Below are 108,026 nucleotides of genomic sequence, written 5' to 3' on the forward strand. Positions count from 1 at the left end.
TTTTGCTGTTGACAGTAAGTTATGTCAGCTTTGACTCTGCCCAGCAGCAAGTGCCTCAATGTTTCTCCAGAGACATGCATGTTCTTCTCAGTGAGGTCCTTCCCTCCAGTGTCAGCATCATTTTTAGCACACTGACTTAAAACCTCTGTCTTAGAACAGGCACTGCAGGTCTGTGTAACTTTAGGATAAACTCCAGAGTGGTTTATAAAGATGGGAAGAAGAGGCAGTGAACCATCTGCAACTGTATGTAACTCTTGAAGCTATAACTGTTTAAATAAATAGGGTTTAAGTTAAAGCAAAATCAGTTTATCCCTGAACAACAAACTTTACTGAAACCTGTTCTAGAATAGCCTTCAACACCATCTGCTTTTCTCCATGCTCATTTTTAGCCTGTTCTGTCAGATCCTTTTTAATGTAGCTCCTCGTTTTTTGTAAAGAATTACCTCTTTTGTAGTGGCAGGAGAAAACCATTTAAAAAAAAAAGCTTACACAAACCTTAATCTGATGTTCTGAAAATAAAACACAAACAAAAACCCACTACTAACATCTTCCAAACCATTTTAACCAAACATCATCAAGAATCACATATTTGAAAACAAATGAAGTTATCAGATTTCTGAAGGATTCATTCTTGATTCCACACACTTCTCTTTCTATAAGCCATTGCACAGGCACTCCTTGAGTTTTGTGCCTAACCTAAGAACTGGCAAGTAAAAATAGTTCTTGTCTTTAATCTTTTTTTTTTTTTTTTTGCATCTGATGATAATCCATTCCTGGTGCTGCTCAAGGAAAGAGTGAAGTGACAGCAGGATCAAACACAACATGTAAATAATCCCAAGGCACAGAGGTTTCTCCTTTGATCTACCAAAACAATGATTTATCTCTGATAATGTAACAGCATATTCCCTGAATATTTTCATAGTTGCTGTGTATTTTACAACTCAGGTCCTGGCCTTGTCTGGGTAGGTTTGGTTTCCTCAGCAAGACTTTCTGACAGCTAATGAGAATGTGGGAGAGGACAGTCCATGCTCCTGTGGCAGTGCAGTGTAAGAAAATTCCAGGTGACCAGCTGTGCTGGTTTAAAGGCAAACCAGCAAGGGAAATGAACTCACCACGAGAGAGATTATAAGTCAGAGCTAAAATTTGATAAATACACTGACACAAAAGGGAAATTGCTTTCAACTCACAAAACCCCAGCAGTATAACCCAGTGTCCTGGGGCACAAACCCAAGGGGGTTTGTTAGCCCTTGTGCTGAGACCCCTGTAGCTCCCCCAAGCCCAGAGCAAAAGGAAATGAAAAACCTGTTGGTGCAGGCGAGGGCTGTAGTCTGGGTGAGAGCGGTGATCTCCTGTCGAGGTCCTGCTGCTCCTCAGGATCCAACGAGAAGTTCCCAAGGTCTTACCCACCACTTATATACCCCCAGGGAGCACCCAGTCCCTCCCCCTGGGCGGGGACTCACACAATGAGTGATTAACTCTGGAGCCAGGGGGTATTGTTGAACCATTGATGGCCCATTAGCAGCCACACCCCCTCAGGCTGGGTGTGAAGGTGCTGATGACTCCCTGGGCAGCTGCTGCTAATGGTCCATTGTCCTTGGGGAATGAATAGAGGGGGTAGAATACACAGCTTTGACCACCCCACACAGTGATAGCTGGTCCCACCTGCTGAACTAGGACACCAACACGCACTCCTGTTTCTGTACTGCTTGTGGGACTGTGCTCAGAAACATGGCACTTCATGGAAGTGAACATTAACTGGGGCAAGTGGGAGAGAGATTGTTTTCAGACTCCTTAACTTGTTTCAGGATGTATCCCAGCAAGTGTTGCTACAAGTGTGTGCGTGGGAGGAAGAATCAGATTAATAAACAAGCAATTGGGGTTGGAACTGCTCAAGGCAGAAGTACCACCAAAAAAGGCACTTCAGAGCCAAAATCTGTTGTGAAATCCCCTTAGCAATGTCCTACCATCTTTTATTACACAGCATCAAAATAAATCTGAAAACTCAAATGTTCCATTAATTTTGGATGCTTTTTAACTTACAAATTGTAGATGGAATTCATATTTCAGCCTTGTCCTCTTCCGCCTGCTCCCTGTCTGCAATGCAGTGATAGGTACAGGCTGCTGCCCAAACGGGAGACTCGCTATGCAAGGCACACAAGCACATCCTTTCTCTCAAAGAGCTGTTACTTCCTGGTGGCAGTAATCAAGGGGAGAGGCTGAGGGAGCTGGGGGTGTTTAGCCTGGAGAAGAGGAGGCTCACAGGTGACCTCAGCACTGTCTAGAACTACCTGAAGGGAAGTTCTGGCCAGGTGGGGGTTGGTCTCTTCTCCCAGGCACTCAGCAATAGGACAAGGGGGCAATAGGACGATGGGCTCAAGCTCTGCCAGGGGAAATTGAAGTTGGAGAGCAGAAAAAGATTCTTTCCATAGAGAGTGCTCAGGCATTGGAATGGGCTGCCCAGAGAGGGGGTGGATTCCCCATCCCTGGAGGTTTTTAAACTGAGATTGGCCGTGGCACTGAGTGCCATGATCTGGTAAAGGGACTGGAGTTGGACCAAGGGTTGTACTTGATGATCTCGGAGGTCTTTTCCAACCCAATTGATTCTGTGATTCCCTTAAGATGAAGGACAGATGCAGAGATAAAGCAGTTTATCCAAGGCCCTATTGGGAACGTAAAGCAACAGGAGTGAACACAAGACTTCTCTGTCTTCCCATAGGATTTTACATTCCACCATCTATGACCACTACAGTTCCCAGGATGTCTTGTGTGCAGATTTGCTCTGGGAGCCTTTTCCTTCTTTCAGCAGCTTAAATATAAATTTTTTCTTTTTTTTTTCTTTCTGTCTTTCTCTCTTTTTTTTTTTTCTAGGAGGTCTTCCCCTGCTTCCAACACATGTTGCCAATGTCAGTCCCCCTGCACTCTCCCTGCTGGGCATCCTGACTGGCTATTTAGGTAGGAAGTAAAATAAAAGGCTGCACTTTTTGGATGAATACTGCTACATTTGTGCCATTTAGAATTTTTATTTGGACTAAGCAAAGGAAAAAAGTCAAAAGATATTATAACTGGCATCTTTTACAAGTTGATCCAAGCTCTAAAACACTTGCAAGATGATTGAAAACTCCAAGGATGTAAGACACTGTTTGAGAGCTTCCCATTGCAAACTGGTATCTCAGTTTTCCTCTGCAGCTATAGCACCTGACCGTTTTGTTTTTTTTTTTTATCAGACCCTCATGCAGTCATGTGCCTCCAGGAGCTGGGAATTCAGGGGAAAAAAATTCCAATTTGAAAACTTTAACTGGCAACATTATGAAAGTTATTGTCTCCTGAGCACTGACATTAATATTTCTCCCACATTCTAGTTTATCACCCACGCTCTTCCCACCACACCTTAAGGGCCTGGTCTCTCTCTCAACAGGGAGAGACAGGCTACTAAACTCTACTAAGGTTGACCATTTGGCTAATAGGATTATAGCAAATAATACCAAAAACCCCCTACTTATTCATATGGAAACAGCATTAATCCCTTCTGCCTGCCCCACCCCATAGCTCTGTGTCTGAGCACGAAAGGTATCTGGCTGCTTTGGCAGCACAGAAACATTCACTAAATGTTTCCAAATACAAGGGGGGTTCCCCCCCCCCCCCCCCCGATTCTTTTCAGTTTAGCTTCGCAGGAGCACACAAAGTATAATGAAGACCATGACATTCTCCCCCATGTAATTTAATACAGGGCACTGATACTGCTTTCTGGGGAATAATATCAAACACAATTACCAGGAAAAGGTAAAGAAAATACAGAAGGAGCTATAAATAAAGCTGTATCTTTTATACTGTTAATTTCTGTCTCATATGATGCCACCATGATGTGTTGTTAATCTTTAATAAGACTTGAGTAAATAACTTTGCAACACAACTTACTAGCCAAGTTTTCCAGATCATAGCATCATAGAATCATAAAATCATAGAATCATAGAATTGATTGGATTGGAAAAGACCTCTGAGATCATCAAGTCCAACCCTCGGTCCACTCCAGTCCATTTACCAGATCATGGCACTCAGTGCCATGTCCAATTGCAGTTTAAAAACCTCCAGGGATGGGGAATCCACCATCCATTTCAATGCCTGATTCCTCTCTCTGGAAAGAATTTTTTTCTGATCTCCAACATCTTTTTGAAGGCTCATAACAACACAAATTCTTCCTTATTTGCCAATTTTCATCCAAATTTGCAAATAATCTCACTCAGAGCACCAAACCTGAAGCATCAAGTGAGAGGCTTTATTTCTGTCCAACACCAGTTCTGCTTTTCTTCCAACAGAAAACACCAGGGGGGAGAAAAAAAATACAGCACCTTCTTAGACTTCTGTAGTAATGAGAAACTTTCTAGGAAGAGCAGCAAAGTGTGCACAAGAAGTGATTATTTACAGGTTCTTAATCCCCCCCTGTGAACTCTGCTAGTCATGCAGGATTTCAGTCAATATTTTTTTAAGCTAATCATCAAGTCACCATTCAGCAAGAAAGTTCTGCCATGATTCATGAGCTTCAGTGCTGCTGAATTCTGCAGGTTCATGGCAGGAACAGCATGAAGAAAACAACATAGCTTTGATTGAGAGTGCTTTTTAAGAACTCTGATAACTGAGGAGGACACTTTGACTGAAAGTAGCTGCTGAACACACATTGCCCCAAGCAACTGAAGGTTGATAATTTTAAGAGAATGAGGCTGTAAAAAAAGGGGCATGTCTGGCTTTTCCAGCAATCGTTCCCCAGGCTTTATAAAGAATGTTTCAGAATTGTTCTGCACATCAGTCTTTCACAGCCCGCACTCTGAACACACTGGTTGTGGCTCAGAGCTGGATCCAGGGGATGGTCTGATGAATACTAAAGATACTGGAAAAATTTCAGTTCTTGGCTTTTCAGAGTGAGGAAAGGAGGAAGTCAAAGTCCTCAGCACATGCTGACAGGTTCACACTGCCCATAAAGAACTGAATCTCTGCCCAGAATGCAAAACCAGTTTGAACCAAGCTCTCTGACAGGTTCAGTGCATTCCAATTTTCCCTCCACTCTTTTCTATTCTCATTGCTTTGTTTATCCACAGCACTTATTCCTACCCAGCACTTCAAGTACCATTCCAATATAAAACAGGCTGTTTCAATATTTCTGGCCCAAAGGAATCCAGAAAACTGGAGCATAAATTAAAGGAAAACAGAGTCAGAAATATTTCCCCAGAACAAATTTAAGCTCCATAGAACATCTTACGCTGTTTTAGGATTAAAGTGTATCTAATCAGACTGTCCACCCTCACAGCCTGACCCTAAATAAAATATTGGCAGTTTTGACCAAATAAGTGAAAGAAGATTGAGACTTCTGGCTGACAGCTTAAAAAAAAGTCAGTGTTCCAAGAGGAGGGGAGGAGGGAATGTTTAGGGCTTCCTGGAAAACATCCCTCTTTACTCGTCTCAAGTTGCACTTTTTAAAAATCTTGGCTTTTCCTCCGAGGACTGAAGACAAACAATAAGCTTCAGAGGAGTTCCATTAACAGCCAAAGCAAAATCACTTTACTGGGAACACATGTATTTCTGCAAGCAGCTGAACCAACAGAGTCCTGTTTCCTACAGCTTTGCAGTTCTCCAGTTTGGAAATGAAAACATTTTACAATGTTTCTGATATTAATTAAGAGATAGATTTATGCAGGACCCTTTCCCTCAGGAGGAGCATTAGCGAAGTCTCTGTTTCCACTCCCTGACCACCTATTTCTGTCTCCCTGATGTGAACCCTGTAATTTCTACCTCACTCAAATTTTGCTGAAATTGAGCAGAATGTTCAAAAGTTACTAGGGAGGAGTTACAGACACAGCAAGATGACATAAAGTATCAAATAACAACAACAACAAAAAGCACTCTTACAATTCCCAACAATTAGGCTGCAAATAAGTCAAACCACAAGAAAACCAATCAAACCAACTAGAACCCAGACAAGGAGCACCTTCCCCACCTGGACCAGCACTCTGCGAAAACATCTGGAAGTCTCTGCCTCACGTGACAGCTCTGGTTGCTCAGACACCTGTCCTAGGGCTATTTGCTGCTGTGTGGATTCCTACCCGTTTCAGTCAACCTCTCCAAAGATCCCTGCAGTAAGCAAGCAGAAAAATTACACGAAAAAGTCAAATGAGAGGGTCTCTATCTGCCCTCTAATGCCAGGAATTGGCACCACAGGATAAACATTACACACAGACAAGAGCCAAGGCACTGTGAATATGGAATATAGATGGGAAAAAAGCTATCAAGAAATCCAACAGATACAGCTGTTAGTACTGCTCAGTTTACATTTTTTGTGTTTTGGTCTTGCATAGCTATTCTGGCAAAAGACACCAGACATTGTTGCTGCCCCAAAACCACAATGCCCACAGAGCAGAGGGCTTGTTGCTGCTGAGGCACCACCTGGCCTTACTCCTGTGGTCTCCACCCCATTATGGTCATGGATTTCCTCTGTTAGACACTTCAGAAGAAAAAGCAGCCAGCAAATGCTGCCTTGCCATTTGTTTTCTTCTATAAAGTGATCTGCCCATCAACTAAGTGGCAAACAGTAAGATCTGAATGCAGTAATAGAGACACAAATAAAGACCTATTACACATTCTAAATTTGTTGATATACCATTGCTGTGCATAAATGAACCAGCATTTAAAGTTCAAATGTCCCAGTGATTTTCTGCTTAAATCTAAAAGCTTAAATCTTACTGCTTTGGGTTTCTTTACTTCAATCTGAGCATTAAAGCAGCTTTGTGCAAGGTGAAATGGAGTGAACTATTGCATTTATACCTGGTCCAATGCCTTGGTGCTTCCCTATCCAGTAACACATTAGTAATACATAAGTATTTTTATTAGATGTGCCCAGAATAAATTTAAAATAAGTCCCACTACAACCTTCAAAACTGATTACCTCTTATTTTTGACAAAAGTATTCCAAACCCCCACCCAATGCTTTACTTTCATAATGTTCACATTTTCAGGATTAAAATACATTCTGGTGCTCATCCAGCACAAGAGAGGAATGTAAACCATGAGGAGCACTACAAGAAATTTCACCTAGTAATTAACATAAAATAACCTCAAATCCCTTGCAACTATGTCACAGCAAACTGGCTAGACATTGCCAGTGTATTGCTTTGTACAGTACTCCATTAGTAGCCCCTTCAAGTTTTCCCTTGTTGAATCACCTGTTTCTGGGTTCAGTGTCAATATTTACAATGCTCCTTTTAGTAGTAAAGCAGGAAGATACATAGTAACAAATTCTCAAATGCTCCAGCAGAGACTTTGATCGATTGTATTTTAAGCACATAAGAAGCTAATTAAAAATACCACAGATCTGTACTAAAATTTCTTACCTTGCAAAGTTTCAGCAACAGCCAGCATGTCAGGTGTGCTGTCAGAGGGAATTTCACTCTCATATATCTTTCAGGAGAACAGGTAAGGTACATTTGTACCAGATCCAGCTCTTCATGGACAACACCACTGCCAGCATTATTAATATCATCTTCCCCACCCTCCTGTCTTCCTTTTTCCTCTTCTGCTGATGCACCCAAACATCTATTTAACCCCATTCTCCAAACGTCCGTGGTGCCACACCCCCACGCCCCCTCCCTTCCCCACAAAGCCCCAGTCCTTCCAGAGACAGCTCAGGAAAGCTTTAATTTCAATCAGTAATCATATTCCCCAATCCTCCAGAAGTATGCAGCCTTGTCTTTAAGCCAACCCAAAAAGTTGAGACCGTGGTAGAATAAACTTTCCTTAAACTGTGTTGGCTTTTTGCCTTTCTCTTATTGAACCACCTCTTGCAAATGTGTGTACAGCTACAAGACAAATATAGCACCAGCAAGCCTTGTCATACAGCACAAGAATCCTCCTGTTGTTGCCAAGAGAGGGGAGAAAGATTCCATTTATTTAAAGAGCAAATCCCCAGCATCAGTACTCCCTTGTTCATTTGGAAGGGGAAATAGAAGATGAAAAATCTGTTATCTTTGAAAACTTTTTTTTTGTCAACTGTGTTTCCTCAGAACAAATCCCAATTCTGTAAAAAAAACTGTGTTGTTACGGAGGAGGGTTTTTTAATTCCAGAGACTTCCAGCCACAGTAATTCTTTGTCTGTGATATTGCAGATGCCAAGCTTGTGAAGGCTACAAATTTCAAAAGAATAAATGAGGTCTTGCAGATGGACTGGAGCCAAGGCATTCTCAAATAATGAACAGCCCTTCCATAGGCCAAAATATGAAGAAAATATGCAAGAGATTAACTAAGTAATTTTTAGCTCAACATTAAGCAGCTCATCACTGCCTTGTGGCAGCTCAAGCTTGTACATTAGGAACAATTTAAAGGACCTTTTTAAGAACCTCTTAGTGACAGAAGAGATCTAAAGATTTAGGTTTAATTGTATCAATTGTGAGAATTCAACAGCATCAACAACTGAAAGACATAATTTTAATCAATAAGATTAACTTCATGCAGAAATTTACACTTTCTTCAAATTATTTCCCCCACCACAGAGAGAATATTCAAGGAAAGGAAGAGATCACTGTGGTTTGCTGAAGAACTAATCAAGAGCTCCAGTATCTTTCAGCATGTAGAGGATCTAATACACAAAGATTCCATCATCTTGGACTACCAAGAAATCAGACATGGCAGTTGGTAAGTGCTTGCCATCCAATTTTGTGATCTTTAACCATATTAATTACCACCTTGACCTAATCTTAATGATTTTCACAGGGCTACCTGTGAGTTATACATGTTATTGATAGAATGGGTGTTTCAGGATGCAAAAGGTAAAACCAAACTTGCTACACACCCATATGCAGTCTGTCCATAAGAAACAGCAAATGAATGCAGAAAACATACATATTTCTTTCACCTGATATATCTTGCAAGGTGTCTGGCTCACCTGGTTCTTGCTGGGTACAGCTGCCACTATTTCCCTCTCTTTTCAAGTTCATACAAACTTGAGAAAGAGAAAATACAACGAATTAGAGCACCAAACCTTCCTGAGATGGCTTGCTGGAATGAAGTGGGACATAATTTCTATTCCTGCAGGCAATCCTGAGTGCAGATGTTGAAGGCAAGCTGGCTCTAACAACTGCAGAGGAGCTGGAGAGCATCCCAGTGCTCACTCCTCCGAGTCATGTCCCCTGCAGTCAACAAGTGCTGGCAATTCCCACACGGTGCCTGCTCTGCCATCGCAGCAGCAGCCCCTGCGTTTTCCCACTTGCAGCTGAGCAGGGAACCACTCCTGGACCTTCAAACGTCAGCAGGCAGGGCCCACAGCCCTTGTGTGGCAACCTTCTCTGCCCAGGGACAAGCCAGAACCCCTGACCCTGAGCAGAAAAGCAAATGAGTTCATGGGGAGGGAAGTTTCACAACTCTGGCCTGCTCTCTTGGCCCCAGAGGTGAGGAGACTACTATCTTGGAAAGCAGTTGTGGCCATGCCAAAAGCCTGCTCTCTGTTGCTGCCAATTTTAAACACAGTTAAAGAACACTTGACATAGAAAATGACAGGGAAGGAGAAGTCAAACCAAAGAAATGTCAAGCAATAGATGACTGAGCCAGCTTAGAAACTCGTAGAACACTCTCAGCTGAGAAAATTACAGGGGTGGAGGCAGGTGAAAACTGCATGTATTTCTAAGTTACTTTCTCTCAGTCTGTTCCCAGAAGGACATGACATTGCCACACACTGCAAAGTCATGATTTTCATCTTCCCATTGCCTCCCAGTTCTTTGATTCTGACCACTAAGGAGTTGCTACATGAGATATTTTCAACCCTAGTATTTCTTCTCTAATCCCTACCATTTATTATATGAATAATGACATATGAACCAACAGAGCCAAGTCTGCCTAAGCTGTTTTCTGGCCCTGGTAAGTGCAAATGAAATGATAGTTAAAATAAGATCCACTTATAACCTTCATATAGTCAACATTCCCAGCGTTTCTGTTCTGAGAAGTTGCCATGATAGCAGGGCCCAGCAATTGTAAGAAAATAAGTCACATAGACTTGGATAAAGTCTTAAAAGTCCTTGATCTGGAGTTCTTACACAGCTCTTTTACCTACAATAGCTTTTCAGGAACAAGCAACATAAAACAAAATCAGAATGATTTGTAGAAGATGAATTAAAAACCAGTCTGCATGTGGTGCCCAGATACTGGGTTTGCTTGTCTACATAAATTTCAGTATCTGAAATGGCTTCAAAGTCTTAAGATAAAACAAATTTCCCAAATGGTAACTTTTTGTTATAACTTGAGAAATGACTGCAATTATGAATAATTTATTTTAGCACCCTGCTGTGATAGGTAATTTTCCCTCCACAGCCCATAGTCACAAGTCCAATTTTTGTTTTGTGTTGGACTTGATTCATGCTTGGAAACAGCTTTTCTTGCCAGATATGATTACTGAGCAGCTCCTCCAACTTCTTTAGCACAAAGTGTAGTATAAAATATTTGGTTCAGGGTTTTTGTTTTGCTATTTTAAATTAAAAATTATTCATAGCAGAAGCATGATGTTATGCTCCAGAGGACTGTGTGTAAGCTCCTGGCAACCCATACCCAGTTCCCTGTTCAGTTCTGCCCAGCCTGGAAAAAAAAGTGCTTATTAGAGCTCTACATATGACCATGTTCCCCCATCCCAAGATTTTAAAACAATCAACCCTCTGTTTCCCAAAAAAAAAAAAAAAACCTCCTACCCAACCCAAGAAGAAACCCAAAGTACCCCACAGTTTTTATTTCTGTTATCCTCACCTTCACCTCATTGTCCCATGTGTTTCTAAGCATATTGTAAGAAAGCTTTCTGAAAATAAACCTCAGAAAGTAACTTTCAAATTGTTCAATCCAGTGATTTTGTTGCCATCCTTGGGCAATCTTAGGACTGACCTGTTAATACCCTCAGTATTACTCTAGCATTCAATAGCTACAGTCTGAGGTTTTTAAGAGAGTTGACAGAAATTGTCACAATTCCATCTTAACAACTCGAGGTTGGAGAGAGGATGCCAAGAGATTTCAGAAGAATGGGATTTCTGAAGGGCAAGCTGCTAAAAGCTAATGGATTGAAATGTAAGGGAACAGATTTTGGAGACACAAGGGAGCATGACATAATGCAGCTGAGAAGCTGCTCCAGTGAGGAAGGACAAATTGGTAACAATACTGAGATGACTTAAGTTGGGTGATGAGATGAACTGGCAGCACACAATGAGTGAATTGAGTTGTTTAAACCTTATGCTGTTCTTGCCAAATTCTACAATTACATGTTTTTGAAGTGGGGAAGAGAACACAGCATTGACATTACAAATCCCACTTTCAAAGGCTCCAGCAATTTTACTTAATTAAGTCTTGGAGCCCTGGGAATGCACTTAACCTTCACTTTACCCATTTGACTGCTCAACCCTGATGTTCCCCCAGGAGGTTTTCATAGTCTGTGTATCATAGTAAAGTTCCAGCTTAGAATGGTTTATAGTAAAATATCTCGTTGCATATAGAGTATGATTTGAGTTTATATGTACATACTCAATATATATTTACACTGCTTACCATAGGTATGTAGCTGATATAAGCACTTTTAGGTGAGCAGTTGATGGTCATAAGCTATACTAATGCTCAGTCAAATGGCCCACTGAAATGGCAATAAGCAGCATTTTAAACTCCTATAAACTGCTTAGAATCTATACAAATAAAATCTTCAAACAGAGTCCTATCATGACTGGTTACTCCTTTTATCAGACTTAGCTCTGAGAACAACAGTAGCAATCAGACACCTTTAAGCTGTAACTAATATAAATGGTGCCTAGAATATTTGCAAAAGATAACTCTAAATCATGCCACTTCTCACTGCAAGTTATTCTATCATTAGCATAATGGGGATTTTTCTACTTGTTTCCTTTTTTTTTCCCCAACCTGGAAGATTCTGTTGCTTTCATTGTTATGGTCTAGATACAGGGGACAGACTGGAATAAATCCCTTCAGGATGAGAGAGCCCAGGACCTGAAACAGAATGTGAACCTGTCTTTTCCTTAGAAGGACTTCACTTCTTTATTAACCACCAGAGCACTGGCCTTTCCTGCTCACAATCAGTGACCAGCCTCAAGTACCCGGTGACCACAAGTCAAACTTCAGAACTGGGAGGGCAACTCTTCCTCTCCCACTGCCAGGAAGGAGTCTCTTGAACCTGTATTACTGAGCATTCTAGGTTTACTCCCAGGATTTCCTCCAGGACTGTGATGGTTAGAAATCTGTTTAAAATGAGAGCACTGGCCCCTCAGAAGTTGCTTGATTATGGATTGGGAGGCATTAAGACAGATAAAGTTGTTTAGAGATACAAATTTTATCATGAGTATCACTGGTCCTCCATACTCTTTCCCGTATTTCTGCAGCCAGGGAGTTCTATCTCCTGACTATCTTGAGATTCCAGGAGCTGTCATCCTCCAGCCTAGTCCCCTTTCATTATTGGAACCTTAAAGAAACAGGATGGAGTTAACCTACTGGAAAGCTGCTGTCTTCCCTGCCTTTCTCACTGCCTTTTGCTAAGAGATCACAATTTTGACTTGTTGAGGTTTTTTACTCAAAACTCCAGTGCCTTTAGCCCTACAAATAGCATTTTGACTACCAGAAATCCTAAAAGGAGCTACAGGGGAGCCCTGAGCAGATTCCTCAACAGTCTGAGCAAACCCCTAAAATAGTCAAGGACATGTGATACTTCTGATTATTTTGAACCTGCTGGCAATATCCTGCAGTAGTGCTTAGATTTATTCAGCATCTGAGAAGGCAGAACAGCCTCCCTAATCTGCACAGCGAAGACATGCACTGTAAGCACTGTAAGCAACTCCTTCTTGTGGTATTCGATGGACTGTTTCCATCTGGCTGGACTATTTCACAGCATACTGCTCTGAGCTTTGTAGCACTTTATACTTATTCACAAATGCACAGCAGTATTTAGAGCTGTTTCTTGCATGAGTTAGTCATTGCTGGATGGCCATCTGTTAAAACCTCCACTGGGAGAGAAACAGCAGACATCTGTCTGCAGTGGAACTGAAGGTGTGACATGTCAAGCACCCAAGTTACTGCTGGTTAACTAGTGTGCCTGCCAATAGTAGTAAAGTATCCAAGTTCAGCAGGTGGGACCAGCTATCACTGTGTGGGGGTGATCAAAGCTGTGTATTCTACCCCCTCTATTCATTCCCCAAGAACAATGGACATTAGCAGCAGCTGCCCAGGGAGTCATTATCACCTTCACACCCAGCCTAGGGGGGTGTGGCTGTTAATGGACCATCAATGGTTCAACAATACCCCCTGGCTCCCAGAGTTAATCACTCATTGTGTGAGTCCCCGCCCTGGGGGAGGGACTGGGTGCTCCCTGGGGGTATATAAGTGGTGGGTAAGACCTTGGGAAGGGTTTGTTGGATCCAGAGGAGCAGCAGGACCTCGACAGGAGGAGACCACCACTCTTGACCAGACTACAGCCATCACCTGCACCAACAGGTTTCTCACTTCTTTTTTTTTGCTTTGGACTTGGGGGCAACCATGTGGGTCTCAGCACAGGGGTGAACAAACCCCTTTGGGTTTGTGCCCCAGGGCACTGGGTTGTACTGCTGGGTTTTGTGAGTTTAAAGCAATTTCTCTTTGTGTCAGTGTATTTATGGTAACATCTTTCATTAAACTGTACTCTGACTTCTAATCTCTCTTGTGGTGGGTCCATTTCTCCTGCTGGTTTGTCGTTAAACCAGCACATAAAAGCTACAGACCTCAGCTCAAAAACCCACTGTGCAAAGCCCACTGAGGAGCTTTGGGATGAATCTGGTAAGCAACAGATGTGTCTCCACTGTCAGCGGGTGGAAAGCTGTGACAGGCAGATCTCCACACACTGTTCTGGGGAATGTGCAGCCTTTGTGGGTGCTGAAGCAGCATTTGCCTGAAATTAAGGAAAGAAACTGGGTCACATGAAAATATGAGGCTTTCTTAAATGAAAGCCTCTGTAAGCTAACTATGGGTTAGCTAAATGCAGATGGCCGAAAATGTAGTATATGTGAACAACACAGATCACATAAGCCTCAAAAAAAGCCAAATCAGGAAATCTTTGGAGAGAAAGCAACCTTTTTTTAGCATACTCTGACACATGCTGCTTGGGACTGGGTCAGCAAGGTCCCAAGAATAGGAGTTCACTGTATTCTTGTACATTTGGTTCTTGTCCCAGCAAGTTTGGAGAGAGGTGTGAAAATGAAAACTGGCTGTGCTGAAACATAACCAGGCCTCTGATCATCAAGGAAGTTCAGCTCAGGTTTCAACCAGCACTTTGTGGTTTGGCACAAAGGAGACTATTCTAGTTCATAGCAGGACGTAAACACCCTGGGTGAGCATTACGCTTCTCCTGGAGACCTCTGGCCACCTGCTCGAGAATTCATCCTTGCTCCAAGCTCATTACAAGCACCCTGGGATTTAGTGAGGAGGAGAGGCAATAAATACATATTTTGTTTGCTGTTTAAGATAGCCTTGAATCTTTGCTATACATGCCAGGAGAGAGGGCAGGTTTGCACACACACTGGTGGGGCTCTGCCCAAGGGCCTCATGCCTTTTTACCTCAGGGTCTCCAAGCCTGCTCCACCCCGAACCACACCACACAGCCCTTGTGCCCAAACCAGAGCAGGTCCTTGAAGTTTGCTGGCAGATCCCCAGGGATCTCTGAAAAACACGTGCCCTCACAGATGCTGCTGGCTCCCCTAAACCCTACCCTAGCCCACCACTGTGCCTTTCTTTATTCCATATGTATAAGAAAGTTAGGTAGAGCATGGTGCTAATAATGCCAAGGTTGTGGGTTTGATCCCCAGATGGCCATTCACTTAAGAGCTGGACTGGAGGATCCTTGTGGGTCCCTTCCAGTGCAAATATTCTGTGATAAAGGTGCTCCTTCTTAATGTATTATCAACCTTTCATTTTTATTATCATGTCTGTCACTATCTTCTCACTGTTCAAGACAATGAGGGTTCTCAGCTCATCCTAAAGGTCCCGTGATAGGAATGTGTGACTTAGTACTTCCTTGCATTTGAGTGATTACTGTTGCATTTCAGACTGTGCCAGCTTTCAGTGCATTCATGTTCCATCATGGAAAAATTGTCCTTCTTCCTTCCCCTTCTGCAATTTTCTACTTAAGAGCATTAATACATGGATACAATTATGCTAACATTAAGCAAATTGTTGCTTTAAAAAGTCCTTGTAATTGAATGACAGATTCTTATGACTGAATCCCTTTAAGTACTCAATATAAGAGTAAAGTTACTATTCAGGGACCTGCTTAGCATCCTGAGTACTCCTTGACTTTCAAGTGGAAATGCTTTGGTGATTGGCACTAGAGAGAGCCAGTTTGGAGTTCCCAGATTAGAAAATGTACTATAAACTGCAGCAGTTCAGGTGGCACTTGCACTGGATGTCAATGAAATTAAATCTGAAACTAGGGTAGATATATGGATTAACAATAGTTTTATTTTAGTGTAACAAATTTCTATTAACTAGTCCCATCCCTTTGTGATAACAACTGAAGGAACATTTCTGCCAGCTCGTAGTGCATTGTATTACAGTATTTATAAAACAGAGAGCTGAGTAGTTATGTTTAAAATGGCTACAGAAAACTAAATTGAGAAGTGTGTTTTTTGACTTAAACAATGATGTATCTTTATCTTGATGAAATTTTGAAGTATTCATAAATATAATTTTACTTAAATGTCTTTCCCCAGTTAGTAAAACAAGGCAAATACACTGTGCATACCTACTTAGTTACTTCAAACTCTTGTCTGTGCTCTGCTATACCAGATCTAACTCTTGATGTATTTATTTTTTCAAACAGTTAAGCCTTCTGAAGAAGGGACACTTTCAGTGTGCCTGGAAATGAATGCTTTCTCAGAGGAGTCAACCAGCTATTTATAAAGCACTTGGGAAAAGGTAGGGATGAGCTTCTGTTTAATACTTAGATCAGGACAAATTCCTCAGAGAGACCAGAACTTCCCTCCTTAAACAAGGCACTTCTCAAAGCAGTAAGTGCCTATGTTTAGAAACTAATCCACTTTCTAAATGACTTAGACTTGATAATCCACTCACTTCCTCAGAATAAGGTTACAGTAGGTAGTATTTTGATCTTGATATTCTGATTCTCCCAGAGCTCATTGACTTACATGCCATGTTCTCCTACACAGAGGAGAAGAATTAGAGAAGCAGTGAATTTTGCCTTTATAAGCCTTTGATATATGCTGGAGATTTAAAGAAAATAAATTATTCATAAGCAGTAGGAGGGTGGGTTTTTTCTGAACAGAGAATTTGCAGTGCTGGACAACAGTAATTCACTGATGTCATACAAAACAATAAAGTGACATTGATTAGAGACCAAACATAACGTTGAGTCCAAGTGACTTTAATATGTAATGTAGAATATGGTAACTAAAATATAATACATAAAGCATATGTACATCAGATATGACATATATGAAAAATAGTTAACAAAATAAGTTAAACAGCATATAAATGCATGTATTTTAGTTACATAATAAACCATGTATGTACTGGAATTTTATTAATCTGCTACTCAGATTTTAAAATGTACCTGCTTCAGATTTCTTCCCTATTCTTGAACTTGACAAGTTTTCACAAATCCTCTTTTTAGGTGTGTGTAAACACTCATTATGCATATGTGTATCTATATATATATTTATATGTACCATGCATGTACATTGTTCATCCAGGAGTTGTATCCTTTTCATTAAGTAGAAGCCAGAATAAGTAACAATATTCTCTCTTAAATATCCCTCATTTTACCTGCAACTTCATTTGTATCCTGTGCATTTGCTGTAAAGTGTAAGCATGTGAAATATCCTGCCACTAAACGTTCCAGCTTACTTAGAACAATGCAATATTGTGAGTGAAGCAAAGCATTGCTCTAGGACTTGTCCTTAATCACCTACATTTAACTGGAATACCAGAATGCCATTTTAATACTTTGCTTTTGGAAGAAACACTTACCTGACAGTTCATGTAGATCTGGTATTTCTTTTTGTGGTTTTTTTCAGACACTTTTACTAGTATGAGATTATTTGCACTCCATTTTTATCAAGTGGTGAATGCTCTCTCTATTCATAGCAGTAAGTGAGAGTTTGTTAATGGTACTCAGGTATCTGGTCTTTGGGCTGGGAGTTCCAAAAATACCTCTGAAACTCCAGTGAATTCTGTGTTAAAAGAAGGAATGTCAAGAATTCATGTCTTCAGGATAATATAGCTTTTTAAAAATAATTTTCCCCAAACATTTTTGTATCTTTTATTGAACCAGGAGATGGTGAAAAATCTATTTTCTCCTTCAAGGTTTCGTTTAGCACAAAGGCATTGTTCTTTTTTAATTATTATTCTAATCTTATGTATGGACACAATGGGTCACTGCTTCTATTCCTGTAAAAGCAGGACAAGAAATAGAAGAGCAGTTTCCTACAAGCTGCTCAGAAATTTTGTACTCACAAGTACAGAAATTTCCATAATTTATCCTAATTTTCCATTGTATCCATTTAGAAGTTTAAAAGCCATCTAACACCAAAGGGAGATGACAGTATGTTAGGCTGACAGCAGGCTGAGGAAAGCTGTTCTCACAGCTACACACTGCATGAGCAATTGAATATCACATGTAGGGAATATTTAATATTCAGATTCAGTTCAGCAGCATGTCCTCATGTGTTAAGGAGACATTGCTTGTGTAATATAACAAGTTTAATTTAAAGATTATCCTCTGAACTAGTTTACAGCCAATCTTGGCAAACACTTTATTCAATATGATCTTGAGGAGATAAATTATCTGTGGCTTTCTAAAATGGAGATTAAGTCCTGAAGATTTTTGAGCTTTCCCCAGCTTTGCAGTAGCAGACACACAACTCTACAGGGAGAACTAGAATAGACTCCCCACAGGCATTTTTCCCACGGGGTGTAATGCAGATCTTCAGTTGTTCTTTCGGAAGCATGGATTGAACCCAGGAGCTCTGAGCCTCAGAGTGCAAGTGTGAGGAGGCTGCACAGCAAGATCACTACCCTGCACTTTAGGAGAGCAGACTTTGGCTTCTTAAGAGATCTGCTTGGTACAGTATCAAGGGATAAAGCCCTGGAGGGAAAAGGGTCCCAAGAAAGCTGGTTGATATGCAAGGATCACCTCCTCCTCCATACTCAGAAGAAATGAATCTCAACAAAGAGAAAGTCAGGCAAAACCACCAGGAAACCTGCATGGATGAACAAGGAGCTCCTGAACAAACACAAAAACAAAGCCTAATGAGGGTGGGAGCATGAACAGGCAGTCTGGTAGGAATACAGAGAAATTGTCGTCACCAACATAGCCCAAGCAGCCAGGGATTATGTTAGGAAAGCTAAAGCCCTGATAGAATTAAATCTGGTCAGGGTTGTCAAGGGCACAAAGAAAAACTTCTATAGGTATGTCAGTGATAAAAGGAAGAGTAGAGAAAATATGAGCCCTCTCTGGAAGAAAATAGATCTGGTTACCAGGATAGGGGGAAGGCTAAAGTATTCAATGACCTTTCTTGCACTGGTCTTCACCAGCAAGTGCTCCACCCACACTGTCTGAGTCACAGAAGGCAAAGGCAAGGATGGGAAAATGAAGAACTGTCCACTGTAGAAGATCCAGTTTGAGAACATCTAAGGAACCTGAAGGTGCATGGGACCTGATGAGATGCATTTGCAAGTCCTGTGGGAACTGGTGAATGAAATAGCTAAGCCATATTTGAGAAGTCATGGCAGTTCAGTGAAGTTCCCAATGACTGGAAAAGTGGAAACATAACCCCCATTCTTAAAACAGGAAGAAAGGAAGACCTGGGGAACTACAGGCCAGTCATTCTCACCTCTGTGTCCAGCAAGGTCATGGAGCAGATCCTCCTGGATACTATGCTAAGACACACATGGAGATGTGTTTGTGACAGCCAACATGGCTTCACCAAGGACAAATTGTGCCTGACAAATGTGGTGGGGTTACAGCATTAGTGGACAAGGGAAAACCAACTGACATGCTTGTGGACTTCTGTAAAACATTTGACACTGTCCCACATGGCATCCTTGTCTCTTAACTGCAAAGACAGAAATTTGATGGATGGACCACTCAGTGGATAAGGAATTCTCTGGTGGTCACACTCAAAAGAGTTGTGGTCAACAGCTCAATGTCCTATTGAAGGGCAATGACAAGTGACTTCCTCGGGGATGGGGTTTGGGACTGGTGCTGTTTAACAGCTTTGTTGGTGCCATGGACAGTGGGGTCAAAGGCACCTCAGCGAGCTTACCAATGACACTGAGCTGTGTGGTGTGGTTCCCATGCTGGAGGGAAGGAATGCCATCCAGAGGGACCTGGACAGGGTATGTGTGTTGGTGCTGGGCCTGCATAAGAGGAGTAAAACCCCGTCTTCCTGTCTGTACTCATTCCCTCTGGATTGCATTCTAAGGGAGCCACTGTCCCTCCACAGATCCCAGCTTTGGAGTCAGCAAGGAGAGCAGAAGTCCTGCTGTGGGAAGCTGTTGGCTCCCCCTGATGGGACAGGCAGAGGCCACAAGAGAGGAGCTCTGAACACTTCTAATGCAGGAGCAGGGACTGGGTAGCTCTACCAGAGGAGCAGGACTTAGAGGGAGAAGAGCAGCAGCAGGAGAAAGAGAACACCGGTTTGGGAGAGAAAAATCACTTTTTGCTCTGTGCCTGTAAGTCAGGAGAAATAATAGTCTCCTTTGAAATACTGTCTCCTTTGCTATTTGGCAGCAAAGTGACTTTTCTCTTTCTGTTGCCTTTCTTTTCCTCCCTGATGTTGGTTACTCAACTTGAAATCCAGGGAAGAGATGTGCAGCATGCTGCAAGGATGGGAAATTCTGCCTCTCCTCCCTCCAGGCTCTGGACTCTCCTTCACAAGACTGTTAGTGAGTTGAAGGAAGTAAAGGAGGCTCCTGTAGTAATTACAAAATGAAAGGGATCAGTTGTGTGAGGAACAACTAGTTTTTGTTCAGACTGCTACTGGAATTTTAAGCCCAATGTTTATTATTATTTCATTAGCTCAAATCTAATACATCATTTAGCATTTCTGGAAAGAATGCCCACATAATGAACTCCTTGGCATTTCAGCCTTTTAAAGGTTTAATGGCAAGGTCTGAGCAGTCTTCAGAGATGTAGTTTTGTGCCATGGAAGAGGGTCTTAAATGTCTATAATTTATATTTTCAGGAGATACTTGTGGTAAATTGACTGCATTCAGAAAGTTGATTTGTATTGCCAGTCTTGGGGGGTTGGAGAGAGAAGCTCTCCTCCTGTTTACTGTAGAGTAATACTGAGAAAGTTCCTTGTCTAAGGGATGTGATTTCATTTTAAAGCATCATAGTCTTGGAGCATCATGCATTTTTAAATTCAAATCCTTCAAAATGCAGGCATCTCTTAAATACTGTGGTTATATATTCTTTCCATTATAAATTATTGAAGGTAGACATGATCTTAACTTTAGACATCAGAATTCAGGCATCTAATCTAAGGCATTTTTCCCTTGCTGCAGTTCCCAGCCTCACAGGTCCTTCTTCCACTTCTTCCCATGACAGCAAACCTCAGGGCAAAGATGCTGCCTCTAAATACTGTCTGAGGCAGGGCACTGGATGAGGAGGTTAAGACCTCTTAAACATACCATGGCCACATGGGACCATTTGATCATCGGGTTCCATGTACAAAGCATAGTTGTTTTTTTTCCAGTTTATTCCCAGAATAAGATAGAACCAAGACCACATTCAAACTGGAGTATGAAAACAACAACTGTTTGGTTAAACTGTCTCCAAGGATGCCACAAAAAAACCTAAAAATTGGGCTAACAATGTATCTTATCTAGACCTTTGAGATTGATTTTTGGATTAGAAAAAGAAGACCGTATAAGATTAAGCTCAGCTGTTATCATGGATATAAACAATGTTTTCTGTCATTTAAAACAGAATCAATGAAGTTATTTTTGATGGTGATTTTCAAGTATAACTCATTATTCTATTCACAATTTCTGCTATGATAAAGACATGTCTTTGGACAATATAGGGCATAGTGTATTTTGCTTCCTGATACTTTTGTTTGTTTAAAAAATACTTTTCTCCAGGCAGTAAGTCTTGCCATACCAAAATAATTTAGAACCTTCTTGCTTTAAGATGGATAAGCAATTCTCATAAAATATAGTAAGGTTTTCTGTAAAATTAAAGAAAAATTAGTACAACGAAAACCAATTTTACCTCCTCATAACAGCTTCCCAAGTGAAAGCTCATTTTGCACATGCCTGTATTTTTAAAAAATAGTGGTATTTTCAGTTGTTGTGTGGCACGAGGTGGTGGAAATATGCTTTTTCTCTAAAACCTTGTCATGGCAAAGCTTTTTTCAAAATTCTACTGAAGTTGGGTTTGTTTTTAAAAAAGAGTATTAGTTACCAGCCATCTGCAAGCATGGCTTCAGGGTGCGTGGCTGTCAGAACTCCTAACTGTATTAGTCAATTAGACAGAGTAACATGATTTTCTGCTGCAACACCTCTGGTGAGATCTCTAGAGGGAAATCCGTGTTGATTCTGATCTTGGTACAGTGTCCTGGAACTGTGTCATGCTGTGTTACATGTTGGGGGGACATCCATATCTACAAATGGATTCTTCAGTGTTGCACCTGCAATATAAACAAAAACATCTTATATATTCATGCATTTCTTTCAAGGTTTTATTTAAAATATATTGATGAGTGAAGGAGGGAAGATAACTAAACCAGAAATCTGCAATCAGTTCTGTTTGGCTTTAGTATTCCCCCAGCACCTGCAGTTTTCCACTGCCCCTCACCCCAGGCCAGACCTCTCAGCCTTCCCTTTCTTTGATGCTGTCCTGTTCCATTCCTGTGGCATCTGTCTCTGCTGCTGGCTCAGTCAGCAGTGTCACTAAAAAGTAGCAAATAGATTTGGACAGATCAATCTATTTCTCTCTTCCAGATGGAGTCCTTTTCTAGAGCTCATCTAAGTGAGTCACTTCAGGGGTTGGAAGGCATTAATATAAAGTCCAAGATTAGATGTTGAATGAGGCAGTAGAGGAAAGAATGTGCCTCCTCTTCCCCAAGATGGTTCTTGCTAAGGACATGCTTATGTAGTCCTAAAAATGTTATCAGATCAGCTGAGATGGACTTCTCTGGTGTATTGGGACCTACAGGCTCTTGTAGATGCAATTCAGAGTATGGCTCTTGCTGCATTCTCTATTCCCTTGTGCCAGCTGGTAACCCCTGTCCATTGTGAGGAGCAGGCAACAGAGCTGTGAGTGGGCAGACAGAGGAGGGCAGCCTGTCTGATGGACGGGGCAGAGCATCCCTGGGAGGATTAGTAGGAGCTCACTCTTACCCTGTTCTCAATGAAAGCTCTGAGGAAGGCTTAAAAATTCAAGTGATAAGTCCCACCAAAACCAGGAAAATCTTCAAATGTGTTTATAGATAGCTTACTTAAGTAAAAAATGGTTAGTACCTTCTTACTATCTCTACATTTTTCATGTAATTGGAATTATAAGTGGAAGACTCCTCTGTACTCCTGCAATACTCAGGTGGTGTTTGTTACTAAAACACTGATGCTTCAGGACTCCTGTACACAACCAGCCTGTCGGTGTCTGCAGCCAGTAGCTCCCCAGTTTGTGCCCCTGTTCCAGCTGCTGGGAATAGCTGCATTCCTGCCTGCTCCACTGACCCAGGCACGCTTCCCAAGCAGGGAGGAGGCCTAATCCTCGGAGAATCCCAAGCACAAATACTGCAGCAGCATTTGGCAGGCCAGCATAGGAATTTGTGATATTCATAAGCTTGCCACAGTTTATTTTCCTTGATCTGGAGGTTGTTTTTCCACGGGTTAGAAGGGACCGATGAACCATTTTGCCTCCTCCTGCACCGTGCAGTGCCGCCGGGAGCTGAGGAGCGTGCCCATTCCTGGCACTCCAAGGCTTTTCCCCACGGAGCCCAAGCCCAACACTGCCGGTGGAACGCTGACACCTCGTGGCTGAGCTCCAGGTCCGGGCCCTGGCTACATCCCCTCTGTGGCTTTGCTGGAGCAGCCTCAAGCTCCAGGCTCCAAGCTGCAGAATTTTTACATAAGAATCACTCAGGTTGACTCCCAAGTTGTGTCGTTCCTAAGATTTTTTGCTAAGAAGCACAGTTTCTTTTCTGTGCCCAAGCCATTCAGGATGCTTGCCAAAAATGAGAGTTTGGGCACATGAAAATCTCCATGTAACCTGAATGTTGGCAGTTCCTGAAAAAAAAGCAGAGAGGTTTAAAGTGTGCTTGGAAAAATGATGTGAAAAGCTGCTCAGTGTAAAGGTCTTCTTCAACTGTTTAGGTTGCTGTGCTTCTTTCTGTTGAATGTACTCTGTGAAGCTCTCAGTGTGTACCCTGTCTTCAGAGAGGTATTTGTCAGTTTATTAAAGTAATGTAGTTTGCAGTTCTCTAAAGCCCCATCTGTGGTGAAAAATCACACCAAAGCCCTGTCACCCTGCTGGAATAAATGTCACATCCATTTGGCAGTGGGGTAAGTAAAAGACTCAGGGTGGTGATGTGCTTGTTGAAAATACTACATCTCAGAGTCAGAGCTGGTGACAGGATAGGGAAGTTTTTAATGTGCTCTGGGCCCTGGGACATGGTGTTTGACAGCCCAAAGGACAGGGACAGGAGACAGTGCAGTGGCTTTGGTGGCAACTGGGAGAAATGTCTAGAGCACAAATCTTACCTGACAATCTGAATTGCTACAAACTCTAAACTGTGCCTGTAGTCACTGGAAATCTGAAAACACCTGTGAGCGTGTGGGCCTTCACACGGATCCAGAAAGGATTTAGACAGTGCATCATTCCAGGACTCACATGTCCTGTTTCCAGCCGTGTCACCCCCGTGTACACTGGCCTGTCTCGGGAAGTTCGAGGGGCAGGACCGTAACGCTGCATCCCTCCCTTGTGCAGGTGCCGCCCCCCGTTGAGCAGCGCAGCGATGGCACCGCCGGGCACGAGGGGGCACAGCCGAGCGGCGGCCGCGGCCGGAGCAGCAGCGCGGGATGCGGCGGGGCCATGGGGAGGTGGGAGAGCCGGATTTTCGCGTCCGGCCGGTGTGCCAGGCAGGGCAGGAGGGCTCTGCAGCCTCTCCTTTCCGAGGTCATCATCATTATCGAGTCCAGTTCTCTCGCAGAATGTCTGATATTTTAGTATTTCCTGGACAGCAGCTCACTCGTTTCATCTGCAGATTCCCTGGAATTTGTGGGTGACTGTCAGCTCGGTCTTTACTGATACTATTTAAATATTTAGTTCCTGAGCAGCTCCCCTTTCACGATGCAGTTTTCATGACATCTCAGCTCTACCTGCAAATTAAAACTGTGGGATAGACTCGGTGATGTCCCAACTCTCTTAGTTCCTTCCTCCTACAATCACATCTGATGGTTTTTCTTTTTTTCTGGTGTGATTTTTTCTGTCATCAGTTGAATTTCTAAGCCTCATCGTACGTGCTTTGAATTTTTCAGTTATTTTTCATGTAACTTAAGGAACACACTTCAATGTTTTGTTGGCTGCAGCAGAACACTGGCTCTTTAAGGCCAGAGGGGATGTTTTGCAAGATGAGTTGCTTGTGTGCCTAAGGAAATCTATTAAAAAAAATATTTGATGTAGCCTTTGCTAGAGAGAAGAGTGTCTTGGGAGTTATTAATGTCAGGGATGAGTTAGAATGTAGGGCCGCTGTCCCCTTAAGGGCCTGCGATGAAGAATCCTGCATTGTAAGGTTTCTTCTTCTCTCATCTGGGACAAAGATACGCCTGTTATCCTCAGAACTGAGAGTGATTAGATGAATGAAATTCACCTCCTATCTGATGGAAGACTGCCCTAGCAAGGACTCTCCAAAGTAAGAGAAAAGCCTGCTGATTGCAGTTGAAGGGTAACAGGAGGGTAAGATTCTAAGTCAAGGAAGTCTGGACTGGAAGCTTAATGACAGCATCAGTTGAGAGATCAATGGAGACTTCTGTGCCTGCCTCCATAACCCCTCCCCATCGTTCCCCATAAAAAGAAAACTGATTAGCTTAATTTAAGTAAACACTGGGAATGGGAAATTGAGGCAAGGTCTTTGCAAGGAGCTGTTTCTACCACGAGGGAATGCCCTCAAGCATTCTTTGTCTAGCCTGGCCATTGAACTGCTGTAACCTTGAGACCAATGTTATTTATCAGCTCTGCTATCACACAGAGCTAATTACTCCGGCTGGTTGTGTGGTTGGAAGTTAGCTGGGAATTTTCTGAGGGAATGATTTTCAGATGGGTAATACACTACTTTTCAGAAGTTTAAATATTGTGAAAATTCAGTTTGAATGGAACAATTAAAAAATGCTTCCAGGAAAACAGGGAGATTTGACAGTAGAACAGAATTGGTCCTAAGCAGCATGCACAGAACAGGCAGATAATCCATCTCAGTGGTCTGCCATGGAGATATTCAGAAACTCCCCTTCCATGTTTAAAAAGACTGTAATCATGAATTGGCCTGATTTTTTAAAAACCGGAGGATTTTCATTTCCCAGTCACCTCAGTTTCAGGGCATGTATCATTTCAGAACAGTGCCTTGAGCACACTACTGCACACTAACAAAAATACTGTGATTTCTATTCAGAAACACATTTTGTAGGAAAATCCCAAGACTACTGGCAATTGTGGTTTGGATTTTAGTCCTGCTGAAGGTTGACCACCCACACAGAAAAACTGCAGCTGTGCTGGTGCCCCCTGAGTTCAGAGGATCTCTGTGAAAGGGCCAAAGGACCTTGATACTGTAATATTACATCTCTGAACATTGTGCAGTTTTCCTTGCTTGTAGACCTCAAATTCTCATTCAGAATGAGCTTTAGACAGAGAAATCCAGTACATATTCCCTGTCCTTTTCCAGCCTTTATATGCCACTCCAGAGATCTTAAGAAACCAAACTAGTGCTTTCTAGGTAAAGTAGAGGTTCCTCCATAGCTCAAAGGCCAGGACTGTACTACTGATGTTGTGATGAGGCAGATATGCACAGATCAGCAACTGGGGTGTGACCTGAACTCATTTGTGCATAAAAAACAACTTGTCACTGTCAGGTAATCAAAAAGTTATACTGTAAAAATCTTTTTTTGCTGTTATAAGCTGCATCTGCTTTGGAATGCTGTGCCAGCATAATATACTGCATAATATTATAATACATAAAACCTGTGCTGACAAGGCACTCTGAGTGTGGACCTCACCTAACTTGCTACTCCCTCCTTTCCCCAAACTACACAATAGAAAAGGCACAGAAAGAAAATAAAGACAGAGCCTCTCTAACTGCTTCTTGCTGGAGAAACAGTAATTTAGTAGTAACTTGGTGTCTGGTTGTTTTGCAATTCTGAGCAAACTATTCAGAAGATTTTGTATCAGTGACAAACTGAAAATGTCAGGCAGCCACTCTTCCCTGCCTTTCCTAACTGCATCGTGTTTTTCTCCTCCTTCATGACTTTATTTTTTTCTGTGAATCTTTTCATGTCTACAGACCCATCCTAAAAAAAATCAGAGCAGAAAATTATTTAGATGAAATATTTCATGAGAATGTGAACAAATGGAATTATCACAATGTGACAAAATAACTGATGCATTATATAGAAATTTTTCTTCCTTTTTTTTCCCATCACAAGTGACTTGAATAACATCCTTCTGAAATGCTGTCTCTGAGACAAATAGTGCCTGAGCTCTGTTGTGTTTTCATAAATACCCAACAGTCCCTGCAAGTTAAAAAATCATCACATGCTTAGTGCACTTGATTATGGGGACAGGGTCAGGCTGTCAGAATTGCTCTGTAATCTCTGATTCCAAACAAAGTTTGCAGTTTTGCTGTCTCCAGCTTGTTCCCATCCTCATTGTCTGCTTCACAGCTCATGTTCAACCTCTGAGTCAAGGTCACAGTCAGCCTGAAAATCAATTTTCCACGCCTCCATTACGCCTTCCTCAACCGTATTTCTTTTCTTATCTCTCTCCCTGAAAGAGCTGCCTGCACAGCTATGGCTGATGCAAAAGTTCACATGTGCAAAATCTTAGCCAAATAGGAAGCCTATAATAAAACAGGCTGTAAATAATCCCTTCCTCAGTTATCATGAGCCTTTCAGATTATTTCTATTGGATAGTCATTTAAATCTTGTCAGTGCTCCATTGTGCTGCTGTTGATTGAAATGGTAATGAGTGCGATGGAGTCTCTCAAATTGTTCCGTTTTTCCAACATGCATCATTTCCAGGCAGTTAGCAGTGCTCCCATTGCATCTGGCTCATTGATTGCCATGTACAAGCTGGCTGTGTCTGCAGGGCACACTCAGGCTGGACTGCAGGGAGTCCTGTGTCATCTTTGTGTTGCACATCTAGGGTGTATTTGCTGACTGGTGTAGCAGGGCCAGCAAACAAGCCCCCAGCAACCAAGAGTAAGTAGCAAACTGGTCAGAAGTATGTTTGCAATTAATTTTCCTGAGCCAATTCCTTTTCTTCTGCTGGGTACAGCCCACTGTCCTGCAAATCACTGCACTGCTCTTTGACTCAAAATTCTCTCTCTGTTCTCCCATCCAGACTGTATCTGCATCTGGTTTATCCTGTGCATAAAATCCTTTTATCTATCTTATCTATCTATCTATCTATCTATCGCTGTAATTCATGTTATATTACCTCTAAGGTATCAAAATTTCCCTTTCCTCTGGCCTTGATAAGCACAGTCTTGCCTGTTGATTTCCACTCAGTGTTGTCATTCAAAAATAGTATTTTTCTGTCTGATTGTGTGAACCCAAATACTTGTTGCATTGTGCATTTCCCCTCATCTGTCTTACTCTGTAACATCCATCATTTGGTGTTTGACCCCCTTCCAAGGCTTCTGAAGGCCAATCTCTCCTGTCAGTGGTATCCTGGTCTATTTAAATACTGATTCATGTTTATGATTAGTCAACAATATGAGTCTTCACTGTCTCCTTGTTATGCTTCCAAAGAAGAAATTTAATGTTTTGTTCTATGGAGCTTCTTGTGTTTGGAAGTCCATCTCTGAAAGTATGGAAACACTAGATGGCACTTCCATTTCTGAAGGGCTGACTGGTACTCTCATTTTCTTGATACTCTTCCATCTGTCTGTATCTATCTATGGGTATTGCTTTGCATTGTCATTTCTAGACATCATTTTTAGCCCTTTGGAGTACAGACCCAAAACCTGGTCTCTGTTTATACAGCATTTAACATGGGGAGAAAAGTTGGGTAAAGGGGAAGGAAGTCAGACATCCAGGTCTGGAGTATGTGGTCAGGGCAGCAACAGAAATGATTACATGATCTTTATTTTGTGCTCTTGCAAAACTGAAGTTGAAATTTACTTTCCTGAATGGTCTCTCTGGTCAACTACCCTTGGTGCTAGAGCTGACAAAATCCTGTTCATTTTTCCCCTTGAGCATATTTATAAGGCCAGTTGTTGTGATCCTGTTTTGGTAGATCAATGTGTAGATCTGTGTAAGTTTTTGCTAAGCTTTGCTGGAATGCAAATCTATGTGAAGCAGTGATGTCACACAAAGACTGGCAAGCCTAATTTCCCATCTGGAACAACTACAGATGTAAAATGGATGCTTCCACTCTCAGTACCAAATTAATATCACTTCCTCTTATTGAAGAAGGGTGGACAGCAATAAATAGAGCTAGAGGGAAATTGCCAAGTGTTACATACAAATTTATTGGCTTCATTTTGAGCCATGATGAAATAAGGCAAATCCTTCACTTTTTCTGTCATAAGAAGTGCTGGGTCATGTAGAGTTTGAAGAGGTAAAAATAAAATGGAACCATTTCCAGTGCAGAACTTCAGCTAACTTGTCAACCCTTCAGCATAGGAGTAAGATTGACTGGGGCAGCCACTCACACTGGGGAGGGAATGTTTTATTCCATGAACATGAGGGAAGGATCCCATCTCTGCACCAGAACCTCTCTGTCTGACAGAATGGGAAGGCAGGCAAAGACACTGGCAGCTCCTTGGGGCCAGGCTCACATGCACCACTGCATGGGAGAGGTCTAAAAGTTCATCAGCCTCTCTCGAAGAGTTTTCCGTGCCACCCTAGAGAGGAGATGGTGCCTGTCTGAGCTCAGAGGTTGTGGAGCTCTCCTGAAGAGACTACTTGACATGCTAATCTTTCATGAAGACAACTGTACTATTAGAGAAAATTACACTCTCAGAGGGGGTTATTAGCAGACAAAAAAGGCTTTACTAACTGCGTTCTTTTACTTGCAAGTGCTCAATTCATATTTTGCAAGAAAGATAGACAGGGAAGCCATCCATACCTCTGGGGCTCCAAAAACTGTTGAAGTGTTTAAAGAGCAATTCTCTAAAAATGTATCACTGGAATTAGAGCTACAGACACCAAGGAGACTCGTTAGATGCTGAGATCTGGTCCAGGTAGTTCAGGTTTGAAGTTTAGTGACAGGTGTCCAAATTGTAGTACCATCCAGACCAGTAAAAATTTGGCTGTGAGGGAAACATTTTTTTCATCTGATCCTTGAGCTTTGTCTGTGATTCTCTGCAGAGAGCTCCTGTCCCAGCATGTGGATTTGGATCCAGGTAGGCTAGTGAACAGTAACTGAGGAGAGACTGAACTGGGACACCACCAGACCAAGCTGGCTGAAGTTTGTCCAGCGTGTCACTGGGACTGCCAAGAGCTGCAGGTTCTTTACCAGCCAGAGCTGTCAGGGCAGTGTTGGCAGCTGGACTTTGTCTTTTTGTTCTTCAGCAAAGTCAGGCACACAGGACCCAACTGTGCAGTTTTCCTTTACAGTCCTGCCAGTTAATTTGTTCTTTGGCAATAGGAATATTTTCTTTAGTTGACCTTCCCACACCTGGTAACTGTATTTTTAACCACAATTCACATCTTTGACCTCCCAACAAAGAGCTGAAGCATGAAAAATGCATGAGGCCCTGGTGAGGAGGGCAGCTGAATGGCTGCATTAGCACCAAGGCTGAATTATTGATAGAAAGGGTAATTTTTACTTTCCTTTTAGCTATTGAATAATAGATTAAAAGCTTCACAATCAGATTATTTTCATTACTCATGTAAATTGCTTGTTCAGTTAAGAAGAGTGAGGAGAACAAATGAAAAGCACCCTGGGGTGGCAAACACATTAGATTTAAAATGTTTATGTTCTAGAGTATTTATTAATTTTAGATGGATTTTCAAATAAATGTTTTGATTTAAGAGTAGTATAAGGAATGTTTTATATTATTCAGGTAATATGAATAGACTTTATTTTCTCTGAATGCAACTATGATCCATTTATCCACACAGAACTAATGTGTTCAGTATTAGCTGGTGTCCATGCTAACCCAGAAGAGAAGTGATATTTAACAGTTGAAATTACCAGACAGAATAATATCTGATCTTTTCAATTATGACATTATGGAATCCCTCAGTCTTCTGAGGTGTGTGATGTGCCACCCTGAGATGTCCCCATTTGTGTAGCCCTAGAGAAATAACTTTGATTTTGCTTTTTCCATTTGGTTTGGTTGCAATAAAAATAATGCCTGTTAAATCTTTTTAGGGATTAACAGTCTGTTTTGCTTCCTACACTGCCTTTGGCTATCACAGCTCCTGGCTGGTTATTACAGTGCCCAGCAAGGATCCTGCTGCAGATTTCTGTCAGTCAATCAACAGCCTTCCTGTGGAAGGTATTGCATGTCATGATTGCCCTCAATTTTGAATAGACATTTGCTTCTGCATTTCCACTTGTGCTTCTCTCCTGCAGGGCTGGATGATATTGACTTTGAACTGGACAGCTCCTCTTCTCTCAGCTTTGAATTTTTTTCAGCACAGACTCAGCAAGTATCTGGTAGGCTGACTGGGCAGCTTTCCACTTATATCCCTGTGGCAACAACTTGAAAAAGAGGAAGAAAAAGCAAATTTTCTTTAACTGAAATAATTAAAAATAATTTGTTACAGCCTCTAAGGAAAAGTAGGACTTCCAAAATAGTGCATTTCCATTCTTCTGTTGGTATTTTCTTAGCAAAAGAACCAAAAATAACACAGCTATCAATATTGCTTCATGTGAGTACCACAAAATGTGGTTTAGTCATGTTAGGTATTGATTTAAGACACACTCAAGTCTCTGGAAAAATCTCCATGGATTTGTGACAATATGTGTCGATGAGAGGCATCCCATTTAATACAGCAATTCAGGATTAGATTTATGCAGAATTGTGCCTTTTAGAAGCCACACAGGCTTGTTTCCTTACCCATAGAGCTGATGGAGAATAAATAATATCAATACACTTCTTAACACAACCTTCCTGGAAAGCCTCAACTATCCAAATTCAATCCCCACACATTTTCAGATCACGAGTCATCAAGAGGGACAGGAGGATTTGGTAAATTTTGTGGTGCTGAGGACTGAGTGGTAAGAAGAGAAAGGAGGCAGTGTGAGTTCTCTGTGAGTGGGCTGCTGAATGACTATTCAAGGGTAAAACAGAAATATGTACCACTGACCTACTTAGTGTTGAAAGTCTCCATTATTGATGAACTGATCCACTTAATGCCCTCCTTGTTGCCTGCAGTTATCTCAGTAACAGGATGATTTCAACTATTCCTCCATTTCTTCTCTTCATGTAATTAGAATTTCCATGTTTTATAGCCTGGTAGTCTGACCCAATGGAACATGTACAGCTGAAATATATAGGCTGAGCCAGAATTTTGGATCTGCTTTTAAAACTTAAATTTAGATACACAAGACTGTAAATTTTAGTTTGCATGGTCTGCTAAGGTCTACAAGGAAAAGCACTGATGATGGTAAAGTCTTGTGCCTTCAGCTTGCTGTTTAGAACTGATCCATTTTGGTAGGGTGTTTTTAAAGGATAGTTTCTGCAGGACTCTTGAAGTATTGGCATTGTATTTTTGCTTTGTTTTTATTCTATTAGTCCAACTCCCACAATAGATCAGGCTTTTCTTTGTTAAAGAAACTCAGTTACCTCTGACAAGCTAAAAAAGCAAATGCTGATCCAAATAAAACTAAGAATTTATTCACAGATTTTCCTATTTTTAGTGTACTTTAAAAAGATCTATTTTCAAAACTTGCTTTTGGGTTCAGTATATGTCATACAGGCAACCAGAGAGATGAATATAAATTACATCTTAAATAGTATAAGTGACTCTGTTCACGTTGCCAAAGGCAGTGATTTTATTTTGGAAGGTAAAGCCTTTTTTTAACTGTGAGGGCTGTGAATGTGATAAATGTAGCTGTCAGCCAAGTGTGGGGTGGGGAGGAAGAGAGAAGGAAATCTTCCTGTGCTATGTTTAGCCCCATTCATGACGTAAAACCAGCAACTGGTCTGGGCTGTAGTAAGTTCTGTAAGTTTTATGACCCTGTTATTTAGAACTGACTGAATGGCTGTGTTTGACTTAATAGCAGTCTCTTAGAAAAAAAGAGGAAGGAAAAGCAGTGAGTCAGGCTAGGACATGCCTTGGTAAACACCTCGGGGTAGGCAAAGGGCAAATGCCCAAATTGCTTCCTTTGGGCTTCATAACTTCTTGGTTCCTGCCAGGTTGAATCACTTGGATTGCCAGTGATGGGGTCCAACAGATCACAAGGGCTGTGAACTCTGGGCCAGATTTTGTGCTGAGAAATGAGCTCATTTCCCTTCCTCTTGAAGTGAAATGAGTGACTCCTACAGACTCCTGGAATTGAAGCCATCCTTGGCTTTTCCACCAAGGAGAAGCCTCATGTTAAGTTAGTTACTCTGCAAACTCTCCTGTGGTTTAACAGACCTCTTTTGAGACACTGTGAGTTTTTCTAATGCTAAATGTTAAACACACCATTTCTGTGTCAAGCCTGGCAGGTGTTTTTGTTTAGAGTTATTACCAGGAGTCTGGTATTGTGAGCCACAGATTTTGTATCCAGGCAGATGAGCTTGGATAATGATGGAAAACAGGCAAGATAATACTAGGGTTACTGGACCTGCTCTAAAAGCAGGCTCAACCCAGAGGTAAAGGAAAAGATGGAAGCACAAGTGCAGCTGGTTTTTTGCAGTAACAGCTGACCTGTGCCCAGAACTGCACTGAATGGGGGAGACAGTATTTCTGTGTCATCTTTGCATTCCTCTTTTCCCATCATTGTTGTCTATGCTCTCTTGTTTCAGACCCTATAGAGTTGCTCTGCCAACTGGAATTTGGCCAATATGAATGTGTGACCCAGACGTGTTGACAGGTTTTTATAATAGTATTGAATGCTTTATCTTAGCCATCCAAGTATTCCCTTTCCACACAGTCAGTCTTTGGAAAGAGGATTTACTGGATTTATGGTCCTTAATCAATCCTAAGAATCTGTTCTGTGATTTACCATCAGCTCAACTGCCTGTTAAATTTGCTTAACTTAACTCAGCACTTTGTCAGAAAATGTTGAATCACTGACCTGTTTACTTCTTATAACCCAGCAAAGGCTGTTTTGTAACCCTTCCCCCCATGTCCAAAAATTAGGACACATTCTATTGTAAATTAGCATGTCCATTAAATGATGTGAACATAGAATGAGTTGTAGTATGTGGGAAATTAAGTCCAAGGGTGCCCAGCTGCAACAGAATCTGCTGAATATGGCATTCTTCTTGCTCCTGACCTTCTGGGGAAGGGAACTCTACCTGGGAAAGGCAGAGGACTTACTGTGATACACTGTGATAATTTGTGTTTAGTAAGCATTTGTATTCTTGCAGATGAATCAGTCAAAAGGCTCCTACATTGTAAAAGCAGATCTACACAGCATGGGAACATCCTGTTTTATTTAAAAGATGAAAAGTGGCTACTTAGACATCATAACTGAATGATGTGTTGCATTTCAAATTTCCATTTGCATCCTCTTCAGGAAGTCATTTAAAAGATTAGAAGGACACGGCAAGTACAATTAAATTTTCTATATTTTATGGCTAAAATTTCTAGTGAAAACTTGGGGAAGAAAGAAGAGAAAGTGACATCAATGACCCTTCAGTTCCACTAGTACATAGCTTACTGCTATGTTTTTGTGTATCTGCAAATGTGTGCCTGATAAGGCCAGGGCTGGGCACTGGTGAGGCACCTCAAGTCTTGTGTTTAGTTTTGAGCTCCTCAGGACAAGAAAGACATTCCTTGGAGCATGCCCAGGGAAGGACAGCGGAGCTGGGGAAGGGTCTGGAGCACAAGTCTGATGAGGAGTGGCCAAGGGAGCCAGGGGTGTTAAGCCTGAAGGAAAGGAGGCTCAAAGGGGACCTATTTCTGTCTGTCATAACTGTCTGATCATAACTCCCTCTCTTCTTCTCTCATTCATGAGAACAGAATTACTCAGAAATACTCTTGAACTAGAGGTCTAAGTTTGACCTTGTGAATTACTATGAAGAAATGCCAGAATCTTGTCATTTCTGTTAAAATTTTTTTGCTACAAAAGCCTTCATATGTTGTTATTCCTTGAAGTGAACCTCATTGATAGCATAGAGATGAGCAAATCTGGGATTTTGATAAAAACACGAAGATTTTGTGAATGTTTTCTGTTAGCTCCCAAGGCACAAAACACACAAGATTTTCAGAAATCAGTGAAGGACATTGTTCAGTGCACTTCATACTCTTGGGCATTTATGTTCATGGAAATGCAGTTAAATAATGCCAAGTTATAAATTGATTCAAAATTGCCAGTTTGGAAGGTATTTGACAGTGGTGTGCAAACCAGAGATCAGTCCCACTGTGACTCCTTCCCATCTTCAGAGTTTGTTTGAAGAAAAGTCTGACCTTTAAGCAAAATCAGATCCATTGTTTGCCAACATTGATTGGTTTATGCTTTTCCCTAACACTGGATTGATTTTTAGCACAGTTCAGTAGAGAGGAGTTGAGCCTTTTACCAGGAGCAACTTTAAATGTGGAAACCTGGAAGAAGAGAGATCAAACAGTGCCCACAGGAAAGTAGAACTGAGTTTTCTTAAAGAAGTAGATGTAGCACCACTGCCCAATAAATAACCCAGTGGAGAAAACTAATTTTCAGATAAACTTTGGTATTTGACTAGTTCTGCCACCTAATGGAATGGAAATTTGAAAGCATACCTGAAATACTGGCAAATTGTTCCCATAATAAAACTTTACCTATGCTCTTCTCAATACTGTAATATGGGAACTGGACAAATGAAAAAGTGAAGAAAAAATTGAAAATGACAGGAGTGAACTTTTCTGATTTTTCTGCATGAACACACATGTATTTATTCTCTCTGAGATAGGCTTTTCAGGTATGCATCAAAACCACAAAGAAGTATTGTGTGTGTCAGTAACAGTAGATTTTTAATTGATTATGCTGCTTTGCATATTTATGTTAATGGAGACCTATGTCTAAGGAACTAAGTAACTGGTTCCTGTAAAAAGTCAGGAATCTCCTGGCAGGAATCTTAATAAAACAAGGTTTTCAATGTTCATGTCACTGAGCTTTAATAGTTAGGTCTTAACTGACTTAAGGGTTTTCTTCCTGGGTGCTGGAGAAAGCTCTCTCTATGGAAGGGGGTTTGTACTAGACCATTACTCATCATTGTCTTGTGCTCACTTTGAATTTCCGTGCTTTCCATTCTAACACTCAGTGGATTGCTGCGGGATAGGATGGCTGATAAACTGCTGGTAGGGGAAGTTTATTGATCTGCATGCTGGGGATGATTGCCATGTGACGTTCTCATTAGGTAACAGAATACTTTTTATAGATTTCCTGAGCTGATTAAATAAAATGAGGACTGAGACAACAATGCCTGCAGGTCAGGGTTAAGAGTGAGATGCTCTCTCTGCTTCAAGGCAAAGAGACATATAATCAAGAGCAGTGCAAGGCACCAGTAGCAGCAGAAGAGGGTCCCTTCCTGGAAGATCTTCCTGAAGTCTGGTGGCTTAGTGTCCAAAGAACATACGAGGGAAAGCAGAGGGAGGTAGATAGCAAACTGTTCTCTCTGCACCCTCTTTCCTGGGGGCAGGAAAGAGCCCTTCAGGCCTGCATCTCTTCCCCTCCTGCAGAAAGGAATCAAAGCTAAAAAGAGTGAAAGAGGAGGCAGAAGGAGAGCAGTAGCACAGAATTGTGAAGGGGTTGTTCAGAAATAAGAAAATTTGAGCCCACATCCTAATGGAGAATGTTCAGGGTCTACAATTGCCTAAAGGCAATTTTCTTTAAATAACACTGGGTTTGCTGAACTGATTTGGAAGCCAGTCTAAAACATATTTAGGAACCATGGTTTGGGGTTTTTTTTCTGAACTATAGTTTCACACCATAGAGTTGCAGATAAACTCATCTGTTCTAAATATATACTGTCCCAATTTCTGTTCATTTGAAATACCTATTTTATAGCATTTTTCAAAAGCTTCCTGAGTAATTAAGAAAAATAATAGAAGAAGGTCAGTGGTAGTTTAGTAACCCACTAATTCCTGTAACTCAACATTAGGAGGTGGCAGTTCATTGCTAACAATGCTACTGTTGTCTAAGTCCTTCTAGGCAAAGAACCAGAAAACATTTCCCAGCTAATTGGAAGCTACGTGAAGCATTCACTCTTTTAACACATGTAGCATCCCATCAGAAATCACAGTGGCCAACGGTGCATTTATTAATAGAAGTGGCCTCAATGACGAAACAATTTGGCTGCTTTGAGCACGGCGATGCTCGGGCCAAAGTCTGTGCCCACTGTATCCCACAGGCATGGAGGAACCAGGAGGTGGCTGGGCAGTGAAGCACAGTGTGAAGAGGGACTGTGAGAGGCTGGTGCATGGCTGTGCTCTGTAGGGAACAATGCTGCCCAGCAAACCACGGGGACAGTGGGTTTGCAGTCCCAGCTAATGCTCCGTGATCCGTGGGTTGGGATGCAGCAGGCTGAGCACGCAGGGCTGGCTGAGGGGCCTCACAGTGTAAATGTGTGGGAACGTGCTGTGACCGACATTCTGCTCTCCCAGAATGTTGGCTTGTCTGTGGCTCTTTACCATGCCAGGCCAGATGGAAGCTCCTTCATGCAAAAAACATTTGGTCCTACTGCAGTGCCCTCCCCAGAGCCCATATTTTCTTTGAGTTTTCCACTATCCAGGTGTTCCCAGCCCACTGAAAAGCTCAAATAATGGAGAGCAGTCAGCACTTGAAGAAACCTGTGCCTCACAGGAGCACAGACACAGATGTTGTGTTGACTGGAGAGGAGCCCCAGTCTTGTACACTGCCCATGTATCCTGGAAATGCAGGAAAGAGGTGTGTGACCTTGAGAAGTCTAACAAAAGGAGTGCCTATAGAATACCTAAATTGTGCTGCTTAGCTTGTTGCCAGTGTTTCACTTGTAGGCTTCACAGCTACCAGACCTCTGTAAGCATTTTTATTGCCTTTTCTAAGACTATACAGGTTTCAATGTCGCTTTCACTTCCTTCCTCTGTCAGCTCAGCTACAACAACTGCTGCTCAGTGCAGGTCTGGCCACCACATCCATATTGAATTCCTGCCAGTGGCTCCCTGAACTGCCAAAAGGGCCATCTGGTGCATCCTGCCCAAGCCAAGTGGTGCTGGATTGCAGGGGATTGTGTTCCTCCCTCCCTTTGCTGATTGCTCCCTGCTGGCTTACCTGGTTCCCAGCACAGGTGAGGACTGACCCAGCTGTTCTGTTCTGGGTGTCTCCTGCCCTTATAACCCAGACCTGTTCTGGGGGCCAGTACTGAAGTTTGCACTTTTAGAGTGTATTCCTACAGGAGACTGGTTGTACTTTGCAAGAATTTATCTCCAATAACTGAAGTATAGAACACAGGTAAGTGTAATGGTTTATTGTTCATTGTTGGCTTTCAGCATAAAGATTTTTTTGTTTCCTAGATGAAAATTCATAATTACAGTCTATAAGCAGTCAGATGATTTATGTACATTCATTTTAATTTCCTCATATTCCATTCCTTTTGATTTTGGAGGTACAATGTTAGATAAAGACGTGGAGAAACTGCAGTGGGGAGGGGTTTTGTGGGTTTTGTTTGTTGTTTGTTTGCTTTGGGTTGTTTGTTTTTTTTTGCTAGCCTGGCCAACTTGGAATTTCAATCATTTATCTGCAGAGAAGCCAAACACAATTGAGGTCACTCTGCTGTTCAGGATTAAGCCAATAATAGTTAGTATCCAATAATAGTGAATGCAATTACAGATTTTTCATTTTTTCTTTATCAAATAAAGGGAGAGATTATACCTCCTGTCAGAGGTCATGTTTCAGCTCAGGGCAGAGTGCTGGCCTGCTGATCTGGGGAGATGGAACACAGTATGGCTCTCATGAGCATACTCATGGTGGTAATTAGGGACATTGATTTCTGAGGAAATCCCACAGGTACCAAGAACAGTGTCCTATCAGTTTAAATCAATAAAAAGTCCTAATTGTGTTTACTGGTTGTTAGGTCGAAAATGAGCTACAGGATTTGGCCTTACAAAAGTATAACTTCCGTAAAACACAGTTAGGGCATAGACAGGAGCAGGAGCACAGGAATGGTGTTATGGTAGAGAGTTGTGAGTGTCAAGGGGTAGGACCAAGCTAGAAAGGAGAAGCTTTTCTTGAAGGTGACTGTAAAGGTGGAACCTTTCATTTCTGATCATGAAATCTAGAATTTTTGGAGGGCTCAGAACTTCACTACAGAACAGCAGTTTGTGCTTCTGAGGTTGTTACTGATCTATAAAATATCAGAGCATGGCTGCTAAAAAATTGAGGAAATAAAGTGAAAACATACTTCTATTTTCCTATGTTTGGTTTGTTTTCTTGGTAAAAAAAGTATGGACAATAAATATTTAGACTAAACTTTATTCAGTTAAATGAAAGTTGCCTGGTCTCTGGATTTCTTTTAAAACTCTGCTTCATATTTTGATTTTTTTTATATTTGGAAGCCTAAATGGCCCTCTATTAAGCAGCTTTGAAACACATTATAGTAGAGTATAATCTTATTTGAGAAACAATAAGTTGCCCCAGCATTTTATATCTGTATATTTTGATGGCTATTTGATCAAGCCACTGGGGGTTCAGGGCATTACAATTTTTATACTGACTGATGGGTACATTATCTTTAATAATATAAAAATCTGTAAAGTTCAGAGGTCAAGGGAGCAAGAGAGAAATCTTCCCCCTAGGTGTCTGTACGTATGTTTATTGCTATAAAATCTGATAACATAAAGCCTTCACAGTTCTGTCACTCGCATCATAGAGCCCTCAATCAGCAAGAAATGTCACTCTTAAAAGAACCTCATCTATTCTTAATTTGTGATTCAAGAATTGCATTCAGTCATTCAGTCTAGCTGTCATCTCCTTTAATAAACACTAAAGGGAAAACTAACCTACCTTTTTCAAACAGAAAAATTATTAATTAATTTTATTGTGTGCTTTTTAGGTAAAAGAGCTTGGGGGGGGGGGGGAGCTAAGGGCATTTTAAAATTTGTACCTATGATTCATTAGGTGTTCCAAAATTTTACAGATTACAGTTGAGGAGTATTTTTGAGAGCTGAGATGATTCAAGTAGTATCTTGTTATTTATTAAAGCTTTAAGAAATCTAGCCAAAAAAGCCTTACATTGCAACCCTGCTGTTTCCTGACATCTTTTTCCTGTCTCAGAAGCAAACTACTTCCAAAGACCTAATCCCTCTTGCAGTCTAACCTAACCAGCCTTGCCCTGATCAGATGGGCTCACTGTAAACCCACATTTTTTACTTAGAAAGCTGCAAATCTGGGGGCTTTGCAGAATGTATTTTTTGGTGGTTAGACCACTATCTTAATTATAAATAGGATTCAGGGAGTTGGTTGCTATAGCAACAGTCTACTTAGTGCTTTTTTCAGCAGACCCCAACTTGCCTGTATGTTGGAGGGAAGACAGAATAGATAAGGAAGGGGATAGAGCTTGTATTTCTCCAAGAGCCACAAATTGCAGTATCCTGTATTTACAGTACACAGGTGGAAGAGCTGCTCCTCTTCCTCAGTATTTTTCCTGCTGCTAACAAGCCCTGTTTGATGTTTGTGTGAAATACAACCTTCCCTTATTTCAGAAATGCAACTGCACCAGGGTTAATTAAGGCCAGCAGCCAATCAAGTATCTCCTAAAAGTGCAGCTGAAAGCAGAGGACACCATGTCTTTGAAAAGCTGTGAAAATTTCTGATGCAGTGTTTTGCCAAATGTCTCCTGCTGCAAATCAGGCTCCCTCTCCATCCATACTGAAGTCAGATAGAATTTGTCCTGCCATTGATTTCTCAGCAGGCACCTCCCTTGTTGTGTGTCACAGCCCAGAAACCACCTTGACTTGATTGTTTTTTCCCCCTCTGTTGGCTGTGAGGTGCAGAAACATAACAAAGGGTTGGTGAGTGTGTGCATCAAAAATCCTCAATCCTGCCTAACCCCTGGCTGTGACTCTCCCATGTCCTTCAGGCACTGTCTGCACCTCTGTAGTGTGAGCAAAGCACAGAACCCAAGGCTCAGTTCTGTAGAGTTAAACCAGGGCTTGGCTGGCACTGTGGCTGCTGCTGGATGTCAGAAAAGGAGGTAATTCAAAAGGAATATTTTGAACATTTTACAAAGCAAAACTGATAGGTACAGCACAGTAGTCATCAGATTTCTAAGAGGTGCCTTAAACACGTTAAACAACGCAAGGTTCATAACACAAATTAGAAGACTGAACTTCCTATGATTCAGTGAGTTTGGGAAAGGGAGCACTAAACCCAGACATACAGGAGGAGCCACTGTCTAGCTCAGGGTGTGCTGGCTGTCAGAAGACAGGAGGTTGGTTATTTCAGGTTTCAAAATTCTCCATTTGCCCTGTTTCTGACACTCCTTTTCCAAGCACCTACTGCAGCCCTTTGGCAGAGGTTGGATGCAGAGCTGTTTGGAGGCCTCTGGTTCTGCTCCCTGCATGTTGTGGTGGAGCAGAAAGAACTAGACATTTTACACTTGAGATTCAAAAAGCAGAGGTTCCCAGGCTTTTCATCCTACTCATTTTTAATTGCTGGCTGGTGAGCATAAATGCCATCAGACTGGTACAGAGCATTCTTGAGCTGAGCATCTCCTGTGCATTCAGTGCCTCCATGACTGCATTCCAGAGGGGATAAGATTCCCTCCTGTTTGAATGAAGAAACCTGCTCTGTAACTGGACACAAGTCTCGCACTTCCCCCTTTTTCCCACCCTTATGTCTTCCTGACAATCTCAGCAAAACTGAAGTGAAGAAGGTCTTCTTCAGAGTGGTAACAACTAATTCATTAAAATAAGAGGCCCAATCCCATGCAGGTAATTTAAGGTCTTCTATAGTCAAACTTCTATAGCCCAAACCTGACTTGTATTTTTGCAGTTAAATATCAGGCAAGACACTGAACCTCTGAACAAGCAGTTGATGTGTTTGCATTCTGCCTTGACTTCTCTCCATTTCTCATACAGGGGCACTGTGTGTTTTTTCCTATGTCCTATCCCTCAGTCCATGCTGCTGTCCACAGAAACTGTTTTCCTTTTCTTTTTTCCTTCATTGCCATCCCCCTGAAGACCTTAAATTCAAGGTTGAAGGAGACTGGTATAGTCAGCTACTGCTTTCAGGGTTAAATCTGGGAATCATTCCCCTGGCTTCAAATTTATGCTGGTGCAATGAAGACAAGAATTTAGCTTTCTGTGCTGTTGTCAACAGGGGAAAAATAGAGTCCCTATAAGGCTGTATCCATGGAAACCATCCTGCTGCAATAGTGGGTAAAGCAGCAAATCAATTTCTTCAGTTTTAAAATGAAACACATTACAGTGCATCTGCCATTTAAGAGATTATCTCTGTTGATAACTCCGTGGAAAAAACCTCCTCTAGAAAGTAAGCTGGCAAGAACATTTCTTCCTCCTGACAGAATTCTGATTTTGGGTAGAGTAAGCATTGATGACAAAGTAGCATGAAGACAGTACAGTGAGACAGAGCCAAGTCCAGAAGCAACAGTGTTTAATGAAGGAGAAAATAGTTTAATTTAGCATTTAGCCCAAGTATCTGGGCACATGGTGACTAACACTCTGGGCACATGGTGACTAACACTCAAATATATTAGCAGAGGCAGTGACCTGTCTCCTCTGTCTCCCTGCTGTTTGCTTCTGTGGTACCCTGTGTGACAAACAGTACATTTGTACTCCATGGTGCATTGCTCTGAACAGCAGTGTCTGTCTGTGTGTGTGACTCTCTGTGTGTGTGTATGGCCGGTGGACTGTCAGATGAGATTTCGGTATCGAGTTCACGGCAATGGGATCTGGGCAGCTGCCTTTATACAGGTGTGTGTTTCAGAGCCAGAGGCATTTCCAATGCAGAAAATGTGCTGGCTGTCTCTGCACTTTATTGTTTTGAGAGATGAGCCCCTTGCTATGCCATGGAGGGAGCATGGAAATGCAAGGATTTCTTACACCAGACTTTACGTGTTACCATATGCTCTCCCTCCTGTGTGCACAAGAATTCTGCCTTTATTTTTTCACCTATTAAGGTATCTCTCTGGCCTTTTCGAGAAATAATACTGTAGTTTATCAGACAATTGACAATGTTCAGACGAGGCTCCATTCTGCTTTTCCTTTTTATCAAATCGAAATATTGCAGTTTGCCTTCCCTATGCCTGGCAGATAGAGAAAGCATCTGTCTGGAGAAAATGCAACCTTATTTAAGAGAGAGGGAATGAAATTGAACCAGAAAAGAATAAAACTGAACAAGGAGGGAATAAAAAGCATTACAAGAATTGCCTAGACTGCGAGTAGTCCTCCAGTTGGTGAGGATCAGATACACATTATTCTATCACCTTGCAGTGCCTAGGCTGTATTTCATCTGCTTTTGAATCTCAGCTGCTTGATAACAGCAATCACTCATGCAATACCGTCTCCTTTATCTACAGCTGCTCTATCTATTATAGCAATCCCTCTTTGACTGACAGTTATGTGTTTTTTTCTGACCTGAGGGCAAGCTTATTGCAGTGCACTCCTTCCAGGGCTATCACTGAAACATGTCCAAAATCTTCAACTGGTGCATGATGTGGCAGTTCAGCATTTCAGTGAAGTGAGCACACATTGTTGGGAGCACACATGGGTTTTGTTGCTCTGCTACGTCTACCAGCTAATGGAAGTTGCAGTTCAAACCCAATTAAGTGTTAGAAATGGCTCAGTGGTCTGAAATGCTGTTGTTTGTTCTACCTGTGTCCAGTTGCTATGACATGCAGCATTGTCTGTTTGGTTGTTCCAGGGATTTTAAGAGTTGGGAAAGACATCCCAATGCACTGCTTGCGGACTGTGTTTCCTTGTTGAAGTTTCCTGCTGCAAAACATCTGATTGAAAAGCACAGACTTCTGCAGCTTATTTTCTATGATCCATGAATGTACAGATCCAGGAATCTTCCCTGTATTCAGGAGTTGGACTGCATTCACTTTCTAAGTCCTAGACTTTAGATACTGAGGAATGAAAATTATACCTTTCATTGCACTTTCCACTGGTAATTCCCACCTTCTACACAACCCTTCTGTATTCCCATGTAAGGATGTTATTTGCCCCTGAGGTTCCTTTACTGCTATGGTTCTAATTCCTGGTGAGCTCAGGCATTAAGGCATTTGCAGATTTGTTTCCAAAAGTGCCAGGGAAAGGAGAAATGGAAGAGGAGCTGTGACTGTCATTTCTTGTACCATCCTCAATCACAGCCCTGTGTCTGTGTTCAGCAGGGTAGCAAAGCCCCAGAGACCAAGAATGGCTGAGGGGAACCCTGCACAGTAGTTGGAGCAGAGAGGATGGGTTCATTTGTTACTGTGGGCTCTGGGACATGTGGGGGTGGACTGGTGAAACATGGAAACTTTAATGGCTTTTGATATGAGCACTTTTTGTGCCCCGTGACAAATGGCAAGAAAGTTGACCTTCTTCCCACCTCCCTCAGGTCAAATCTGGGAGTCCATGACAGGAGCAGGGGCTACATTTGTTCTGAGGAACAAAGCAAGAGCCACCTCTGGATCTGTCACTTCCCTCACAGCTCCCAAGGGTGGCACTTGAAAACATTTTTCATGTAGAAGCTCTTGGGGTTTGCAGAGTCATGTAGGAGTGTTTCTGGATGAGTCTGTCTCCATGGATTCTGAGGTGACACCATGTTTGTGTGTTGCCTTTCTTACACTGCCACCCCCATGATCAAGGCAAAGATCCTGAGTCATCTTCACAAAGATTTAAAATTTCCTGCAAACCTGTGGGCCATCTGGGAACGTGGGCAGACAAGAAGAAGCTGGATAGGAAATCTCAGTCACACGGCAGTGTTTATATCTGTCACCACAGCCACTTCTTTTAACCACATTAAATCCCATTTTAATGACTGTCCCTTTTCTGTAAGGAATTGTAACAAACAGCAAGCCTGCAGTAAAATGATCCCTTGAAATGAGTCCGGTCCTCAAAGTAATTTTACAAATATGCAAAATTCCATCTATATTCTAAAGTGCTATTCATTTTACTGTTAGATAAACCTCTATGAAAACACAACAGTTCCCTTTTGGAAAAAAACTTGAATTGCCTTCTCTCTGAGCCTCAGGTGTTACTGCACACATGACTTGTGTCACATCGCTGCCATGGCAGGTATTGTCGGTGTCATACAGCAGCTGCCACTTGATGCAATGCAGAGAAAGTGCCCCCAGTCCAGCAATGTCTGCTCATGTTATGTCTTGTTCAGTGTAAAGATACAGCCTGTTACCCTTCCTGCCACTCACACAGCTGTGACTCCCCTCTCTGTTTCTACCTGAAAGTGCCTCCTCAGAATTAGAATCCCTTTGCATTCGTAGCCTGCGAAGGCAGGGATATTCTTAGCAGTAGCTTGTGGATTAATATTCACAACCAACTAAAAATATCAGGCCAATGCATACATTGATCCATTCTTCTAACCCCAAAAAGCTGTGCCAGCCCTGGTTTCTTATATCTATGTGCTAGGAGCACAAACCCTGCCTTGCCTGTTACTCAGTTTTTAATTCCAGAAATATCTAAAAGAGGCAAGTGGTTGTAAGGACTGTGGCGTGTTCTTGAATGGCAAGTTCTGCTAAAAAATCTGGTGACAGAAGGAGGTGACTTACTAGTCAGCAGAGCCACCATAAATGTAGCATTTTTTGCAACGAAAATGGAAAAAAGCCAAAATCACTTCCTTCAGTAGAGGAAAACATAATTCACTGATGAAGAGATTATAACTGAACAATGTGTTAATAGAGGGTAAGGAAGACTGACAGTCTCTGGCCCTTAACTTCATGCAGACCCTAAAAAATACCCCTCCCTGCAATGGGAGACTTGTTAGTGGGCAAGGTCACTTTCACAACGATGTAAATAGCAAAGTGGATGGCTGAGTCTCCCCAGACTTGAAAATGTATCTTGTGTTCTTGCCTCATGCAGAGAGAAACACTGTCCTTTTTAGTCTGTGCTGCTCAGGAAGCCTTTAGAGATGACCAGAAAGCAGTCACACTGCTGCGAGCAACAAGAGTCAGAGGAGTGTTGTGTTCTCTCTGTCCTTCTATTCAATAATGAGCTGTTCCTTAATTCTCTGGCCTGGCCTTTGCTGCAACCTCCTCTCAGTCTTCCACCACCTCCAAAGAGGCATCCTCAGAGTGCCAAGGCTGGGCAGAGTCCAGCCAATCTGTCATATTTGGCAGAGCACATGGTGGAGAATTTACCCAAGTTTTATACTTCTACAAGAGATTTCTCTCAGCAGCTGGAGAAGAGAGGATTTCTCAGCTGGCACAGAGTTAGGACAGTGTGTACAGAGAGTACCTGCTCTGGCCTAAAGCCTCATGTGACAGCCAAACCTGGCCCAGCACCATGGCTGTGTCCTTCATCTGCTGCTCTGGTTTACAGCAGAGGTGTTTCTTACCCTGTGTCAGAGGAGAGATGCTGGATCTCCCTACACTGTGAAAGTGTGGCTCAAGGATTTTCAAATGCTTGAGGTGCAGCACAGACCCTTTAATCCCTCTCTTGAGAAGCCTGACAAGCACATGGAGCATGCCTTGGCTTCAGCTCTTGCTGAAGATTGCAGATCCCTGGCCTTCTTGTGTAGCTGAGAGACCCTGAATATGCCAGACTGCTGCCATAAGGGTCCCTCTGTGGGAAGGGAACAGGTGTTACTTGTTTCACATTTAATTTCCTGTGAGCACTCACCTTCTCTGTGCAGGTGTGTTACTGGTGGCTCCTCGCTGTCACTGCAGTATCCGGGGCTGCTGCCTCCAGCAGAGGGGACAGGGCACTCCCTGCAGCCAGGCCCTGGCAGGGGAGCTGTGTGTAACCCCAGGGCCCTGGGCTGCCCTGCCTGGTCTCCTCAGGCTGCAGAGAATCTGCTACAGAGGCACCAGTGCTGTGTGAGAATGGAGCAGGTATGTCTGAGCAGACAGAGTTAAAGAGAGGTAAAAATGTTGGTCTGCTAAGAGATGTCTCAGGGGCAGAGTCACTTGAACTGAGACCAAAGTCCTTTAAATAGGAGAGTGCTTGATTATTTAGCTGAGCATATTCAAAATTTATCTTGCTCCTAGCAATCTCATCTAGGATTTTTGCTCTGCTGTTCTGATCTTCAGAGCAAATTTGCTCCCCATTTTGCTTCAAATACAGACTGTTGGATTGGAAACTTGTCTCATAGTTGTATTGGTTGGTGCTGGGAATACTGGGGTATTCTGGATTTTGAGTACTGCAGTTGCATTCATTTTGCAACAATAATTTGTTTTTGTACTGAGACATCTTATGAATGATACTGTTCATTTCATTCCCGATGTATTTGTCCTCCAGGTGCTTGTTTTCATAGCTGATTTTTAATGATGCCACCTGCGTTACACAGTGCTCCAAGAGCTGCACTATGTTAGTGCTGCTCTCTGTTGGTGTGGGGCTAATGTAGCTCTGGAAGTGTCTGAGGGGGAGAGGCTGCGGTGATTTGTCACAGGAAATAGAGGGGGAGTGATACACTGGTTTATTTCTGTCCTCCCTCTCAAGGGGATCTAGGAGTGAGGTCGCAGCAGTCTTGTAGGAGTAACATGATTCTACTTCATGATTATCATCTAATGAAGGATTTTCAGAGCTCTGGGAATCACTCTCTCTGTTCAGCTTTTCTGGCAGTGGGTTTTTATCTCCGGATGTCTCACATCCCAGTGAAATTGCTGCCTTCTCATTCTCAGTTGATAATGAACGCAGGTTGTCTCCATTAGCCTGTGGTTGTGGTTCGTAGCTTGATGATCTGATGATTTCCACAGTCTCAGGCACTGTAGATAAATCCTTGTGGTGACTCCCTTCTCTTCCCTGGAAATTCAGATTAGGTGTGTTCGGGCAGGGGTCCTGGCTGTGGTCTCTTTCAGCAACGTTTACTGAAAAGGCCTGGGTTGAGTATTTGCTTTCATCCAAAGACACACATACATTAAATGTATTACATTCCTCCTTGCTTGGTTTCTCCTGCTGAGCGTCTGTGCTCACTTTCTGCTCTGGACTGGGACTGGGCAGGAGTGATGAGTCATTGGACTTTTCTGGCTGTGACTGAGGACTCTGAAGAGAGTCAGGGGAGGAAACGAGTCCTGAGTGTTTTCGCAGCCAGTTTATTATCCCCATAGTGAGCGAGAGCTCAGTATCACAGAGCTTTAGCAAACATTCTTTGCCTTTCCATGTGCTGTGGAAAAAACCCTGGCTGATAATGTCTAGAGTTGGTTGGGAAGCCATGTTCTCCTCAGCCCCAACATGAAAGCTGTAAATGGACAGAGGGATCTCAATGGGTTGCTCTGAAACAGTTTCAGATGCACACAAGTCATCATCAAGGACTGGGTTTATTTTGACTTCACTCGGGTCATAGAAGAGCTCATAAAGGGCATCTCCACTGTAGCTATCTCTTGGAAATCTACCTGGGACACCAGGGGTCTGAGCTTCCTTCAGTTCATCATCTTGTCCAGGAGAAAATGAATCATAGTAGCCTTCATCACTTGTGGATGTGGATTCCTGGTTTTCACTTTTCGGTGTTTCTGTTTCTGTGGAACTGTCTTTGGAATTGTCACCTTCTTTGTCAGGTGACACTTGGGAGTCTGTCACTGCTATGGCAGCTGGACTTCTAGACTTTTCTGTGTCAGAACCAGGTATCTTCAGTAACTTCTTTTCAAACAGAGCACTCTGATGTAGCCTTACTGATTTGTTGATGTTGTCCCAAAACTTTGCAAATTCCACAGTCTCATTCTGGCCAGGAGAAGCCAGCTGCTCCACCCCTCCTTGGAAAGAGCCCATGACAGGGCTGTCTTTGTGCTTGCTTCTCCTCAGCAGAAGGTCTTTGCTGTTCTCCAGCTCCAGGTGAGCAGAGCTCTCATCAGCAAAGATTTCCCCACAGCCCGTGAGGGAGTCAAAGCTCTTCAGGGAGGCGACATCTTCACACAGGGCATTGCAGCAGTCGTAGGAGGAGTCAGACTGCAGTTCACTGTCCGAGCAGTCCTGTGACAAACAATCAGCCGCAAATGCTTCTCCAGTTTTGAAAAGATACTTTGCAAAACGCCCAGAAAACTCACTCTTGCAACCTGGAGAGGACAGGTTCTTGTCCTTCTCAACCAGAAATGTGAGGCTCTCTGGCTTATTTTTTCTGATATGGAATATATCTCTAAGCCCTTTCTTAGATCTCTTGAGGGAAATCCTCTTCCTGGGAATGGTTTTTGCGACTGCTGGTACAAAAGGCATCTGTGGCACAAAGTTCCTGTAATCAATCATCTGACTGCTGCAGGCAGACTGGCTGGGGCTGACCACACACTCCTTCTTGCTGCTGGAGCTGGACATCCCTGAAAAGCTGATGCTATTGACAAGTCGGCCCTTTCCCTTTGCAGAACAGCCCTCCTCACAAGCGCGGCTGCTGGGGCTGCAGTGCTCTGCTTTGTCTGCCTCAGTGACACAGTCATGGGTTTTACTCTTCCTTACAAGTTTGTAGGAGGACCCAGATGATTTTTCCAGGCTGTGGTCACCAGCTCCATTCTTTGTTGCTCTGGTGGAAAATCTGTAGTTCTTGTGTGTGGCCAAACATGCCAGCTGGACTTCAGCCACACTTTGGTTTCCCTCCAGAACTGCCTTTCTGTCTTTCCCCATCTCACCTTTGCTGGTAGGAGCTGGATGCACTGGTGGCACTTTCTCATGTTGCACACTGCACTTTATGAAGGTCTTTCCTCTCTTGAGCTCCATCCTGCTTCCTCACATCTGTTTCTGTAAAGAAAACAGCAGAACACAACTATTGTGAGATTGCTGGCTAGCACTTGGAAATTTTGAAAGCAACTGGAGAACAAAGGGAAGGGCTTTAAGCATTATGGAATTGGGTTTGTCTGTCATTGGACATTTCCATCACTGAGTCATGATACCGTAGCACAAACAGACCAAGTGGAAATGAAAACGTGCTGGAAGATTCAGCGAGGAGAAGACAGTAAACATTATGGGTTGGTAGCTGAGGGTCAGAGAACATTTTAGATGACAGAAATAAAGGTGTTTGGATTGAGGATTAAGACTTCTGGATGGCTTTTAACAAAGTAGGTGTCCTGTTCTGAAAGTAGAAGCACCACCAATGAAAAACAAGGCCTGAGAAACTTTAGCACACAAGTGTGTACATCAGAGAGGCAGCAGTTCATAAATCTGCACGTTTGAGGAGGACAAAGAGCTCAGTGTAGGAAATCTCCTGAGGAAATGGATCAAACATTTGACACATGATGCTCACTTCATATCAAAGTAATCCTTACCTGTGAATAGAAAATCCATAAACTTGGAAGCATGCTGAAACCAAATTACTGGCTTTGCTTCATAATGGAACATTTTCCTCACTATTACTTTTATAGTCAAAAGTCAAAAATACCATATTGAAAATCACTGTTAATTATGACAGAAGTGCCATCTCTGATTTACAAAGGTCAGGGTAGCACACAGAGGCATTGCCATATTGAATCTGCACTGTGCATTGATTAGTTATTTCTAAAAATACTCCAGTACCTGCATCAATGCCAGTTTCAGGCTCTGCCTATGTGGTTTGGAATTGAGCCAGTTTTGCATTTTCATAAATCCAATTAGTCACTAATTATTTTAGCCATGTTGCTTTCAGCTTTCCAGCAGTTATTTCATAGACACATCTGATTCTTCCCTGCCTTGTATCAACTTGAATATTGAGTAAGTCAATGGAGTTACATAAAGTAGATCAGGGAAAAAGCAAGCACTTCTAAAAGCTGTTAGAAAAACCAGATTTTTACTGGATGGGAAGCCAGACAATAACTCCAAGTCCTGCTCTTGAAAGAACATGCTTGGATCTTTCCTCAGTGAAATCTCAGTTAATGATTTATCTTGTTTAGACAAGGGCAAACAATGGGAGACACTGAATGGGAGATTTTAAATTCAGCACCAAGCCAAGCCTTTGTACTCCTAAAGTGCAATTTAAAGCAGTCTTCAGTCTACCTTGAACTATAACAGTTGTCTGTAGCCTTTCCTGTTGCCAGGGCTTGCTGGGAATGGCCACACTGACCAGCAGCTCACAAGATGTGCTCTGTATATCTGGGAGTTGTGTCACCTGCAGCTCTTCTCCAGCAGTGGATCAGTGACAGCCCCTTGCTCACAGAAGCTGCAAACCAGCAGGTGATTAGCAATATTTACAACTAAATGTAGGTCAGTGATAAAAGGCAGAAAACGTAAGGGTAGAGTGTGAATATTTGACATGCCATGGAAAACGCGGTGGGTGGTGAGAGATGGGCGTCTATCAGCAGGATTGAGATGTTGGTATGTTTATTTGCACTTGGGGCTGCATGTGAGTGTTGCAGAGCATTCTTAATGAAAGCCAGTAAACACTTTACTACACTGCCAGGTATTTGGAGTTCACTGATGCTGCGGGAAACTTGTTTTGCATATTTAGAAATAGGTCACTGGGACACAGTTATGATCCTTCTGAAAAGCAAGGTGCCATCAACAAGAAATTCAGTGTGCAGAGCTCTGGCAGAGCTGTGAAAACAATCAGAAGCAGCTGATGCAAGACCAGTTATTGATATCCCCAAAATAAAGTGTGTGACATCTCAGTCCTTTGCAAGCATAGAGGGAGGTGCTTTGTCCCTGTGGAGAGCTCCTGATGCTGCTGAGAAGCTCCATAGAGGCCTGTGACATGGCAAATGTCAGCCTTATAACAATGTTATGTAGGACTCTTTGAAGTCCTGCAGCTGTTCCTGCCCATTCAGAGTGTTAAGGAAGGGTCACTTTTGTAAGATATTGCATACTTGGGAACTTTTCCTGCAGATGCATTAAAGAGGCTTTTAGTGGTGGATTTATGTATTGTCAAGTATGAAATGTATTAAAACTAAGAATTCAGGATGTCATTAGGTAACCTTTGAAATAAAGTAATATTTGATCTGAATTGTATCTCCTTGAAACATAATAGATGACCAGTTTGATAACTGAGTCTAGAAATTTTAAGGCTTATTCTCCTGTCTTTATTTTTTTAATAGATTGAGATGTATAGTTTTAACATGAAAGCCCAAATGTCCTGAAAAACATCTGTACTGAGAATATATGTGGTGTAATAATGTAAGATACACTGATGTTAACCTGTGCTACCTCTTCAGTTTCCTCTGATGAGGAAAAAATGTTAAATGTCATTTAGGTTTGGGGGGGGGTGTTTAGTTTAAGTTTTTAAATATCTACTATATATACAATCACCAACTTTGTATTCTGATTATTTCATGTCTCTATTTGATTCCAGATATTATTTTTTCTAATATTTCCCCAGGATTCATGCCAGACTTAATATCTAGTTCATTGTGCCATCCTTCTTATTCTAAGACTGTCACATCTTCAGGAAACTTCCACATTAAAAATGTTTTTATGAATTAACATCAGGAAAGGGAAGACCTCCTCAGTCAATGCTTTTGGGGGCTCTTCAGGGCAGACTACCAGAGTCTGTAGACTTTTCAAAACATTTGCCACTTCCCATACTGTGAGTTCCTCTTCATCCTCATATGATATAAGTTATCCATGAGCTTCTTTCCAAATGCAGAACAGAAATGTTTATATGATGATGCTCTCTTTCTAGATCTATTAATACTTTCAGCCCTTTTAGTTGGAATGGACTATACCATGATATCTATTTTATGTCCTTGCAGGGACACAAGTTGTATCTCTAACCCCAAAAGCTGTACCAGTGAAGTCAGAAATAGATTAAAGTGCTGTAAGGGAGAGTTCCCCTCCAGTGGTTATGTAAAGCTAATCAAAATTCTATGAAAAATTATTCCAGGCATTTAAAAAGTGGCACATTTTCTCCGGGATTTCTTGACCCTTGCAGTCAGCTACACTTTTGCCTGTCTGTTCCTTTTTAATTATTTGCTGCTTGGCCTTAGCTTGCAGTATATCTCTTCTTCCACAGGATGAAAGATTTCCACCTTTGCAAAGGAAATATAATTTGCAATTACAATAACTGTAAAAACCTGTGGAAATCACCAGTCACTCTACTGAGGCTATGTTGTCCTGTTTAGAACAGACTCTGGTTGTTTTGTTAATGTTACTTAACCTCTTCTTTTAGTATCTGCAAAATTACTTGTCCAAATTACACATGTTTAAATAGAGGACATCCTTGAATCTTATACTGGGCTACAGTATAGTTGTCATTTACAATAATGTCAGGTGCAGCAGCAGTCAAACTTCCCATCCACAGTAAACAGGACTTTCCTGTGGCTTGATCATACCAGCTGCTCACTTTCAGGATTTCACAAGTGTCTAATCAGGCAATTAGATCCAGATTTTGGGCTTATACTATAATGGAAATAAGGTTTGCTTTTAAATTTGGATAATATTGCTCATAAAATGCAGAGATAGCTCATGCTCAAACATAAAAATTCTTTCCAGAGAGAGTGCTCAGGCATTGGAATGGGCTGCCCAGAGAGGGGGTGGATTCCCCATCCCTGGAGGTTTTTCAACTGAGCTTAGCCGTGGCACTGAGTGCCATGATCTGGTAAAGGGACTGGAGTTGGACCAAGAGTTGGACTTGATGATCTCGGAGGGCTTTTCCAACCCAATTGATTCTATGATTCTATACACCATCTGTGTAGGGTGTGTGACAACCTTTTCATGAACTCTGAAGTCTTCACTGTATCCGTGATTCCTCTAAAAGTAAATTAAAGTTTAAGAATGGAAAGATGAAAACATTCCCGTGGGCTGAGGAGAACTGGTTTTAGGACAGTCAAAGCAATTGCTTATGGTTCTGGGTTATGAGGATCTGAACAAGACTGAATTAGGTAAATGTTCTGGTTAATTAGAGCCATATTCAGATGGCCTAAATTCTGCCTAAGTCCAGGTGGACAGACAAGGGCCAAAGAGGGGTGCAATGGAGCCAGCTACTCATTAGGCAACTGGGTGGAGGCAGGATTCCAACTGCCCAAATATGGCCTCTGCCAGGTGGGTCAAAGGGAGGGGTCCCATTTGCCTCTGCCCACGGCCCCCAACACTGTAAGCCAGGCTCAGCTGACTACAAGCTTCCCTCTGTGGTGGAATGGGGGAAGCCTTGCCTTGGGTTTTGAGCTGGTGCCAAAATTGTTATCCTAATGTCACTACCTTATCTCACAGTGGGAAGGTTTGTTTAGGTTATCTTCTAAGAAAAGGTAAAATACCAGTCCTCTTGTGTGTAACTCTAGGAAGATCATCCTACTGGGAAAGTAAAGTATCTGCTTCAGTGTGATTGCATGGATAGAAGTAACAGTGTTTCAGTGAGGAAATGTAGATGAACTCTCTGGCTTCAACAGGTTTGCCTCAGAAAATAATTTTGCTTAAGTAGGAAAAAGTATAATTAAGGTTCATTTATTCCAAAATCTTATCACCTGTCTGGCTTGGACACTCTCACTTGCTTGTGTGATTTATAGATAATTGTCTCTCATGGAGCTAGGAGTAAGTAAAATTCAAAATACAGTGTTTTTTCAGGGGAGATAGGAGTGTTCTTTCTTTATATTTAGATCATGTTTACAATTGGCAGGTGGTGGAGATGGTGCCTTGCTGTCCCTTGCTAAGCAGGATTCTGCCTCTCACTTGGCATCTGAATTTCACCTCCCTCAAAGCGTGTTCCTTTTATTAAATGAAAGAGATGATAAACATTGAATACTCTCTTAGGGTTTTTAATTTAAAAAGAAGGGGAAACTCTCTTTGGATTGCTTTTATGCTTTAGGATACAAGTTTGGAATGAGTCCAAAATCCCTTTTCTACAAGTGGCATCATAGCAATCAGATTTAAGATGCTGAGTACCAGAGGTACCTTTGATAATGTTACCCAGCTTTCTCCTCAAAAATGGTAGCATAATTAAATTTCCTGAAAACATATATCTGGTTTGGGCATTTGGACATTTCAACTGATTAAAATGAAGAGTTTTTAAAAAATATTTCTTGAGAAATTGTGCAATGAGAAGGGCAAAAAGAATGGAGTGCTCAGGGAGGCTCTCTCTTCTATGCCTGGTTAACATCCAGAAGGATTTTTGCTGAGCACCAGCTGGAAGTCCTAAAACACAAAAACAATCAAGCATGGGGTGGTGAAAGCCACAGCTACTTCTAAAGACAGTGGACAATACTAATTTTTAATGCTAGGATCTAATCAGCAGTGTATAAGGAACAGCTGGTGCTCCCACAAAAGTGTGTGAGGGGGGTATTTTTTGAAGAAAACTGTTTATTTGCAGTCAAAGACATGAACTTTCTATCTCAGAAGATAAAAGCTAATAATGGAACTACTTGCTCATAATAATGTATGTCTATTCCATTCTGTTAATTTTATGTTTAATTGCAAAGCAAAAAAATGCCTCCTTGCTGGAGGGTACCGATACCCTCCCTGCAGTTATTGTAACACTGTTTCTAGTAAGCAAATAAATACAACAGTTCTCTTGGTAAAAACCAAAGAGGATTTTAAAGCAGGGCTCATCTTCTCCCATAAACTGATTACCCTGCTACTATCTCATCTCCATTACTATAAAGCAGAAAAGAACAGGGTGGAAAGGATGGAGGATGTAATCAGGGACAGTTATGATTCAGGAAACAGCAGAATGTTTATTTTTAAAGACGCCTGTGTGACACACAAACCTGCATTGAGATCATGCCTTAGGAGTACTCCTCCCATCATCGTTAGCGGCTGTATCTTATCGTTCCCCTTAATCATTTGTCTTTCTCGGGTAAACCAGGATGCCTAATTACTTGCACATACATTTAGGTCAGGCAATGGCTTTCTCATGAAGAGCCAGCAAACAGCACTTTGGTGCACTTTTATTTCAGCCTTAATTCCAACGAGCACACGAAGTAAAATCTTACACTTCCCAGCAGAATACTAGAAAGATGTGTAGTTATATGCTTAATCTTATTAGCAGTGTGCTACAGGGGAGTCTGAACCTTCCTTTAAGCCCTGACAACTGTTTGTGGAGCTCAGGATTCTTCATAGTAAAATTAACCACGTTTCTACTCCCAGCGCACTGTCCTGCTGTGTGTTGACAGGAGGGATCCCTGGGGGCACGGCACCACCCGCCGCTTGTCCCCCCGGCCCCGGCTGGGGCACCCGCTGCTTGTCCCCCCGGCCCCACCTTGGGGCACCCGCTGCTTGCCCCCCGGCCCCGCCTTGGAGCACCCGCTGCTTGTCCCCCCGGCCCCGCCTTGGGGCACCCGCTGCTTGTCCCCCCGGCCCCGCCTTGGGGCACCCGCTGCTTGTCCCCCCGGCCCCACCTTGGGGCACCCGCTGCTTGTCCCCCCGGCCCCGCCTTGGGGCATCCGCTGCTGCCCCCCGGCCCCGTGGGGTGTAGGGCAGGGCAGAAGAAGGGTGAGAACATTACAAAAGGAGGCTCCTTCTCTGACAAAACCTCTGTACCCCTCCCTCAGTCTTCTATACCTGAGGCTGAAAGGAACGTGACTGCTTGAAATGTTCCAATTACACTGTGAAAAAGGGCAGCATAAACTCCTGCATAGGGAGCTACCGAATCATCACTGCATTGCTCGGAGAAGGCAGCAGAGCAGAAATTTCCACTGGGTACCTGAGAAAGAAACAGGGCATTTTTTCTTGCCCTGACCAGCAGCCTGTTGGTACCAGACAGCCAAGTGTTAATGCTGATAGATTTGGCTGTCCTCTCTTTTGCTTTAAAAGGACATAGGATGTACGTTGAATACACAGAGGCACACACTTGTCAAATGTATGGAAAAAGAAGTCCAAAGCAATGCTTCAAAAACAAGCAATCATCCCAAAATCACAGTCCCTCAGAGTGACTGTGAGTGTCAGAGCAAAGAAAATGCCATTGCACCAGAGCTAACGATAAGGCAGATCACAAAATTGCTACTCACCATCTTTTATTTCTGAGCAGAAATCCTCTGTCTCCCAGCTTTGCTACTGAGGCTGGTCTTTATCCAGACGCTCCTGTGATGCTTTTCAGATTCTGAGGGGCTGGACCACTGCTGCTCTCCAGTGTTACTCTCCACCCCCTCTCTTTTCCTCCTCCTTCTTCCTTCATCCCCACCCCCTCATTCCTCCTGCTTGTAGCTTTTTCGTACCTTACATAGATTCTAGGCTTCCACATGTAGCTTAATATAGGAAAGATGCTTATTTCAGCCACCTGCTTGATGCCATGGAAATGCCTCCATTGCTTTAGGAATAAAAGCCCAGAAGGTAAGCTCAGGAGTCCTGAGCCAGCATTTTGGTTCCTATCTCTGTGACTGCTTATTAAACAGGGAGGAACACATCCAAATTAATTTCATTTCTCACATGCTGTTTTGTTTCTGACTAGATTTCTGGAAAAGGGATCCTAATTTGTTTTAGGTTAGTGAGAAGCTGCAGATTATTGGGGCTGTGCCACAGTTTGTAGGGGCTGTGTTGATGCTGAAGTTGGAGGGGACTTTAAGTGGTATAAGTGGAAAGACTGACTATTTCTGCTGCCCAAAGCTGGAGTGCCTGGTGTTAGCCTCATACTGCCTTCCACAAACAGAATGTGTCCAATTCTCCTTACAGTCAGTCTAACGTCTGCTGCAGTGTGCAGTGAAGGCAACATCTGAAGTTACAACATCATTCTTTGTTGTATGGATGAGTTTATTACCATGACAAACAGCACTTTGGTTTCATGGAAGTTTAAAGCTGGCATACTTGGCCCAGCCCTCTCCTCTGAAGGGCTTCCAACCTGATCGGACCTTGATTGTCCCTCCCCATCGCCTCCTGTCTCAGTCCTTTACATCAGTCTCTCAAACCCTCTGCCTTCTCCTTCCTGCTCGTTGAAACACCCCTGCAGGAGGCTTGTCAGGACCCTCGTGGAAGCCGAAGTGTATGCCCTGAAGCCGTGGCTTAATCCTCTTCAGTAGCTCTCCCGTGAGCTGCAGTTTAGGGTAATGCAGCAGTTTGAGTGCAGACTGGCACAGCTGCAGGGAAGCTGCCCCCCTGGTGCAGGGGCTACATCATGGGGAACAGGCAGCTCCCAGATGTCTGAGTGACAGAGCAACTTCAGACAAGTCCAGTCCATGGAGGCATTTAGAAGATCTCCAGCTCTGTATGAACTGAAGGTGAGTGTTCCCTCACAGCTGGAGTGTGTGCATCAGTCAGAGAGCTGATGTCTTCTGTCCCCACATCACAGCAGAAAGGGAACAAAAGCCTTAACCTGCTACCTATTCTCATCTTCCTTTTCACCATGTGCTTTAACTGAACTTTGGAGATGGGGGAGGGAAGGAGCTTGAACTTTTGTGCTGTCTAAGCTTCTAAAGCTGAAAAATCAGCCTGTTAACTTTAAAGCAGGCAGAAGAGAGTGCTCCTGCTCTGAGTGTCAGGCAGTAAGCCACTCAGGTGTCCCTGATGGAAGAGACTGGAAAATTCCCTGTTGAAAAGAAACCCCTTGGTTCAGTCCGACCTGCAACACGTAGAAAGCCCATGTGTGACTTCACCGGAAGACTGGTGGGAGGAAAGAACAATCTGTGAGTGAATCCTAGTAGCTCTGGCAAGCAGATTAAGCACAATCATGAGAGGAAATTCATTAATTAGAAATAGATTTGATGATTTTTTTTTATTCTGCATGAGATATTTGTGTTAATATAGGAGGAAACCTTTCTTGATGGGCATATGAAGCCACCAAGTTTTCAGGTAGTACATCCTTGCTCTGCTGTGGTGTTGCTTTTGAGAGCTTCCACTTTGTGCACTCTGTTTGGGAAAGAGGAAGAATATAAAATGCTGAAGTCCTTTGTTCACAATAACATCAAGGCTTATTTAAAATGCTGATAAACATGAGGGTCACTGCTGTCACCTGTGACCAGGTGGGCAAGAAGGCAAATGGCACCTGGTCTGCATCAGCAACAGTGTGGCCAGCAGGACCAGGGCAGTGACTGCCCCCCATACTCAGCACTGGTGAGGCCACACCTCAAGCACTGGGTTCAGTTCGGGTACCTCACTGCAGGAAAGACACTGAAGTGCTGGAGCAAGTCCAAAGAAGGGCAATGGAGATGAAGAAGGGTCTGGAACACAAGTCTAATGAAGAGTGGCTCAGGGAGCTGGGAGTGTTTAGTCTGAAGAAAAGGAAGCTCAGGGGAGACCTTACCGCTGTCTACAACTACCTGACAGGAGGTTGCAGTGAGGTGGGTGGTCAGGATGTTCAATCAGGTAACAAAGTGACAATGTTGGAAATGATGTCAAGTTGTACGAGGGGAGGTTTAAATTAGCTATTAGAAAAAAATTCTTCACCAAAAGGGTTGTGGAACAGGCTGCCCAGGGCAGTGGTGGGATCACCATCCCTGGAAATGTTCAAAAGGCATGTGGTTGTGGCGTTTAGGGACAGGGTTCAGTGGTGAACACGGTGGTGCTGTGTTAACACTTGGACCGGATGATCTTAGAGGTCTTTTCCAACCTTAGGAATTCTATGATTCAGGTGCTGATTCCAGGCTGATGGCTGGTGTTGGTATTGTCTGAGCAAAACTTAGATGTTTTTATTTGAAAATTATTGATGCATACGATTTCTGAGCTGAGTTTCTCAACTCTGAAGTGTTGCCATTAAAGATAAAAGTACGTCAGAAAAGATAGAAGCAAATATGCCATGTGACAAAGGACAGAGAGCACTTAAAATTACACTTATAAGGCTACCTCATGATCAAATCTAGTTCAATAAAACAAGCCATCCTCAAAGATCTGGAGAACATAATCTGGCCAGGGAGGAGTTTTTACCTTCATATCGTTGCAGATGCCTCCCATGTCTGCAGACTCTAGAACAGTCTGTTGCTGCTCCTCAGGAAATGGGGAAGCTCTTGTATAAAGTCCCATTTCTGACAAATGGTACCTGTTGTCCTTGTGTTGGAGGAATTAGAGGAGATCACTTGGATGGAATACACAGATCTGTTCTTGGGGACATCAGCTTCTGTGATGAGAGAACCTGAGGTTTTAGATGTTTACTTTAGGATGCCAATATGGATGGACAATTCTGTCTTTAGAGCCTGTTATTTCCCTTCATCGAGGGAAGTGACCTAAATCCACTGACCATCCACAGCTATGGATATCCAGTTATCCATGGCCATAGCAATCCATAGCCATAGTCTGCACTGACCTAAATCCCAGTCTCACTGTGTGCACTGGCAAATGCACAGTATGTTGAACAGCAGCTGACCCATGGCAGCCTGTATGCATTACAATACAGCTTTTTTTTTTTTAGCTAAATAATTCTCAACTTGTCATTCCCTGAACTATCCTTTTCTGCTGTCACTTCATTTCAGGCTATTTCACTGTGGCTGATGATCAGCTTGGCTCAAAATGTTGGCCATTGGAGAACCTAATCATCCTCTTTGATTAATTCTGATTAATTCAGTCTGTCCAGAATAGTTTTGGGCATCAGTGGGCATAAAAGGGAAGGGAAATCAAAACCCTGTAAATGAGGGGCACATGGCACAGCTGCCATCTGTTTAGCAGATGCACAGAGCCCTTGGCATGGCAAGTAAGAGGAGGGACCTTGAGGGAAGATGGACTAAGGAATGCACAGTCCCTGGAGAGGGAGGAGTAGGGCAGCAGAGATCCTTGGTATGAGGAGGACTGGGAAAAGGAGAAAAATCCACATAAAGGACAATGGGAAACACAGAGAGGGAGGTTTTAGATGAAGCAGTCCAGCCTCCCAGAACCTGGAAACCTGTGTCTCCTCATGGTGGGCAGCAAATTTTTGCATCTGGTGATGCAACAAACAACTATTCGTATGAGCAACTCACAAAAAGGGCAAGCTGTTCTATGTTTTAATTTTCTGCCATGGAAGAACGTAGCAGATTCTTTAACCTGGAGACTAACAACAGAAGTGTTTGCTGAGATAGCTCGATTTGTTTCCAAGGAATTGCTTACAAAATGAATTTGACCCAAGCCATTTCCTGCCAGTGAACTAACAAAGAGTCTTAACATCCCCAGTCCAGTTTAGCTTTCTGCTAACATCAGGTTAAACTTAATTATTCATGGATTCTTATCAGTATTTCTTGGCCTTGCATGTCAAAGAGAATTGGTAATGGGATATGGAGTTTTTCTCCAGATTGCTTGCAGGAGACTGCCCTGGGTTGAAGGGAGCAATCTTTGCTACTTATCTGAGTCCTTCTCAAGGCTTTCATTAAGTTAATTGCTACTCTCTTCTCAGTTGCTTGCTGAGCTGGTGTATGCTGCAAATTTTAGGATCGTGATTTGCTGTTAATAACATTGGTACTTACGAATGGAAATAGGATTTTATCCACAGATTTCTGCAAGTGTTTCACCTCAGTGTCTTCCTGCCGTTTTCCTGTGAGTCCTGATGTTGTCATATTTGCTGCCCAGGGGACAAGGTGCAGCAGGAGGGGCTGCAAGAGTAAAATATGGTATTAAAAAGCTTGGCTGTCCTGCTTTCCAGCCAGGCCTTCCAGTGCCACCAGTGATGCCCTCAGGGGCAGGAAGGAGTGCTGAGTGTCTCCGGAATGGCACCAATCACAGTCTCAGTATTGCTGTTCTGGGGACTGTAGATGAGTGAGTGTGAGGCTTGTTCCCTCAAAAAATTCAAAAGGCTTTTGAGAAAAAAGTTAAACAGTGAGGACATTTTTCCAGCTGCTTGTGTTGGAGTAGTGTCTGACCTTAAAAATACCTGTCTAAAAGTCAATGTGGAAAAATGAGCTGCATTACATGCTGTGAAGAACTACTGTTTCACGAAATGATGAAGAACTTTCAGGCTCTATAGACCAGAGACACTTGGGAGGGACACAAAACCACAGGAACCTGGCTACAGAAATGTTTAAATGCAAGTCATGTTTTCATTCCATTCCAGATACGCCTGTGTGTCATAGGCATCTGTGTAGATGAGGCAAGAATACCTCCACTTTATTTGATTTCACTAACAGGTGCTGCCTTCTCCAAGGCAAAATAATTATTCAGCTTAAAGCATAGGGATGGCAAAATGTGCTATTCCACAGGCATCCCAGTGCAGCCTATAAGCAAAGTTTTCTCAGCTTCTGCTGAGGAAGTTGCTGTTGTGATGACTTGAGGGAAGTTATAGGAAATTTTTTACAACTGTTTTGTGTGACTTGGTTTCCCTGATTAATTTTACATTGCTCCCTGGCTGAATACATACAATTAAGTTCTCTGAAGGCTTTGTTAAAGGTGCAGTCAGTAAACTGAAAAAAGAGATACGTAAGTGTAAGTAGCCATAGACACACAGCTTCAAATGGTACAGACCATCAGTGAGGCAGAAACTATTTCAGTGGCTCTAGTGGGACAGTATTTCAAATAAGAAAGCTGGGATCAAGAGAGGACTAAAACCAAAAAGACTTAGATAAGAGCTAGGTGAGTAGTCAGTTAAGTTGGTGAGGGTGAGCACAATAGCACAGCAGGCTCAGGTCTAAACACAGGGACAGGGCATACTGAGCTGTGAGCAGGACAGGCTGCTGCTGCCACTGCTGCCTTTCCCTGCTTGTGGGCTTGTATTTCATATCTCGGTGGAAAACATAAATCCTGTGTTGCACAGAAGCTGGCTTGCTCACACTGCACAAGATACACCTGTCACAGGTGCTTGCAAAGGAGGCCTCGTGGGTGGTATGAGGGCCACAACCAAATGATAAAACCTGTTCTAAGGGAAGAAACCTCTTGGTTGAAAGTAGTTAGTTGGTCCTTGAGGAAAAAGAGCCCTGCAGCCAATTTGTAAACTGCGACAAGTAGCATCTTGCTGTACATAAAATCCCACTGGTCTGCCAGTCAGTGTCTAAATACAGGCCAATAAAAGACCATTTGGAAGATGGATGAGAAATGAAGCCCTTGAAACCACCAGCAGTGCAGGTGATAACAATGTGGTTAAAAATGCTGCTGCTTTATTTACTCAGAGGAACATGCATTTTGGAAATAAATCCGTGTGTGTGATTTGTGTTGTTAGTGGCAATGTCACAGCCAGATTTCATTATGAGGTGGCGAGTTGTAAATCTCAGAAGAGACTAAAATACACAGTTGTAAATGCAGTTTGCCAGCAGATCTAGAGATAACGTTTGACCGTGTTTGTTGCTCTTGTTCTCCTGCCTCCCACATGCTGAGGTGGCCATGGCCAATTCCAGAAGCTCAGTGCCTACTGCTGCCTGAGCTGCCACCGCAGCTGGGAGGTGACACCTCTGACTGTGCTCCTTGAAGTCATTAAGTGTTGTTTGTGGTAGGAGTATGGCATTACAAGCAAGGCTCTTATGGTAATGAAATATGACCTGTAATGTATTTTTGAAGTTACAGTAAATAAAGCAGTAAACCTGAAAGAACTCAGCCCCTGACAAAGTGCTCCATTAATGTAGCATGAGTATTGACAATGCCAAGGTCATAATTCGGTTTGCAGCTACACCAGTAGGTTTTAAAATATGTTATTTTATGGGTCTTGTAGCTATTTAGAGTAAGTGATTTGCTGAGTACTATTCTCTGGGTTTTAGCCTCTCATGGCTTTGGCTGTTGCCATCACTCTGCAACAAAACAATCTCTCAGCAGTTTGATTTTTTACAGAGGGGTTATTAACATTTCTGAGCCAGCTGATGTGCCTAGGCAGTACTCAAGCATTTAAACTGGTACATATTTCTCTTAGGAATTTGCAGAAGTCATTTTTGAAGCAGTAGCCGAGTGCCAGTGCAGGGCTGGGAGACAGGAACAGTGCAGGGGCTGAGCTGTGCTGGGGCTGTGTCGGCAGTGCTGTGTTGGGGTGGGCTGGGGGCTCTGTTCTTTGTTGCTGTGTGTTGAGGAGGGTGGTAAGCCTGTGAAATAAGACACTTTAATCTGGGAAAAGAGATTCAGGAAGTATTCTTCAGCTTTAATACAGAAGTCATAGAATCATAGAATGTTTGGGGCTGAAAGGGACCTTAAAACTCATCTTGTTCCAACCCCCTGCCATGGTCAGGGACACCTTCCATTAGATCTGATTATTCAAAGCTCCATCCAACCTGGCCTTGGAAATGGCAATTTTTTGCTCTGCAAATGCACTTCTACAACATGCACCTTTGAAAAAGACTAATGTATTTTTAATACCTGTTTCTAGGCACCTGGTTTGAAACCCCTTGCAGGTAGCTGAACTTTTCTGGAAAATCAGACATTTTAAGGTGCTTCAAGGCCCTTGATGTGTTGGGATTTTACTGTAGAAAAAAAATCAGCAGGAGACTGATGAGTTTGCAGACTTTGAGAGAGGTGTATGAAAGAGAGTGAAGTGGGGAGTGCTGCTGACTGCATGGTCTTGGCTACATAGTCATTTGGAGCTTGGCAGTGTCTCAAAGAGCCTGGTCCTTTCAGAGCTGACAGAAGTGGACAGAGGCCAGCCACAAAATGAGTTAACTTCTTCCTCATCTCATTAAATGAGTTACCCAGTCAAGAATGAAGTCTGGATTCACACGTAGATTCATGTGTTGTCACAGAAATGGTATGAGAATGGCAGAGAGATGGGCACCTCACTTTCCTCATTTGTTTCTTTGGCATGAAGTTCTGTACAGGAACTGTTGCTGCATCCCCTCACCCAGTGTAGGGCAGGGGGCCTGTGATGTTCACCCTACAAATCAGTCCCAGGAGTGCCAGTACTGCTGGCTGGGGCTGGAGGAGGCAGTTTTCCCTGCCTTTGGCTCTTTCCTGTCATGGATGTTTTCCCTAATGCCAGGTTAGCATGGTCCAGATTGGGAAGCATTGCCCCAGTAATTAGAAATTACCTAAAATAACAAGGTGCTGCAATACCTAGGTAGTGGAAGAGCCCAGGTAATATGCAGAGAAGAATGAGTCAGGGAGGAGGCTGACTCTGAACTGCTGGGATCCTCTTCCTACAAGTGCTGCAGCCCGGACAGTGAGGGGAGGAGTGGAACTCCAGGTGGGCAGGAATCCCCTGCTTTCCCAGCAGCAGCTCCTGGGTGAGTCTGTGTGCCTGGCATGGTGCTCCCAAGACACCCTGATCAGGGCTTCTCTGATAGTACTGTTTTTGTTGTCACATAAAGATGTTTCTTGAACACTTGAACAGGTATTTGAAGTTGTGAATTTTTTGCCTGATCTACCTGACTGTGCTGCTGTTTCCACATGAAATGTCTGATGTAGTTGTGATTATTGAGGTGCTGGCCTGTCACATTCCTTCAGTGCCCAAGGGTGTGGGATGAGCAGCTCAGCAAGGTGTGCTTTATTTCAGAGTTCTCATCTTCGGCAGTTCATAGGAGGACAAAGCCTTCCATGGGGATGATGTGCCTGTCAGACTGTGGCAATCATCAGCACCTCCTGTGAGGAGAGGGACACACTGCTGAAGCAAACAGGCATAATGACACTGCATTTCAGCAGCCCAGCAATAGGTTATTGCATGTGCTCAGCCCCCTTCAGAGCTGGGGGGAACGTGCTGGTGACAGCCCAGCTGTGCTGGGACATGTCCCAGGATGGGAGGCAGAGGAAGGGGCACAGCTCCTGCACCTACAGCGGGGACCTCTGTGGTGTGTGGGACCTGCTGAGGCTGGGGCTGGGGCTGGGGCTGGGGCTGCAGCACAGGGACTGCCAAAGGCCATGGAGCAGCTCTGGGGTCCCTCTGGCCCTGCCCCTGGCTGAGGGGCAGTGCTTGCACAGTGCACTTGGGCAGTAGAAAAAGAGGAGCAAAGCACAGTCAAAAGGAGACAGGAAGAACAGCTCCCAGTTAATAAGCCTTTGAAATAATTCTAGATGAAGAAAAATGTTTAGACAAATGTGAGGATTTATTGTTTCTATTAATTCTTTAGACTTTTTCAATTTGCTGGTTGAATTAGGCACAGTTTGTATTAATGTATGAAGTATTGTGCTTGTAAGAGAGATGCTGGTTGGTTAGAGGACAGTCCAAACTACACTCTGACACTGCATGTTCTTATTTAATACAATTGTTCTTTCGTTTGTTTCATACTAAAGAAGAAAGAGATAGTCAAACTCAGCTTTCATGGAATGAAGTAATTGGTTGCAAAATCTTAGAGAATTTTTAACAGGAAAATTCATAAAAATACTTTAACTTATTTTCATTTTAATTTCCAGATTATAAAGAGACCCTGAGATTAGCTCAGTTGGTTAAAACTTGGTTGTAATAATGCCAAGGTCATGAGCTGAATCCCCTGTGTGGGCCCTTGACTTAAGGGTTGGACTTGATGATCCTTGGGGTCCCTTCCAACTCAGAACAGTCTGTGAATATCTGTGAGTTATGAAATCTTGTTCTTTATACCTGCCTACTTGTCCCTGCCATTGAATAACTTCTACATCTAATAGCCAGGCTAGACTAACTTGAGATAGTGAGGGAGCCTCAGAAAATATTACCTTTATTTAAAGGTTTCATAAAACTAGGTAGGGCCAGGCTGTGTAAGTGCCTTCAGAGGGAAAAAAGGGCTGGAAAAGAAACTCCACTTTCATTAGGAATCAGGAAAGCAGCATTGCAGGCAGGTAAACATCTTGGATAGCAAAAGCTGTTGATCAACAAGATCCCAGCAAAGCAGGCTTTGTTACAGTGCTTGAACTATTACTTCATATGTAAATCAGATGAGAGGAAACCAGTTAAGCAGCAATTTTTTATAAGCTTTAATGCAGTAGTAAATAAAATATGAGAAAATGGTAAAAAAAAAATGAGTGATTTTCCCGTGCTTTTGGAAACCTAGTTGATTCTCAGTGGGATTTATAGGTAACCACAGAAGTGCTGTAAACCCCCTTCTCACCCTCCTCACTGCACAGATGGGCGAATTAATCTGAGCATCTCAGAAGGGATGCCAGTATTTCCTGGGCTATCACAGCCACTTGAGCAGTGAATCTCACTCAGAACACTTGATATTTCTGTGAAAAGTTGCTGACTGCCAACCAGCACAGCCCTCTGATTAATTCAGTCCAGTACCAGAGATGGAGGGTCACATATATACTAAAGGCTTTCTGCTCCATCACACTGTGCTGCCTGATAGAGTCACTATTGTATTAGTGAGAACACAAACTGAAACTGAGGGTCTGGGGTGGGGGGAGGTTGTTGATTTTTCCTTTTTTTTTTTTTTTTTTTTGAGAAAAGTTTCCTGAAGTCATTAGTCAAAATAAATTAATTTTAGGAAATGCACACTTTTGTTGCACAAAAGACAGGCTTGTTCCTTGTTCCAAGGCTCTCCTGGGGATGCTGTAGTGTCTCAGCAGGGAAGCACCGTTAAATGTATTTCAGAGATGTAACAGGCAAAGGCGCCTTTGTTTAGGCTGTTGTCAAACACTACCCGGTTTGGGGCTGTTGTTGCACACAGAGAGACTTCCCACTAGATGGCCCTGCACATCCAACATTGGGTATGTGTCCATGTAAACACGGAAACAATTTCTTGGCTTTGAATTTCACTGCAAGCTTTGTCAACAAACCCTCTTTTCCACGATTTGCATAGGCCAAGCCCAAGTCTTCTCCAGTCCAGAAACTGGGCAGCCCAATGCTTCCCTACATTAAAGTATCTTGACTCTTTTTACTGTCAATCTGCACCCACAATATATATGCTGAAAATCCTGCCTTCTTGTATATGGGAGATATAAAAGTGGCTGTTAAATGTGCTTTTTATCCACATATTACCAGTTGAGACCTGGGACTTAAGGCTGAAGTTGTCAGGCACGTTCATGAAGGGAGAAGGCAGTGATATTACAGCCTGGTCAGTTGGTTTGTTGCACCTGTTCTGCTTAAGATTTTTACATCTGGCAGGGCTTCCTAATGGAAGAAAAACACACAACTTTCAGAAGATGTAAACTGTCATGAACATTTAAAGAATTGCATTAATCAACCTCAGCTTTGATTCTGGTCAAGGAATTTTGTGAGAGGTCTCCTCTGATTATTCTGCCTATGATAAGCCAACAGGAGGCCCTTTTTGGAGGCATCTTCCTTGGAGTGTGGCAGAGAATACTTCCTTGTATTTGTTCCTCCAAGTCACTGCTGTTTGTCCAAATTACGCCTTCCTGTACTCCTTGTATTTTGCTGATGCTGCCTGGTGTTAAATTGCTGGATGCTTCACATAAGTCTCATCTTCCTGCGATGACTTCCATGCAGCTAAACTCCTTTCACACACAGCTTTTTCAGTGCTGCTGATTCCCAGAGGACAACTCACACCTCACTAGTGACACACAACCACTACAGAGCTGGGAAAGTGAGCCTGATGGGGGATGTGTAGCACAGACTGTCTGATTCTGCTGCTGTGCAGGTGCTTACAAAGGGAGTTTCACCAAAGAGCTAACCAGGAGTTAAGGCTAAACAGGTCCCTGGTGTTGACTTGGTGCTTTGTGCCACAAATGGCAACTCACACCACCTGCAGGAACCACGAAACAATCCAAGAGATGAAAACAGGCCTGAGGAAGAGATGGAGGTGATGCAGTTTTGGAAAGACATGAAAGCAAAAGTCTTCCTTCTCATTTTATGAATTTAAGATGAATGGACTCTGGGTCTTAAGTGGCTGGCAAATGTGAAATAGGTTTGGGATAATTTGAAGTAATGAGTTGCTTGGTAAGAAAAGGGCGAACAGTGGTGTGGGGGACTAATAACTGAGGCTGGTAAGAAGTGAATTAAAACTACCACCAATAAGGTACATATAGCTGGCAATTGTCATTCACTGCCCAGACGGGTTAAAAGTTAAAATTAAGTGATCAGACAAAATAAGGAAACATATCTTAAAGTGTGCTGTTGTGAGTAGGCAGAACTGGTTGATTCACTGGGAAGGAAATGCAGCAGGTTAAGAAGAAAGTGACTGAATATTGCTGTGGGCCCTGGTGAATGCTCTTTGTTTCACTGTGCTGCCTTCAAGGGGCTGGAAACAGCATTTCGTGCTGAAAAGGGTAGTGTTGCTAAATGGTATTATGATAACATAATGAGAAATCAGAGCAACTAAGTCTTGACAAGGCATCCGGCTCAAGTTAATTAAAATAGAGAAGTCTTACCATGGTGCCAAGGGAAATAGTACGAGCACAGATGGGGAGATTTGATTGCTTACTGAGGATTAGCATGGTTAGTACAGAGGTCTTAAAAGGACAAAGGGACAATCTGGACAACTTCAAGGCTGGAAGCAGAAGCTGAGAAGAGACATGGGCATGTGAATTGCAGAGAAAATAATTTTAAGTGCCACTAATACTGTGAATTTGTGAAGGGAAAGGCAAGCTTTTGAGTTAACCCAACTTTTTTGTTATTATGAGAGTTGAGTCTGTGAAAAAGGGTGCCTGTACACAGTCTTGGCTCATCGTAATAAATGTAATCATGTCATACTGTAGCAGTGCCAAGCCCAGGCCAGATCTTTTTAACAAAAAGTTATTCTGAGACAAACTGTTCCCAGTCCAAGCCAGCCTGGGCCATCCTTTCCAGAGTTTCAGGGTAGATGTAGTTCCAAGTGCACCTCAGCACACCAAGTGAGCCTTGGAGGTGCCAGTCACAGCTGTGCTGGGGCCAGATGGCAAGAACCCGTGTACTCTGGCCTGGAGGGGGAAAGATGCCCGTGGCAGGGGGTGAGGGGACAGTGGCTTTCCTGTGCCACTCACAGCAGCTGAAATCCCCTCCTGTGCAGTCCCCACAAGAGGTCATAGTGCAGAGATATAAGTAGATCAGCTGGACGTGTCTTGCATGCTCTGTCTGGCCTGAGAGCCCAGAGCACACTGAATTAGATGGCCATAATCTCTCCTCTGCACAGCCTCTCATGTTTGGCTTAACTCCTGCATAGATTCTGAGGCGTGGGATTTAGGCATATTGCATTTGTTGCTGTCTCCTTTGGGACTGCATGGAGACACAGGAGGCCTGGGCTGGTCAGCTCCTAGGACAGGACTGTACAGAAAAACCCTTCCCTCCACCACCCCTCCACCCAAAAAATACCCAACACCCAACCCAGTAAAAGATCAGAGCAGGCATGGTATTTCCCTGAGAAGAGGAAAAGGATTGCCTGGAGGCAATGAGAGGAAATTCCAGAGCAGATTACAATGGATAAAAACTTCCAAATTAGGAGGGGTCCTCTGAAAAATAAAAAAGATGCATGAGTGTAGGAACATGTTTCTTCCCACTGTTCAGCTGACTGGATGCTGCCCAACCTCTGGATGGCTCTGTCAGGTTAGAGATCTCGTGCCTAGACAAGGAAAACAGGCTGCTTGTTCCTAAAGCTATGGTATTAATTGAAAACAAAACCAGTAAATTACTTAGTAGTTCAGAGCAGCTTTTTTGGGCCACTTGCTGAAATTAGTCCCAGTTCAGTATAAATTTTCAGAGAAGCTGGTCATTTACAGCATGCTAAAACCAGAAAGGACAGCATGAAGGGGGAGTAGGAGGAGCTGACCCTCTTCTACTTCATTTACAAAAACAAATACCTTTGTATAATTCTGTATCCCTGCAGACACCCTGTGAGGCTCAAAGGGCCCCATTTTGAGTCTGACAAAGAGGGAATTAACCCACTGCAAGCTGTTCCCCAAAAGGCTGAAAGGCTTTCCTTGGTGGGGGGAAAAGTCCCCAAGCTGGTGTCGATTGATGGCTAATGATGGGACAGACTTTATTCTGGGAACAGGAAGAGTGGGCCTGGAATCTTGCCAGTAAATGGCTTTGGGTGTAGCCTCAATGGTCCCTACTTTCCTCTGTGTGTCCTTACATGGCATTTCTCGCCCTTCAGGGTGAGGTCACTGCTTCTGTAATGAATTTAGCACAGTGTCAAGGTGAGACACTGGCTGTGAAACCCAGTGTGGCAGCAGCTCCTGTGTCACCCCAGGCAGACAGCAGGGCTTCAAGAACATTTGGCTTATGTGAAAAGCCTGTAGTCCCTCTCCAGTGAGCACAGGCTGAAAGAGTTGGGGTTGCTCAGCCGGGAGAAGAGGAGGCTCTGGGGAGATCCTACAGCACCTTCCAGTGCCTAAAGTGGCTCCAAGAGAGATGGACTTTGGACAAGGGTGTGCAGGATAGGGCCCTGAGCAACCTGGTCTAGTGGAAGGTGTCCCTGCTCATGGCAGGGGGGTTGGAACCAGGTGGCCTTTAAGGCCCCTTCCAACTCAGACCATTCTTTGTTTCTGTGGTACTGGTGGTGCAGATTTGAGGCTATGGAAGCAGAAGGACTTCCACATAAACTGACTCCTCACCTTCTCAGACTACCAACAGCACAAACATCCTTACATGTGTCTTTGTGTTGACTAAAAGTGGGGATTAGTGGTGCATTTTAGAAACTGACTCACAGAGGGTGTTGACAGCTGCTGGAGAGGTTCACAAATAGTGCAGGAGACTTTCAGGACAGATAGCTGGGAATGAAAAGTGACACTGTGTGTCTCATTTTCACCATCACTTCAGACCTCCAAAAGTAGGCAGGGGAGAGAAATAAGCAGAGAAACAGTCCTAGCTCAGAAATTGATGCAGAAGCAATTGGCACAGTACTTGGCAGGAAATGAAGAGACACAAATGGCAGGGGTTGAGGTGGTGTCCTGGCGGATGGCACACATAATTCCTCTGTTGCTGTGCTAGAGCTGTAGCTGGCATTGATGTAACAGTGGTGGTTTGAATACAGCTCAGGCAAGATCCAAAATCAACTGAATATTGTGGGCTTCCCAGGGAAACCAGGTTTTTGAAAGGAGAAGGAATCATGGGGCAGCTGGTGGTGGTAACGCTTCCAGGAATGGGAACTGCACAGGAGTGTGTGCCCCTGAACTGCCCCAGAGCATCACTGGGGGACTTTGGTGAGAGACCAGGGTGGTTCTGATACAGTTCATCTCACAGCTTGTTAAAATGGCTCATTTAAAGGGGTTGCTAATTCATGTAAGTCTTCTTCCTGTACATGCTGTCTTGAAGATTTTGTGACCTATAGCAGTTTTGTGCATATTCATATTCCTCTTAATTGCTATCCACTGTGCTGGGCTGGCACAGACATGTTTTCTTTGGAGCAAGAAAATGCTGTTTCACGGAAGGAAAAAGCAGCTCAATTAAAAGGATCTAGAAATTCCTAAGAAAATGCTGAGAATGAGTTAGAAAAATAATTTTTCTAATCATCCCAGTAGTTGTAAATATAATGAACTACTATGGGGCAGCCATTTGCCAGTGGATATCTGAGCTACTTCCGAGCTACTGCAGGTATTTTGGAGCTGTTGTTGGCTCTGGGTGCTGCTGAGAGCAATAATAGAGGAAAAGAGAGGATGGATCCTTTTTGGTGCTTCTCATGCACATCCTTTAATGAGCTGTAATTTGGACTGAAGAAGAAAGAACCAAATAATTAAACTAGAAATAAAAGGAACTGTGTTTACTGAAGATCTCAGCTTCTGGCTGCCTTCAGCAATGTTCTCTCTGTGCCTCAATCAATCCCTGCTGTGAGCTGTAACTCTGCCAGTTTGGTGAGAAGTTCTGGACATACCAGGGGGTGATGTGCCCTCTGTGTGGAGGTCACCAGGAGAGTAACACTGGTGTGGGTTTGCATAATCCAAACGGTGGTAAAGTAACATCTTGTTGCCTCACCAAAAAATCTGTCTTTTCTTTATGAGTTCGGCGCATTTGTGTTCATATTCCCGCCCTAACAGTGTTTTCCTGGCATGAAGTCTGACTCTGGTGTGAGGCAGCAGGGAATTGGGATGGAAATGAGCGGAGCAGCACAAAGCGGCTGTTAGAAGGACAAGGCGCAGTGAGGCCTCCTGTGGAGAGAATCTAATTTTTAAGCACCTGTGCTGAATAAGTAACAAAGGAGCTGCCAGGAAGGGACAAACAGCGCTTGTGAATGGCACTGTGTATGCGGCCCACGGCTTGTTCTTGCTTGGCTAATAGGGGACCGTGACTCTCATTCAGCACATGCTGGCGGTTAATCCCTGTGCCATATGGCGGCTGTGCCTGGCACCTGCTCCAGCAGTGTGAGATAAGGTCAGCGGCTCCCTGTGGGCACACTTATTGCAGAGAACCAATGTTGCTTCAGCGTCTTTGCCACTCGGGAACCGCTGCCGTTCCGAGGTACAGCACTGGGAACTGGGAAGGAGCATCCCAACTTTGGCACGAGGCTCCTTCCTCCCAGGATGGTGCTGTGCCTTGTGCTGCTCCGTGCCATGTACAGATTGTATCCATTCATTCACAGCCTGTCATCGCAAGGCATGAATAGGAAGAGATAATGTGTATTTTCCTTCACACTGTGTTTTTCCTCCCTTTTCTGTTTTGACTCCACATCTGGAGTGTTTTTTCCAGCTTGATTCCTGTATTATCTTTGCCCGCCAGGTTGTCCAGGGCAGGCGAACCCTCCCCAGCTGTCAGGAGGGAACTGTGACAGTGTACAGCTGTGGCTGGAGTCCTCATGTCTGCTGCATCACCATTAAAGCCCCTGTCTGTCTGCCTGTATATGCAGCCTATCTTTTCTGCCTTTTTTAATTCCATCTCTGTTTGGTATTTCACTTTAACTTGCACTTTGCACTCTCCAGCCATCTGTGCCTTCTCATCAAATCATCCTTCAAGGAAGTATCGTGGTAAACCTCTCCTGTTCTTCCTGGGTTTTCACATGAGACAAAACATGTTACGACTGAGACACAGCCAGGAAGCTTCTGCTTTTGCCTGCCAGCAGCAGCCCTTCCTAGGCAATGCAGGAGATCACTGCAGGTGAGACAGGACAGGGACACAGTGACCACCAGAAGGACAGACAGCCTGAGATGGAAGGGTGCTCTAAGGAGTTTGGTGTGTGTATGTAGCTCCCCCATTTGAGAAGCTTTCTCTCCTAAAGAAAGAGTAAAGGAGCCACAAATTCAGGCATGTATTTCTAATTCTGCTCATGGCTCTGTGTGATCTTGAATATGGGTTTCATGTCTTCTGACAGATGTTAAATTCTCAGATAAGAGTGATATATTCTTGTGCTTTATCTAAAGGCCTTAGAGTTCTGCAGGTAACTCCTGTTAGCATCAGTGTTCTATAATGTTCAAAATTTAAGCAAGGTTTCTCCTTACAAATTAAAGTGCTTCAGGAAAGAAAATAATATTTTAAAAATAGGACTTATTTAGTAGGCTGTTTGTTGTGTTTCACAAGTGCATTGCTATGAAAAGTAGGTAGGCAGGAGAGATAATTAAATCTAAGAAATAGTCTAGGATGGCTTCTCTTGGTGTCCCATGAGTCTGTCCATAAATGATCATGAACAATAGCAGTTGTTTGCATAAATCCCTGGTCCCATCTGCAGCTTGTCATAGGAAAACATGTTAGTGGATCAGTCAGATAGAATTATTACTGTGGCAGAAGAGGAAAACCTGTCTTGCTTTGCTTTGCCAGGCTCAGAGAGTGAAGATGGGTGAGTTCTGCTGGCTGCAGCTCACAGCAGTCAGGGCCACACAGCGATCTGCAGGAAAGAAGGTGGTGTCTGGGACTTCTTGAAGCTTTTGTTGAAATATTTGTCAAATATTCCAAAGTTCTCTTCTTCTGACATCCACCTTAATTCTCAATATTGCACCTGCAAGGCAGCTTTGGTACAAAACTTACCTTGGCTTTGTGATCACCATGGCTTGATGGTATTTGGAATTAGAAAAAGTGATATAGGGATTTAATGCTGAGTGTTCCCTGTCTCTCCCAATGTCCTTGCTTTTGTTTGGGAACATCATCAAAATGTATTCAAAAAAGCACTTTCTAATCCTTGTTTTCTTTTGTTTCAGATTTCCTTTGACCTTTAAAGCATTGTAGTCTGAGCTTAGTTTTCACACCCATTTCTTTACTTCCTTAACTTTAGTAGTTGCTGTGCCCGATTTGTGAACTTTGTACAGTTACAAGAGCAATGTGTATGTCTCTTATCTACAGCAAATAACAAGCAAGGGCTGAACAATCCTTCTGGACCCACGTGGGGACAGATAGTTGAGGACAAGGTTTTGTACCTCTCCCCTGTGGCTTGCAGAAAGGAGGGACTCTTAAAGGTTTAGGGAAAAAAAATTTGTCTTCTAATTGACTTTCTATTTAAAGGAGAAGGAAAAGGGAAGGTTTAACCAGAAAAACAACACAGTTAAACTGCTCTGATTACTATTTTTCACTGACAGCAGCAGCTGATTTCCCCAGATTGAGAATATGGATCCAGGCAGGAAGTCTGGTTCTCCCTGCCCTGCTGGGAGGAGCTGACCAGCTCCTGGGCACTTGGCTATTCATGGCTGGGGGAGCCTCACAAGCAAGGGAGGTGCTTTCTGAACCTCAATGACCCTTGGAAGGAGGGCATTCATGGAAAGGAGTTGCAGAAACTGTAACAGCACATGAAGGCTCCTGAGGCCAAGGCTTTGTTACTAAACATGGCTGGAAATATCCCCATGAAACAAAATTCCAGTGGAAATGTTGATTTATTGGGCCCGACTGTCTCACCCAAAACACTTCTGTTTGAGGAGCTGTGTCAGAGTCTGAGGCAGCCTTTTTCCCCTGCCCTTGGAGTCCTGGCCAGGCAGCCCAGAGTCTGGGGCAGACCCACAGCACAGTAGCAGTTTGTGGGCTTGGAGTGGTGTGTGATGCTGCAGCAGGCAGCCACCTCAAAGACTCCATGGTCAGACTGAGAGAGATGTGATGGGCCAGGGAGCCTCAGGGGTGAATGTGAGCGTGCAGGGTAATCACACACTTCCTCTGGGTAGCCCCTTTAACACAGTCTCTTGGGTTGAAGGGCTGGGGAAATCTCTGCATTATTCAGGTTGCTTCCCTTTCTTGCACGGTGCTTTTGTGACTTGTTCAATTGGTCAGGGTAAACTCTTTGTGAAGTAGGAAACTTCCCTCTGTGTGTTCACAGTTAAGTCCATACCAAGTACTGCAAGACAATAATATTTCTAATCTTTTATGTTCAACTTGGCAACACCCTTTTACAGTCAGTAACAGAATATAATGTAGTGCAGTCCTTGTTGGATTTTCAGTGCTCAGTGTGGCTGGATGGATGCTTTCTGTGATCTCCCACTCATCAGATAAGATAACTAAACTTTCAGTGGGATGTTTATTGAAGCAGAAATAAGTAAAGTAATTAACAGTCTGTGGTTCAGTTTGAAAATCAATACAGGCTGTATTGAGCTAGAAGAGGGTCTGATAATACTATATGTCTGCATCAGCAAGATACGTAAAAAGTGTGTCCACTTAACATAAATTTACCAGGGAGCATTTTAAAAAATCAATAATGAAATCATTAAGGCCAGTTTTACAGGAAATTGCAGGAGAATCATTCAGGTTGGCACCACAAGATATTGAACACTGAGAAGCAAAGGTAAGGAACTGCCTAAGTTCAGAATCCTTGAGACTGGTCTTCAGAGCTGCCAGCCCCTTGCAAATGGTCCAGATGTAGAAATGCCCCCTAAGGTCAAGAAAATTAAAGGAGCAAACAGCCAGATATTCTCCAGAGCCATCCATTTCTGGGTTTATTTCAGTGTGCCAAGACACCAACCTTTCACATTGTTAAATATAGCAGAACTGTACAGAACCACTCCTGTGGAAATCTGAGGGGACTGGCCTTGGCCCAGATCTGATGGGGTTGATTCTGCCTTCCAGTTACTTGCTGCTGTCCATTTTTGTCAAACTAAAGCCTTGCTGTGCTCCTTTTAAGAGGGGCAGAGTGAAAGCTGAACAAGCTCATGCCATGGGCTCACTCTGCCAGCTGTAGGCGGTAGCAGAGGAGTAGCTGAGCACAGCACACACAGGCTGTGAACTTGTGCTGTCTCATGGGCTCTGTGGTACTCTGTATGTGGGCTGAATGAGGGTCATGAGGTACTTTGCCTGTGTCATGAGGATGTCGACTCAGAGAACCTGAAGTCGCTCAACCAGCACAGGATGAAGTTTAAGGTCCCTTCCCACCCACACCATTCTAGGACTTATTTTTCTAACAGCCAAAAGTGTGCAGCTGAGATGACAATGAGCTCTTGTTTTTTCACATTCAATCCTAACCAGATGGTGGAAAATACAGTTGTGATTTAAATAGAAATGAGAGAAACTGCCTATTGACAGGACATCCTTGGAGTGTCATGAGCTGGGAGGTGGCAAACACTTCCACCATTAACAGGGATCTGAAATTATAGTTGTAGGTGATTTGCATACATGAGTTTTCATTGTTTCCTTTCCACTTTGCAATAATGGTATAATTGAACAGTTTTGAGTGCTACTGTCTACTTAAGGTATTATATCATCATCATCATTGATAGATGCAGGGCATGATCCTGAAGTCAAATGCATAATTGCATCAATGTTGCTCACACACTTTTCAGTGGATGCAGGATTGAGTGAGCAAAAATAATCACCTTCTGTTTTGCCTACCCCAGGCACCATAGCAACTGAAATGTATTGCTCAAAATCATCACTGGTTTTCCCTCCTGTCCCTTGGTTCCATATGGTGCAGCCTGTCAACTGTTTTGACTTCCAGTTCTGTGAATGCCAACTATCAGTGTGCAAGGAAATGAAATGTGCACAAGATTTGATGACTGATTCTGGGTCCTACAACCTGTCTGTTTTGTTGCTTGGCATGCCCTGAGACAGCATGTCCATGGCACAGCTTGGCTTTCTGCATGTTGAGCTGTGCCCTGACCCCCATGGAGGGAGGGATATACTGCATTGCCAGGTGCTGGTAGTGCTGGGCAGATAATGAATACAAAAATGCCAGGTTAAGTGAGGAGCTGCCTATCAAAACAACAAAAAAAAAAAAGCTTTTCTTCTGATCAGAACATGCCTGGAAGAAGTTGAAGAGTTCCTTTTCTGCAGTCCAGATCCCTCACAATTCTCTGTGCTCCTGAAATGTGATTTTAAGGGCAGCACAGTGAACCAGCAGATTTGTGCTGGCCAGCAAGCCAGGAATTGACCTCCAAATGGACATTGGAAGCACCACATCTGCTGCAGGGTGTGCTGGTACGTTACAGTGTATGTCCCTCGTCCCAATTCACAGATTGTCTGTAAGTCTGCAATAGATGAGAGTTCAGTGTTTGTGTATCATGCATGAAAAAGGCAGGGGAAGTCTTATCATTCATGAATAGCGTGGTTTGATTCACTGAAGCAAAAATGGTTTTCATCTGCAAGTAAGATAATTTCATTCACTAGAGCCATTGTGCTACAATTTTACAAGAGGATGGGGAGCCTTTTTATTGATCACTTCAAATCAATTGTGTTGTTACATACAGATTGGTGCAAAACCACCCAACCTCATTTATGACTCTGCTACATCAGCACACGTGAAATGCTGATCTGTATCACTGCGTATTTGTTTAATCAAGGCAATGTTTCTTCTGCCTCATTGGAGTGATACTGTGATGAAAACAAACGCAGATTACTGAAAATGATCAACCTGTTTGTTTCTGATCAAAGAGCGAGCTGAGGGATTTAGTCTTCTTTAAACCACACAGAGACTCATTCTCTTTTCTAAAAGTTAGATTATGCAGAAAGAAAATAAAATCACCAGCTTTTGACACCACAGAATTGTTACAACTTTCAGCTTCCTGTTCTTGAGCAGAGCTGATAAAATTGGCTACAGAGATCACTTTGCTTCCATGGGTGTTTTGCAACCTCTGCTTCATTTACCTCTCTAAGGACTCAGTGTAGAAGATCCATCTTGCTTTCTTCAAGTCAGACAATCATCCCAAAATCCTAAGGAAATGGACTTCTCTGGCTGTGCCGCAGTAAGGAGGTCAAATGCAACTGTGCGCCGCCTCAGGGATATAGAATTCAACAGTTCCTCAAGTTTGGATGACACTACTTTGTACTTTCTGCTGGAGGAATTATCTCTCACTCCATCAGGCACAAACATGAATATGTTTCTAATCTCTCCAGTTGTCTGCCTCATAGCAGGTGTCCTCATCATTCCTACCATCTTATTTGTGATCTTCTCTCAGTTTAACATCCGTCAGGAAACAAGGTACCTGCTGCTGGGAAATGCTCTGCTTTCTGATCTCATCTACCTGTTGTTCTACACCCTGTCAGCTGCTCTCAATGCAGCACATCTACATCTCCCAGAGGCAGCTTGTGTCCTCCTGCTATTTTTGCTGGCAGTGGCGTACTGTGGAGGATTGTTCACAGCTGCTGCCATAGTCTTCGACACATACGTAGCTATTTTGTTTCCTTTGCGCTATGTGGCTATTTTGCCTCCTTCACGAACTAAAAAAATAATTGCTTTTCTATGGATGTGTTCTGGAGCTTTCCCTGGGATGTTCTTCCTGGTGCTATGGAGCACCCACACCTTTGTGCCCTGTGTCCTGGAAATGTGCTCGGTTCCAGTAATACTAATATTAACTCTGAATGGGACTGATGCTCTGAAACTCTGTTTCTGGCTCTCTACCACGGTTATCTTTCTCTGCCTGTCTGTAATATTTTGTTGCTATGCTATTCTGTATTTTAAAACCAAACATTCGGGTATATGGGAGAGCATCTGCTCCAGAGCCAGTGTAACATTCTTAATGCACAACACTGTGTTATTTTTTTACTTCTTTCCACTCTTGGCCCTTTTCATAGAATCATTCTTGTGTGTTAATGTGGCCATCAGACTGCAGACAGGAATCCTGGTCTCCCTGACAGTTTGCAATGTCCTGATGATTCTTCCTAAAGTTTTGTTCCCTTTTCTATATGGGCTGCGATACAGAGAGATCTCAGCCTCTCTCAAATCCATTGTCAGGAGGAAGCAGCTCCGTGTGGTGTCACCAGCTCCACCACCATCCTGAGCCAGCACAGAGCACAGTCACAGCAGAGGAGTTGTCCTTACCCTCTTATCATGCAAGACTGATGGAAATCACTCGGCTTCCAAAGAAGTGGAGAAGTGATCAACCCATGGTAGAAGACATGGGTTGACTGGTCAGCCTCCTCACTGCCAAGAGGCCACAGATCTTTCTTTGTGTCATGGCTAAGAATACAGCAAATGCTGCTCTGGATGAAGTTCCAAGCTTTGTTGTGATGTGAAAGGCAGAACCTTCAGGAGGAGATATTAAATCAAGATCATTTTCACCCCCCTGTTGCAAATGCCTTTCTGAAAAAGCAGAGCAGAGGGGGTAACCACAGGTCCCCTGACAGCATCACCTACAGCAGAGGATCCTTAACTAAATGTGCTGTGAACAGAACAACTGTTTCTTTCATGTATTCTTGCAAGGTTGGTAACCAATGTCCTATTCTTTAAAAGATGCACTGAGAGGTGCCTCTGGAAACTGCTGCACCCAGTGAAATGCTGTGCCTCAGCCTGTGCAGTGTGCTCGTGTATTTGCTGCCTTATGGATTCTCTCTGGCAACTGCAAAACTGTGAAGTTTTATAAAATCTCTGTCAGTGGAGTCACCTTTGCTCAGTGTCTGCTGGGCAGCCCAGCACATGACAGCGCCGGGGGCTGTGGAGATGATGGATGGGCTGCTCTGAGAGGGAAGCTGAGCCAGAGGCAGCGGGTGGCATTCCCTCCCTGCAGGGCACTGACCTGCTGTGCTGGTGCTGGGGGAGCCCAGCGGGCGTGGGGAGCCTGGAGCAGCCCAGAGCCCTGATTGCTGCAAGGCTGTACTGGGTACTGAGCCCAGCAGCAAGGGCAGCAGGGCAGGAGCAGAAAGGTGCAAGGATGGGCACAGGTCTACCCCGTCAGACAGGATGCAGGGTGAGGGAATAAGCATGAACACAACATCTGAGTCCCTGTTGAGATATCTCCCAATTCTGCCTCACAAAAATCTTCCCTAGCAGCCTGATCTCAGGTTACAGCTGCACCGTGTCACAGCTGCTGCTGGGTACCTGCCACCAAAGCCTTAGGTCAGGAGAAGAAGCTGCAGAGCCCATTGGTGTATCAGGGCCAAGAAAAGGGAGCTCTTGGAAGAGCCTATTAAGTTTTACAGATCAGCCACCTACCACTGGAGGACAAGTGGAACATATTTTTGACTTTAAAAAAAGCAAAATTGCATTAGATATAAACTTCAATATGGGAAATTTAAATTGCAGTTCTGTTCCTTGGACTTGATAAAAGAGCTCTGTATTCCTAAAGATAATTAGAATTTGTTGTATTTTATGTAAAAATACATTAGGCTTTAAAAAAAAGCTCCTTGATTTCACTGCAATATTTTCCCTGTGTGCAGTCTCTCTCCACCTTCTGTTTGTTTGTGCTGAATGTGGCTTTTGGCTATTTCACACTCATCTGAAGAATTCCACTAAGTGTGAGCCATGAGAAGATTGGTGTCAGGTTGCATGAAATGTTTTTGGCAATAGAGCCATTTGAGTGGTTCCTGCTGATCTTCTCTCCTCATTCCCAAACTGCTTGTTACTCTCCTCACATTGCAGTGTCTGCTCTCTCCTGTTTGCTGATGCAACTGCTTCTGGGGTTGCAGGTTAAAAATATCCCTTCAAAGAGAAGTGGTGTTGTTTGTATCTTAACTGAGATCATCCCAGTGCTCTGTGCTATAGGATGCTCTGCAAACAGCTGTGTCAGCACGACTGAGGAGGTAACAAATTCCAGTTCAGAGTGTGGGGGCGAATGAGGACAGCCATCTCAGAGAGGCTTTGCTACTCAGGGACACTTGTGTAAGAAGCATCTCTCAGGTAAAGTTGTTGTGAGTGAATAAACTGTAATATTGTGTATTTGCTTTAACCATGGTTCTGTGCTTCTCAATCCTGTTCAATAAAAGGATCTAGAAGTCACTTCTTACTGGATTCTTTTATTTTTCTCCAGGATGAATGTACCACAGAAATCTGTCACAGAAACCGTGTATGCAGATTTCTTACTCAGCCTGTAACAGGGATCTTCCATAACCCTAGGAAGGGTGGGGAAAATGGCTGCATACTAAATCAGATGCTTTCTGCTCAATCCCTTTGGCATGAGGAAAGATCAAGAACAGAAGAGGTACTTTTAAATCCCCAGACTCCTCAAAACCTGGGACATTTTTTATGCTACTGCCCATTGACAAAGATGCTGGTAACTTGGAGTTTGTTTTGACCATGTGAGGTCCTTTCAAGTTTACCTTTATTGGAAATTTTCACGATAAGGAGTAAAGATAGCTGTGTAAATACTATGAAGTAACATAATTCTATACAGAGCCATAGGTCACTGCATAGCTGCAGGTTAATAGTGCTTGATCTTCCTGCCAATTATGAAGTTAATCTCCTGGACAGGATTCTATTGCCAATTCTGTAGCTCTTTCTTACATACACATCCCCTGGATATATTTTGATACAACTATACATTTGGTAACATAAAGAAGGACACTGACAGACAGAGCAAGTGAATCACTGATTGTGGCAAGTTTATGTATATGTGAAATCTGCCCACACTGGTATCACAAGGACCAGGCCAACAAAACATTACTTTGTGGAAAGTACCTTCTAAGAAATATTATTGCAAGCTGGCATTTTATTAATCCACTTTAAAGTGGTTTGGCATTAGATAGATACGTTTTTCTTAAGTGACTGCTTGTAAACAACTTCTTTCCAGGGAGTATTACTATGCTGTTTGGTACAAAAGCAGTGTGTTGCAGAGTGTGTAGAGGAAACACACCATACCCCTGAATCATTTGTCTTTGGGGATTTCACCAGTCTATCTGAATAAGACCAAAGGACTCATCAGGGCAACATCACAAGCAGAAGGTTGTTGTAATGCTTTTCATAAATGCCTTGAGTTTTGTCTTAGAGATTCTGTATTTTCCAGAACCTCATGGCTGTAAGTGTTTACCAGCCTTGTAAGGTTGTCTCCACATAAGCTCTGGAAATTCAGACTGAGACTATTTACCAGAGCCCAGCAATCGACCTCCCCCAGGTCACATAAGTGAACATCTTGGATGTCATTGTGCCAGCCCAGCATTTTAATTTAAAGTGAAATGGAGAGCAGTTGGTTTTAACATGTGATTTGGCAGCAGGGGGGCAGTAATCCTTTAATGAATTGCAATACCATGAATCACTAGAAGTGTTCTAATTTATAGTCCAAATATATTCCTGCTCAGTTTTTCCCCTCTTTTCCTGTGCCAACATTGTCACTGCATTTAGCACTGGTCTCTTCCCTCCCCGAGCTGGATTTGCAGTGCAGTTTGCTGTCTGTAACCTGCAGACTGAAGGGAGTCAGACCTGCATTCCAGGGACTGGGTCTGTTCAATATGACACTGGAGACATAATTACATCAGAGACAGGTCTGTGCCTCCAGTGAGATCAGTTTCAGTGTCAGGAGATACGGAGGAGCTCCAGGCAGGTAAACAAGCACATGGCTTTGAACTTGGGCTATAGTTCATTGCAATGATTTGAGTAATTATTCAGTAAAACTAATTAACCTCCTGCGGTTTTAGTAATTAATTTTGGAATGCCTACTTCTGGTCCATCAGTTGGCTGTGTCATTTTCTTTGGGAAGTTTAATATAGTAACAGGGCAGAAGGGAACTGGCATTTGCCTGCTTGCACTGGGGGCAGCCCCAAGAGCCCCGGGGCTGTGTCCCAGCCCAGGGGAACAGCACCAGCTGCCCCCAGGACAGGTCAGGCAGCTCCCACAGGACAGGCTGCTCCTTCCTTCATCAGTTGTTGTTTTGTACAGCAAGATACTGTGTGTTCTTTGGACAGAAACTGTGATTTTGGCCATTCGCTGCCAGAGTGGGTTATGCATGGCAGAGAGAGAACCCATGATAGGAAAAGTAAATCACAAGTTTCCCTGAAACTTGATTTCTGTTGTCATCTGTTTGCACCCCCACCTCACTGCTGGTAACTGAGGGCCCAGCACTGCTGGTTCTTGCCATTCTTTCACAAGTCTTGTGATTTTTGGCATCTGCATAAAACTACTGATCCTGAATGTTTTTGTTTTTCAACAGGCTTTGAATCCTTCAGATTGCAACAGGAATTCAAAAAGCACGAAGAGCAGGGAGGCAAATAAACACAACTTTTCATGCTCTGCTATTAAAATGTCAGAATTTTTGAGCAACTCGTGAGTTAGGAGAGGAAAAGCAGCCAAGCTGTGGTTGTGCTGTCTCGTGTTTGTCAGTGAGAGATGTTTTAGCTCATGCTTGCCCAAGGTCTGCAGATGTGGCTGGGAGACCACTGCAGGGGAGACAAGAGGCTGTTTTCTGCCTCTGTTATATGGAGTTAAGAATTTGTATTAAGAAGTTGATTTGGACAACTCTTTTCCAACTCAGTGGTTTATTTTTCTCAAGAAAAAAATACAAGTTCTGCTACAGGCATGAAAAGCATCAACAGATTCCTGAGGGCTGCTGTTTTTCAGGATGATTCCCAGTAGGAAGAAATAGTCAGACTCAGCAGCTGCTATTATTAGTTCTACCAATAGGTAAAGATACAGAAATGTAGCTCCTCAAAGAGAAGGGAGACCACCCTCCCACCCCCATTCATCCACCTTCTCTGTCCCTACAGACCAGCCAGTACTGCTGACCAAGTGAAAGGTGGTAGCTCTTCTTCACAAAAACCTTTTGAAATAAAATACTTTCTCTAGAGGGTATTTCTTCATGCCCTCTGGAAAGCAAAGTGGCATGGGACAGTTTGGGCTAGCATGGGAGTGTGAGAAAGAACATAAAAGAGGGAAAGGGAGCAATTAAAAAAAATGGGAATTGAAGGACAAGGAAAATTAGAGTTAGAAAATGTGGAGACTGGCTGGGATTATAGAATTGAGTTCAGGGCAAATTGCAGGATTTCTTACAGTCTTTCTGAGGGCAGGACACGGTGGAGCCCTTTGGGAGGGCTCCACCTGCCCCATGGGCTGTGTCTGCCCTGCTCAGCCTGCACCAGGAGGGTCTGCTGTACCACTGAGCACTCTGGCATTACTGTGCTGAAATTCAGGAACCCATGGGGTTTTTTTCAGTCCAACATGACAGGAATATTATTCTTAATACTGTAAAAGGCAAAGGGAGAAGGAGGGAGGGTGGCTGAAAAGAGTCACTGCTCCCTGTTTAGAGAGATTTGTTTTGCACAGTGTTTTCTGTCTTGATTTAATAGTGGGTTGGCTCTTTCCAGCAACTAGGCAGGGGAGGAGGGGATGGAATATGTTCCCAGCCTTTGGCCAAGAGTGTCCCAGAACGTCCCAAGCATGACCTCTTCAATGTTTGTTTTTGTTTCCCTACAACTGACCCAGATGCTGGGACTTGAGACTCGGGCCCTGCTGGCCTATTGAACATTTGGCCCTTCTGGTACTGCATGTGATGGTCTCGGGAATCAGGCTGGGAACAGTACCTGGAACTGTTTTTGTGTCCAGCAGACTGTTCTGTCCGATTGCATTCCAGGAAATCGAAACCCGTGAGAAAAATCCCGGGAGCGCACCGCCCCCCAGTGGGGATGGAGGATGGAGGGATGCGAGCAGGGGCGCCGGGACTCAGCTGGTGTAGCAAAGGGTCGAGAGGGAAACGCCGTTTAGGCAGAGCAGTGACTGCCCCAGAACACAGCAAAAGGGAAACTGGGTTTTGGTCTGCTTTATTAGAAAACAGCTACAGTGAATGTTCAGTGGAACCAGATTAGCGTTCATTTACATTTGGAGCCTGTGCAGTCTATTTTTTTAGGAATGACAGCAAGGTTTGCAAACCGAGACGGATTTTCTTTGGTCACGCAGAACTGAAAAACCAACAAAGTATCTTCACGCAAACAAATAAACAAACAAACAAACCAGTTCAAACTTAACCTAATGTGCCAACCACTGGAAAAAAAGCACATCTTTGGAGGAAACAACGTTTCACCAAAGGTACAAATCTTTCATTCCAAAAAGCATTTCACTAGTAGGTGCTGCAAATCCAATTTAACACAATAAATAGTTTAACAAACTTTGGGACCAGGCTGAGCTACTTCAAGTTTCAGGGTAGGTATAGCCGGGAAGTAAATTTCCCACCTGCACATCACATTTCTTTGCCTGATGGGAGGTATTGTGCTGGCAGGAGTAAACTACAGCTGGTCCCCAGTTTTTCTGTGGAGGGAAGGAATTAAGATAATTTAAGGATCTACTGTACAGAGGAAGTGCAAGGGCTGAGCATATATACAGACACTCCCCAGGGGCCCTCTGGCCGTGTTTCCATCCATGCCCCTGCAGCTACGAGCCATCCATCCTCACTGCAGTCTGTGTCACCACAGGGAGCCACCGGGTTTCTTTGAGTTCTGCGGTCAGACAGAAACTGCCCCGGGCACAATCTTACGGATGTGTGTGTAAGACTTCCTGAGGGTAACACTGCCGTGATGAGACACCCCCCGGGGCAGGACACACTCCTCTGTCAGCTTCTGAGTTTCAGGGTCCCAGCAGAGCACTGTTGCAATGACTTCGTTCTTTTCATCTCGGCCCCCGGTGATAAACAGCTTGTTGTTGCAAGGAGAAATCCCACAACTGGCTCTCTCGTGGGTGAACTGAGTCACCAGGCACCATGTGTCTTCCTGGGGGCTGTAGGAGTAGAGGGCTTTCATTGCTCCACCTGGAGAGGAAATGGATATTTGCACTAGCCATTCTTGTAAGGGATTTTAATTAAACCATCCACTTCAACAAGGCTCTGTTCCTGGCATTGGCAAGAATGATTTCTGCCCCAAAGCCAAGAAAAAACAAGGTCACAGGATACTTTATTGTTTTGAAAGCCTGATCTGCAGAAGGCCACTTACTGTTCATAAAGCTGTGGAATTTAAGGTCAGAACAAACTGCTGTGATCATTCAGTGTGACCACAGTGCACCCAGCAACAGACCTTTCCCATACCTGAGGCTTCAGCTAAGGACACAGCTTCAGAAAAATAGTCTTGTTTAAAAGTTTTGATCATGAAGGACCAGGTGTGGTAAGCCAACACTGTGAGAAATGGGTACAGCGTGTTTTCACTGACCCCTCTAACTTCAGTGTCCATCTGTCCATCAGCCTCCTGCCTGGAGGACTTTTCAAAAGCCCCTTCCTTGATTAGGAGTTTGTCAGACTGAACCAATAATCTTCTTATGGGTTTTTTAAACAGGGAACCCTCAGGTTCTCTGTGTTTTCCAGATCTGCAGTTATTCTTGAAATGTTTTGTACACCTTTTCAGTTTTGGAGAGTCCTTTTCTCAAAACAAATTTGTCAATATTCAATTCTCAAGTAAGGCTATGGAAATATGTTGCCTCCTGAAACTACCAACAGCAAAATGGTTCCTATTCTGAAATCTGCAGGGATTGGATGTGTCTTCTGTAGTGGCTGTACAGAATCAAAAAATCATGGAATTCTTAGGTTGGAAGGGACCTCTGAACATCATCCAGCCTAAACCTTCTGCCAAGGAAGGGTCACCTGGAGCCGGTGACACAGGAACACAGACAGGTGGGTTTGGAATGTCTGAAGAGAGGGACACTCCACACCCTCCCTGGGCACCCTGTTCAGGTGTTCTGCCACCCTCCATGGAAAGAAGTTCTTCCTCATGTTGAAGTGGAACTTCTTATGTTTTAGTTTATGGCCATTACTCCCTGTCTTGTTGGTGGGCACCACTGAAAAGAGGTACCATCCGCTCGGCACCACTTGAGTAGGGCTGGGGGACCCTCTAAGCCACAGTCTTACTGATGAGATGCAGCAGTGCCAGGGATCCCCCCTGCTGGCAAAATGAGCATTTATCTATTGTATTTCTAATAAATGCTGGGTCTGACAATGCTAGTCCTGTACTTGAGGGATGATCCAGTCATTGTGAGGTGACTTAAGTTTTATTTCCCAACTGGAGCAGACTGAAAACAGATGTTGTTAGTTGTAGTGATTCATCTGGCAGTTGGTAATGCATCAGTCTGGGTAATTTGATTGCTTTGGATACAGTAACCAAATACTCTTCTATCTTTTAAATTTCAGGTGGGGCTGATTTCTACCCAGTTGAACTAGATTTGGTTCTCAGATAGGTAAACAAGAGATTTATTGGTGGATGTCCCTGTCTGAAAGGTGCTGAATGAATGTAACTGGAGTATTGTGTCAGTTTTTATCAGGAGTCGTATCAGTCAGCCTGTAAGTCACGTGCCTTCTCGGTCTGTCATCCTGGACAAGCAGGATGAGGCCAATCCGTGTGCTGAGGAGAAGCATAAGGAATGTGCACAAAAGGTGCATGCATATATATATGTGCACACAAATGCAGATTATCAATCTCCCTTCAGAACACCATTTATTATTTGAATACTCCAGCTCTATGTCAGCTCTCAGCACGATATTGATTATACTGCAAGTGAGAAACATCCTGCTCCAAGGCTGAGAGGCAAGAATTTTTCAAAACTTCTGTTTGGAAAACAAAAGTTCTACTTTCTTTCTTTTGGTTTTTCCAGCACTATCTCAAGAAGTGTGCAGGACCCCTCCTCCCTCCATAGTTCAGCTCACCACCATCAAACTTATTCCCCCATCTTTGCACCCAGCTCTGCCAATTGGCTGAATTAACTCCAAGTGCAATCTAGTGAAGAGTTCTGGTTCTTTGGGTCTCTGTGGCTCTGCTCCAACAATCTGCTCCTAGTACTCTTATCCCTGCATAAATCCTGCATGCAGTGGGCTGTGTAATGCCCCTGGAGAGGAGAGGGCACATGATGTAGCCATGAAATCATGCCCTTGCTACTATGAGCACAGCTTTGGATGGCTTTGAACTGTCTCTGGGCTAGTTCCAGCTTTCCAAGATACCAACCACACTGACAGGGATTTTGATTTGGTGACTCTTCACTGCTGCCTGTGAATGTGCTGCATTCCCATCCCTCACTAAGCTCAATGGGAAGAGCCACCTGACTTCTTATACTCCACAGAGTTTGTGGGTTGAACCAACACACAGAAGGAACCCAGACAAGCCCTTGATGCTTCACTTACCCACCACGTAAATGTGGTCCCGGAAGCTGGCGGCGTTGATGCACTTGGCTTCCACCGGCATCGGAGCCTTCAGGCTCCAGGTGTTGATGGTGGGGTCGTAGCACTGAGTCTTGTCCGTGGCCAGCTTGCCATTGGGCCCTCCCCCAATCACGTAGAGCCTCTTCTTGTAGCTTGCTGCTGCAAAGGAGCTCACATTCACCATGAGGGGAGCAGCCTGTGGACCATAAATATCTTTAGTAACCATCTGGAGGAGTCAGGCTGATGCCCATGGGATGTGAGCTGGTGGAATTTTAAGGCTTTTAAGTTCCCTTTTTAAGTAGGGTTCAGAAGATAACATTTCTAGGGATAAGGGAAAAGTGTGTTTCATCTTTGTCCTATGACTGCAGAAATGCTTAAGAAAAATATGCTCAGCTCAACTGCTGAAATTAAAATTACATGATCAACAATTCAAAAGCTGGGAATGTCAGAAATGCCCCAAATCTCCTTTACACACTTACATACACTGAAAAAAAAATGAAATTTGTTCATACCAATCTTTCTACTTGCAGCTGCGATTGTTAGTTTCATTCACATTGCTTTGTATAATCTAAAAACTAAGGGTTGCATCTGCCATTATGATGCCTAGTCTCATTACTGTCATGGATTAATTGGCTGCCTAATTCTCTCCTCTTAGTGCTTGAAGTACAGTTAATAGAAGTGTGGGTTTTTTCACCCTGTTTACCTTGAAACTTGTACTTTCAGCTTAAATGTACCATATATAATGCACAGGCTGATATACACATTTTATATATATAATGTAACAGAGAGTGTTCAGCCTGTGCTCTGGTTCATGTACACTGTACTCATCCTTACTGACTACTAGCTTTAAAAACCAACCAAGAAAAGGAAAGTTAGACATTAGTTGTCTCACAAGCAATAAGTGATCAGCAATCCAGGGATTTTTACTTTCTGAAGGATATGCATGTCTATAGAAAAAAGTATTTAGTGTTTTACAGAGCAGAAATACTTAAAAGAATTGTACAAGATCATTTTTATGATTCCAAGCCCTAACCTTTTATGATTAAAATGTTCCAAATGAGTTAAATATCATGGGATCCAGCATCTTACCTCTGACCAGCAGTTATGAAAGGGATCATAGGCTTCCATGCTGTTGATTCTCTGCATGCCATCAAAGCCACCAATGACATACACTTTGCCACCCAGCACTGCCATTTTGTGCCTCCATCGCCCAATATTGAGATACTCAATTTGTATCCATTTGTTGATGGAGGCGTTGTATTTCCAGACATCATGCTTTGTTTCTTTGCCACCTGTGGTGTACATGACACATGTAAACATGACAGAATAGCTTGTATTTACTCAAAATCTCCTATATGTTTAAATATAAATATGTTCTCTCACAATAGAAAATAAGTAATTGTTACTTATTATTAACTTCTTAATTGCCTACACTAAAGGCCTGGCCCTCTTATAGCGGAAGAAAATTTCTGCATTTAGTTTACTTAGTAGTGAAGGAAACTCTGCACATTTTCCACAGCTAAATATTCAGGAAAGATAAATCACTGTTCCTCACTTTACCAGACCACAACCACTTTCATTTCAAAACTGAGTGCACAAGCAACCACACACAGCGTGGTGATATGCAGGAAACTTTTGTCTACCACTGGGGCTTTGCAGAATGCAGCAAAGGGACAAAAACCAAACAAACATGATTTACACAAGATAGCAGAGGATGCTGCAGCTGGTAGTGCCAAATCCCTCAAAGACAAGCCTGCACTGGGGAGCTGCCAGTTTGTGCTGGGTGGATCCAGCCAGCCTCGTGGTTGGCAGTGTAAAGCAAAAGACTTGACTCTGAACTCCCACCAACAGTAGACCTGCATGACCTGTTGCAAGGTTTGCTATTCAACCATTGGACCATGTGGCTGGGATCTCATTTTTGTACCTCTCCTTCTGGACTCTTTCCCTGCAGACTTGAATTTGCTTCATATTTATAGCTCAAAGATCAGAACTGGACCCTGCAAACTCATTCTAGAGCTGACTTGCAAGTGAGTCTTTCCTCGTGCTAAAGCAGAGAGCAGTGCTTTTAAACAAGCACTTTTGTTTGGTACAGTTATTGAACTGTAATACAAACGGATCTAGTTAAGCCTGAAACCACATTTACAGACTGAGTAGCTTATTCCATCATATGCAACCTGATTAAACATTTGCTTCACTGGTGAATATACTGAAAAGAGAATTCATATTCTATTGAGAAAGTGTCTGCCTTCATTGGTATTCTGTCCTGCAGCCAGATCACTGCAAACTGATGGAGCCTATCTCTGGGCCAAATAGCAGATTGAATGGGAGATAATTAGCATGCTAGAAAGAGTCGTTTGTAATGCTTTTGTCTCAGTATTTTTCACATGTATGTGTTGAATTTTATTTGCACTCAAATAGTTGAAGTGGCTGAAGGGCCTGAATGCAGCATTCATGGCTACAATGGGGCTGAGAGACTGCAGGTGTTCCCCTTACTCTCCCTAGAAATTTCCCTTTGACTTGTGCTTTCCTGCACAGGCTGAAACTCTGGTAGGAGCCTGAGCTGGACCAGAGGGTGAATTTGCTGCTCATCAGGGGACAGCGAGAGATTTTTCAGAGAACTGGAGGTTTATTTTGTTTCTGTTCTTTCTATGGACAACAATTCTTTCTAAATTGAGGGAAAATCATTCCTAAGTTTGTAAAGCTAACAGAATGTCAGTTTTAGTTATCCTACAAATGTAGTGTTTCAGGTCATCCAGTCAAAGCATTTAAACTGTTCGGGGTAAATCATGATCTAACAGTAATCATAATCTTGTGCAAAGGACTTTCCTATTGTTTAGATCCTAAAAGAACAGGGAAAACTCCAGACTGTACCAAGACACTGAAGGAAATAACCACAATGGAGGGGAGATAAGTTAGGAAAGATGCAACTCAAGTTTCAGGAGAAAAGCAAATTACAGGAGCTAAAAGAAAGAAAATGAGTAGAAAGATACACAAGAAGAGGCAGATTTTAATTTGCATTGAGACACTAATAATTTGGTTTAGCTAGAAAAAACTCTACTAATGGCTTTGGTTCACTGGGCTTTTTATTTGTGTGGAAAGAGCAAAAAGGAGAAAGGCAAAGAGGGGATGGAGAGAGAGAGTCAAAGACAGGAAATAAAGCAGAGAAGAAAGAAAGAGAACGTGTGAGAATAGAAGCAAAGGGGAAGCCAGCTTAGACTCGCCACAGCAGGAAATATGGTAGCCTTGGACTGGAGAGAGCCTGGATAGACCATAAAAGAAATGTGGAGAAGAGACACTGAAAAAGATGCCAGGAATGGAAGGATGCAAAAAGTCTATAACCTTTAAAATGAGGAAACAATAAGAGATTAAAGGCAAATGGAAAAGAGACCTCTCAGCTTAAGGGTGTGAGGGTGTGAGGGATATTCCCTAGCTGAGGTGTTCATCAAGGTTTCCCTCTACAGCTAACTTTTAACAGAGGGACTGATGCCACCTTTTTATGGTGAGCTGAAAGGGAAATCCTCCTTTGTAACTAGGGGAGGAATAGTCTTATTCTTATCCCAGGATAAGGATTTGATAAACTTTCAATTGAAATGAAGTACCAAAAATTTGTGGATTCCCTAAAGAAGGAAGGCACTGGACCACTATTCACACTTAAGCAAAGCATTCAGACTTTGGCCCTCCTTTCTACTCTCCTGTTTTAAGGGAGTGTGGAATTTGGTGGATGATTTTGTAGGAAAAAAGGGGATCCTACCCATGGAGTCCCTGCTCTGTAACATGACAGTGATGAAAAGCTTGCTGTCACTTTTCCTCTGTAAAGCAGAACGAGATTATCAGACTTGTTTTTGACAGGCCACCAAAACCAGCTGCTAAACTGACTAGCAAGCTTGAGTTTAACATTTTTAATTGCCAAAGTAAAAACTCTGTAGCCACAGAATCAAACTTGTGTGTGGAGCTCAACTCTATTTGCATGGAAAACTAAATATGCCTCCTGAAGCTTTCAAGATGAGGGCCAGCAAATGGGATATTTAGACCCATGTCTGGACTGTTTGGCTTTATCTGGCTTTGACAGTTTATACTGCCAAGTTAATAACTGCAAGCTGGCACTTCTGGAGTCCTGTCTGATGGCTCTGAGGTGCTCCTGAAAGTGCAGTTTCCAGGGAGCAATCAAACAGCAGTGACAGTTCCCTGCAGCTTCTTCACTGATTGTTCAGAACCTGTCAGATTCTGGCAGGGTTTTGCTTATGCATGTGAAGCTGCAAATGGACATGTCACAGGAGGACGTTGGAGCAATTGTTCATGTTATGTTTGGCAAACTGTTCTCCAGAGCCCTTGTGTGACCACGGTCCTGAGAGTTTAGGGTCACTGATTGTTTAGGGTGCTGCTTCACAAGTACACATGAATATTGAAACTGTTTAAAAAGGAATCCTATGCTAAAATCAGAACTAGGCAGTGTCCTCACACCTCCAGTGCTCTCTGGAGCCTGTTCAAAGCTGAAGCATTAGAATACCTGCAGTGCTTAATTTTCCTAAAGCTGCCTCGAGCACAGTCTCGATAAAATCTGAAAACAATTGTGAGAACCCTCTGCTCCCCTTTTGCCCTCCCAATGTCTCGTTCCTTACCCGATATGTAGACTTCATTTTTTAGCGTAATGCATGCAAACTCCACCCACTTTTTATTCTCATTCTCCGGCTCCTGCTCTGTGATTGGTAATTTTGCCACTTCCAGGCGGCTTCGCCTCAAAGGATCCAGGCAAGTCACTTCTGCTACAAACTTCTCATCTTTTGTACAGCCCCCTATGATCATAAACACCTCAGACTGGAACTCGTGCATCCTGGGCTTGGTCCTTTCTGTAATAATCTAAATGCAAGTGAGACAGAGTGAATACACAGGGCACTTACACCTACAATTACAGAAAGGTCTGGTGACCTTTTTTCTGATTACCTGTTTTGCAAATCACAACAGGCTTACATCAGCCCAAACAATTATCCAATGCCTTGTAAGCTGAAAGCCTGGAAAGCATCCTAGAAGCATTCAGAAAAGAGTGCTGTATCCTTCTTTCAGCAAGATTTTTTCCAACTCTGGACTTAGTTGCTTTTGCCTACCCACTGGGATCCTTTCAGGTCCTTTTGGGGAATTACCAGGCTGATACCAAGAGCTATGAAGGTGAGCAGTGGTGACAGGGCTGGGTGCATGTCAAGCAGCTGAAAAGGACAGGTTTTATTTGGGCTGATAGAGTGAGAGCAAAGTAGGAGGGCCCCAAGTTTTGTGTATGCCCTGGAGACCTTGGAGAGAGCGAGGCTGTAGTTACTGCTACCAGAAAATAAGTGCTCTCATTATTTGTCCTGAAGAGCTATGTTACACTGACAAAGCAATAACAGGTCTCAGCTGAGGAGGGTTTTTTTTATTTGTTTCTTTGTACATAAGCTTTTATTTCAAGCCAAAATTAGAAGAGTTACTTAAAGCCAGCACCAGGCTCTGAAACATGGTTAGCTCTAATTTACTGCCTGTCAGCTCAGTTTATTGGCCAGGTCTTTGTTTCAGGGACACTGGAAGAAGTCACTTCCCAGGTAGATATTCACCAGGAGCAAAGAATGCAGAGAGTGCTTGGAAACTTGTGTTCTGCTTGGAGGAAATACAAGACCCACAGGTTAAATGCTGTGCCAGGGGGCAGCTTGCTTAAAGTTTTACTTCTTATTCTACTTTTAACATGATTCTACAAATGGGCATAACTTACCTATATTAAAATTATTATTTACGCAGATGTGAATCTTCCATTTTGACTATGTTCAGGAAAATTAGGCAAATTTTTTTAAAACATCTGTCCCAGAACTTGCCAGCTTTCAGGACTCTGTTCTAACCTGCCTGCCACCAGTGCCAGACGTCAGCCTGGGGGAGGGCAGCTGGCACTGCCGGCTGTCCCTTTGAAGATGAGAGTAATGAGTGTTCAGCCCAGGGCAACACTCCCTTTGTGTATCCCACGTGGACCTGACAGCACTGCTGAGTGAGACAAGGCTTCCTCGAGGAGTTCCCACCAGATTGGCAGGCGCTGCCCCAGGTCACCCTGTGCTGTCTTACGCAGTCACTGGCACAAAAAGCACTTGGTCTCTCCCCCCATTCCAGTGACACATCCACTGTTAGTGACGGGTCCACAACATGCTCCTAAGGCCTTCTGCCCTTCTCTGACTCTCTGACTGAGGAGACACACACGTTTCCTCACATGCTCACATACTTTGCTCCTGTTATGAAATCTGACCTTTTGGCTGCTCTCCGCTCTACCCCATATTTTGGGCAATGAAATGTGACTGATACCTAAGCTTCCAAAGAGAACATGCACTTGAAGAACTGGAGATCCACCACAGCCTGCCTTGAGAAAGCAGGACAGGACTTGACTGGATGTCAGGATGAACCTGTGTGTTTGTGTGCAGGGAGCTCTACAAATGGCACATAGACAGACCTCTCCTATGGGAAGAGATTGTCTTCTGCACAGGAGATTCTTTATGAAACATTTGCCCTCATAAGTAACAGGTGGAGATGTTGCATATTCACATTTGAAAGAGTCATTACAGATTGTGGCACAGTTTAGTGGGAAAATTACTCTTCTTTTCTTAGGTTTGAAGTAATAGCTGAGAGGGTGATGTGTCAGGAGTAACAATAATTGACTTTTTACTAGGAAAGTCACCTGGGGTCTTTGTTTAGCTGAGCAAGAGTGTGTATGAAGGGTCAAGCTCAGATGTTCATAAACAGGAAAGCTGTGCACTGTTTTAAAACAACCCTCCAAAAGCTGCTAAACTCTCTAAGTCACCAGGATAAATTGTGAGGCCCATCTTGACAATTCAGTAGCACCAGTTATTGAAACTTCAGTGTGAGTACCTTTCTCTGCCCCATGGTACTGCTCCTTCTGATGGGATTTTTGAGCTGAAGCATGAGACACTTAAAAGAGTGGCTAATAGCTTTCTGTTTTACTCACCTCATTGCCTGACAGATGGTACATTCTTGCTTCCTGGAGCAAAGGAAAGACATCTGGACACTGTCTAATGAGTTGATCAGCTTCAACAGTCTCTACAAAGTACCAAGGGTCCAAGAGGGGCAGCCGGACATTCTCCAGCACGTATGGCAGGAGGGAAAACCTTTCCGACTCCTTGTACCGGACCCAGTTCATCACAGTTTCGAACACCTGTGCCTCCTCCGTGACGTAGAGGTCATCACTCTTCAGTGTGCTGCACAGGATGTCAGCCGGCAGCTCCAGGAACTCCTCGTAGTTCAGGACCTGGGTGAAGTTCTGGATGATGTAGTTCTGCACTTGTTGCTTCAGGCTGTGCAGGGCGTGGGCATCAGCCAACCTCAGGATGCCAACGCAGTTCTCCGGCTGGAGGGCTTCAGTGAGAAAACTGGCACAAGCATCCACCATGCGAAGGAACTGTGGGCAGAAAAAGCACGTTTAGGCACAGAATGGTTACTGTAGGACTTTATCACAGTAGAGCTATGGAGCTTCAGGGCTGGGTCCCAACCACCCTTGCTCAATACAGCAAAGAACTGAGGGAGACAAGAATTGGGTCATATGAGGACAGGTGTCTCCCAGAGTCTGCAATTTGAAATGAGAATTTCTTCCTCCTGCTCTTTCTTCTCCCACTGCATCCATATTGCTCCTTTTTCCTCTTGCAGGATGCAGAAGACCTGTGACAGTCATGAATTTTATTTGTTTCAAAGAGGGGTTTCTACCATTCCCTTTCCTCCATGAGATCTCAAAGCACTGGCAGTCATGGAATTGCAGAGCACGGTTAAGGTCTCCGTGTTTCTGCTGTACTTACCTTGCATGTCAGCTCAGACCACCTAGAATAGAGTCTGTTGTGGAGTGCAGGTGGCTCCACTGTCTGCAGTTATGCTCCCATCATCCAAACACAAATGTGTCTGAGGTCTTGTGAGAGTGGTGGAAAAATGAGTGTTGAGGTCTGGAAGGTTTGGACCACAGTGCTGCCCTCCCAGAGGACATGGCAGCTGTCCTGAACTGGGGTAAGAGACAGGAAGAGATTGGGCATCAGCAAATCTTTGAGTTGCCCGACAGATAAGGTTGTCTGGCAAGTATCTTTTGAGGGGAGGCCTTGAGAGGTTCTAGTGACCTTTATTTTCCTTGTCATCACCATTGGCTGAAAAAAAGACAGATGTGCATTTTACACAGTCTGCTTAACCGGAAAACTGGCTGTGTTTGCATTCAGTGGGGCAGGACAACCACTGTCATGAATTTCCTTGGCACAACAGGCCCCACCTGAGCATCCCAAATGTGCAGATCCTTGGCCACAGATGTCTGCAGGGCATTTTCCATGAACTATGATCTGAGCTGGATTGCTGGTGATTAATCAGGAATTGGGAACCATTTTTGGGTAAGTTACAGTGCTTCATCCTGGGGTTTCCATCACCTCCGTTTTCCATCACTTCAGATATGGATACAGCACCAATACTTTGTGTTGGTTTTGTCACTGAGCAGTGCAAACAGCAAATACAGAAAGATGGGTCAGAGCTGATGCTGTGCATTTTCATCCGTGCTTTTTGGGTCTTCTTTCCATCCAGCATCAGCAAGCAAACTATTTTAACTCGTTCTACCTCACTGGGGAAAATTGCACAGCAGTAATTTAGGGGCAAAGAGGAAGCGAAACATTTTAAACACTGTAGTATGTAGATTTGTTTCAGTAATTAGGGTAGAATCTTCCAGACCTGTCAGTGTCGTGTTGACACATTTTAGACTGTTTATCAGAGCTGAGCGATCGCAGACGCTGTGTACAGACTGCCTGGTTCCTGTTTTACATTTAGATGTGGTCAAGAGTTTAGAGAAATGCAACTGACTGAAGAACAGGGGTATGTGAGGTCTCAGAACGTGTTGCCACCGTTGGGATATGTCAGTGGCACGTGGTGGCACCGCCGCTGAGCTCGGTGAGCCCTCGGCACCTGCCACATTCACCTTGCCTGTTCTCTGACACAGCACAAGGCAAGCACTTTGGACTCACCAGTGCACCTCCCTGAGGATCTGAAAGGGCTACCACCACATAATCCTCAGACCTGAGGGAGGTTAAGGATCAGCCTTATTAAGCTTATTAGGCATAAGCATTAAAACTTGTCAGTAATTAGACACAAAGAAAACAAACCTAGGACCTGTCAAGGTCACTCATCAAGTCATCCACAAGTCTGGGAATAGACCCCAAAACAATGTTCTCACCAGCCTAGAGCAAACCACTGTAGAGTGCTCTAATTATTTATGCATGGCTTGTTATGAGCCATGCTCAGGAGGTGACACCGGAGGGTTTTCTCCCAGGCAGTGCACAATTGTCTAACGGCCAGCAGGTCTCACCAACCACACCGGGGAGCTGCTTCTGGCCAGGCAAATGCAGAACTGTGAGTGTGGGTGTGAGAAACAGCCATGCTGAGGGCTTAACCGGGGAGGGTGGACTTCTTAGGAACATAGCAAGGCAGGACTTTCCCTCGCTGCTGCTCCTCATCTCTGTGCTGCACTGTCTCCCCACCACTCCCTTCATTTAGAGACAAAATTGCCCCCAAAACTCCCCCAAAGCTTGCTGGGCATACGTCAGTCAGTCCCAGGAGAGCAGGTGACTCAAGATTACCAGAAGAAAGACACCTCTAAACTTCTGCTTCATCTGCTCTGACGAGTCTGGCAGAGCTCTGAATTTTCTTCTTGCCATCTGCAAGTGCCCTTCCTAATGCCACCCCAAGTACTTGAAAAGCCCTGTTCCCTGGGAACAGTTTCTTCAATAAGTGATTCCTTCTCCTAATGCCCATTTGAATCCAGATTCTTACTTGCTAGAGACATCCCATATGCTTACTTGTCCTTCACTTGGCCTTCTTTCTGAATAATAAAATTTTTTCTCCCCATTAAGTCCTCACTTGTCCCAGCTTTGATATAATGGTGTAGTGTAAGCAGTGCCAGCAGCCCTGCCTCCTGCTAGAACCCCCAGAAAGGGAGGGGAATGGTGGCTGAAAGGGCTCACATTCATAATCCCTCTCTGTATGCAGGACACTTCGGGGTCAGATCCTGCACCCTGCAGCTGTGGGGCTCTCCAACACCCACTCTGCTGTGGCTGCAGGGACAGCACGTCCCAGCTCAGCACTGACACCTGCACCACGAGGGAGCCCCACAGCCAGGGTCAGCCGGGCAGTGGAGGGGCACAGCCACCTTGGCTGATGGCTTTCTGAGCCCAGAGCCCATCTCCCATCTGGAGCTGCCCCTTTGGGCCCTTCTCCCACCTGGAGCTGCTCTGAAGCCCCTCACTAGCAAATCTTGCTTTCTGCTCTGACACGGCCAGCACTGCACGGTGGCTGCTGGCACCATCCTCTGACAGCCACCCTGGCTTTTCACTGCTGACTGGCTGCAGGGTGGTTGTCAGATATTGATAAGGTGTTTTCCTAAGAGTGCCTTGTTTCATGGAAAGTGGATTAACATAGGGATGAGAGGTGCTTTGGGCGTCATAAGGCCATCAGGCACCATCAGGCTGGTGGTGCTTCAGCTGCACCCTGAGGGCAGAGCAGCTCTGCTCTGCTTAGAGGAGGCAGCTCCAGGACATCTTCCACTGTTTGCACTGAATATGGCATTTCCATGGCACTGGGCACCACAGCCCTTGGCAACAATACTGTTTCTCTCATCTGCTCAGGAGCTTGCTTCCCTCCTGCCATCTCTTTGTTCCCACCACAGCAGCTGATGTGGCCCCTCACCCAAACCCTGCTGAAGTTCCTGGAGGGGTGCAGACAGGTCTGAAGGTTGATGTTGAGTTACAGTGAGGAAAGCAGAGCTCTCTGCGATGGCCCTGAGAAGCAGCTGAGATCTTGGCCCTGCCCAGAGGTGAAGGGATGAGCAGCTCTGCAGGCAGTGTGAGTGGCAGAGGGTGTTGGGCTGAGCCAGGGTGGGCACCAGCCTTGCAAGCACAGTGGCTGGACAGCCACCAGCCCACACAGAGGAGGTGACTATTGAACTCGTGTCGCAACTGTGCTTTAGGTGGAAAAAAATTGTCTGGGTCACTTGAGGGTGAGGCTTTGCTGTTCAGCAGCTCCCTGTTCCAAACCCTTCACCTGCTTCCCCCAGGAGGAAAGCTCACTGTGACAGGGACATCTGCTCTCTCCAAATAGCCCTCCACCCTTCCTGCTGTGACTGCATTTGGTCAATACTTATTGGAAGAGAGTAAGGGAAGGCTTAATAACATAAAACTTTTTCAAAAATAGAGATATATTTTCCAGAGAAAAGTAGATATCTATATTGGAATATCTAGAACTGTGCAAGTTATTTTTTCTTTGGTTCTTTACCAAGTCTGCAAGATTAAAAAGAGTTTTTCAACAAGTTGCTAGTTAGATAAAAAGGTTCTATTGGGAATTTAGATTTCTCACATCTCATTATCTGAAAAGAATTTCCCAAACAAAAATATTACAATAAATTGCATAAATAATCTTCTCAGCTATTGATATATTGAAATGAAGCATTTGATTCTTTCAACTCGCTGTTTGTTCTTCAGTATAAATAGCAGAGACAAGCTGGCAGAAGACTAGTTTAGGAGATTACTAAAGGTTTAGTAGTTACTAAATCTTTTTTACACAAAACAAATTTCCAGCCCAAACTCTCAGATTTATAACATGAGGCTTTAAGGCTTATAAATCTTGATATTATTACAGTTGCAGTAAGACTTGGGATCATTACTTTTAGTTAATCACTCCTGGTTTTCTAGGTTTTTCTTCTTTTTTCAAGTTTACTCTCCTTACTTAGGGCACCCTAGTGATTTTATCATTACTCCAGCAGAGCTGGATAGTTTTCTTAAAGCACCAGCCTTGGGAATAAAATTTAATTTTAATGCAGAATAGGGAAGAGAAATGAAAAAAGGTGAGTTTATACTTTGGATAGTTTCAAAAGAAAAAACAAAACAAAACTGAGAAATGATCCTAAGGAAAAAAATAAGGGGTTTAGAAGAAAACAAAAAAGTAGACAGAAAAGTGTCCTGAAAATGAACCAAAAGTAACCATTGAATGTTACAGTTGGGAGTGTTGGGCTGCTGAAAATGTTGGTGTTACTGCACTGTGGGTCCAGGAAACATTAGAGCTGCACCACCTTTGCTAAGTTACCTTGGGGAGCACTTTGAGATGACTTTCCCTTCTCTCCCTACAGCAAGTACCAGTTCCCATTACCCCAAAGACCACAGGTTCATTTCACGGAATCACAGAGTCATTTAGGTTGGAAAAGATCTCTAAGATCATCAGCTCCAATCATTAACCCACCTCTGCCAAGCCCACCACTAAACCATGTCCACAAGTACCACATCTACATGTCTTTTAAATCCCTCCAGGGGTGGTGGCACCACCACTGTCCTGGGCAGCCTGTGCCAATGCTTGAGAACTCTTTCAGTGAAGAAATGTTTCTTAGTATCCAATCTAACTTTTTCCAGTGTAACTTGGGATAATTTCCTCTTGTCCTACCACTTTTGATCTGGGAGAAGAGGCTGAGCCCCACCCGGCTACAACCTTCTTTCAGGTGGTTGAAGAAAGTGATAAAGTCCTCCCTGAGCCTCCTTTTCTCCAAACTGAACACCCTTTTCATCCATTCCTCATATGACTTGTGCTCTAGAAAGCAGAGTTCCAGAATTCCAGCACAAAAATCCCATGTAAAATTCAAGAATCTGAAGCCCATAATGAACCACGATGATTATGGAGTCAGATGTTCCTGGCCTTCCTTAATGAGAGGACTGGACACACACACACATTGGCACTTGGCAGGTTCTGTTGGTTACAATTTGTTAGCAATTTGCAGCTTGGTACCATGGACTGCAATTTGTTGGACCTCACAGGTGATTTACAGGACACGTGAATGCCTCGTGGACCAAAGGCTGAGTAACACTGCTCAAGGCTGACTTCCCACAAGCCCCAGGTCATGACTAAAACCCTTTACATCATGAGTTCCCTAAAGGAGGATGCTAACTTTGGCTGGCCAAGCCTCCATGCCAAGGCAGTGGGGAGGGAGAGGCAAAGTTACCTTCCTGCTTTGGCCAGCCATGCCAGCCACTGGCCACTAACTCTTTGGGGCTGGAGGATGACCGGCCTTTGCAGGCTGACCTGAACCTTGGGGAGCACTGCCTGGCAGGCAGCACATGGCAACAGCTCCTGGAGGCAGTGCCTGGCTTTTTGGCCAGTTTGCATGGCACCCAGCACAGCAGCATTCCAGTACAAGGCTGCCACTGCCACTTTTTACTACAGTGTAAGTCAATATGAAGCAAAATGCTTCCAGAACCCATGAAATCTGAGAAGTTTGCAGTGTGTTAACCAGGGTAAAACATGGTGTTGCCAGAGCAGCAAGGCTGGGCAAGTGCATTTATCTGTACCTGAAAGAGGCTGGCAGCTTCCAAGACTTTCTGTACATTTTGCTTTGTGATGAGCATCTTGCTGGTGTAGGTGTAGTCCAAGAGTATATTCATGGTTTCTGCATCAACTCCCTTAAGTATGATCTTCTCTTCATATTTCTCTCTTAAATCATTGCAGAACATGGCCCTGAAAAGAAAGGCATTTATCTTTTGCTGCTTCCCAAGCAGAATGAGGCATTCTGAAAACATTTGGTTATACAGATTTCAACACAGAATTCTCTGATTGCTTCACACTTTATGCAATTATTGCACAGAAGCAAGGAAAATCTTTTTGTTGCTTTCATACCTCTGTACTCATGAGTTTGATACAGGTTACACATGTGATGGATACCTCCAAACTGGACTTTACAGTAGACCTAGGGCTCCATGGCAGCAAAATGCAGCTGGGACCTTTCTCGAGTGTCTGGACTGATGCTGTGGAGTAGTTGTGATGTCTCACCTGCTGGCCTCTTACAGACTTGTTCTGGTTTTGGTACAGGTCCGACTCATTAAGCCTCTGGTTTTCTCCATACTTCGTTAACAGTTTATTTTTTTTCCAATTAAGAGGCTGACTTTTTCTCTGCTCAATTTTGGAAGCTACTGGTAGGATTGTAGAGTTGGTACCTCTTGACTAGAGAAGTATTTGAATAATCATGAACTGGAACTGCTGTTAGCCAGAAAACACAGTGATTTCATGCCATCTCTTCTTTGGTGGATAATACTGCATTTGAAAGACAATTACCACACACACCTTTGGCACTAGTCAGATATTTCATGTGGGAATCAGAAATTGTCTAAGAGCTGTTTAAATCACTTTGCATTGTGACAGCTGCAAGACAAGCACATGTATCTTCCTCTACATGTTCAATTCATAGATTTAAGTTTTTCTTCCAATGCTTTTTGCTTTTACTTAGGATTTGATCAGCCCCATCTTGTTCACTGCATTAAGAGAATGAGACATCACATCATTTGGAATCTGGCTCAACAGATCAGAGTTACATGAGGCCACTTGTAACTGCGTTGGTGAGAAACATGTGCAGATCTAAAGTGTAATTAGAAGCGCTCTTTACCCTGCATACCAAGCCCTTCTTTATTAGTCATGTACAGTGTTGACAGGACAGTGCAACCTGGAAATGGCTAGAGGTCCCAACTCACAGGCCATGCTTTTCTTGTAAAAGCAGTGCCAGAACAAAGCTGTCTGATTGACACATCTTACTGGAACCAAGATGTAAACAGGTTTTATTGCAAAGCAGTTAGGCATGGTGAATGGCAAATGGATGGAAGATACCAGCTGCTACTTGCTCGAAGAATTACCTGTTCCTTACCTCAGCAGAAGTTTTATTGCAAGGTCTTAGTTATTTCAGTGTGTAAAACTGCCTTTTGGATAAAGAGACCTAACTTTTCAGCAGGAAACTTGGGCAGAGAAGTTACTTGTCGGAAAATTTGTTCAGCCAAAATTCTCATTTTCCCTTCATTAGCCTCAGCTCTTTAGAGATCTTTGGTTGACTGCTCTGCCCCATGGGCCAGGTTCTGCTGCCACTGAAGTCAGAGTATTTCTAAAGCATCAAGACAAAATGCTCCTTAACTTCAGTGACCGCAAGACTAGGGTTCCCATTGCTTCTCTCCCTCTGGCAGTGTGGAATGATGTATGTGGAGGGCATGTGGGCAGGTGACCAGTTGAAAACAGTACCCACTCAGTACCCACTTCTCCCTGGGAACGGGGTTTCAGCGCAGAGAGGGAGGATGGCACAGAACAGCCCTTTCAGCTGCGGGGATCGACGGGTGCCGGATGCTGCATCTGAAGGAGAGGCAGGCCCATGTAGGACGCAGGTGTTGTCTGCTCTTCTTCCTTTCATCTCTTAAGCTGGTGACTCCAGCCTGGTATTTAACCATCCCTGTCGGGGAGCTGAGAGTCTCACTTCCGTCCCACAAAGCTGGAGTGTTTGATGGGGTGGGTTAGAGATACCCAGTGCCTGTGCAAGGCTGTGAGAGACCAGCCTGCCGATTCTGGTGGTGGCTTCACACAGGGATCTGCTCAAAGTGCTTTGGCCTCTCTGTCTCCTAATCTTTGCAGTGGTGTTAGAGCTGCCATCCACTCCCAGTTTCGTAGGGTGTGGGTTCATGAAGCATGGCTGCAGCCTCCAGAAATCACACATTTAAAGCACCATGCTTTCCCACCAGTACTCCTCTCTTCAACGTGGCAGGGCTGAATAGGGCAGTGCTACACAGGAGAGGTGACTCCTGTGATCTTCCTTCTGCTCAGATGGAGTGATCCTCATTCCCACCCTGTGTGCTGACCAGAGGGAACACCCAACACCACTCAGGCTGGTCAGGCTGAGCTTCTCTCCTGGGGATTAAAAGGCTGCTTCTGAACCTTTCTGTACTTACCCTCAGGAGGCTCTAAATCTTTCAGATGTGGCTACTAATTTCATTGTCTGATTCTCCAGTGCTTGTCCCTGTGTAATTCCAAACTACACCTTTGAATCAACACGTACTCTAAGAAATGGACATGAAATGAGGGCCCAGCACCAAATTTAGAAGCCTAAAAATGAGTAAATGTAGAAAAAATAGGAAGAAATCTCGATAAAATGAGGGATTGCAGTTTATTAAGTGCTTTTTAAGCACCCACCCACACTGGAGTGCTTGTGCTTGAAATTATAAACCTGACTTCAAACAACCATGCTGGAGTTTGAGGATGCTCTGAAAAATATTAGTTCAGCCTCTCCCAGGCCCATTCTCTCACTGCCCTGAGCAGTGCAGGAGTAAAGAACTACTGCTCCACCTTGGTCAGCTCATATTTTGTTTCTCTGCTTTGTTGCCATCATCCAGACAAATGGAGAGTTAATCGTTTTAGTCTACAGATGCAGGACATGACACAAGAACTAGTCTGTCTACTCTCTATCAGTGCTGAAGGAAGGACTAGAAGTTAACTTGGTTTGAGTGTGTCTCAGTCAGCTGCTGGGGATTGCCTGCATTGTGGCACCCAACGTTCAGGAAGGGGGTTGTGTAACTTACTGTTGCAGGGAATGAAGGCCATGACTCACTGGGTCCCTTTGCTTTGCTCCTGTGCCTGGGTGTTAGAGGCCCTGTAATAGCATGGAAAGTACTCACAGGAATAGTGGGATTTAAGAATTCCTTCTTCCTTTGAGTCCATGCAGCTTCTAGTGAATTATGGCCAGATGAATGAAGCTGCCTTGTGAGTAGCAGAACTAGTGAAGCTCAGTTCCCTTGAAGACTGGTGTCCTCTTTTCCCTCTTCACAGTAAACTCAGCTTCCCCTTCCTGAGCCCTGCATTCTCCCTGGTTATTCCTGTCACACACACTTGCTGTCCTTCCCAGGAACAGCTCTGTGCCCAGCTGAGCTGGGGCAGCGTGTGCTTTGCTGGTTCTGGGCACTGTGTGTATTGGCGGTCCAGGACACTGTGCTCCTTACCCAGCAGAGCACTGTGGGGTCCCAGTCCCATCACCTCTCCTCTCCTGGCTGCAGATTTCTGTCAAACTTGTGTGAACTTCAGTTTTGAGTTTTCCATCCTCTGCCAAACGTGACTGAAACTAAGCCAAAGAGTCATGACAAGAGGCACTGATAGAGTGATGTAATAAATCTCAACTCCATGAGAAGCCAAGTGAAACAGAAGTACCCAGGGGAGCAGACCCTACACACCTGTGCAATTGCCTTGGGATGAGATGACCTCCAGCCAGTATCCCACTTCCTTCCAAAGGACAGGCTCAGAGCTCAGTGGAAAACCAGCCAACAAGTGTTATCACGAAACTATCTTGCTTGATTTTTAACCGTGAAGTCCTCCTGATTGCAGCACTTTTTCTCACAGAGGAATTGTTTGTTTTGTTTTGTTTTCAAATTATAATTCTGGTAATTCTGATTTTAATTTGTGCATCTGCTCTCCTTTCTGCACACAATGCTGGTAAGAAGTATTTAGGCATCAGTGCTTTTATCTGTACATTTTCCCATATGCAACAAATGTAGTTTCTGTAGAAATAATACCTGTGTCCAAATATTCACAGACACAATCTCTGTTCTAGGTTATAAAAGCAGAACTGTTCTTCCAGGCACTACCAGCAAAGCTTACCAGACTCCATTAAAATTAGCTTTCTGCTCATGTCACAAGTGGTCACAGGTTCTTTTTTCTGGTGTTTCCTCTGTAGCTATTCAGTCATCTGACCACTTTAGCAGTAAAAGAAAGAAAGAAAAAAATCCCAGCCATGCAAATGTGATTGTCTAAATAATAATGGAAAATCTATGTTAAACCAGTACCGAGTTCCTCTGTGTGTCTAAAATTTGTTCTTGCTGGCCAGTAGTCTCAGATAGACTATCTATTGCACTGAAAGAGTGAAAAATTGAAGAGAACCAGGGGGAGAGGGTGAAATGGTAAAATTGCTTTCAAGGAGGTATTTCCATTGGCAATTGAATTTTTTTAACCCTAGGGCAGATGGAAAATTCCTTCTCTTTCCTCCCCAACAATTTTATACAAAATGTATTTTTACCCCACAATAGTAACAGAAAAATTGGCAAGGTCCACAAACCCACTCCTATTTCAATAAAAATGCCCTGTGATATGAATGGGTATTCCTCTCTGCCCAAGTCCCAAAGGTGAAATACAAAAGGCTAAAAATATTTACTAAAAACACCCTTTTTTCATCCCCTTGTCTGCCAACACTCTATTTTCTTCATGCCTCCAGAGGACTTTCTGCCTGCTGGTATCAGAACTCTGGCAAATCCACAACTTGGCACCTGCCTTATTTCAGTCTCCTACTTTAAAAAATGAGCTGAAAGGTGTAAAGAATTAGAGGCTCACTGCAAATTTGCAGTTTAGCAGCCAGTTTACACTCCTTGGAGATCTACACTTCAAGCCTAAGAAGCAAAGTCAGTTTATTGAGAATGTTTGTTACAAGCCTTACCTGAAATAATTGCTTGCTGCAGCGAGGACCACGCGGTGACAGGAGAATTCCCTGCTGTCCACACACAGGATTACATCTGTAAGAGAGTTTTCAAGCCGAAGGTTCTCCAGGCCATTCTGGAGCACCAGAGAGAGACCTGTATCATCAAACTTGACCCTCTCTCCACTTGAGACTTCCACCAGGTCGCCCATCCTTAAACACTCATTGTCCAAGGAGATCTCGGGCTCCTCAGAGCTCTTCTCCAGCGTGTCCCCCATTTTCTGGCCAGCCCCGTCTCATTCTCCCGGTGCTTCAATCTAAAAAGGGCTCCTCCGCTTCAGACGAATCACACTGCAGAAGTTGGGCGGATTTCCTGTCCAGAGGTCTCTGCTTATCTGTAGTTGTCACACACACATAACAGGAAGCCTTGCACTTTCTCATCCTGTTAACACAAGCAAACGGTGCGTGTTTTTCATTGATTTTCAGGCAGTATCAATGTGTTTACAAAGGACTTAAGATGCCTCTGCATGTGAGAAGATTACAAGTGACAGGGAAGGCCTTCTTCCCACCCTCAGGCCAGTCCCTTGCTGTTTTCTGGGTCTGTTCTGGTGATAGATGCATTATATGCCTATCAAGTCACTCCTGGTCGATTGTGCTCCTGAAGGAAAGGGGGTAATATTTTAAATTTCTTTTTCCAAGTATGTGATTATTAATCACTGAGCTGGTTTGGCGTTTGGTTTTGGTTTTTACTAATATGCTCACATATTCAGAAACCCCTCCAAGTGGCTGTTTCTGTCCCTCATGATCCAGCAAACACTGGATGGCTTTTCTTTAAGGCTAAATGGGCACAACTCTCCCCAGCACATGGAGCAGCACCAAAGATCTTGCAACTGGTGGTGCTCAGGCCACCCTGCTGGGCACAGGGATGTGGTCCATGCAGCCAGTGCCATGTCACCAGCTCTTACTGGTAGTGAAATCCTAGACATGGAGAGCCTAGGGAGCAGTGTGCCCATGTTCATCCCCACCATCCCCACTGCTGGAAGTAGCTTGAGTCACAGCTACATCTGACTTGCAGTCCCCTGTATGGTGGTGGGACCAAGGGCTGTGAACCTGGAGGTGAGGACACAGCAGGGGAGCTCTAGGGCTGACCCTCCAGCATGGCAGGAGCACACAGAACACAGGGCTGAAGGTTTCACTTTCAGCTAAGGATGAATTGGATCTATTTGACCATCATCTAGATGAGAAGCTGACCCAAGATGAGTTAATAAGTCACAAAACCTATTGAAAGTAATGGGGTAAATCCCCTGGCTTGCTTAGGAAGCTCACATGCTGGGAAACAGAAAAGCACACCCTCTCTCCCTGCCCCGAGGGGAATGCAGAACCAACCTCTAACCTTGGGAGCTTGAGTGCTCACCAACCTTGCCTTTCTGATACTTCTAGGAATCCTTGTTTGGCCAATCCACGTGTTCTTATTTCGTGTTTGGTTTCCTCTTTTCTCTCTAGCTTGTATAATTGAACTTACAATTTTATGGGAAGCTTGGCTTCCCCCTTCTTCTACAGGGAGGTGAAAACACATTTTGAGAGCCTGATTGAAAGATCAAGAGGAAGGAAAGCAAAAAAATCTCCCTCCTGCTTCCCCCTACCTCCTTGTAATGGGGTTTTCTTCATTTTGTGTAGTCTGTGCAGCCTTTTGGCTTTTTCATTCCCCAGCTGATGTAAATGTGTTCCTGCTGCCTTTTGTGCTAACTTCTGCCAATGAACGCTTCCTATTTTAAGGCCAATTTCATCTTTC

At 43.6% G+C, this 108,026-nt stretch overlaps 3 protein-coding genes across 4 annotated transcripts; 1 reads left to right on the top strand and 2 right to left on the bottom strand.

The window, feature by feature from the left end:
• Positions 1-16,433: 16,433 nt before the first annotated feature.
• On the bottom strand, positions 16,434-56,356 carry AMER3 (APC membrane recruitment protein 3). Its single transcript, XM_071566782.1, has 3 exons — positions 56,268-56,356; positions 46,129-49,167; positions 16,434-21,686 (listed from the first exon to the last, which is right to left on the bottom strand). The coding sequence occupies exon 2, from the start codon at positions 49,144-49,146 to the stop codon at positions 46,147-46,149; it is 3,000 nt and encodes a 999-aa protein (XP_071422883.1). The 5' UTR covers positions 49,147-49,167; positions 56,268-56,356; the 3' UTR covers positions 16,434-21,686; positions 46,129-46,146.
• Positions 56,357-77,880: 21,524 nt separating this feature from the next.
• On the top strand, positions 77,881-78,939 carry GPR148 (G protein-coupled receptor 148). Its single transcript, XM_071566919.1, has one exon. The coding sequence runs from the start codon at positions 77,881-77,883 to the stop codon at positions 78,937-78,939; it is 1,059 nt and encodes a 352-aa protein (XP_071423020.1).
• A 5,191-nt stretch (positions 78,940-84,130) lies between these two features.
• Positions 84,131-106,572, bottom strand: KLHL6 (kelch like family member 6). Of its 2 annotated transcripts, none has more exons than XM_071566749.1 (7): positions 106,256-106,572; positions 101,325-101,490; positions 94,934-95,383; positions 92,586-92,823; positions 89,056-89,258; positions 87,949-88,162; positions 84,131-85,599 (listed from the first exon to the last, which is right to left on the bottom strand). In XM_071566749.1, exons 1-7 carry the CDS (start codon positions 106,510-106,512, stop codon positions 85,298-85,300), a joined length of 1,830 nt encoding a protein of 609 aa, XP_071422850.1. In that variant the 5' UTR covers positions 106,513-106,572; the 3' UTR covers positions 84,131-85,297. The 2 variants fall into 2 exon arrangements, with proteins under 2 accessions (XP_071422850.1, XP_071422851.1); XM_071566750.1 differs by having other exon boundaries at positions 85,501-85,599; positions 87,953-88,162.
• Between the last annotated feature and the right edge of the window lie 1,454 nt (positions 106,573-108,026).

This window comes from Pithys albifrons, chromosome 11, assembly GCF_047495875.1.
Source record: "Pithys albifrons albifrons isolate INPA30051 chromosome 11, PitAlb_v1, whole genome shotgun sequence".
Taxonomy (NCBI): domain Eukaryota; kingdom Metazoa; phylum Chordata; class Aves; order Passeriformes; family Thamnophilidae; genus Pithys; species Pithys albifrons.

What these genes read in the sequence shown, in the direction of transcription:
- AMER3 (XM_071566782.1), bottom strand. Translation starts at nt 49,146, where the DNA reads ATGGAGCTCAAGAGAGGAAAGACCTTCATAAAGTGCAGTGTGCAACAT.
- KLHL6 (XM_071566749.1), bottom strand. Translation starts at nt 106,512, where the DNA reads ATGGGGGACACGCTGGAGAAGAGCTCTGAGGAGCCCGAGATCTCCTTG. An exon ending in GCAGCAAGCAATTATTTCAG is followed by an intron (nt 101,491 to 106,255) that starts GTAAGGCTTGTA and finishes CTTTCTTTTCAG; the next exon opens with GGCCATGTTCTGCAATGATT. An exon ending in AAGCTGCCAGCCTCTTTCAG is followed by an intron (nt 95,384 to 101,324) that starts GTACAGATAAAT and finishes TTCTGCCCACAG; the next exon opens with TTCCTTCGCATGGTGGATGC.
- GPR148 (XM_071566919.1), top strand. Translation starts at nt 77,881, where the DNA reads ATGGACTTCTCTGGCTGTGCCGCAGTAAGGAGGTCAAATGCAACTGTG.